The sequence below is a fragment of the Cupressus sempervirens genome, chromosome 9 (genome assembly GCF_028749045.1).
Source record: "Cupressus sempervirens isolate cs-2001-9-10 chromosome 9, ASM2874904v1, whole genome shotgun sequence".
Taxonomy (NCBI): domain Eukaryota; kingdom Viridiplantae; phylum Streptophyta; class Pinopsida; order Cupressales; family Cupressaceae; genus Cupressus; species Cupressus sempervirens.
In genome coordinates, this window is record NC_143126.1 from 705,295,416 (window position 1) to 705,439,594 (window position 144,179).

A 144,179-nucleotide genomic window follows, 5' to 3' on the forward strand; every position below is an offset into this window, starting at 1 on the left:
TATTGTCCAAGATATAACGGGACTTGATAAAACCCATTTGTTTAGGAAAAATGATCTAAGGAAGAAGATGACAGATTTTGAGTGAGAGAGCCTTGGCAATGATTTTATAGAAAATGTTCAACAATGTGATAGGCCTCTAATTACAGATGTCTTCAAGGTCGCCTGCCTTAGGTATGAACTTAATATTCCCTTTGTTAATAAGATTACCCAGAGAATAGGAATTGTATGCCTTAATATAAACCTTATGCAGGGCTGGACCAATCTCATCCCAAAATGCTTTGTAAAATTCACAAGGAAAGCTGTCACAACCAGGGGCCTTATCATCCACCATGGAGAAGAAAACTTCCTTGAGGTCCTCTAGAGTGAGCTTCTGCTCATAGAACACATATTGTTCTCGAGTGAGTCTTTTAGGTGTGACAGCTAAACAAGCTTGCAAGGCTTGGTCCTTGGCCACTAAGGGACCTTGCGCTGTAAAAACTTCCTCATAGTGGTGAACAAAGGCTTGAAGAATATCAAGAAGCTCACAAAGGGTATGCTAAACCTCTCGAATGCACTTGATCCCCATCACAGAGTGGTGTGCCCTCAACACATTAAAGAATTCCTTGGAAGCTTGATCACTAACCTCCAGCCAATGAATGTGTGCTTTGAGTTGAGCTCCCTAAGCAATATAATTGTTTGCAACTTACTTCTAATGGTGAAGGTTGGCAAGCCAAACCTAGAGATCTGTATCAAACAGATTCATGGAAAGAGCTTCAGTGGTTGTATGAAGATCTTTGATAGTGGCCTCATAGAATCTCTTGTAGTACATGGCCAATTGCTTCCCATAAATGCGAAGAAACCTCCTAGTATGAGTGATGGTGTCATTCCACCACTGAATCCACCTAGAGGATGAGTGGGGCCTAGGTTTAAGGTACCAAGTTTGCAAAATATGGGTGACGGTGGGTGGATGGGACAACACGAAAATATTAAAGTAAAATTGAGTTTTACAATTATGAGGAGGGGCAGAATGATGGTAATGGAGAAGTGGATGGGAAAATGGTCTAAAAGAGTCATGTTAGGGAGCAGAGTGATAGGAAGAAAACTCCTAAGAAAAAGAAAAAAAGGACTAAGCATAAATCATAGCATGGTCCAGCCTTTTAAGGACCCTGTCAGCTCCCTCTCGAAAGTTGGACCATGTGTACCAGACACCATCAGTCTAGCGACGATGAACATTGGGATCAAAAAGATCCAACTTGTTCTACATGTAGAACTAGGCTTCTCACTCACCAGTTCACCATTGGAAAGGAAAAAGGCCCACTTTATCAATAGCCAACTCAACCTTATTAAAATCCCTGCAGAATAACTAGGTGGCAGGTGGCAAAGAATCAGCTAGCCATTTTCACAAGTGTGAGCGCTCAATCGCATCATTAGGGGCATAGATATTGACAATGCCAAAAGAATGATTTTTAAAAGACAACAAAACCCAAACTACTCTCTGCATGGGGTTAGAACCTTGGGAAATAACAAAAGGAAAAAGCTGAGGGGAGAGGAGAGTGACTACACCACCTCGACCAGCTTCATGTTGAGAAGCAAAATTGATACCATCCGGCCATATCACATGGCAAGCTAAGTTGAGAAGGAACCTAGAGACTTTAACTTCTTGCAAACTCAAAACATCAATATTGCCAAGCCTATGCTTGGTATCACGAATAGAATACTTTCTAGGGAGGTCTGTTAGCCCCCGTACATTCCATGAGAGAAAATTCATCATAAACCAACTTTCATATTCTCCTTGTCCTCAAGCAAGGAAAAATTGTTATGCAAGAAAGCGGAGGGTTCAAACAAAGAGTTACCCAAAGTGATGGCTCTTCACTTATTGTCTTTAGGGCTATAAGAGCGATGGGGAGAAAAAGAAGAAATCATAGAAGTTGCTTGAGGTGTCAGAACCCAAGTAGCTCATACCTCCATCTTAGTTGTTCCTTGCAATACAGGGCTTGAAATGGGTGACGACACAACCAGAGAAGCCTCTAGTGCCAAGGGCACAAGAGGAGCTGCACTAGAACTGGGGTGGCTAGGTTCTTGACAAACAAGGTTTGGCTTAGCAGCACCCTTGCATTTCTTGACAACTGTTGTCCACTCATCTTTTTTAATAGTTAGAGCCAGCTTGGGTTCCTGCATCGGAGAGAAATTGTGCTCAAGAAGAGGACAATCCTTGATCTTGTGACTCACAGATTGATAGTGAAAACAAGTATTTGGGAGATTCAAGTAAAGCACCTTTTGAGAAAAGATGGTAGCACCAATCTAAATTTCCACAGTCTCTTGAAGGTCCCTAGAAAGGTTGACCTCAACATAGACCCTCCATTGAGGATGGGCATTACAAAATTTGTTTGGTTCCATGCAAATGACTTTGCCCACAGTTTGGGCAATTTTAGTGAGAAAAGACTAGTAAGGGATGGGCAACCTAGGGAACTCTATCCAAACTAGAACCCTAAGTTTGTGGTCATCCGAGACCATCTTTGGAAAATGAGCAGAGATAAGCGAACTCGAGACCATCTTTGGAAAATGAGCAGAGATAAGCGAATTGTCCATGACCCATGGCTGAAAATACTCTCAGCCTAGGAGGGATTACCAAAAAAAAACAAGAAAAAACCCTTGGTGAGGTTTTGAATCCCTTCAAGGTGAATCCCCTAGGGGGACCAGGCCTTGGATACCCATTCACGTAGCATGCTCTCAAATGGAGTGCGACCCACAAAATACCCAATAAGGGTTTGGGTTTCTAGTCATTGGCAAGTAGGTTCAACAACAAAAATATTCAGAACCAAGTCGGGAGAGGAATTACCTCGTGAAATACCTTGGACACAAATTTGCGCGGGTGTTTGCTCGACGAGACCATGTTTACATGTAGCAGCAACTCCAGCACCAATAGTAACTGTTAGGTCGGAGAGGGCCAAGGCCATTATAAGCTAAAATAAATTCCTGCACCAAATGTGGAATGACAGGGAAAAAAAGAGTTTAGATTATAATTTTATTATTATTTTTTTTAATAAATCTATTTTATCTCATATAATATATAAAAATAAGTGCAAAATAAAATATACTTTTTGATTTTCTCTTTATAAATAAAAACTTTTTAAAAAAATTTAGATTATAATTTAATTATTATTTTGCTTAGTAAATCTATTTTAACTCGTATAATATATAAAAATAAGTACAAAGTAAAATATACTTTTTAATTTGCTCTTTATAAATAATTTTTAAAAAAAATTTAAAATTTTTTTATTGATAAATGGCCAAGGCCTTTATAATTTTTATTAAATCATAAAAATAATTTACAATAGCTCTCTCTATTCAAACGGGCACTGGTAGGAAAAAACGGAGAAGAAAACCTCCAGTCTAGCTCGGGACAAACATCCTTTATTATTACAGTTTTAAAAGGGGCATACCCCAATCTACTCATATCATTTTGATTACATTTTAACTAATAACATCATAAAAAGGGGCATACCCCTAGTTCAATTACATCAAAATTGATTAATTCTTGTCGATACACTTGTCCGGAGCTAGTATGCCTGTAAAGAATAGAATCCAATGTCACCTTGCGCTTCCATTCCTTCCAAGCTAGGCCAAGCACTCAACCCTTCTTCTTAGCTTATCAATCATCATGGTTAGTGAAATCTAAACATCTAAATCAATTAATAGCCTCATGAAATAGTTAAAGGATACTATTCTATCAATAGTGGATAAAATCACCCATATTATGAATCATAATACTTCAACTAACTGATTAGAGAGACATACCATAATAGGAAAACCCTTACTCTTAACCCACCCCCAGAACTAGGGGAAGCTTTAGACAAAGAATGCTAATAGTTATCTGATGAACTAATCGAGGTGATCATAAAAACAAGAACTATACTTCCATGAGACAATGATCTCCATAATATACAATACAACAATCAAGTCTTATACTATATACATAAACAAATCTCGAGTCAATCTGGATATACAAGGAGATACCCGAGAAATAACATGCACATTCAAATAAGCTAGAAGAATCACTCTGTCATCAGACAAAGAGCTATTTTACTAGTGCTCCACCAAAGTAAAATGCGACATTATAATTTTAAATCTTACTACATATCAAATCATCTTAGCTATATTCAATACCACTGGCCAAAATGTTGCAGCCTCTGTTTCTAGACTATCATTATATATAAGTTCAAACCCAACCCAACCTGCTAAGGGCCTAAAATAGATAGCCATTACAAAGCAACTAATACTGGCTAGGGAGAAATTGAGTACAAAGAAAAGAGATGATAGTTCAAATCTAGCATATCAAAAAATTGTAAAACAAACCTAATTAACTCAGTCAGAGAGATGAGCCATAATTAAAAAGTAATAACCATGGAGTTGAAACAAACACCATATAAGACAGTCATAAATATCTGTCAGATGTTAGATTAGTTCATATTCTACTAACTACTACAAAGATCACCAGAACTACCAATGCAAAGAGATCCGAAATATCCAACAATACCATATTACACATGCCCATATGCCATCACAACTAAAAGCATATAAAGACAAACATCATAATTTGAAAGAGGACAAAAACATCCATATTTTTCCCAAAAAAGTTCTTAATTAACATACAATATGAATCCAACAAACCTAGCCTGAAATGTACAAACCAAAAACCAGCTAGTCACCAGACTGATAGCAGAGAAAGCTAAAAATAGGAGACAACATTAACCATCCACAACAAAAAAACACATAATTAGGAGCCAATATTATTATGTCTTAACCATATATACCGATAAGCATGAAGAATTTATAGAAGTTTGTCCATATATACAGTACAGAGCTACCTTATCTTAATATATCTAGACCAAATGTACAAAACAAAAAAAGTCTAAACCAAAATGAGATGTTGATAAACCCAACATAACAGATTCTAAGACATATACATTACAGTCATATAAAGAAATATAATCCTACCCCTAAAGACCTAGAATAGACACAAACTGCCTAAAAGTAGAGATCATTTATAAAAGGAAAGACCTAACTACAACTAACCCCATAGCTCTGAAGATATATGGATGAGTTTCCAAAAAGCTTGTCTGAAGCAGAAATGAAGCAGAAAAACCATCTATTGTCATGCTAGCCCTTACTTCTTCCAATAAATCATGATGACCTCAACCACATCACTAGGATTTTCAGCCTTGAAGATAGGAGGAAACTCAAAAGTAGATTTTTCTCTAGTCATTTTCTCAATATTAGGAGTTCAAAAGTCCATGTTTTCAATGTTGTCAAAAACCACACTAGGGTGAATGTACGCCTTATGCAGATTAAGATAATTGACCAACCAATCATGACCCACCATAGGAGCAATCTTTCTCTAGCCCACAAGAAAATGGAAGCAAGACTCCATCTTAGGCCATTCCATATTAAATTCTACTCTATCCCCAATAATTATAGCAAGGCATCTGGGGATATTAGTAATGATAAGATTCCCCAGGGGATGCTCCATATACATCAAAAGAAGGGGTAAACATAAGTTTTCATTTAAACCCATGATAGCTTCCTCAATGCCTCTACACCAGGTGGATTGAAAGATATTAAGACATAAATGAGTCATGGCCCATTTTTTGAAACCAATTTTTGCCATGCACCCAATGAAGATGCCTATAACATCACTATTTGTCCTCCATGATCGATTGTACTTAAACACACCTTCATCTATTGCTCTGCTCACATCAATTCTAGTCATGTCGTCTACTGCCCTGAAAATATTATGTTGGAAATATAGATGGAGTAACTAAGGGGGGGTGAATCAGTTACCACAAAAACAAATCCATAGATCCCTTAGATGTCTTATAAACTAGTTACTGTTGTCATTCGATAGCCACACAGGAAAATGTTGTACCTTAGTAGATGTAGTATGTGTTAACTAATTTTTAAGCATTCACAAAAATTTAACATGCATGCATGAAAGAAATAACATGAACACAAGAGACACCATATTTAACGTAGAAACCCAATATGGAAAAAACCACCAAGTAACTATCTACTAATTTTTACTCTTCTAAAGTGAGCCCTGTTAGAAGCCAACCCTATTAAAGGTTACAAAACACACTATTAGGTGTGACCTTGTTAGAGGATTTAATCACCCTACTAGGAGTGACCTTGCTAAAGGACTTTAGAAAAATTCAACAGAACTATCCACCTTGTTAGAGGATTTACATAAATGGTTGTTAAACCAACTCTGTTAAGAGATTTCGAAATCATTGCTACAATTGTGAGAAAGTAACAATGATTTGACCTGAATGAGATGCAACTGAACTTTGCTGACACAGATCTCTGTTCTACTTCACTAGATCCTCTCTAATCAAATACACCTTTGCTGCTCCTCAAGATATATGATCCTTCTTCACAATTCGCTTACACTTTCCTCTTCACACAATCAACTAACTTGCATGCTCGTTCATTACAATTTAGAATTCACAACTTGACCTTTTACTTATACCATACAAATTGTCAAGCTGGCTCATTTACAAGTTACAATTACCAATAATCATTACATCAATCAGCTACAAACATTACATGAAACAATTAAACTTTATTTCTCAGAACAATGAAATCCTTCATTGGCCGACCCTGCTTGGTAAACACTGATCTAGAAATGATTTCCAGTGTTAACCAACTAAAGTTTAGTAAACACTATGACTTTTGCAAAATCCTTTGGAGATTGAGTGAACTCGATAGAAAATAACTTTCCTTCGATAACCTTGTGAGCTCAGTTACCAATGACTTCTACCACAAAATCCTTCAACGCCCAAGTGAGCTCGGTAGAAATTATTTCCATAGAGTAACTTTTAGGAATGCTTGGTAGACTCTGGAATCTGCTTTGCCAACCAACTAAGCTCAGTAGACTCTGTAATTTTCTTTGCTAACCAACTGAGCTCAATAGACTCTGTCTAATGATTGATATGACATTTGTGTAACATCAAAGACAACACACAATTGAACAATTGTATCCAAAAATCTCCCTCTTTGGCATTGATGGTAACACAACATGTCATAGCAGAATAAAATTTGAGAACAAGTCTTTTTCTAATAGAATATTTCTCCCTCTTATATTTTATGCCACAAATTCTCAAATATAGTAATCTCCCTCTGTGAAGGAATTACATAGCTTCTTTTTAAACAACAATCTTTCCACAATCAAATTCAAATTTTAGAAGGATCTGATATTACAATCTCCCTCTTTGACAACACGTGGCAAAGACAACACAAACCAAATGAGTAACAATGTACATTGCGTACTGATTCATATGCAATATTCCCATGACTATGCTGCATCAACTGATAGATCTTCAACTTGGTACCTGTTGATGCATCACTAAAGCTTCATTTTAATGAGCTTCAGATAGGGGAATGACTGCTAACTTACCTCTTAGATATGAGAATGCATCTTTAGGTAATGGCCTGGTGAATATGTCAGCAATTTGTTCCTTAGTATGGACATATTCCAATCTAATCTCCTTATCCTGCACCAATTCTTTGACAAAATGATATTTTATTGCAATGCACTTGATTTTTGAATGCATCACTGGATTTTTAGATATGTTGATTGCACTTGTATTGTCACAAAACATAACAATTGGTTCTTTGATTTCCACCTTCATGTCTTCCAATAATTGTTTGAACCAAATAGTATTAGAACAATTTACTACTATTGCAACATACTCTGCTTCTGCTGTAGATTGGGATGTACAATTTTACTTTTTACTTGTCCAAGAAATTAACCTCTTTCCAAGAAAGAATGCTCCTCCACTTGTACTCTTTCTGTCATCAATGTTTCCTGCCCAATCTACATCAGTAAACACTTTCAAGTCCAAATTACCTCCAAATTTGTACCATAATCCATAATTTTCAGTACCTTTCAAGTATCTCATGATCATTTTGATTGCCATCATGTGATTTTCTCTTGATTTTGCTGAAAATATTGCAACTATACCAACTGCAAGAGCAATATATGGCCTTGTATGAACTACATACTATAGCTTTCCAATCATTGATCTATATAAGGTCTGATCTACCTCTTTTGATTCATCATCCTTGGTAAGCTTTAGTCCAATACATATGGAAGTCCCAACTGGTTTACAATCTTCCATACCAAACCTTTTGAGTATCTCCTTGATGTATTTAGATTGAGTGATGTAGATACCCTTCTTGCTTTGCTAAATTTGAAGACCAACAAAGAATTTGATCTTACCAAACATAGACATCTCAAATTCCTTGTTCATTTGCTTTGAATTTTTTTTGCATAAATCATCATTCCCTATAAACAAAGTATCATCCACAAATATTTCTGCCAAAACAATCTTGTTATCTAGTCCTTCCTTGATATACAAGCTACTATTATCATTAGTTCTCAGAAAACCAATCTGAATAAGATAGTTATGCAATCTTTCATACCATGCTCTAAGGGCTTGTTTTAGACCATACAATGCTTTTTGTAATTTTTAGACCATGTCCTTCTTGTCTGGATCAAAAAAATCTTTAGGTTGCTTAATGTAGACTTCTTCATCCAGTATACCATTGAGAAATGCAGATTTGACATCCATCTGATATACCTTAAATCTTTTGTATGCAACATATGCAAGTAGGGCTCTGACACCTTCCAATCTTGAAACAAGAGAAAAAGTCTCTCCATAGTCTATTCCTTCTTCTTCAGAGTATCCTTTACATACCAGTCTAGCTTTGTTCTTTGATACATTACCATCTTCATTCAACTTATTCCTAAATACCCACTTAGTTCCAATCACATTTTTATCTTTAGGCTTAGGTACAAGAGTCCATGTTTTGTTCTTCTCTATTTGCTTTATCTCTTCATTCATAGCCTCAATCCAGCTTTCATTTTCTAATGCATCTTTGAAATTTTTAGGTTTAAAATCAAAAAGTAAACAAGTACCTTTTAGTTTACTTCTTGTCACAGTACCTTTAGATTTGTCTCCAATAATCTGATCTGGTGCATGATGTCTCCAAACATACTTGGCTAAATAAGTTCCTTGCCTTTGGACTGAGTTCCACAATCTTCATTTTGAATTTCAGTTTCTGGCTCTGATTGATTTGACTGCTGCTTGGGTCCTTCAGACTTGGTAGGCATTGGCTTGGTAGCATCTAAATGTGACTCGGGTTCCTGTAGTTCAATTTGAACTTCTTGAAACTCGGTGACTAAAGACTCGGGAGTAGAAGTTTCCTGATTGACAGATGTATCTAGCACTATATCAAGTTCAATGAAAACAAATCTCCTATAATCTTTTGGTTCCTTTTTTCTTTCTTCTTTGGTCCTTTCTGCAAACTCATCAACTTTCACATGTGCACTTTCTATGACTTTGTGAGTAGACAAATTCAAACATCTATATGCTTTACTCTTGCAAGAATATCCCAAAAATATGCCTTCATCACCCTTTACATCAAATTTACCTTTTCTAGATTCTTTTAGAATATAACATTTACTTTCAAATACCTTTAGGTAACTTACATTGGATTTATAGCCATACCATAACTCATAGGGGGTATTGAATAAGTCCTTCAACTGTACTTGGTTCAAGGTATGAACTGCAGTGCTGATAGCTTCCTTCCAGTATTTGATAGCAATGTTCTTTTCAATGAATAAATTTTTTGCACAATCCATGATAGATATGTTTCTCCTTTTAGCTATTCCATTTTGCTCGGGAGTTCCAGGGGTTGATACCTATCTTTTGATTCCTCTTTCAATGCAAAAGTTATTGAATTCATGGGAAATGAATTCACCACCTCTATCTGACCTCAAGCATATTAGTCTTTTCCCTATTTCTTTCTCTACTTTGGCCAAATACCATTTGAACATCTCAAATGCTTCTGATTTCTCTCTCAAATACATGACAATAATCATTCTAGAGTAATCATCAACAAAAATAATGAAGAAATTTTCTCCAGTATAGCTCTTAATTCCAATGGGTCCACACAAATCAGTATGCACAATTTCCAAAACTTCTTTAGACTGATAGTTCTTACTTTTAAAGCTAGTTTTTCCCATCTTACCAATCTGACAATTCTTGCATAGACCAACATTAGGTTTCTTTATACTAGGAATACCTCTACTTTCCTGGATTTTCTTATTTTCACTAGGTTATCAAAGTTCAGATGACATAACCTTTTGTGCAATAACCAACTTTCTTCAACTTGAGCAATAAAACATGAACATTCACCAAGTTCAAGATAGAACAAGTTACCTTTTATTTGTATGCTAGATCCAATCAGCTTTCCTTTCTCATCCAACAGTCTTGCTTTTCCATGCATTCCACCTTGAATCCAATATTGATTAGTTGTGCCACACTCAACAGATTGTGTTTCAGTCCTTCAACCCAATAGGCATTATCACATACAAGCCCTTTGATTAGTGAGATTCTTCCTCTTCCTTTTATGCAGCAAGGTTCAGTATTACCAAACCTCACACTACCACCATCATAGTCTTTAAAATATTCAAACTTTGTTTTGTCACCAGTCATATGATGTGAACAACCACTGTCTATGATCCATGTATCATTTTTTCTCACATGAGAGATAAGTGCCATCTTACCTTTCTCATCATTATCAGATTCATCTTTCATAGCAATGTAAACAATTTCATCTTCACCATCATCAGAATCATTAGAATCCTTAGCCATGAAACAAGTTTTCTTACCTTTGTCCTAGAATGATTTGAAATCTTTCTTGCCATTGCACTTGTGACCTTTCTTCTCATCCTTATTTTTCTTGTTTGGGAATCTAGCAACGATAAGTCCAATTTCCTCACATGAAAAATAGATTAGAGGAACCTTACCTTTGTATTTTCCTTTGCCTCTAGAATATTTCCTTGCTAGTAGAGCTTCAACCACCTCAAGATCACTATCAGAACTCTGTTATGATTCTTCTTCACTTTCTGACTAAGAATCCTTTATCTTCTTGCCCTTTTCTTTGAGTGAAAGCTTGGCTTCAAATGCTAATTCAATGTTCTTTGAAGTTGGAACATAGTTGTCATAGTTATCTAGCTCAAAAGTAGTCAATCTTCCTACTATGGCCTCTGGGTGGACCCACAATAATGGGTTACACTTTTTTGCCTAAACTAACACTGAACTATGAATTTTCAAGAAAATTTTCACATTCAGATGCGAATTTCCATTTAATGGTAAGGAATTTGAAGATGAAGTAAACTAGAGTCCTTTAGGATTTTCTATGTAGATTCTAAATATTTTTTTAAATATTTTTTTTAAATTTATTTGATTGAATTAATTTTTCTCCCAAGAAAATTGCTATGTTATCAAAAACCTGATTTTTAAAAAGTGACATTGTTTTTGACACACATAACTTTTTTTCTACAATAGATATCAATATAATTCTTTCGAATTTAGTTTTTTAACATCCATACCAAAACCGTAAAGGTGATTTGATGTCTTTATCATCATTATTTCATATTTTATCAGAGTTTAAATTTGACCTAACACTAATTTGGACATACATGGCTTTTGACACATGTAACTTATTATATATTTATCCAATTTCAAATTTATTTTTTTGCTTGAAAGAGGACTCAAATACAGATACCGTAGTTATTTTTTAGAATTTTTATTCTCTTATTTACTATTTTTCCATGAGCGTTCAATATATAGGTTTATTTTTTATAATGAACCTCTATTCAATTAACGTAAAAAAATGTCTACTAAAAAAATTCAAAATTTATCAAATCCATATTCATTAGAAAGCTCATTCTAAGTACTTGAGTCATGGAAAATGACATGTCTTTAGTGCTCCATCTGAACCTAGAAATTGAGCCTAGAAGCCATGAAAACAACTAAGAATTTTATAGGCTTTGTAAAAGCCATCTACTTTACTAGTTTCGATAGAAACTAACTTTCTATTGAAACTTTTTTAATACTTTCGATAGAAACTATTTTTAGTTAGTTTCTATCGAAACTAATAAGGCCGAGTTTTCATGTAAAAAATAGTTTCGATAGAAACTATTTAGTTTCTATCGAAACTATTTAGGATAAATTTTTTTTGCATAGTTAGTTTTGATCGAAACTGCCATCAAAAGTAGTTTCGATAGAAACTTTTATAGTTTCTATCGAAACTAGATGATTACATTCTATCGAAAAAATTTCGGCAAAAAATCCGACTTTCACGATTTTGGAGGAATTTCTTCCTCCAAAAAAGTGTAACCCACTATTGTGGGTTCACCCCTCTAAATTTATCTTATGATTTGCTTCACATCCTCTTTCTTGAATTTCAGAAACTCTAATTGTATAAATGGAAAGTAATGCTCTAAGAACTTTACTTACAATTGTTTCCTCCTCGATATCTCCTCCAGAAGCCTTGATTGCACTGACAACTACTTTGACTCTTTCAACATATTTGGCAATGTTTTCATCCTCTCTCATCCTCATCTGATCAAATTGTCCTCTTAGACTTTTTTCTTTGGCTCTTCTCAGATTATCATCACCTCTCTATATATATATCCTTTAGCTTGTTCCACATTTCAAAGGTAGTTTTGCAATCCTTGACATCATCAAATTCTTCATAGCTTAGGGCAGATGCAATGTCTATCATCATGGTGTTATGAGTCTTCTTCTCAGCAATGTCATTGACAGATAGTGTACCAAAAGGAGTTACATATGCTTCATCAAGATATTTCAATCATGTATCTCCAATGGAAGCCAGATGGAGTCTCATGAGACCTTGTCATGTTGAAAAGTTATCCCTGTTAGGCCTTGGAATTTCCCTTTTGTAAGACATCCTAATCTTTAGCTTAGATCCTTGAAATCCTTCCTACAAGCACCAAAAGCTCTTATACGAATTGTTGGAAATATAGATGGAATAATTCGGGGGGGGGGGGGGGGAGGGGGCGGGGGCGGGGGGTGAATCAGTTACCACAAAAAAAAATCCACAAATCCCTTAGATGTCTTATAAACTAGTTATTGATGTCACTCAGTAGCCACACAGGAAAATGTTGTAACTCGGTAGATGTAGTATGTGTTAACTGATTTTTAAGCATTCATAGAAATTTAACATGCATGCATGAAAGAAATGACATGAACACAAGAGACCAGATTTAATGTGGAAACCCAATATGGGAAAAACCACCAAGTAACTAGCTACTAATTTTTACTCTTCTGAAGTGATCCCTGTTAGGAGCCAACCCTGTTAAAGGTTACAAAACACATTGTTAGATGTGACCTTGTTAGAGGATTTAATCACCCTGCTAGGAGTGGCCTTGCCAGAGGACTTAAGAACAATTCAGTAGAACTGTCCACCTTGTTAGAGGATTTACAAAAATGGTTGTTAAACCAACTCTGTTAAGAGATTTAAAAATCATTGCTACAATTGCGAGAAAGTAACAATGAGTTGACCTGAATGAGATGCAACTGAACTTTGGTAATACAAATCTCTATTCTACTTCACTAGATCCTATCTGATCAAATACACCTTTTCTGCTCCTCAAGATATCTGATCCTTCTTCAAAATTCACTCACACTTTCCTCTTCACACAATCAACTCACTTGCATGCTCATTCATTACAATTCAGAATTCAAAACTTGACCTTTTATTTAAACCATACAAATTGTCAACTCAGCTCATTTACAAGTTACAATTACCAATAATCATTACATCAGTCGGCTACGAACATTACATGAAACAATTAAACTTTATTTCTCAAAATAATGAAATCCTTCATTGGCCAACCCTGCTCCGTAAACACTACTCCAGAAATGATTTTCAGTGTTAACCAACTGAAGCTTGGTGAACACTACGAATTCTGCAAAATCCTTTAGAGACCGAGTGAACTTGGTAGACAATAACTTTCTTTTGATAACCTTGTGAGCTCAGTTACCACTGACTTCTGCCACAAAATCCTTCAATGCATGAGTGAGCTTGGTAGAAACTGTTTCCACAGAGTAACTTTCAAGAACACTCAGTAGACTTTGGAATCTGCTTTGCTGACCAACTGAGATCGATAGACTTTATAATTTGCTTTACTGACTAACTGAGCTCGGTAGACTTTGTCTGATGACTGATATGACATTTGTGTAACATCAAAGACAACACATAATTGAATAATTGTATCCAACATATTATTCCACCTTTTCAGTTTAACATTCCCCAGAAATGCCATGGTCCACACTTCAAAGATGTGAAAGACACTAATATTGGTGTCCATTACCAAGAACTATAAACCTCACTAGACAATGAGAAAGAATTGGTTTAAAGACAATTAAACCAATTTTGATAAATCTCGAAGAACCTAGAAGCCTAAACTAGCTGATGATTTGTCCATCACCAGGTCATAATAAATGGTCAGCCTGTCCACACATTACTGAGATTATAATTTCTTATTTCCTAGCACATACTCTAGCTTTTAAATCACGGGGCTCAATCCATCATAAGAATTGATGATAATGAGCTAACCCCCCTGATCAATTATATAACTATAATGAGCCATAAGAGGAACCCTAAAAGCCCGATAGACTTCTATCTAACTGGAGCTCATGAAAATTAATAAGAGTTAAAATCTTAAGACTAAGTGACCAAATAACTTCAGCTAATATAATACCTAATACTTACCTATACCAAAACACCAAACATAATGGTGAAAAAAGTAATAAAAATAAAACGAACTAAAAAATAAACGAATAAAGCAATTAAAACCCTTGACAAATTCTTAAGAAATTAGCGCCATTTGCCCCAATATTTGCCAATAAGTCTACCTTGGTATTACCTTCTCTATAAATGTGGCAAATCCTTGTGTCCTTGAACTTATTGAGCAAAAGGGTGACTTCTTCTAGTTTCGAATTGAGAATCCAATTAGGAGTAGATCTGTTCCTAATTGCATTTAAAAAAATTTGAGAATCACCCTCAATTATAAGCTTCGATATGCCTAATTGATGACATATTCCAAGACCTTCCAACATTGTGAATTCAGCCAGATTATTAGAAGTGGGATTGATGGACATAGCTTTTTTGGCTAACCACTTGCATGAGTCATCGTTGACAATACATCTGATACCTGCTACCCCTAGATTGGCTCTTGCCGCTCCATCTAAATTAAGCTTAGCCTAGCCCTTCAAGGGGGGAGACCATTTACAATTTCTTCGTGCCTCCTTATTTTCCTTAGTATAAACAAGTGGAGGATTGATCAACTTGGGCCAAATCTTTTTGATTAGACCATCCCATAATGAGAAGGAGCCTTCTTCCATAGAAGATTTCTTGAGATAGGAATTAACATTTTCCACGATACACGCCTAGATTTTTGGAATCAGCTCTTCATCTTTCATCTCTTTATCAAGAAAAATCCTCCTATTTATTTCTTTCCAAATCTCCCACATGAGAATAGAAGGGCTAGCATTCCAGAGTTTACTATAGATGCCTTTACAAAAGTGAGTTGGCCATCCATCCAATAAGAAAATCCTTAAGACTTTAAAAAAATGGAGAATGCCAGCCAAGATTATGAATGAGCCATTCCCAACACCTTCAAGCATAAGAACAATTATAGAGGAGATGATCAACATCTTCACAATTGTTCTTACAGAGAACGCATCTCGATGGTCCTGCCAGGCCAATTTTACTGAGCCTATTTGCCATTAAAATCCTATTTTGAAAAGCTAACCATAATAAAAAGATGACTTTTGGTAGACATGCAAAGTCCCAACATAGATTAAGAGGGATTTCTAGTTCCTTCCATCTTTTGGAGTCTATTAGAACATTATATCCATTTAAAAATTTAAACTTAAAACATCTTTATTTTTATTTATTTTTAATTAGATTTTACAATGTACATATACTATGTATAAAACCATCCAAATCCCACATTCCCACAACTAAAATTAGATATTTATTCCTAAAGATTAAAAAATACTAGAAACTTATATACAAAAGGGAGGACTTTAACTCCAAAGAGCTCTTGTTACAAAAAAAAAACACTCTTATAAATCTCAACTTCTAACAATCATCGGGCAAGATATCCTGAACTTCCCATGACTAATCCAAATCTGAAAGCCAATGGCTAACTAGCTGACTAGATTATTCATAGAGAAATATTTTAATAAAACAAAGTAAAGGAAAACCATAATAATGTAATTTTTAAATTAATTATAAAAACATTAAAAAGAGGAATCTGGTCGACTAGGTAGACACTTTCCTTTAGCGGGTGGCTAACTAGCCGACTAGATTATTCATAGAGAAATATTTTAATAAAATAAAATAAAGGAAAACCATGATAATGTAAATTTTAAATTAATTATAAAAACATTAAATTGCCCTTTAGCCAGTGGCTAACTAGCCGACTAAATTATTCATAGAGAAATATTTTAATAAAATAAAATAAAGGAAAACCATGATAATGCAATTTTAAAATTAATTATAAAAACATTAAATTAACCAAGCGTGATATACACTAATTGGAAAATACCAAAAACCTTATTCATTCAAGAAAGACCAGTTTAATGAAATCTATCTTTCCACTATAAAGCGTAGGCAGCAGATTCCTCTTTTTAATATTTTTATAATTAATTTAAAAATTACATTATCATGATTTTCCTTTATTTTATTTTATTAATTTAAAAATTATATAATCATGATTTTCCTTTATTTTATTTTAATATTTCTCTATGAATAATCTAGTCGGCTAGTTAGCCACCGACTAAAGCATGGACTTAAAAACAATTGCGCACATAAATAAGTAGAACACATACAGGATATGCGCAACCAAATAAAAGAATGTGGGCAAAGACGAGGGATTTATTGTGAAAAAATCCCTTGTGGCAGGACACACCAATTTAAATAAATATCAGTAAATTAGAAAAATCGTTTGATTATAAAAATCAGTTCGCAATCAAATACTCATTTAATATAATTACTTCCAACTCACAAGCTATATCATACATAAATCTGATCCTGCTATGCAAGCCCTAATTGTCGATGTCAAAGAACTCCAACCTTCAATTACAAATTGCAGATGTATATAATCTTACTCACTTTGACAAAGGAAACACACTCCTATGTAACAAACGTTTGTCATGTGGTTGCAGCTTAAATAATATTAAACTATTGCATCCAATCCCTTCAGAGACAGGCATAAGATTCCCCATTGCAACTCAAAATACCAATATATATATATTTTTAAATGAGTTTGCAGTCCATTCCGATACGGCGTAAAGGTTTTCCCATCACACATCAGAGCTTTTGATAAAGAAAGGAAAAAGTGATCAAATTCTAATAATTATTGAAGTTTAATTAAATACAACAAATAGTTAAATCAATTTGTTGGGTTTTAGTTTTGTTGTATGTTATTTTTTTTTCACATGTTTCAGATCATCAAAATTAAGCAATATATATAATTTATAAACTATAATATTAGAAGAAAGGACAACACAGTTCTCAAATTCATAAATAATAAATGCAGTCAATATCCAATTATTTGATTTTCAACAAACAATGTAACTCACAAAATTGATTTTCACCAAACATTGAACTCACAAAGAGAGAATTTACATTACCATCCTGAGATAACCAGGTGATGATTTCTACACACGAAAGAGCAAGTAAACCCAAAACCCTAGAACGGTAAAATACTAAAATATAAGTTTATGCAGCATTCTCCTTGAATAACTGAAACACAAACAAAGCATGCGTGCATTTAAAGTCTTTACAGAAATCACTTCACTTCAGCTGCAGTATCAGCTAAATTTCTAAGGACCAACCAATCCCAAAAACTGATAATAATGGCCCTATTTTATACCTCAAAAGATATAAGCGATGGGGGAGGCTTGCTTTTCTTGTGGGCTCAGCTTATTCCACCACTTGACAAAGGTGGAATTCGCCGCCTTAACTTCCTCCACATACAACTCGTTCCTGTCCAACAGTTGCTTCACATAGTTCTGGAATTCACTGCACTTGGTCCTCTTAACCTCTGCATTTTCCTTTGGATTGCTCATTATCCACGAAACTTCTTCCACGTGAGCCCAGAAGCAGGAATCCTTTGTTATATCTTGCAGACCACTAATCACAGCCATCTTCTGTTCTTCGGGTTTTATGTCTGCCAACCACTTTTCAAGAGCCTTATAACGACGCGGCCTTGCATTTTTCATATAATGCCCCGAATCCTCGTGCTTGCCCAGCCTGTAATAATTAGCCACGTCAAGAGGCTCCACTAGAAGCCTGTACTCTGTTCCTTCTTTTATGAGTTCTTCGATGAAGTGGAAGTCGTCAGGCACCTGGTGTGTTTCCACCATCTCTTCGAGTTTGTCAAAAAAGGCAGCGAGGTTCAGGCGATTGAGGTTGGCTTGAAAATCTACCTTCTCCTTCTGTTCTCTGAAAGCGTCATAGTATCCGATGTTTCTCTGGGTTAAACATTTGGACCCGTAGTCTTTCAGCTTTGTCATGGGTGCTGCTTCCTTCCCACGCGCTCCTCCAAACAGCTTTGCGAGTTCCTCCTTGAGTTTGTTGCGGTTGTTAATCAGCTTCTGCTACGCCTCTCCTGCAGCTCTCAGTGCAAGTCTGGCTCCCGTGTCCTGCCAACAGAATTAAAAGACATAAAAGAGCAAATAAGTGTTGGAATATTAATTATGGTTGGTTGTTTCTCCCTGGAGCCAAACGCCCACCTACCTCTCTAACGGTTTGCAGAATGATCAAATAAATTTATTACAGGCAGGTGAGATTTTAAAATTCAGAAATGGGGGGAAAACTTTTTGCACATATAACAAAAGGAATGTTTTACATTCATTCGACCAGAGAGTAGACCGAAGTAGACAGAGAAGAAGTTGCAGAGCAGAGGAAGGCAGAGAGAAAAGTGATCAGCAGATCAGTTGTTGCAGAGACAGAAGGAATCATTGTCGTGCCTGCAGTTGCACATGGTTCTACTTGTCATTCTGTAAGTTAATAGTTCATAGTTTATTGTTTTCATTCGTCCTGTTGAAGCAGTGATTGCTCCAGGCGTATTGTATGCAGCCATTAGAGCTGCAAGTTTAAAGTTTATGAAGTTTGAAGTTTTAGGGTTATATTAGGGTTTTCTAGTTGAAGCCGAATGCTCCCAGATTTGTAATATTTTAAATCAGAGTTGAATAGTAAGCAAGCAGGCATACGTGATTCCATTGCTTCTTGTTCATTGTATTTATGAAGTTTATTTGAAAGTTTGAAGCTTTGGGTCTCTGGTTTTAATGGTGGAAATATTCACGTCATAAGTCTGCACTCGTTTTTTTTTGTCTTTGGTAGAAGTCTTTTTCTGCAGTGGCTACCGAGTACACTCGGTGCCCTCTTCTACTGTGCTCCATTCTCCTGTGGCTACCGAGTACACTCGGTGCCTTCTTCTACCGAGTTCACTCAGTAATCACACCCTCTTTGGTTACCAAGTTGTGAGCTCTTCATTTACCGAGCTCACTCGGTATCCTTTGGTTACCGAGTTGTGTGTCCTTCATTTACCGAGCTCACTCGGTAAACACTCCTGCCAGATGGTTTCTTTGGTTACCGAGCAAAATTTATCACTCAGTAATAGTTGCTCCCGGGCAATTATTTTTATGGTTAAGTTGTGAGTTTTGATTTTGTTTTTCATATTTCTCACATGGTATCAGAGCTTTGAGGCCCCACATCCACAGTGAGTTAGGGCATTTGTTTTCTGGGATATTTATTATGGCAGGAGATGCAGCAAAGGTATGGCAGCAGCCACCATCATTCAATGGACAGAATTATAATACGTTTGCAAAGAAGATGAAAAACTATTATGGTTGCAAATGATTTGTGGGAGTTTGTGGTAAATGGGTTCAATGATGTGACTGATCCAACACAGTATGCTACTCTCACAAATGCACAGAAAACTCATTTGAAAGAGTCAAGGAGGAAGGATGCTAAGGCATTAAGTTTGATTGAAGCAGCAATGACAGAAACTATTTTTCCCAAGATTGCCGCAGCAAATTATGCAAAGGAAGCATGGGATATCCTTGAGACAAACTTCAAAAGGACTGATAAAGTCCGTACAGTAAAGCTGCAGAATATAAGGAGGGAGTTTGAGAACCTTCAGATGAAGTAGAATGAATCAGTTGCAGACTTCAGTTCAAGGACCTCTAATGTGATTAACCAGCTGAAGTCAAATGGAGAAGACTATCAAGAGCAGAGGATAGTGGAAAAGATATTGAGGAGTTTACCTCATAAATATGATAATTTGGTCATGACCATAGAAGAGTCAAAAGACCTCACTGTTTTGACAATGGATGAGTTGATGGGTACACTTCAAACCCATGAGCATAGGATCAATAGATCCACATCTTCTTCTACCCAAGAGAAAGCATTCAAGGCTCAGTCAAATCCAAGAGGAAGGGGGAGAGGAAGAAATGGCTTAGGCAGAAACTCCAGAGGCAGAGGCCGAGGTAATGGAGGACAAAGAAATGCTGCAGCAGAAAGCTCAGGAAGAGCAGATGGAGCAAGTAGCTCACAGAATACTTCAAGAGGAGGTAAGAAAAACTACAACTCAAATAAGAGTAATGTAGAATGCTACTAATGTCATAAATATGGGCATTATGCAAATAAATGTTGGAAGAAGTAGAAAGATCAATCAGGACAAGCAAATGTGGCTGATGTGAATATGGGAAGTGAAAACACTGCCTTCATCATGTGTAATGTTGGTGAAGAAGGAAGCCTTGAGGTTTGGTACCTCGATAGTGGATGTAGCAACCACATGAGTGGTAATGAAACCTTGTTTTCATTCATTGACAAGAGTTTCAAATCAGAAATTAAAATGGGTAACAATAGAACCCTACCAGTTGCAGGCAAAGGATCTATTATGGTCCGCACCAAGAAAGGTGAGAAAAGGGAAATACAAAATGTATATTTTTCCCCTGGTATGAAGCACAATTTGATGAGCATTGGTCAGCTCATTCAAAATGGATACAAAGTGCTGATGGAGAATGACATGTGTGTCATTCAAGAAAAGGATGAGAGCAAGAATTTACTTGCAGCAGTTCAAATGACCAAAAACAGAATGTTTCCCTTGAGGATTGAGACATGTTTCTCATCTCAAGTTAGTGTTGCACCTCCCACACAATCAGCTCTAAGGAGTGTGATTGAAGACCCCTCACGGCTATGGCACCTCAGGTATGGTCATCTTGGCTATGCTGGTTTAAATTTGTTGTCAAATAAAAGAATGGTAGAAGGTTTGCCATGAATAGGAAATTCATGTGACAAGTGTGAGGCTTGTATTTTGGGTAAGCAACATAGGCTTCCCTTTAATTCTGGAAATTCTAGGAGGGCTAGATATCCATTAGAATTAGTGCATACTGACCTAGTCGGTCCTATGCAAATTACTTCCATTGGGGGGAGTACATATTTTATGCCATTCATTGATGATTTCAGTCGTAGAACATGGGTGTATTTCTTAAAAAATAAATCTGAAGCATTTGATAAATTTGTAGAATTTAAAGCCCAAGCTGAAAGAGAATGTGGACATTATATCAAGGTCCTTAGATCAGATAGAGGAGGGGAGTATACCTCCAATTCTTTTGTAAATTTTTGCAGGAAACATGGCATAAAGAAAGAGCTCACAGCCAGCTATACACCACAGCAGAATGCAGTGGCTGAAAGAAAGAACAGGACCATTGTTGAAATGGCAAGGAGCATGATGAAAGAGAAAGGTCTCCCAACTGAATTTTGGGGAGAGGCTGTGGCAACAGCAGTTTACCTAATTAATAGGTGTCCTACAAAGGCAGTCCGTGACAAAATTCCAATGGAAGCTTGGTCACGAATAAGATGGACAGTTGAGCACCTAAGGGTGTTTGGATGTGTTGCATATGCACATGTGCCTAAAGAGCAAAGGCAGAAATTGGATGACAAAGGTGTGAAATGCATTTTCACAGGGTACAGCCCAAAATCAAAGGCATACAGATTGTATGAACCATTGAACAACAAGATGATGCTTTCAAGAGATGTGGAATTTCTTGAAAATCAGTCTTGGTATGGTTCAACTGATGAGTCACCAAGCACTTCTAGTAAAGTGCCATTTATGAATGAAGAGGAAGTTGATGAACAACAAGAAGAAGGAGCAGATAGAAGAAAAGGCAAGCAGCCTCAATCATTACCATGCTCCTCTAGGCATGACCAAGTGTCAGGGCCAAGCAGCAGCAGCGAAGATTCTAATCCCACACTCTCCTCCCTGTTACCAAGAAAGACCAAGAGTCTTAAGAAGATATACCAAGATGAAAGGTATGAAGATTATGATGAGAGTGTTAATTTTGCATTATTTTCTCATAGTGATCCAATATATTTTGAGGAGGCTATTAAGGAAAAGAAATGGTGTAAGGCCATGGATGAGGAAATAGATGTTATAGAAAGAAATGAGACATGGGAGCTAACTAATTTGCCTCCCAAGAAGCATGTGATTGGAGTGAAATGGGTCTATAAGACCAAATGCAATGTTGAAGGCAATATTGATAGGCATAAGGCAAGGCTGGTAGTCAAGGGCTACAAACAGCAATATGGAAGAGACTATGATGAGACATATGCCCCTGTTGCAAGAATGGAAACTGTGCGTGTTGTCATAGCAATTGCAGCTCAGCACAAGTGGAAGGTATTTCAAATGGATGTGAAGTCCGCCTTCTTGAATGGTGTATTGAAGGAAGAAGTGTATGTGGAGCAGCCACCTGGTTATGAAGTTGCAGGTGAAGAGAACAAAGTATATAGGTTGAAGAGAGCTCTTTATGGGCTCAAGCAAGCTCCACGAGCATCATACAGTAGGATTGACTCATATTTGATGAGCAATGGCTTTAGTAAAAGCAATGGTGAGCCTACTATCTACATCAAGGAAGCAAATGATAATGTGTCGATTGTGGTCTTGTATGTAGATGATTTGATTTTTGTTGGAAATGACAAGGCTCTAATTGGTGAGTTCAAAGAGGCCATGAAAAGTGAATTTGAAATGACAGACCTAGGTTTCTTGAAGTACTTTTTAGGCATAGAAGTAAAACAAATGCATGATGGCATCTTTATCTCTCAAGAAAAGTATGCAGGGTAGATCTTGGAGAGATTCAAAATGCAGAACAGTAAGGCAACCCCCACACCAACAGTAGTAGGTCTGAAGTTGAGCAAGGAAGACTCTAGCAAGAGAGTGGATCCAACACTATACAAAAGTATGGTTGGAAGTCTGATGTATTTGACTGCAACTCGGCTAGACCTAATGCATGCAGTTAGTTTGATTTCCAGATTTATGGAAACACCAAAGGATTCCCATTGGCAAGCGGGAAAGAGGATCCTAAGGTATGTGAAAGGTACCAAGGGATTTGGGATTTTGTATACTGCAAATAATAATTTCAAATTGGTGGGATACACAGATAGTGATTGGGCTAGAAGTATAGATGATAGGAAGAGCACTTCCGAATACATGTTTCATATGGGATCGGGTGCAATTTCATGGGCATCCAAGAAGCAACCTATTGTTGCTCAATCTACAGCAGAGGCTGAATACATAGCAGCAAATGCAGCAACATGTCAGGCTATTTGGCTAAGGAGGATCTTAACAGATTTGAATGAAAGGCAAGAGGATGGAACCACAATTTATTGTGACAACATGTCATCAATTGCATTGTCCAAGAATCCAATCTTCCATGGGAGAAGCAAACACATAGAAATCAGATATCACTTCATCAGAGAGTTGGTGGAGGATGGGGATATCAAAATAGAATTTTGTAAGTCTGAGTAGCAGCTAGCAGACATTTTTACCAAGCCATTAGGCATTGGGACTTTTGTACACCTAAGAGAGTGTCTTGGTGTAGTTGATTTGGATCAGTAGTGATCCTTGTTTGTTTGGCTCGGGATAAAGGGGGAGTGTTGGAATATTAATTATGGTTGGTTGTTTCTCCGTGGAGCCAAACGCCCACCTACCTCCCTAACGGTTTGCAGAACGATCAAATAAATTTATTACGGGTAGGTGAGATTTTGAAATTCAGAAATGGGGGGAAAACTTTTTGCACATATAACAAAAGGAATGTTTTACATTCATTCGACCAGAGAGTAGACCAGAGTAGACAGAGAAGAAGTTGCAGAGCAGAGGAAGGCAGAGAGAAAAGTGATCAGCAGATCAGTTGTTGCAGAGACAGAAGGAATCATTGTCGTGCCTGCAGTTGCACATGGTTCTACTTGTCATTCTGTAAGTTAATAGTTCATAGTTTATTGTTTTCATTCGTCCTGTTGAAGCAGTGATTGCTCCAGGCGTTATTGTATGCAGCCATTAGAGCTACAAGTTTAAAGTTTATGAAGTTTGAAGTTTTAGGGTTATATTAGGGTTTTCTGGTTGAAGCTGAATGCTCCCAGATTTGTAATATTTTAAATCAGAGTTGAATAGTAAGCAAGCAGGCATACGTGATTCCATTGCTTCTTGTTCATTGTATTTATGAAGTTTATTTGAAAGTTTGAAGCTTTGGGTCTCTGGTTTTAGTGGTGGAAATATTCACGTCATAAGTCTGCACTCATTTTTTTTGTCTTTGGTAGAAGTCTTTTTCTGAAGTGGCTATCGAGTACACTCGGTGCCCTCTTCTACTGTGCTCCATTCTCCTGTGGCTACTGAGTACACTCGGTGCCTTCTTCTACCGAGTTCACTCGGTAATCACACCCTCTTTGGTTACTGAGTTGTGAGCTCTTCATTTACCGAGCTCACTCAATATCCTTTGGTTACCGAGTTGTGTGTCCTTCATTTACCGAGCTCACTCGGTAAACACTCCTGCCAGATGGTTTCTTTGGTTACCGAGCAAAATTTATCACTCGGTAATAGTTGCTCCCGGGCAATTATTTTTAGGGTTAAGTTGTGAGTTTTGATTTTGTTTTTCATATTTCTCACAATAAGGTCAGAGATCAAAAGTATATTCATGTAAGCAACTACATAAGTATTATCATTAGTTCTGCAATGTCAATTGATTTTTTTCTTTAATCAATTAAATTATAAAAATTTTACAAATGTTTGTACATTTATAATGTTTCTAATTTTTATTTCTTTCACAAAATTTATTATAAATCTTTTATTTCATTCTTTATTGGTTAGTACAATCAGTCATGAGTCCAACAGTTTCTAATAATAATTACTTTCAAATAAAAGTCAAATATTTTTCCTTAACTTTTGGCTTTGCCAATTAAGGTCAGGAAAAATTCCAGCAATGGTAGGTGATTGCAATTAAATATATTATTCCTAAGTAAAAAAAAATATTTCTCCTCAACTTTTGGCTTTTCTTATTAAGCTTAGGAAAAAATCCAGCAATGGTAGGTTGTTGCAATTAAATGCATTATTGGAATCTGATTCCCATTAAGAATACTCGTAAGTGGTGGTGATATCCTTCCTATATTTTAGATCATAAGATACTATACTATAGATCTTCTTAATTTGGTTTTGTTCAATTTATTTCTACCTTCTTTGAAGAGTCATAAACATTAAGATTTCTACTGAAAAAGATTCGTAGCCTCTTGAGAAGCTTTAAACTTTAATTTTGTAAAAGTTTTCTAGAGGTAAGCTTTTCTAAACAAGTTTAAGAAGTCCGATGAAAATGAAAAGAAATGCCAAGACAAGGTAGATTTCATGGAGGGGTGGGGTTGTCACATTTATAAAAAGGATGCATTGGTACAAACTTACCAATATATGGAATTTGAGAAGAAAAGGACCTCCAAAGTGTTGAGGATGAACAAAATTTAAATTTAAATTCCAAAGAAGTTTATTGTTTAAATTGCTAGCTTGTCTCTCGAGGAATTATTTTCCTTTTCCTTCAAATATAAGGAGCAATTGAAGAGGCTTTTGATTAGATGTGTCAAAAATTAATTGGCTTTTCATTAGGACAAAGTAGTTCTCCAAATAATGAGTTATGTCACCCTTAAGGAGTCTTACCAAACTATATCTAGTTTTAACTTTCAATTGACATTATTAAATCATTTCCTCCATTCTTGTGTTTCAAAATTATTTTTTGCTTGGTCTCTTCTTTAGAACACTCAATCTTGAAGAAGTGTTCACATAATAGTGAGCTCTACTTTGTTATCTAGCTAGGATGATATAAACTGAATTTGGGCATTTTTATGTGGATTCAAGCTATAATTTTTATTATTTTCATACCACACATAAATATACAAATTATCTCATGCTCTATTTCCTAATAATATTCTTCTATTTGTAATCAAAGTGATAGGATGTGCATTTGCATATTTATTTTATATAGAACTTGTACCAATATCCTTTGAAAATCTAAATTGTTACTTTAGATGTATTTATATGAGTCCTACATACTTTGAGATATGGTCACTTTAAGATCCACATACACTACCAAGCGAAAACAAAATATAATAATGAAATTTCAATATCTACTCTATTTATATAAATTTTTAATGGTTTTATACATTAATATATAGATTAATAAATTAAATTTTACTCTACTTACCTTTATCCATATCTTATCTTACAAGTATTTAAATGATATCATCATCCAGTATTATATTGAATTTTAAATTTTTCATAAAAAATCTACAAAATACTAAATCATCCTTTATATATAAATGGTGTAGATCTATTTATTCTAATGTGAGATATGTCACCTCAAATTTAATATATATATTAAATAATATTATTATTATTATAAATGGTTAATAATAAGGTTCTAGTTGAATTTGAGAGCTAATATTAGTGAAGTCAACTATTGGAGGCTGCACTAAAGTAACCTCATGGGTTAGAATTAATGACAAACTTTCATATCAATCACTAAGTAATCTGTATTGTTGAATGTGTGAAATTTTATCAAAATTCTATTTTTGTCTTTAGTGGTAAGTGAATATGGGTCAATGAGTTTGACTCAAAATCACATAGTTAAATCCTGATAGCAATATCGCAATTTGACTTGTGGAAATTATCTCCTACTTATCAATTGACAAGCTTAAGGGGCATTCTAATGAATGGTTCATAAGGCACAACACTCGGTGAAGGTTTTGCAAATGGGGTTGCAAGCTTTGGGTTTAACCATAGAGGAAACTCTATAGTTAAGCGTGCTCAGGCTGGAGTAGTATTGGGATGGGTGACCTCCTGGGAAGTCCCGGTGCTTCACCCCAGTGAGCACTGCAATTTGACTTGCTCTGGAAATTATCTCCTACTTATTTATATTATAGTTATTATTAATGTTAAGGTAGTTATTAACATTATTGATATTAAAGTTATGATATCCTATGTAATCCAATTTATGTTAATTTAAATAGTTTAAATTGTAAAATAATTCAACATCTCTTATATAAATAAATAAATCAGTATTAAACTTATATAATTAAATTATTGTTATATATTAAATAAATATGAAACATTGTAATCAAACAATTAATTTTATGTAACTAATAATAATAGAATAAATAAAGGAACTGATGGTAAAAGTTTTTCCACACAGTTCAATTATTTTTATTTTTATCAAAACTTGTTCTTGAAAATTGATTTAAATCAATCTTAAACTACTTTTTAGAGACACTAAGATAATATATTTATTTTTTCTTGTTTGCCTAATTGAAAAAGCAAGATGAAGGACGTTGAGATGCTTACCTGAATTTCGAGTCCAAGTGCATCAAGCTGCTTTTCCATGGGAGAAGCAAGTGCTGCACCTTGCGATAATGGAAGATTCTGAAGCCTTTCCAAATTCACCATGCTTGTGTTTCCATGGAAAACTCTCCCATAATCAGTGTGGTCTAAGATAGAAGCCTCATCCTAAGCACTGGCCAATGAATAGAAGAGTATGGGCAAAACAACCTCATAGTTTTCAACAAAAAGAGCTCCCTTCTCTAAGCAGAAGAGATAATACCCAAATGGTCTATAAGGGCTCAACTTGACTGCAGGCTTCAGACTTGCAATCAGTTTGTTTCCAGGCTCCATATTGTTAACCGTGCTCAAGTTAACCACTGTACAAGCATGGTGCAGGACAGTGAGCACATACTTTTTGAAGTCCACGTCAGTAGGCTCCATAAGAATGTTTGTATCTCCATCGTTCATCTGCTCAACAGACCGATGCCAGTAAGGCAAGAGAGCTTCCAGAAAGGCTAAGACAGAGATGCAAGGGGCTAGCAGAGTTCTGGAAAAGATATCACTCTTTGAAACAACATTGTACAAATGATTGTCCCACCCCTGCCTTCTAATTGCTCTTGCTTGTGAAAAATCTAACTATTGCAGTCACTGATTATTAATCTCCTATCATAAATGATTATTAAACTGTTGAAAACAAATTTTCAGCTAATATTGAAAAATAATCATTTATGATAGGAGATTAATAATCAATGACTGCAGTAGTTAGATTTTTCACATGGTATCAGAGCATTGTTAAGGGTAGAAGAGTTTTTCCCTAGGAAAGAAATTTTGATCTCTTTAGATTTATTATTGCTTTAAACCCTTGAGATGGCTTCAGCTGGTTTGAGAGATCAGGATAGATTGGATGGTGCCTCAAATTTTGGTGTCTGGAAGGCCAGAATTTCTTTATTGTTGGAAGAGAATGGTATCAAGGATTATGCTACCAGTGGTGTACCTGTACCAATGGATGCAACATAGCTTGTAGCATATAGGAAGGACGATGCCAAAGCGAGGAGGATTATCCTTGATGGTGTCAAGGATCATATTGTTCCACATATCTCGGAGCTAGATACAACAAAGAAGATGTGGGACGCCATTCTAAATCTATACCAGAATGCTACCACCAACAGGAAGTTGATTCTCAGAGAGAAGCTAAAGAATACCCAGATGAATCAAGGAGAAGATGTCACAAGTTACCTCACTAGGCTCAGACTTGTCAAGGATGAGTTAGCAGCTGTTGGAGATAGCACTAGTGATGATGAGCTAGTGAGAATAGCCCTAAATGGGTTTACTAAACAATGGAGTGTCTTTGTTCAAGTTGTCAGTGGATGAGATACTTTACCAAGTTGGGATCGACTATGGACTGATTTCACTCAGGAGGAGTTTAGACTAAGTCTTGTCAATGGGGCCAACAAGAGTCAAAAAAATGAGGTGGAACAAGAGAACATTGCCCTAGTGGGTAAAGGGAAAGCAAAGAAGGGATCTAGCAAAGGATCAAATTCACAAAGTGAAAAGAAGAAGAAGGACCTTTCTAAGGTCAAGTGCTTTGGATGTCACGAGTTTGGCCACTATGTCAGTGATTGCCCAGAGAGGAAGAAGGGTAAGAAGCAGGTGGCAGCTTCAGCAAGTGCAGAAGAACTCTCCAGCAGAATGGAAGATGAGTTTGCACTCATAGCTTGTATGGTTAGCTCAACCTCACAGTGTGTTTGGTATATAGATAGTGGGGTGTCATTTCATATGACAGGAGTTAGAGAGTACTTCTCCAGTTACAAGGAGGAGGACACCAACATCCAGATTTCTATTGGAAACTTGTCCAAACTCAACCCTGTTAGGAAAGGGACTGTTCAGTTTTAGAGGGAGAATGGAAAGATAATTCCTCTTCATGATGTGTTATATGTGTCAGGCTTAGGTATGAATTTGATTTTTGTATCTATTCTTCAGGATAGGGGGTATAATGTACTCTTTAGAGGGGCACATGTGTTGATTAAGCACAAGGATTGGAAATCACCCATAACTATTGGAGTTAGGAGTGGTCGCCTTTATAGATTGCAGTTTGATACTCCTAAGGCACTTATGAGCAACAGTAATCCTAGAGATCTTGGAGAGCTATGGCATAGGAGGATGGGCCATATTCATCATGGAGCACTTAGATTGCTTCGTGAGACCGTGACAGGTGTTCCAGAGGTGAGCACGGAGCATGACGATGTATGTAAGAGATGTGTGTTGGGGAAGTTTTCAAAAGCATCTTTTCCAAGGAGTGACACCAGATCTAAGGGTGTTCTTGATCTAGTACATTCAGATGTTTGTGGACCAATGTTGATGAAATCTCTCAGAGGATATGAGTACTATGTTACTTTTATTGATGATTTCTCTAGAAAGACCTGGATATACTTCTTGAAGACTAAGGATGAGGTTTTCAATCGACTCCAAGAGTTCAAGGCTCTTGTGGAGAACTCGACAGGAAAGAAGATAAAGGTTCTTCGGTCAGACAATGGAGGCGAGTACAAAGGAAATGTCTTCCAGGAGTTCTGCACCAGAGAAGGAATCAAGAGAGAATGAACTGTTCCTTACAATCCACAGTAGAATGGAGTTGCTGAGAGGAAGAACCATTCTATATCGGAGGCAGCAAGAGCTATGCTACACGACCAAGACATGCCCCGTTACTTATGGGAAGAGGCATGTAATACAATAGTCTACATTCAAAATAGAGTTCCACACAAGGTGCTAGGGAAGATGACACCAGAGGAGGCTTTCACAGGGAAGAAGCCAGACGTTAGTCACTTCAGGATATTCGGGAGTTTGGCATATTGTCATATTCATAGAGATACACGTACAAAGTTAGATCAGACTGCAGAGAGGGGGTACTTTGTTGGGTATAGTGAGACCTCAAAGACATATAGGATTTTCATTCTGGGAACTAAAAGAAAAATAGTCAGACAGGATGTCAAGTTCATGGAGGACAAGGCATTCAGGAGATCCAGAGATTTGCCAGCAAATGATCAGAGTGAGCAGCCAACATAAGCTCCAAGACCAAGTCAAGGGCAGCAAAGCTCAAGTACAGTTACCAGTACGAGTGTAGACTCAGTTAGTGAAGATTCACAGAGTATGGAGCAACGGGTGCAATAGGAAATGCATCTAGAAGACTTAGAGGTTGACATTTCATCCTCTACAGTTGGCAGCAGGAACCATGTGGTTCCAGATACACAAAGGGATACTTAGGAGTTTGTGGGAGCTCCTAGGAAGAGTACTAGACAACGACGACAACCAGCCAAGTTCAACGACTATGTGGCATTAGTTAGTCAGTTGGTAGATAGTGAGCCTTCTAGCTATCAGGAAGCTACAGAACATCAGGTATGGCGAGACCCTATGGTTGAGGAATATTCTTCAATATTGCAGAATGATGTGTGGGAGGTAGTACCTAGACCAATAGATAGGGCTGTAGTTGGATCACGCTGGATCTATAAGATAAAGCACGATGCAGATGGTAGCATCGAGAAATAAAAGGCTAGGTTTGTGGCAAAGGGGTTCTCTCAGAAGGAGGGAATAGACTATGAGAAGACATTTGCTCCAGTTGCCAGGTATACTTCTATACGAGCTGTAATCTCACTTGCAGCACAGATGGGATGGCAAATCCATCAAATGGATGTCAAGACAACATTCCTCAATGGTGAATTGAAGGAGGAGGTATACATAGAACAACCAGAAGGCTTTGTAGCACACAGCAAAGAGACCCACGTGTGCAGATTGAAGAAAGCATTGTACGGACTCAAGCAGGCTCCTAGAGCGTGGTATGAGCGCATTGATACATACTTGCTGAAAATGGGCTTTGTGAAGAGTGAAGCAGATGCTAACCTCTACTACTTGATGGTTAGGGGTGAGATTCTCATTCTTGTTCTTTATGTGGACGACCTATTTCTTACAGGTTCACTAGGGCTCATAGTGGATTGCAAGAGGAACCTTGCATAAGAGTTTGAGATGAAGGATTTAGGACTTATGCACTACTTTCTAGGCATGGAAGTGTGGCAGACAGATGGGGAGATTTTCCTTGGTCAAGGGAAATATTGCATTGAAATCTTGAAGAAATTCGGGATGGAGGATTGCAAAGCCATGTCTACACCCATGATCACGAATTGGAGGAAGGTAGATACAACTAAGGAGAAGGATGTAGATCCCACTTTATATAGACAGTTGATTGGTTCGCTTATGTATTTGGTCAACACTAGACCAGATATAGCATTTGCAGTAAACTCTCTTAGTCAGTTCATGGTTGAACCAAAGAGAATGCATTGGATAGCAGCTAAGCATATGCTACGTTACTTGTGTGGTACAGTCGAGTATGAGATCAGATATGTTCGAGGTGAAGGTATCAGGCTGATAGGCTATACTGACGCAAATTGGGCAGGAAGTACAAAAGACAAAAGGAGCACTTCAGGGTGTTGTTTCAGCTTGGGATCAGGAGTTGTATCTTGGTTCAGCAGGAAGCAAAAGTCTATGGCTCTAAGTTCAGCAGAAGCAGAATACATAGCAGCTAGCATGGCGACATGTGAAGCTATATGGCTTCAAAAGTTGTTAGTAGCCTTGTTTGGTCAGAAGGTTGAGACTACTGTGATACATTGTGACAATCAGAGTTGTATCAAGTTGTCTGAGAATCCAATGTTTCATGATAGGTCTAAACATATAGATATCAGATATCACTTCATCAGAGATTGTGTACAAAGGGGAGTTGTTCGACTACAATACATACCTACAGATGAGCAGGTAGCAGACATTCTGACGAAGGCTTTGGAAAAGGCCAAATTTATCTTCTTCAAAGATAAGATGGGTGTTATGCAGAATAGCTTCCTCGCTAAGAGGGAGTGTTAATTATTGTTAGTTGGATAGCTGTTTGTCCTTATCTATGAATAGTAGTTGTATTTATGAGTGGTTTGGACAGCTGTTTGTCCACTTGCCAAAAATTAGTAAATGGTTATTATTTACTAATTAGTGATTCCCTTTTGGACACTTTGCAACAAATTCTATTATTGGCTGTCGAGTTGTCTTAATCTCAACCATTGGTTAGATTTAATCTCGGTCGTTGGTTTACCAACAGGAGTAGTACAAAAAGGGGTCATTGGGTCATTTGGACAAGAAGCTTTGGAGAAGCAATTTGCAGTGTTAGCAAACAGTCTTGCAGTGTTAGCAAGGGCGTAGTGTTAGCGCAGGGATAGCAGTGAGGAATATCAGCGGGAGAAATTAGGAGGTTGTCGGAGTTCTGCCAGTGAGAGGCAAGGAATTTTGTATCTCTTGATTTGCTGAAGTTTAATATAATTTCTCATATGTAGAACTGGTTTTCCCTTAGGGGTTTTTCCAGGGACAATTTGTCCGAAAATATTGTGTTCACTGTGTTGTTCATTTATTTCCGTTTTATAAGTGAAGTTGCAATTGTGTTATTTTTCGATATTAGTTGGAAATTTATTTTCAGCAGTTTAATAATCGTTTATGATAGGAGATTAATAATCAGTGACTCAGCTAATATCGAAAAATAACACAACTGCAACTTCACTTATAAAATACGGAAAGAAATGCGCAACACAAAGAACACAATATTTTCGGGCAAATTGTCCCTAGAAAAACCCCTAAGGGAAAACCAGTTTTACAGATGAGAAATTATATTAAACTTCAGCAAATCAAGAGATACAAAATTACTTGCCTCTCACTGGCAGAACTCCGACAACCTCCTAATTTCTCCCGCTGATATTCCTCACTGCTATCCCTGCGCTAACACTACGCCCTTGCTAACACTGCAAGACTGTTTGCTAACACTGCAAATTGCTTCTCCAAAGCTTCTTGTCCAAATGACCCAATGACCCCTTTTTGTACTACTCCTGTTGGTAAACCAACGACCGAGATTAAATCTAACCAATGGTTGAGATTAAGACAACTCGACAGCCAATAATAGAATTGGTTGCAAAGTGTCCAAAAGGGAATCACTAAAATTAGTAAATAATAACCATTTACTAATTTTTGGCAAGTGGACAAACAGCTGTCCAAACCACTCATAAATACAACTGCTATTCATAGATAAGGACAAACAGCTATCCAACTAACAATAATTAACACTCCCTCTTAGCGAGGAAGCTATTCTGCATGACAGCCATCTTATCTTTGAAAAAGATAAATTTGGCCTTTTCCAAAGCCTTCGTCAGAATGTCTGCTACCTGCTCATCTGTAGGTATGTATTGTAGTCGAACAACTGTATTGTAGTTGTATTTATGAGTGGTTTGGACAGCTGTTTGTCCACTTGCCAAAAATTAGTAAATGGTTATTATTTACTAATTTTAGTGATTCCCTTTTGGACACTTTGCAACCAATTCTATTATTGGCTGTCGAGTTGTCTTAATCTCAACCATTGGTTAGATTTAATCTCGGTCGTTGGTTTACCAACAGGAGTAGTACAAAAAGGGGTCATTAGGTCATTTGGACAAGAAGCTTTGGAGAAGCAATTTGCAGTGTTAGCAAACAGTCTTGCAGTGTTAGCAAGGGTGTAGTGTTAGCGCAGGGATAGCAGTGAGGAATATCAGCGGGAGAAATTAGGAGGTTGTCGGAGTTCTGCCAGTGAGAGGCAAGGAATTTTGTATCTCTTGATTTGCTGAAGTTTAATATAATTTCTCATCTGTAAAACTGGTTTTCCCTTAGGGGTTTTTCTAGGGACAATTTGCCCGAAAATATTGTGTTCTTTGTGTTGCGCATTACATTGCCCTAGTGGGTAAAGGGAAAGCAAAGAAGGGATCTAGCAAAGGATCAAATTCACAAAGTGAAAAGAAGAAGAAGGACCTTTCTAAGGTCAAGTGCTTTGGATGTCACGAGTTTGGCCACTATGTCAGTGATTGCCCAGAGAGGAAGAAGGGTAAGAAGCAGGTGGCAGCTTCAGCAAGTGCAGAAGAACTCTCCAGCAGAATGGAAGATGAGTTTGCACTCATAGCTTGTATGGTTAGCTCAACCTCACAGTGTGTTTGGTATATAGATAGTGGGGTGTCATTTCATATGACAGGAGTTAGAGAGTACTTCTCCAGTTACAAGGAGGAGGACACCAACATCCAGATTTCTATTGGAAACTTGTCCAAACTCAACCCTGTTGGGAAAGGGACTGTTCAGTTTCAGAGGGAGAATGGAAAGATAATTCCTCTTCATGATGTGTTATATGTGTCAGGCTTAGGTATGAATTTGATTTTTGTATCTGTTCTTCAGGATAGGGGGTATAATGTACTCTTTAGAGGGGCACATGTGTTGATTAAGCACAAGGATTGGAAATCACCCATAACTATTGGAGTTAGCAGTGGTCGCCTTTATAGATTGCAGTTTGATACTCCTAAGGCACTTATGAGCAACAGTAATCCTAGAGATCTTGGAGAGCTATGGCATAGGAGGATGGGCCATATTCATCATGGAGCACTTAGATTGCTTCGTGAGACCGTGACAGGTGTTCCAGAGGTGAGCACGGAGCATGACGATGTATGTAAGAGATGTGTGTTGGGGAAGTTTTCAAAAGCATCTTTTCCAAGGAGTGACACCAGATCTAAGGGTGTTCTTGATCTAGTACATTCAGATGTTTGTGGACCAATGTTGACGAAATCTCTCAGAGGATATGAGTACTATGTTACTTTTATTGATGATTTCTCTAGAAAGACCTGGATATACTTCTTGAAGACTAAGGATGAGGTTTTCAATCGATTCCAAGAGTTCAAGGCTCTTGTGGAGAACTCGACAGGAAAGAAGATAAAGGTTCTTCGGTCAGACAATGGAGGCGAGTACAAAGGAAATGTCTTCCAAGAGTTCTGCACCAGAGAAGGAATCAAGAGAGAATGGACTGTTCCTTACAATCCACAGTAGAATGGAGTTGCTGAGAGGAAGAACCGTTCTATATCGGAGGCAGCAAGAGCTATGCTACACGACCAGGACATGCCCCGTTACTTATGGGAAGAGGCATGTAATACAATAGTCTACATTCAAAATAGAGTTCCACACAAGGTGCTAGGGAAGATGACACCAGAGGAGGCTTTCACAGGGAAGAAGCCAGACGTTAGTCACTTCAGGATATTCGAGAGTTTGGCATATTGTCATATTCATAGAGATACACGTACAAAGTTAGATCAGACTGCAGAGAGGGGGTACTTTGTTGGGTATAGTGAGACCTCAAAGACATATAGGATTTTCATTCTGGGAACTAAAAGAAAAATAGTCAGACAAGATGTCAAGTTCATGGAGGACAAGGCATTCAGGAGATCCAGAGATTTGCCAGCAAATGATCAGAGTGAGCAGCCAACATAAGCTCCAAGACCAAGTCAAGGGCAGCAAAGCTCAAGTACAGTTACCAGTACGAGTGTAGACTCAGTTAGTGAAGATTCACAGAGTATGGAGCAACGGGTGCAATAGGAAATGCATCTAGAAGACTTAGAGGTTGACATTTCATCCTCTACAGTTGGCAGCAGGAACCATGTGGTTCCAGATACACAAAGGGATACTTAGGAGTTTGTGGGAGCTCCTAGGAAGAGTACTAGACAGCGACGACAACCAGCCAAGTTCAATGACTATGTGGCATTAGTTAGTCAGTTGGTAGATAGTGAGCCTTCTAGCTATCAGGAAGCTACAGAACATCAGGTATGGCGAGACCCTATGGTTGAGGAATATTCTTCAATATTGCAGAATGATGTGTGGGAGGTAGTACCTAGACCAACAGATAGGGCTGTAGTTGGATCACGCTGGATCTATAAGATAAAGCACGATGCAGATGTTAGCATCGAGAAATACAAGGCTAGGTTTGTGGCAAAGGGGTTCTCTCAGAAGGAGGGAATAGACTATGAGGAGACATTTGCTCCAGTTGCCAAGTATACTTCTATACGAGCTATAATCTCACTTGCAGCACAGATGGGATGGCAAATCCATCAAATGGATGTCAAGACAACATTCCTCAATGGTGAATTGAAGGAGGAGGTATACATAGAACAACCAGAAGGCTTTGTAGCACACAGCAAAGAGACCCACGTGTGCAGATTGAAGAAAGCATTGTACAGACTCAAGCAGGCTCCTAGAGCGTGGTATGAGCGCATTGATACATACTTGCTGAAAATGGGCTTTGTGAAGAGTGAAGCAGATGCTAACCTCTACTACTTGATGGTTAGGGGTGAGATTCTCATTCTTGTTCTTTATGTGGACGACCTATTTCTTACAGGTTCACTAGGGCTCATAGTGGATTGCAAGAGGAACCTTGCATAAGAGTTTGAGATGAAGGATTTAGGACTTATGCACTACTTTCTAGGCATGGAAGTGTGGCAGACAGATGGGGAGATTTTCCTTGGTCAAGGGAAATATTGCATTGAAATCTTGAAGAAATTCGGGATGGAGGATTGCAAAGCCATGTCTACACCCATGATCACGAATTGGAGGAAGGTAGATACAACTAAGGAGAAGGATGTAGATCCCACTTTATATAGACAGTTGATTGGTTCGCTTATGTATTTGGTCAACACTAGACCAGATATAGCATTTGCAGTAAACTCTCTTAGTCAGTTCATGGTTGAACCAAAGAGAATGCATTGGATAGCAGCTAAGCATATGCTACGTTACTTGTGTGGTACAGTCGAGTATGAGATCAGATATGTTCGAGGTGAAGGTATCAGGCTGATAGGCTATACTGACGCAAATTGGGCAGGAAGTACAAAAGACAAAAGGAGCACTTCAGGGTGTTGTTTCAGCTTGGGATCAGGAGTTGTATCTTGGTTCAGCAGGAAGCAAAAGTCTATGGCTCTAAGTTCAGCAGAAGCAGAATACATAGCAGCTAGCATGGCGACATGTGAAGCTATATGGCTTCAAAAGTTGTTAGTAGCCTTGTTTGGTCAGAAGGTTGAGACTACTGTGATACATTGTGACAATCAGAGTTGTATCAAGTTGTCTGAGAATCCAATGTTTCATGATAGGTCTAAACATATAGATATCAGATATCACTTCATCAGAGATTGTGTACAAAGGGGAGTTGTTCGACTACAATACATACCTACAGATGAGCAGGTAGCAGACATTCTGACGAAGGCTTTGGAAAAGGCCAAATTTATCTTCTTCAAAGATAAGATGGGTGTTATGCAGAATAGCTTCCTCGCTAAGAGGGAGTGTTAATTATTGTTAGTTGGATAGCTGTTTGTCCTTATCTATGAATAGCAGTTGTATTTATGAGTGGTTTGGACAGCTGTTTGTCCACTTGCCAAAAATTAGTAAATGGTTATTATTTACTAATTAGTGATTCCCTTTTGGACACTTTGCAACAAATTCTATTATTGGCTGTCGAGTTGTCTTAATCTCAACCATTGGTTAGATTTAATCTCGGTCGTTGGTTTACCAACAGGAGTAGTACAAAAAGGGGTCATTGGGTCATTTGGACAAGAAGCTTTGGAGAAGCAATTTGCAGTGTTAGCAAACAGTCTTGCAGTGTTAGCAAGGGCGTAGTGTTAGCGCAGGGATAGCAGTGAGGAATATCAGCGGGAGAAATTAGGAGGTTGTCGGAGTTCTGCCAGTGAGAGGCAAGGAATTTTGTATCTCTTGATTTGCTGAAGTTTAATATAATTTCTCATATGTAGAACTGGTTTTCCCTTAGGGGTTTTTCCAGGGACAATTTGTCCAAAAATATTGTGTTCACTGTGTTGTTCATTTCTTTCCGTTTTATAAGTGAAGTTGCAATTGTGTTATTTTTCGATATTAGTTGGAAATTTATTTTCAGCAGTTTAATAATCGTTTATGATAGGAGATTAATAATCAGTGACTCAGCTAATATCGAAAAATAACACAACTGCAACTTCACTTATAAAATACGGAAAGAAATGCGCAACACAAAGAACACAATATTTTCGGGCAAATTGTCCCTAGAAAAACCCCTAAGGGAAAACCAGTTTTACAGATGAGAAATTATATTAAACTTCAGCAAATCAAGAGATACAAAATTACTTGCCTCTCACTGGCAGAACTCCGACAACCTCCTAATTTCTCCCGCTGATATTCCTCACTGCTATCCCTGCGCTAACACTACGCCCTTGCTAACACTGCAAGACTGTTTGCTAACACTGCAAATTGCTTCTCCAAAGCTTCTTGTCCAAATGACCCAATGACCCCTTTTTGTACTACTCCTGTTGGTAAACCAACGACCGAGATTAAATCTAACCAATGGTTGAGATTAAGACAACTCGACAGCCAATAATAGAATTGGTTGCAAAGTGTCCAAAAGGGAATCACTAAAATTAGTAAATAATAACCATTTACTAATTTTTGGCAAGTGGACAAACAGCTGTCCAAACCACTCATAAATACAACTGCTATTCATAGATAAGGACAAACAGCTATCCAACTAACAATAATTAACACTCCCTCTTAGCGAGGAAGCTATTCTGCATGACAGCCATCTTATCTTTGAAAAAGATAAATTTGGCCTTTTCCAAAGCCTTCGTCAGAATGTCTGCTACCTACTCATCTGTAGGTATGTATTGTAGTCGAACAACTGTATTGTAGTTGTATTTATGAGTGGTTTGGACAGCTGTTTGTCCACTTGCCAAAAATTAGTAAATGGTTATTATTTACTAATTTTAGTGATTCCCTTTTGGACACTTTGCAACCAATTATATTATTGGCTGTCGAGTTGTCTTAATCTCAACCATTGGTTAGATTTAATCTCGGTCGTTGGTTTACCAACAGGAGTAGTACAAAAAGGGGTCATTGGGTCATTTGGACAAGAAGCTTTGGAGAAGCAATTTGCAGTGTTAGCAAACAGTCTTGCAGTGTTAGCAAGGGTGTAGTGTTAGCGCAGGGATAGCAGTGAGGAATATCAGCGGGAGAAATTAGGAGGTTGTCGGAGTTCTGCCAGTGAGAGGCAAGGAATTTTGTATCTCTTGATTTGCTGAAGTTTAATATAATTTCTCATCTGTAAAACTGGTTTTCCCTTAGGGGTTTTTCTAGGGACAATTTGCCCGAAAATATTGTGTTCTTTGTGTTGCGCATTACATTGCCCTAGTGGGTAAAGGGAAAGCAAAGAAGGGATCTAGCAAAGGATCAAATTCACAAAGTGAAAAGAAGAAGAAGGACCTTTCTAAGGTCAAGTGCTTTGGATGTCACGAGTTTGGCCACTATGTCAGTGATTGCCCAGAGAGGAAGAAGGGTAAGAAGCAGGTGGCAGCTTCAGCAAGTGCAGAAGAACTCTCCTGCAGAATGGAAGATGAGTTTGCACTCATAGCTTGTATGGTTAGCTCAACCTCACAGTGTGTTTGGTATATAGATAGTGGGGTGTCATTTCATATGACAGGAGTTAGAGAGTACTTCTCCAGTTACAAGGAGGAGGACACCAACATCCAGATTTCTATTGGAAACTTGTCCAAACTCAACCCTGTTGGGAAAGGGACTGTTCAGTTTCAGAGGGAGAATGGAAAGATAATTCCTCTTCATGATGTGTTATATGTGTCAGGCTTAGGTATGAATTTGATTTTTGTATCTGTTCTTCAGGATAGGGGGTATAATGTACTCTTTAGAGGGGCACATGTGTTGATTAAGCACAAGGATTGGAAATCACCCATAACTATTGGAGTTAGCAGTGGTCGCCTTTATAGATTGCAGTTTGATACTCCTAAGGCACTTATGAGCAACAGTAATCCTAGAGATCTTGGAGAGCTATGGCATAGGAGGATGGGCCATATTCATCATGGAGCACTTAGATTGCTTCGTGAGAACGTGACAGGTGTTCCAGAGGTGAGCACGGAGCATGACGATGTATGTAAGAGATGTGTGTTGGGGAAGTTTTCAAAAGCATCTTTTCCAAGGAGTGACACCAGATCTAAGGGTGTTCTTGATCTAGTACATTCAGATGTTTGTGGAACAATGTTGATGAAATCTCTCAGAGGATATGAGTACTATGTTACTTTTATTGATGATTTCTCTAGAAAGACCTGGATATACTTCTTGAAGACTAAGGATGAGGTTTTCAATCGATTCCAAGAGTTCAAGGCTCTTGTGGAGAACTCGACAGGAAAGAAGATAAAGGTTCTTCGGTCAGACAATGGAGGCGAGTACAAAGGAAATGTCTTCCAGGAGTTCTGCACCAGAGAAGGAATCAAGAGAGAATGGATTGTTCCTTACAATCCACAGTAGAATGGAGTTGCTGAGAGGAAGAACCGTTCTATATCGGAGGCAGCAAGAGCTATGCTACACGACCAGGACATGCCCCGTTACTTATGGGAAGAGGCATGTAATACAATAGTCTACATTCAAAATAGAGTTCCACACAAGGTGCTAGGGAAGATGACACCAGAGGAGGCTTTCACAGGGAAGAAGCCAGACGTTAGTCACTTCAGGATATTCGGGAGTTTGGCATATTGTCATATTCATAGAGATACACGTACAAAGTTAGATCAGACTGCAGAGAGGGGGTACTTTGTTGGGTATAGTGAGACCTCAAAGACATATAGGATTTTCATTCTGGGAACTAAAAGAAAAATAGTCAGACAGGATGTCAAGTTCATGGAGGACAAGGCATTCAGGAGATCCAGAGATTTGCCAGCAAATGATCAGAGTGAGCAGCCAACATAAGCTCCAAGACCAAGTCAAGGGAAGCAAAGCTCAAGTACAGTTACCAGTACGAGTGTAGACTCAGTTAGTGAAGATTCACAGAGTATGGAGCAACGGGTGCAATAGGAAATGCATCTAGAAGACTTAGAGGTTGACATTTCATCCTCTACAGTTGGCAGCAGGAACCATGTGGTTCCAGATACACAAAGGGATACTTAGGAGTTTGTGGGAGCTCCTAGGAAGAGTACTAGACAGCGACGACAACCAGCCAAGTTCAATGACTATGTGGCATTAGTTAGTCAGTTGGTAGATAGTGAGCCTTCTAGCTATCAGGAAGCTACAGAACATCAGGTATGGCGAGACCCTATGGTTGAGGAATATTCTTCAATATTGCAGAATGATGTGTGGGAGGTAGTACCTAGACCAACAGATAGGGCTGTAGTTGGATCACGCTGGATCTATAAGATAAAGCACGATGCAGATGTTAGCATCGAGAAATACAAGGCTAGGTTTGTGGCAAAGGGGTTCTCTCAGGAGGGAATAGACTATGAGGAGACATTTGCTCCAGTTGCCAGGTATACTTCTATACGAGCTGTAATCTCACTTGCAGCACAGATGGGATGGCAAATCCATCAAATGGATGTCAAGACAACATTCCTCAATGGTGAATTGAAGGAGGAGGTATACATAGAACAACCAGAAGGCTTTGTAGCACACAGCAAAGAGACCCACGTGTGCAAATTGAAGAAAGCATTGTACGGACTCAAGCAGGCTCCTAGAGCGTGGTATGAGCGCATTGATACATACTTGTAGAAAATGGGCTTTGTGAAGAGTGAAGCAGATGCTAACCTCTACTACTTGATGGTTAGGGGTGAGATTCTCATTCTTGTTCTTTATGTGGACGACCTATTTCTTACAGGTTCACTAGGGCTCATAGTGGATTGCAAGAGGAACCTTGCATAAGAGTTTGAGATGAAGGATTTAGGACTTATGCACTACTTTCTAGGCATGGAAGTGTGGCAGACAGATGGGGAGATTTTCCTTGGTCAAGGGAAATATTGCATTGAAATCTTGAAGAAATTCGGGATGGAGGATTGCAAAGCCATGTCTACACCCATGATCACGAATTGGAGGAAGGTAGATACAACTAAGGAGAAGGATGTAGATCCCACTTTATATAGACAGTTGATTGGTTCGCTTATGTATTTGGTCAACACTACACCAGATATAGCATTTGCAGTAAACTCTCTTAGTCAGTTCATGGTTGAACCAAAGAGAATGCATTGGATAGCAGCTAAGCATATGCTACGTTACTTGTGTGGTACAGTCGAGTATGGGATCAGATATGTTCGAGGTGAAGGTATCAGGCTGATAGGCTATACTGACGCAAATTGGGCAGGAAGTACAAAAGACAAAAGGAGCACTTCAGGGTGTTGTTTCAGCTTGGGATCAAGAGTTGTATCTTGGTTCAGCAGGAAGCAAAAGTCTATGGCTCTAAGTTCAGTAGAAGCAGAATACATAGCAGCTAGCATGGCGACATGTGAAGCTATATGGCTTCAAAAGTTGTTAGTAGCCTTGTTTGGTCAGAAGGTTGAGACTACTGTGATACATTGTGACAATCAGAGTTGTATCAAGTTGTCTGAGAATCTAATGTTTCATGATAGGTCTAAACATATAGATATCAGATATCACTTCATTAGAGATTGTGTACAAAGGGGAGTTGTTCGACTACAATACATACCTACAGATGAGCAGGTAGCAGACATTCTGACGAAGGCTTTGGAAAAGGCCAAATTTATCTTCTTCAAAGATAAGATGGGTGTCATGCAGAATAGCTTCCTCGCTAAGAGGGAGTGTTAATTATTGTTAGTTGGATAGCTATTTGTCCTTATCTATGAATAGCAGTTGTATTTATGAGTGGTTTGGACAGCTGTTTGTCCACTTGCCAAAAATTAGTAAATGGTTATTATTTACTAATTTTAGTGATTCCCTTTTGGACACTTTGCAACCAATTCTATTATTGGCTGTCGAGTTGTCTTAATCTCAACCATTGGTTAGATTTAATCTCGGTCGTTGGTTTACCAACAGGAGTAGTACAAAAAGGGGTCATTGGGTCATTTGGACAAGAAGCTTTGGAGAAGCAATTTGCAGTGTTAGCAAACAGTCTTGCAGTGTTAGCAAGGGCGTAGTGTTAGCGCAGGGATAGCAGTGAGGAATATCAGCGGGAGAAATTAGGAGGTTGTCGGAGTTCTGCCAGTGAGAGGCAAGGAATTTTGTATCTCTTGATTTGCTGAAGTTTAATATAATTTCTCATCTGTAAAACTGGTTTTCCCTTAGGGGTTTTTCTAGGGACAATTTGCCTAAAAATATTGTGTTCTTTGTGTTGCGCATTTCTTTCCGTATTTTATAAGTGAAGTTGCAGTTGTGTTATTTTTCGATATTAGCTGAGAATTTGTTTTCAACAGTTTAATAATCGTTTATGATAGGAGATTAATAATCAGTGACTACAATAGGTGAGAAATCAAACTATTGCAGTCACTGATTATTGATCTCCTATCATAAACAATTATTAAACTGCTGAAAATAAATTTCCAACTAATATCGAAAAATAACACAATTGCAACTTCACTTATAAAACGGAAAGAAATGAACAACACAGTGAACACAATATTTTCGGACAAATTGTCCCTGGAAAAACCCCTAAGGGAAAACCAGTTCTACATATGAGAAATTATATTAAACTTCAGCAAATCAAGAGATACAAAATTCCTTGCCTCTCACTGGCAGAACTCCGACAACCTCCTAATTTCTCCCGCTGATATTCCTCACTGCCAGCTCTGCGCTAAAATTGTGCCCTTGTAGAGAATATTAAAAACTATTATGGACTTTGTATTTGAGGAAGCTACTTATTACATGCTCTACCAAATAGGAGCACCACCTTTGTTGCAAGTTTTTGTTTCCCATATGTATAGATCTAGACCACACGTACACCATGGTGAATGCCTTAACATGACTACTATACCTAAAATATCAACATACATTATTGCACTGTAGATTTTATATTCTCTTTTATATTTCTAATTTTTTTCAATAACTTAAATTGTAATTCAACTTAAATGAACCTAAATTACATGTCTTATATTTTAATGCAATGAAAATACACTAAAAAATAATAAAATATGATTTGAGTTTTTTTTCTCCTACTAACCTTTTTTTTGGCAATCTAAGTCTCACACTAATGAGGACACTCCATACAAATCTTTACCGAAGAGGTATAGTGCACCTAGACATACACAAAACTGAAACTAAAAAAATAATTTTCCAAACAATTTCTATATCTACAACCCCATTATGACCCCAAAAGGCAAGGACTCCAGCTCGCAAAGAGCTCTTGTATAAATAAGCAATAAAAATACCTGCTCTTCTCTACTCTTTTTTAAGAGTCTGGGAAAAGTTTTCTTTAAGTTGCGGGTACCTTGAGTTCTGATTATTGTTTTGATAATTATGAAAAAAATTGTAAAATATTTTTTATATGCTTTTGGATTTGATGGTATAAGCATTTTTAATAATCATTGTTTATCACACTTTGTGTTTCATTATGGATCCACTTGAAATTATGATCTAAAATGTTGATGGATGCATCACTTAGTGTCGCTTAAAATTTGATGGATGACGGATCATAAATATTGGTGAAAAAATGCTTACACAATCAAATCTGAAAATAACAATTATTCTAAAACATAATAGAACGAATTTTAGGATTATAAACTTTTTATTTTTTTGCAAATAGATTATGTTAGGGAGTTTTTAATCAACATTTTTTGTTTGAATTGTGATGATTTTTTAAATTTTAGATCATGTTTGTGATGATAAGATTGTAGTTTCAAGTTTCATGTCTTGGTCTATAGTCCATCATGAGAATGATAGAAGAGAGCTCAAATATTAGATCATGTTGAACAATTTTCTCATTAGCATTTCCAATCACACTTTCTATAACGTAATCAAGATGATAACTTAGTATTCAAGAAGATAAAATGATCATCATCATAATGGATCATGAAATTGGAAACATTAATAAAAAATTATCAAACACAATCTAAATTTAAAACAACTACAATATTAACTATAAGGATTATGGAACTCTGAAATAATTTGAATAATTTTGTATTTAATTTATTAAATGTATTTCTTTATACCTGAGAATAACAAAAATAATGCATTTATTAAATTAATAGGAACCATATTTGCTCCTAATTATAGATCCCCTTCAATAACTTCTCATGTCAAATTCACATAACAAAATGATCCCATCTATTCAATTCTCACAATATCTTATACTACTAAATTAATTCAAATAAACAAACATCCTTACAATAACTTTCTAAATTCCTTGGACAAGTTTAGACCTATCAATCTTTGCAATTCTTTCTATAAGATTATTTCAAGGGTTGATACTTCCAGGCTGCTCAATCTCCTCCCATTGATTATTTCTCATCAGCAAACTGGTTTTGTCCTAGGCAGACAAATTTTAGACTGCATATAATGATGGTACATGAGGTAATTCACTCCATGGAAGTGAGAAAAAGAGAAGGGATGCTACTTAAACTGGACCTTTCTGAAGCCTATGACAGGGTCGACTGGTCTTTCTTGGATAGAGTGCTCAAGGCTTTTGGGTTTGATGACAAAACTTGTAAGCTAATATCTCAGTTGGTGTCTACTTCTTCTCTTGCAGTTTTAGTACATGGATCCCCCTCCGACTTTTTCAAACCCTCTCATGGCCTTTGTCAGGGGGATCCTCTTTCACCAATTCTCTTCATTATCTTGGCAGAATGTTTAGGTAGACTTATTGAGAAGTATAAGAAGGAAGGGAGAATTAAAGGTTTTAAACCTTCTTCTATAAGTGCCCCTTTTTCTCATCAGCAAGTTGTTGATGATATCATTATGGGAGGGGAGGCTTCTGTTAAGGAGGCTAAGGCTATGAAGGACATCTTGGATATCTACTCCAGAGGGTCAGGGCAGCTCATCAACTAGGATAAGAGCTCTGTTTTCTTTATCAACACCCCTGAGGACAGACAGAAGAAAATCTCCAGAATCCTAGGATGTAGTGTGGGGAAGCTTCCCTCTACCTATCTTGGGCTTCCTTTGGGCACAAATCCTCCTGATTCTTTCTAGAATGGCATTATGGATAGATTTAGTAAGGAGCTGGTTGGTGGAAAGGGGCCTCTCTTAGCCAAGCTGGAAAATGCCAACTAGTTAAATCCACCCTTCAGAACTTGCCTGTCTATGCTTTGAGCCTCTTTGTGATCCCTGTGAAGTTTGCTGAGAGAATGGAAAAAATTTAGAGAGACTTCTTATGGATGAGGGCTGAAAAGAATAAAAGGTATCCTCTTGTTGCTTGGGAAAAAGTTTGCCTCCCTAAGAAATACGGGGGTCTAGGCATCAGGATGCTAACTCACCTCAACAAGGCTCTTTTGGCTAAGCAAATATGGCGTATGTTCAACAACACAGGGGAATGGAGAGACATTATGGAAAACAAGTATATTAAGAGACCCTCTAAATAGTTTACCCTCTTCAGCGAAGATATCCCAAGAGGATCTGCTGTTTGGAATGGTTTTTTAAAAGCTAGGGACCTGGCTAATTCTAGAGTTTCTTGGAAACTAGGAAATGAGGAGGATATCCAATTCTGGTTTGATAGTTGGCTCATTCAAGGCCCCCTTATGAACAACCCCATCTATGAGGCCTGGATGAATGACTGCATCAACCATTTTAGGCAGAAAGTTAATAACTATAGGAATGACCAAGGATGGATAGACCTATCTGTCATCTCTAAAGATCTTAATCCTATTATGATTATGCTTAACTCTATGGCCCTAAATAACAACAGGGACGAGTTGGTCTAGGGAGATAATGCCAATGGGAAATATACTGCCACCTCAGGGTACTCAACCCTTTGGAGATTAAAAGAGATTCCTCCTTGGTTGAGGGCTTGGATCCCTAGCCTCATTCCAAAAATTAATATGTTCTATTGGTTGGCTCTTCAGGACAAAATCCTTACCTAGGATAATGTCATAAAAAGAGGTCATATTATGCCTAGCAGATGTGAGTTATGTAAAGATCAGATGAAGACTGGCAATCATTTGTTCATTCATTTCTCTTTCTCCAGGGAGGTTTGGGTTTCCCTCACCCAGGACTTGGGATTCAGCTGGTGTGTGCCTTTTAACCTCCTGGATCTCTTCTGTCAATGGAAGTGTATGTTCAATGGGTCTCAACTTCAGGAATTAAGTTCCTAGTTCCTACCTCATTTCTGTTGGAGCAACTGGAAGGAGAGAAATAATAGATAAAGAGGAGCCGACTAAAGTGATAGGAAAGAAATTTTTTGCAAACATAAAGGAAAACTATTCAGTAAGGAAAGGGGGAGATATTGAATTAGGTGGCAAAAAAAAAGAGAAGGCAAAAGATAGTAAGATGAAAAGATAGGAAGCCAAATGGCTTCTCCCCCCGGAAGGTTGGCATAAAGCCAAGTTTGACAGAGCATCCAAGGGAAATCTTGGCTCTTTGAGAAGTGGAGGCATAATAAGGAACGAAAATGGAGATGGGATTGCAGCTTTTTCCCTCCCACTAGGTTATCAAACCAACCACTTTGTAGAAGCAAATGCTGCATTTAATGCTGTCAAACTGACTTTTGAAATTGGAGTCACTAATCTTTGGCTTTAAGGGGACTCGAACAACATAATAAAATGTATTAATGGCAATTCTCAGCCATCATGGTTGATTATGAATCTTATTGATGAGACCTATGAGACTCTTGCCAAATTCAGTAGAGTCTACGCCACTCATATTTTCTAGGAAGCTAACTCGGTCACTGACAAGTTAGCAAATATTGGGGTCGGCGCAAGCCAAATTATGACATGCCATCTCGAAAATACTTTTTTGGTAGATGTTAAAAGCTTGATCAATCTGGAAAAGATCCAAGGAAGTACGGAGAAGATCAACTTGCAATTATGAGTATGAATGGATTAAGGGGAAAGGGTACTTCCTAAAAAGTTAGCATGGGAAATTGTAATTATTGCAATTTTTTACAGACTAGTCGACATGCTTTGTGGGTTGTTTATTACATTTACAATAGGAGCAACATAAGGGTTAATTCTTTCTACATTTTTCTTAGTCATAGAGGATCCAATCTATTGCAGTACGAAGTGCATATGAGAATTGAGGGTGCACAGAGTGCAGATATGGTTGGCAAAAGGTGTAGAAAGGAGCCAGTGGGCGAAATTGAGAAATGGAAGATTAGGGACAAAGTTTGGGAGCAACTGGATCTGGGCAGGATTACTAGATACATAACGAAATTGCATGGCTTTGATCAGGAGGTGACTAATAGTATGATTGGTTCATGGAAGGATGGCAGAGTGAAGGTGAATGGGGTTTCTTTCATGATCATTGAGGAGGTGATTTTGATCATTGCTGAAATCTCGATTGAGGGTTTTAAATTTTTCAGGGACAAGAAGCTCTCGGCTAATGCTATGTAGGATTTTGTTAAGGATGAGAAGGAACTGAAAGCCCTGAAGAAGATTGACACGTACTATGTTCCTGATACCATGAAGAAACTATGGAGGTATGTTATGAGAGCTATTATAGAGTGTATTACTTTGGACCCTAGGTTTGATAGGGCTCGTACCCACCACTTTGTTATTTTGAATCATTTTCGACGCAGCCATAAAATTTCTTTTCCTTTTTACTTGTTAACTTCTTTGAGCAAGGCAATGGTTAGCTTCATAAAGAAGCCCTCTAATAACCCTGCATTGCATGAGGGGCTCATGTTGCTTATTTATGAGTATTTTAAGGCTCAGACTATAAGCAAGGATCCCCCTTAGACTAAGAATGTGACTCTGGTAGCTCCAACTATTCTTCAGACTCAGATGACATTCAGAGCTTTAGCTCTAAGGATGATGTGATTTCATCTATTGATAAAAAAGCCACCCATTAGGTCAAGAACTCACCTTCCTCCATCACCCCCAACAGAAAAAGTCCAAGGGATCATGGGCAGAAGCATCCTATGAAAGATGTGAAGGATGACAGCAATGAGGAGGATGATGTGGAGATGAAAGAGGAGTAAATGGAGATGTAGGAGGAAATTAAGGAGGATTAGGGAGGGAAGAAATACAAGAGGGAAGATCTGGAGGAGGAGATTATGCAGCAAGATTGGGACATACCTTTGCTACCTCTTTCACCTATCCATATTCATGCACAACCTGAGGAACAAAATTTGGATTCTGAGACCGAGGGTGGGGAGGTGCAGGTAAATAACAGGTGGAAAGCTTGGAAAAACTTTAAAGTCAAGACCTTGAAAATGGGCATTTTTAGAGAGGCCATGATCCTGTAGGTCCTTGTGGATAACCAAGAAGAGACGAGGCTTGAAGAACTCATTTACCTAGCTATTGTGGCTATTTCGAACAAAGCTAGGGAAACCAGGCTGAATCTCTGAACAATGCCTGTAATAGCATGATTGATAACTTCAGATCAATCAAGTGGCTTTTCCATGAGCTGGAGGAGGTCAAAGAGCAGGTGGGTCATATGGAGAATAATAGGAATGGAGAAAACTCTGATAAAAGAGATGACAACGGTGAGAGGCTTAGTCTGGCAGAGAGAAGGATCAACACCCTCGAAATATACAATCATAATCTCTGAAATCAGATGATTTTGATGCTACGCTCCATTAACAACAACATCATATCCTTAACGGGCTGGATCAAAGACAAAGTTATGAAGGATGAGGAGAATGGAAAAGACAAGGAAGAAGCCAGAATGGGGGTCGACACCACAAAGGACAACATCAACAATGGTCGAGACTAGGATGATCAAAGGGTGCTCTAGCAAGAGGCAGAGGAGAACAAGATGGCTTATGAGGTAGCTCAGGCCATGCAAAACCCGGAGAGAAAGAATGAGGACTAATCCTCTACCTATTCTTTTGTTTCTTTCTGTGCCTTTTTTTGGCTTTTTGCAAGGGCTTTTTCCTAGTCGTTTCATGCTATTTTTGTTCCTAGCCTTTTCTTTGGTTTTTGTCTGTTGGCTGGGCCTTGTGCTTATTTTTAGCCTTTGAATTGGAACTTTTTTGGCTGGGCTTTTCACGCTTATTATCAGCCTTGTTAATGTTTTACTCTTGGGTTTCAAGGTCCCTATAAAACTTGTTTATCTAATAAAAAACTTTGTAAATAATATTTAATAAGAAAACATAATATTTTAGAAGAAATTTGACTTTTTTTTCATGCTTGAGCCTAACTATCCTTTTCTAAATGTTTGCAAATAAAATAGATAAAGATCATGTTTCATGTATGATCGCATAATTTCATAGACCCAGGAACAACATCTATTTTTCATTCACATGTTTTGCAAGCTATCAAAAGCTATTTTAATTTCTAAATCAACAAGATGACGTTCTTCAGAATCTATGTTATTTTTTGTGAAGGGGTAGTGTAGCAACAATTTTTGTAGGTGAATTCTAAGAATGACAAGCATCTAATAAAGACACATTAGAATTACATTACAATATTAATATTAACAAAATATACACAATCAAATTTCAAAATAAAATTTGAAAATATTCATATTTATGCTTTTCTTTTTTTATTTAAAGTTGCACTACAACATTTGGGGTCAAATTGCAACATCAATTTGTGACAGTGGTGTAATTTGTGGTGATTTTCATGTTCTTCTTTTGTAATTATCCCTAACATCATTGCAATACCAAATTATGATGCCCTTGTGAGTATATATAAAAAATAAAAGGAAACACGACATAAAGCATTCCCCATTTGTTTTGATTGTGGAGAGTTGTGTGCGAAAGAGGTTGGAGAGCTCTAAATGAGGGTGGAAAACTTTGAATGTTGTCGTGCCCTTATGATTGGTGCATTTCATTCCTATGATCTCTACATTTCATTATCGTGCCCTCATTCTATGATTTCATTGTTGTGATCTCTACATTTCATTGTCGTGCCCTTGCTCTCCGATTTGGTTATCGTGACCTTGTGATCTCTACATTTCATTGTTGTACCCTTGCTCTGCAATTTTGTTTCCATTTTGTGCCCTTGCAATCTATGTTTAATTGCTCTACGGTTTCATTTTTTTTTTCGTGCCCTTGCTCTATGATTTTGTTGCAATGCCCTAGCTTTGTAATTTTCTTCAAGGGCTATGTAAATGTTCAGTTCTTTTTCTTCTAAGCAAGCATCTCTTTATATTTCCTTCTAAACATGTATATTTAGAGATCTTTTTTAAGGTTCTTATTACATCTTAGCACAATAGAAAAATTGATCTAGTTGCATACATATTCCAGAATCCAAATAATAAAACAATAAAACTCACTCAACCAATGCTAAGTGACTTATCTCAAGATCCTCCACAAAAATAATGTAGACAAGGAAAAATGGGTAAAGTTTGCAAGAAATCTTACAAAAGCATATCATAGTAGATATTTTTAGAAAGAAACTAGCCACAACCTAGTTAAATTGGTCTAGGTTCTGATTAGCTAAGTTGATTACAAATTCCTATAGCACTGTCATCAGATTAGGTTTAATAAAATGAACAATCAACTATTCCTGGCTAACAGGATCAAATATAGTTTTCCAAGGTGATAAAATCACATATGTAGATGCATCACTTGAATGCCAGGCATGAAGCACATTCCCCAATTTATAATGAATGGTTGGATATAAATGCTCCATATGCTAGCCCAAAAATGTAATCCAAGGATGTAACCATGCATGTATTGGCACAATCTCCTTGTGAGGATCCCAAGTATCTACTATTGTTGTTAATTTATACGATCCAGAATGTTATGAAGTACTAAAGCTAGTAGTAACTTCTCCCATGTCTCCAAAAAATGTAGCATAGGTTTGGGGTCCCTTGGATCTCAAGAATTTGTAGCAGCTATTCTCACTACTGGAAGAATAACTTCAATGAAGGGTTGAGTGTAAGGAGTTGAAGAAGCAAGTTTTGCTTCTATGTAAATGCCATAATCATGAGGCTCATTCCCTTCCAAAGGCCTCTGCCACAATGAAATTACCTCTAAACCATGCAAATGATGTTGAAGTGGTTCCCAACCTTGAAACACTCTTATAAGCATTTGATACATGGGATCATCGCAGGGAGACTGTGCCAATACTTGAAACACTTTTATGAGCATTTGATATTTGGACTATAAATTCTCAAAGACACTTGCAAGTGATTCCAATGTCATAATACCTACCACAATACTTTCTTGGATTCTATCTAGCAGCTCCCATAATATCCTCTATGTTGTCTAGTTGTTGTTTCTCTCTTGCAATCTCTTTCTAAAGCCGTTCCTTCTCCTTTGCTCTCATGGGCCTTAAATTTTGATTATCAAACTTCTGAATATTTTCCTCTACCTTATCTAAAATCAATTTCACATTGTGTTATAACTTTGGCATAGGTGTTTGATCATTGATAGCTTTCATTTCAACATTCAAGTTTTCAAGATTGGTGAACACCCTCACTTGCGGACCTCTCATGTCAAGCACTTTCTTTACTATTTCAACACCATGTTCTTTCTTCTGAGCCAACAATTCTTCAAGTATATTTTATTCTAAAACATTAATTTTGTGGAATAATTGTAAACTCTTAGAAAGTGCATTGTTGTTTTCATGTATGTATGTATATATGTATGTATGTATATATGTATATGTATGTATGTATGTATGTATATACATATATATATATATACATATGTATATATGTGTGTGTGCATATATACATACATACATACCAACACATATCTATGTATCTATGTATCTATGTATGTATGTATATATACAAAGAGATCTTTTGGATTGTGGATTATAGATTATAAAAAAATACATTGATCATTCCCCATTTGTTTTGATTGATTGTGAAGAGCTGCATGGGAAATAGGGTGGAGAGTTTCGAATAAGGGTGGAGAGCTCTAAGCGTTGGTGGAGATTGAAATGTCCCTTTTCTGATTTTTCATGATATTTCCAACCTCTAATCAGATCTTTAAAATCAAACAGCTAATATCCCAAAGATCCACCAAATTCCTCAAGAAACCCCAAATCGGGTATGTTGAAAATAGTGCTAAAAGCTTTACAACTTCACAAATTATTAATGAATCTGAAAATGGAAATTTTTACAGAACTTTCAGCAGCATAAAAGCCTACAAATTGACATTTCCAGATCCGTATAGCCTTTACACAAGAGCTCGAAAATGTAGGACCAAAACTATGCTCATCGGGCTCCCGAAATAGCACGAAATATGCCCGGAAACACCACAAGAACACTAATAATCTATCTCAGAAGTTTAATCACGTCCCAATATATATATTCAGCTCTATTTTAACATCTTAAAGTATAAAATACAGCAGCAACCAAAACTGATATGAAATACTCAACCGGAAACACCAAACTCTTACAAAAATACACCCGGAAACTCACAAATCTGCACTGTTCAGCACAAAGGCAAACTCTGTATGAGTATGCACATGGAATGGCTTCAAACTCCCATTCTTAGCCTTCCTGGAAACCTGCAAACTCCCGTTCTTGGGTCTCCCTGGAAACCTGCAAACTCCCGTTCTTGGGTCTCCTTCTCCACAGGTTTGGCAGCCTCTGAAGAATAACAAAGAATCAGCAAAAATCAAGTTCTGGAATGTCCCCCAAAATGCCTCCAAACCTCTTTAAAAAGGGCATAACTGTAACTCACGTCCAAGAGAGGTTAATGAAACATATTTTAATAATAATTATCATTTATTAGTCCAACGGTTTCCAAAGATTAACTCCCTTTTTTCGTAACTTCACTTTCTTGGGCCTGCCTGTCTTAGTAAAGATTATTATTTTTTAATTATTTGAAAAGGGGACATGACAAGTCCTCCCCTCCCAAACATTGCTTGTCCTCAAGCAATGGCTGAACAATAAATCAATCAATCCTCCTGGATCCCAAATGTAGTCATGAACTATACTACTACCAATTAACACAGACTCCTGCAAGATCCTCTGCAATATGACCAAGAGGAATCCATAGTCAAACTGGCAATTATAGCTCAACCAAACTCCAAAATCACCATTACCACAGTCAAAAACCCATGAGACACAAACTCTTAGAATATCAAAACCCAAGTAAAGTGGACTACCAACATAGTAAATACCATTAATGCATTCCACTGGCCTATATGGAATGTACAATCCAACTCTGCAACAATGGTGAATGCTCTCAAATGAAACTATACCAAGTATGGAGAATCCACACACTGTACAACTCCTGCAGTCAACACAACTCTATAGATTATTGGCCACTGTCTCATAACCATAACTCCCATGCACCCCTGATGGTGAAAAGCCATCACAAGATAAACAGCAAGAAATGGAACCCAAACCAAATTTTCCTGCCATCAACTCCTCAGCATAAGGATCAATTGTTAACTGATGTACATACCTTGCAATATAATGTTGATTAAAAAAACCAACCTCAGTCAACAGCTCACCATGAACAAGTGATACAACCCACTGTGACTGATCACTAGCTAAGTTAGGAGATGTCATAGCCAAAGGAGTAGAATCAATAACAACACTTGCTGAAGCATCACTCCAAAACTCCTGCTCTAAGTCATGTATTATCAAGCTATCAACTACAGAACCTGTCGCCATATCACAACTCTCATCTCGAGGCATCAAACTATTCCATAACTGATTATAAGCACTAGGAACCAAAGTACATCTCTGTATCATAATCTCATCAACATGATCATCAAAGGTAAATTGATGAGCATACCTCATAGTGTAATGCCGATAGAATGCACCAATCTCAGTCAGTGGCTCAGACTGTAATCCAGATGAAACTAACTGCAATTGATCATTAACCATGTTGGAACTAACTACTACCTCCGAAGATATCAACAAGGGAGTAGTGTTACTAGTAGGAACCATGCCAACTACCGACTCACCAACATCACACATGATCTTTGATAAATCTCTAGTCTCTGTGCCATCAATACTAGAGGCCACCACCATGTCAGGCATACAACAATCTGTTACAACACCCAACTCAAATGAACCTAACTCTAGTGGGAATGAACCTGATATTCCAATGTTAGTATCAAGAATGGATGCATCCCCATCTCCACTGTCTCTGACAATCTCGGCCATGGACATCCTCGGATCACCAAACACCACTGCTTGTGACTGTATAGAATCAGGTGAAGACTGTAGTCGCTCTAACTCCATGGTCACCTTAGCCAAATGAAACTGTGACTCCTTGAAAGCCAACCGTGTACTCTCAAGAATCTCAGAAGTCACCACAAGCTGCTCAGTAAGCTCACTCACCTCATCTTCCTTGGTCAACAATGTATCATATGCTGTACTACCCCACTCCATAAGATAATCTCTGTCAGCTACCAACTGCATATAATTCTGTCTCAAAATCTGAATAGCCTCCCATAAAGAGTGGATCTCTGTCAAGGAAAGATAACTTCCTTCCTGCTCATCACTAGTAGGAGAACCCCATCCATAAACTGCTAATAACTGACGAGCAGCATCAAAATGTTGGCAAGTGATAGCAATGTCTCGGTCACTAACTCTCAACTGATTAGACACATGATGGCATTGGCTTGACTGTCTCCTACAAACCTCCTTTGATGCACTGTCTAAAGGAGTATCCTCAAAGTTACTAGTCTCTAGAGTATTACCATCCATATCCTGTGAATCAAATCTAAAGCTCATATCAACATACAGAGTATTAGCATTGCTATCCAACTCCTCTATACCCAAGGAAACTAAGTCTTCAAAACTGCCCACTACATCTTTCTGGATGTCATCAATGCCAATATGATCCTGGGACTCATCTATACACACTGCCAAATATGAAATATCATCAACACATTCCAGCAAGTATGGCCGACTGGATATATGAACAAAGCCCAACATTGGTGTATAAAAACTAATACCAACATCAGACAAAATACTGGCACAAGAAAAGACAACACCGTGTAATCTGCTAATCAAATCCATGATAGCACCCAAACAAACACTGCTACCAAAAAGTGTTAAAGATCTCCAGTCAACTGAATCCCAAATGCCAATATAACAATCTCGAGTCCATATCCATAAACTAGAATCAACTGGTAACTCAAGAAAACTCCTCACCTGAGTAATATGACCAATACCAACTAACTCCACATACCTGTCATGATGAGATAATGAAGTCACACTACTATCTTTGTTCACCTTCAACTGGCTGGAAAAATCATGTGAAGTACTACCAGCCTCAACCTCACGTGATGAAGCATCTAACTGTGTCTGGTACTCTTTCTCAGCAAAGTCATGAATGCTCAATGTCTGCTCATCTCTACCAGGTATCTCACCATCATGCACAACAACATCCTCATAATCATCATCTGAACCCACTACACTGTAGTCATTGCCATCCTGAATACCTGTGGCATCACCCTTTGACGATCTATAAACAATTGTCTCAATTTGAGTATCAAGTTGACCGTTACTATCAATCTGTGTAATATCCTTTCCCACCACCTCCTGTGGCAGAGTAGAATCTGAGACCTCTACCTGGCTATCAGCTAGTTTCTCAAAATCCTCATGCAAGTTCTTGGGAATTGTGTCATCTGTCCTGTGAGAAAATCTGCCAAATAGAAATCCAGTCAACTTATCCACCTTAGCTGGGTCAGATAACATGTCATTTATACGGTGGTGCTCAACCAACTGTTTAGACATGTCATGGCTTATTTTCATAAGTTTATCTCGAATGTCTAAATAACCATCCTTTCTACTATTTTGACTCTGGCTATCAATTGTCCAAGATCGTTCCCTCTGAGACTCTTTACTATACCTGTCCATTCTGGATAAAGTAGAGTGTAACCCCAATAGGATATAACTTCTTCAAACACCAAGAACTAACATGCAAATGATTAGAAGTAGCATGCAACCATATATTTGGACATGCAACTGATTAGAAGCAACATGCAACCACCAAATTATGACATGCAAGATCTGGGTAGTTGTCAAAACTAACATGCAAGATCTGGGTAGTTGTCAAAACTGACATGCAAACTTCTACAACCACCAAATTCACCAAGAACTAACATGCAAATGATTAGAAGTAGCATGAAACCATAGATTTGGACATGCAACTGATTAGAAGCAACATGCAACCACCAAATTATGACATGCAAGATATGGGTAGTTGTCAAAACTGACATGCAAGATCTGGGTACTTGTCAAAACTGAAATGCAAACTTCTACAACCACCAAATTCACCAAGAACTAACATGAAAATAATTAGAAGTAGAATGTAACCATAAATTTTAACATGCATCTGATTAGAAGAAACATGCAACCATGAATTATGACATGCAAAATCTGGGTAGTTGTCAAAATTGACATGTAAGATCTGGGTAGTTGTCAAAACTGACCTGCAACTTCTACAAACCCTCAGGCTGGCAAGATCATGGCTCTGATACCACTGAAATGTCCCTTTTCTGATTTTTCATGATATTTCCAACCTCTAATCAGATCTTTAAAATCAAACAGCTAATATCCCAAAGATCCACCAAATTCCTCAAGAAACCCCAAATCGGGTATGTTGAAAATAGTGCTAAAAGCTTTACAACTTCACAAATTATTAATGAATCTGAAAATGGAAATTTTTACAGAACTTTCAGCAGCATAAAAGCCTACAAATTGACATTTCCAGATCCGTATAGCCTTTACACAAGAGCTCGAAAATGTAGGACCAAAACTATGCTCATCGGGCTCCCGAAATAGCACAAAATATGCCCGGAAACACCACAAGAACACTAATAATCTATCTCAGAAGTTTAATCACGTCCCAATATATATATTCAGCTCTATTTTAACATCTTAAAGTATAAAATACAGCAGCAACCAAAACTGATATGAAATACTCAACCGGAAACACCAAACTCTTACAAAAATACACCCGGAAACTCACAAATCTGCACTGTTCAGCACAAAGGCAAACTCTGTATGAGTATGCACATGGAATGGCTTCAAACTCCCGTTCTTAGCCTTCCTGGAAACCTGCAAACTCCCGTTCTTGGGTCTCCCTGGAAACCTGCAAACTCCCGTTCTTGGGTCTCCTTCTCCACAGGTTTGGCAGCCTCTGAAGAATAACAAAGAATCAGCAAAAATCAAGTTCTGGAATGTCCCCCAAAATGCCTCCAAACCTCTTTAAAAAGGGCATAACTGTAACTCACGTCCAAGAGAGGTTAATGAAACATATTTTAATAATAATTATCATTTATTAGTCCAACGGTTTCCAAAGATTAACTCCCTTTTTTCGTAACTTCACTTTCTTGGGCCTGCCTGTCTTAGTAAAGATTATTATTTTTTAATTATTTGAAAAGGGGACATGACAGAGATCAATGGAGATCTAGGATTTTGTTTTCATTCCCTTGTGATCATTGTATTATGTTTTTGTGTCATGCCCTTGTGATCTTCACGCCCTTGCTTTGCAATTTTTTTCAAGGGGATAAGAGGTACCTATGCAAATGTTCTTTATTTTCCTTCTAAACATGTATCTCTTATTCATACATAATTATTATTTTTAGATTCAAGGATAATTGATTATGATGATTGTATGCATATGTGCATGTATGTATGTATATTAGTTCACTATGTGAATTAATTTATATGCATACATACACACTTGCATAGTACTTGTGCTAAATTAAATTAATCATTCATTTCTTTAACTCATACAAGAAATTATCCTTGCATTCAATCAAAACTATCAGACCAAACTAAGTATGCAAAAATTTGTACTTATAGATTATATTATCTCTTGATGATTGAGTAAAGATCTCGTGCATAATATCATCTAGGTAATGATCAGATGCATTCACATTAAGTCATAATAGGATTGAGAAAATGATCCACTTATGGTACTTCATACTTATTTTATTGAACATTTTATTTAACATAATCTGTAATACTAGAATTATATAGCTATAGCTAGTAATCTTGTTTATTTTATTTAATCATATACATTTAAGGCTATTACTTTTCTTAAAATTAGACTGTATATTTGTTATCACTAAAACACAAGTATAGATCTCTGATAGTTATCTTTTTTAATTTCAAGATCTTCATATTTAGCATTAAGAGTGTCCACTACTGGATAGTGGAATAGCCACAATGTGGAGCCACATAGCTCATGGATTTTTTCACCAAATTATATATTTGTCCTTCAAAAATATTATAGGTGAATGCTCTTCTAGTTTTCCATACATTTAATAATTTGTTTCTTGTCCTTTGAGGTATTTTTTTATTTTGAGATGGAGGCATCTATCATAAGGATGGACATGCCAATTTTGATCATCCCACTTTCAAAGCTGATTCCCTTATCAAATTAAGGAGACTACTTGCAACTTACACCCTAATTTATCTGAAACTTGCCTGATCAACCATTCACACAACCATCTTCCTCCTACCCCACCATAGCATGCAACCCTTGTTTGAGGTTTATATCTTAGTCCCTCTTGGATTTTAAACCTCAATGAAGCTTTTTAAAAATGGTTTTATTAGTTCAAGGAGGTTCATATGTTCAATAAGTTCAATGTCCTAGCCAATTTCATGGTTTCAATGTTTTGAAGGCTCTTAGTTTGGATCAGAGTACTGAGATTCAAAGACTATAATTTAGATTGAATGGTTTATATCAATTTGTGTAGATGCTTTCAGATGTCTCCAAGAACATTTAGGTTTATTTTGGTTCATAATAGTCCATGCACCACAAATCAAAATCAAAGTTAACATTTAAAAGGCCAAAGGTTTTGCACATGAAACTAGTGATTCAAAGTGTTGGTTCATCAATCTAAGTGTACAATTCAATGGTTCAAGTTTGACAATTCCAAGTAGCCCATACCATTTCAAAAGACCAAGTCCAGTGATTTATATCTAGCAATTTGATAATATAGATATTCAATATGGAGGAGGATATATTGGCATCACAAATGAATCATCCCATATTCATAAACAACATCTAATCTTTTGTAAGTCTCTCTCCTTTAAAGACACAATACATGGAGTCATTATCATCATGAATAGACTGACTCTCCTCAAACAAATTCAATCAAAACTATTTGTACCAAACTAAGTATGCATAAATCTATACTTACAGATTATATTATCTCTTGGTGATTGTGTAAAGATCAAATACAATTTTCCAAGGTGATAAAATTGCATATGTAGATGTATGTATGTATGTATATATGTATCTCTACATCTTGTTGTCATTCCCTTGTGATCTCTATATATATATATGTATGTATATACATATATATACATATGTATATGCATATATATGTATATATATATACACACATATGTGTGTGTGTCTATGTATGTGTGTATGCATATAAAAAAAGAGATCTTTATATATATATATTATACATACATAGACACACACATATGTGTGTGTATGTATGTATGTATAAACATACATATACATAAAGAGAAGCTTCTCTAATCACTTGTTGGAGGAAATATAAAGAGATACATGTTTAGAAGGAAAAGAAAAGAACATTTACATAGGTACCTCTTCTCACCTTGAAGAAAATTGTAGAGCAAGAACTACTACATTTGCTCCCAAATTACACTATCGTCGCAAATTGCTATCATAATTTGACCCAAAATGTTGTAGTGCAAAGGGCACAAAGATCATAAGGGCATGACACAAAAATGAAATCATAGAGCAAGGGCACAAAGATCACAAGGGCATGATAATGAAATGTAGAGATTACAATGGCATGACAATAAAATGTTGTGATCACAAGGGCATGACAATGAAATTGTAGATCTCTATTGATCTCCACCAAGGGCATGACAATGAAATGCATAGATCATAAGGTCATGGAAATGAAATACAATGATCACAAGAGCACAAAAATGAAATACAATAATCACAAAGGCACGACAATGAAATCTCCACCAATGTTCAATGCTCTCCACCCTCTTTCACATGCAGCTCTCACAATCAAATCAAATGGGGAATGATTGATGTCATGTTTTTTTTTTTTGGTTTATAGCTAAAATAAACTTCACATTTTGTTGTAACTCTAGCATAGGTGTTTGAACCTCAATAACTTTCATTTTAGCATTTCAACATTCAAGTTTTCAAGTTTCCTCTTCATTATATAGTATTTTCCACCCTAAAAACCAGTTTATTACTTCATTAAAATCAAGATTTGAAAAAAGCCAATGATACAAAACCTACTGCCACTTTGGAAAAAATATTTCCTCCAACATTGCAATCATATGATAAATGGGAATAGCACATGCCCAAGCCATAACCCAATTAAATTGGTCTAGTAGAACTGTCATCATATTAGGTGGGCTGATTACAAATTCCTATAGAACTATCATTAGATTAGGTACGATAAAATGAACAATTAGTTGTTCCCATGTAGTAGGATCAAATATAGTTTTCCAAGGTGATAAAATTGTATATGCAGATGCGTCAATTGCATGCCAAACATGAAGTGCATTTACCAATTTATAATGAATGCTTGGATATAAAGGCTCCATATGTTGGCCCAACAATGGAAGCCAAAAATGTAACCATGCACATATCGAAGTTGATTTGGACATCACTATATGATTGAGAGTGTTATGAAGTACTAAAGCTGGTAGTAACTTCTCCCATGTCTCCAAAAAATGTAGCATAGGTTTAGGGTCCCTTGGCTCAAAGGAATTTGTAGCATAGGTTTAGGGTAGTAACTCCTTACACTCAGTGCTTCACTGAAGTTATTCTCTTTTCCACAATGACATTACCTCTAAACCATGAAAAATATGTTGAAGTGGTTCCCAACCTTGAAACACTCTTATAAGAAATGGTAAAGAAAATGTAGATGCAATAAATAAAAAATTGCACAACTTGTGGTCTTTATATATAGAGAGAGATCTTTTTAAAGGTGCTTATTACATATTAACACAACAAAAAAATTGATCTAGCTACATAAATATTCCATAATCCAAATAATAAAACAATAAAACTCACCCAACCCATTCTAAGTGACCTAGCTCAAGATCCTACACAAAAATAATGCAAATTAAGAAAAATGGGCAGAGTTTGCAAGAAATTTTAGAAAAACATATCATAGCAGATATTTTTAGAAATAAACAAGCCAAAATCTAGATAAATTGGTCTCGTTGTTGATTAGTTGGGTTGAATACTAATTCTTATAGAGCTATCATCAGATTAGGTACAATAAAACAAACAATCAACTGTTCCCAGCTAGTAGGATCAAATACAATTTTCCAAGGTGATAAAATCACATATGCAAATGTTTGTATGTACATATGTATGTGTATATATATGTATGTATATGTATGTATGTATATATGTATGTATATACATAAATATACATTTGTATATGTATACATATGAGTATATACATACATACATACACACAGATATGTTTGTGTCTATGTATGTCTTGGTTAATAGTCTGTCTTCCTTATCTTTTTGGTTTATGCGTTGACTCTTAGACTACCCAATGACTTCTAGAAAAAAAAGAAGTTAACAACAGAATGGGTTAGTGCAGTAATCTATCAAAGACCCCTAAATTGGAAGGTACATCTCCCTTGTGAATGCAAGATTTGCAATGAATTTTGTTTTTTTGGGTTTTGGGGGTATGCTCTTAGCTAGAGAGAAAAAGAGGCAAATACCAAATTGCTCAACACATTAAACAACTTAGGAAATTAAAAGGGGAACTAAATCACAACATGTAATCTATTCTATCCTAAATGCAATGAATGGAAAGATGCATAACCAACTACGATAATAGGAAGAGAGGAAGAGATGGTGAAATAAGTAACTCTCGGATTACACAATTAGCTGATATTGAATCCGTAGCTAGTGCAACAATCATCTTTTTCTTCTTTGTCTTCTTGGATGGCTAAGACAAGGTGACTTGTGTAATCAAGTCCTTTGATGAAGTGGATTCCTCATATCTCCTCTTCTTCCTATCAATGGTCTCTTTATAGAGAGCACATTAATAGTTGATTGCAAGGAAGTGGGGTCAAATAGCTTCCTTGAAATTAGGGGAGTTTTCTTTCTCTAAGAAGCAACAAGGAATGCAACAACCTTGGTCACTAAAAGGGCTAAGGTATCCCCTTGCTGAGATGTATCTTTTTCTTGGCCATCTATGGGATTTGTGTCACCATCCAAATTGATGACTTGGATAGGGGAAGATTGCTTGGCCACTAATTTTTCTTGTTCTTTCCCTTTATCCATGTCATCCTCCTTCTGCCCAACTTTCTCAGTGTTCAAAAGAGAGCCATCTCCATAGGTAGGAGTGATTGGCACATTCTTCTCTAGGGGATGGTCACCACCTTGAGTAGTGGACTGTAACGGGCTTGTAGATGTTGATGTAGTAGGTGTGGTGGTTGTCGATGTGGTTGATTGGGTGGCTCCAAAAGAGACTCCACCTATAGTGTTGGCAATATAGTCAAGTAGATGTCTTGATGGTTGTCATTTATGGAAAGATATATTTAACATTTCATTTATGCATTTAGAGATAGAAAATTGTCTAAGTGTTAGACAATTTGCAACATCATAGAGTACAGATGTTAATGGTATAGATGACTCGTTGAGAATTAGCTCATGCATAGTTGAGGGTAGCTTTATGACAACATCATGATGACATGTACTAGTGCACAAAAGTGTATGATCAAAATGGTGTGAGTTATGATTAAAATACCGGTGAAGGTATTTAACAGTGCAGAATAGAGCATAGTAGAGAATTGGATTGTATGGCTTTAGGAATTATTTTGATTATGAAATAATTACTAAATTGTGATGATCTGATAGTGTGGATATTATTCCATAAGTTATTTATATTATGTCAAGTGTGCGAAGACATGAAGGTTGACAGTGCAGAGTTTTGTGAATGTGCAAGGTATAAGTAAAGGTCTTATCTTTTGCAGTTAAAGTGAAGTCATGTGGATTAGATGTGACATGTAAACTATTGTGAGAACTATTTGTAAGCCTTATGTGATGTGAATTCTGATGTGTGATTAGAAATAGTGTGAAGTATAGTAGTGAGAAAAGTATTATATGTATATCTATTCCTATGAAGAACTAAATTGTATAAATTGTACGTTAGGGTAGTGGGCTCTTCTTGCATACATTGTATTTTTCCTACCAATTCCTAATAGGGTTGAAGAAACTCCTAACAAGATTGAGGCTTCTAACAAGGCCTAGTCCTCTAACAAGGACTCAAGACACTATATGTACTTAATAGACTCCTAACAGGGTCAATATCCTTAATAGGATCCTATTGTTTAGTGAATCATCTACTAGGTATCATATCCACTAGGGTTTTCCCTTGGCCAGGGTTTCCCTAGTTAAAAAATAATGGTGTTACGAATTCTCTATGTGAATGGTTATATTTAATGTTCAACATTGTTGATTTAATTTCATATGTGATTATAAAGTAATTAAAAATATTCAGTTGTGGGCAAAGAACCATTTGCGTAGACTAGTGATAATGATGATACAAACAACCTCAAGAAAGAGAATGAGATCTTGAAACATGAGTTGAAAATTGTTGAACTGAAGTTTAGTCTTAAGACTAATAGTAGTAAGAGTGAACCTGATCTAAAATCTTAGAATATAGACCTTAGATCCTAGTTGAGTCAAGTGACATCTGAATTAGATTCTATTAAGATAGAACATGCTGAGTTAGAAAAGTACAACATTATTTTGAATTTATGGTAGATACAAATTTAATGTGTAGTGTGATTTGAAATGATTTAAGAATTATAAGCAAGATTTAGTGTACCATTTGTTCATGTGAAGTGTCTTGAGTGAATTAAAGAGTGATTTGATAGCAAATTCAAATGTGAAGTAAAGTTTGAGAACCTAAAAGTTACAGAAGCCCTAAATCACAATTTTAAGGTATTTTGCAAAGCTTGAATCTAGTTTATTTTTAGTATTTATAGTTACAAAGAAATGGAAAGTCAGAAAGTGTATGATGTCAGTGATAGATAGAGTTATGAGTTCAAGAAACATCCATTTATTTCTTTATTAGATGATCCGGTAGGTGCATTTTTGCAAGTTTCAAAAAAATGTGTTACACGTTGAGCATATAAGAAGTTACATTCACTATAAGATTGAAAACGTAGGTAATGAAGAGATTCATGAGGATTTAGGAAAGATGTGCAACAATACCTTATCCATAAAGTTTGAGTTTACACACATAGAAGGATTGAATCTAGTAAAGTATATGTTTTATATAGAGTTTGAGAATCATGGTTGGACTAGAATCATATTGAGCAGGGTACATGATGATATGTTCTGGTTTGGAAATGAAAATATTGTTATAGAAAATGACCTAATTCACTAAGTCACATAATTGAGTAATGAAGGTTGCAATCCTATTAATGAGAAGAATGTTAGGAAAGTAGTTGAGATGAACCTGAAGACAAAGTTTGACATAAGGAACATGAAATTTGATCTCATTCAAGATAAGGGAGTGAAATTGTTAACCAAGATATTAGGGTACAAGTTGAACCATGGATCAAGAATTAACCCAGTACTAGCTGGATTTCTTCATGCAACATATGTGATGGCTATAGACACCTAAATCTAATTACACAAATAGGTAATCATATTTAGTCATCTCCTAGGACATTACTAATTAAATGTTTATTATTTAATAAATTAATCTTCATCCCCTAGTTAATTAATTAATTAAATTAACTACAATTTAGTTGATAAAATCAAATGATAACACAAAATCAACTTATCAATTAAAACCCTATTCCTCTATTAAAATAAATAAATTCTCAAGTCTATTTAATTTAATCTCATATCCCCCATTTTATTAAATAAATAATTTAATTAATTATCCAAACCCTTAAAACATCCCTGGACCCTATCCTAACCCTTAATCAAACCCATTCACCTATACTAATGTCACTTAGCCACCTAACTAACCCATCCCATCAAAACTAAGCCACTTACTGCCTAACCCCATTTCTAAACCAAGTCTAATCCCCCTCCTAAACATGTGCACAAATTTAAGCAAGGGTTAAGACTTGCTTACCCAAGCCAAAGTAAAAAAGTCTCCCATATCCTCTTCCATCCCTATCTAAGAGAATTCATGGCTCTTACATGCCATTAAAAGCCTCTCACATCTCTCTTCCACACTCTTCTTCCCTCATTGCTCTCTTTGACCAACCATTATCCCATCCCCTCACACTCATCCTCCTTGTGACAAGTGTCACTCCCCTATTGGCTACAAACAAGCACAATCCATGTGCTCCCCTTTCAAAGCATCTTAGCCCTCCCTCACCATTCTTCCATCCTTACATCTTGACCCTCCATCTCACTACCTCTTAGCCTATAAATAAAGCCCTTCCTTCTCATAATCAATCATCCACTTTTATGCAAACTCATAATGCTCCACTAACCACTCCATCATAGCCATTTTACACCATCACCATGTTGAAATACATCCACACCTCTATTGTTGAAACCCTCATCCATCTAAACTCTTGGTAAAAAACCCCACCTATTGGAAGCTAGAGCACATTGTGAGCATACATCCCTTATCCATTAGGGACATAGCTTCATCATTGTAGGTTATGTCTAAGGAGCTTACAACTCTTGGTTTGCCTTCCTTTTGGTGATAACCTTGTCCTATCATAAGTGTTAATTGTTTAGTTTTGTATATGCTTTCATTATTAGTTAGTATTCCTTTTATTACACTACTAGATTAGGTGATACATTTTGGCATGCTTGGTGGGAGCCTGCATTTGGGTCATTCTAATCATACTTTTGCACTTATTTTGTTAACTAACCAAACTAACATATTGTGCTTGTTTTTGTATGTAGTTGGTTTCTTAATATTATTTGCAGGTACCAAAATCCCCAATTTGGAAGCGCATTCCTAGACATCCAATCAAATTCCTATTAAAACACCTTGCAAGCATCGTGAAATTGCAATCTCTCAACCACAAAATCACAATCCCATAGCTGCAAAATCATGATCCTAGCTGCAAAATTGTGATCTTTTTACCAGCAAGAATACAAATTGTTGGTAAAAACCCTCCCCATCAATCTTGCTGACCAATCCTCCTGCAAGAACGTGAGTTTTTACTAGCAAGATCACTGTAAAACCTGCAAGAACGCTTGACCAAAATAGTTGAGCCCAAAAAACTAGTTTTATCTTTTCACCCTCAATCCTACAGATATGCTTGCTAGCGGGAACATGTTCCATAAACTTGTGGGATCACTATTTTGCAGGACCACACTGTGAGTATTTTTCCTATGGCCCATTTTTTTTCTATTTTCACCATTCTTTGTACTATGATCCCGTGATGCAAGATTGTTGTTTGACTTTTGGGATTATTGCTTTTTCATTTTAATCAAATTTTGACTTTTGGTGGTTATGTAGGATAGGGATTATTATAAGCATTTTAACACTTATAAAAAAGAACAAAAAAAGTTGTTTTTTTTTTCCCCCATAGTCAAGCTTCCATTTCAAATTTTTTTTTGGTGACTAATCAACTAATCATTGTGATTTTTTTTTGTAGCATTGTACATAGGAGCATCTTAAAAACCTAACCATGTTTTTTGCAGGTTTTTTTTTTTTCTTAGAATGAACTTGACTGTTTAAAAACTTTTCATTGAATGAATGTTGCTAAAATCAATCTTGACTGCTATGGACTAAAATCAAGCTTTTTATTGGAATGCATGATTAAAACAAAAAACACAATATTGAATGCCAAGGATCAAATAATCATTGCTACCCCTCACACTTCAACTTTGGGGCTTAAAAAGAAATCACCCAATCTTGAATGCATAAATGAATTGACTTGTTCACTCGTCCCTTATCAAATTTCTCATGTTGACAATGCTCAAATTTATTATGTTGAAAAACTCTCAATTTTCATTATGTTGAAGATGTTGTCAAGTTGGAAAGAACCTTGTATGCCATAAAAATGAGTATCTTCAATTGTAGATTAATAAATCTAAATCATCAATTGGAAAAGAACAAGTGTATTTTAAACCTTAGATCACTTATGTGGTCTTATTTTACACTTTTTTGGAGGCCTACTTGGGGATTTCATCACCCCTTAGGATGACCTCAACTATTGGCTTCTGGCGGAGTATAAATATCAGGAGATGAATCAAAAGACACCTTTCTTGGAAGCACAATCTTGTCACTCTTTTCTAAGTCCCAAAGAACTTTATACCTTTGGGAAAAGGTGGAGATTTGGGTTACTATCTCCTCCCAACTATGTGGCATTATTTTCTTTAATCTATAGATTTGGGCCTCATGTACCTTGCACATATTGAGGACACCCCTAGCTAAGCTTGTATATCCTAGCAACAACCTTATAGAGTTATTGATGTGTTTGACGTGCTTGAGTGTTGTTAGCTAAAGAGATCACTTATATGTCCTTTGAGACGGTTGTTAACAAGTCCATTTTCAACAAATTTGAGTCCAATTTTCTCCACTTTATCCAGTGGTAAATCGTTCAACTCAAATGAAAGGCATACTTAGCATAGTCACTACTTCATTAGAGATTCATCCAAAACTTCCATAGTATTATCATCCTAATCACATCCTCTCTTACATCATTCTAGTCTTCCATCAAGTCTTTCTTATCCTAAGATAGCTAAGTCTTCTTAGTCATTCCCTACCCCATTTCCATATCCTTTGAAGTTATACTTTCCTCCTATCATGAGCTAAATCCAAATCCAAATCTAAGCTTATCAACTTATCCTAATCTGCATTTCCATATTCATCTTTTATCCCCAAAACATAGTGTCCCAATCCTATTATGATGAGTTTGGTCATCCCATATTTTCTCCCACTCCCTCCTATTCCAATGATGATGAAGATCTTGTTGACTATGATGGGTATATTGAAAGCCTTAGAGATATTGCTCCCAACATCCTCCAAAATCCAAACATCCCTCCATGCATACCCACTAGCACTTCTTACCATATCTTGACAAGGGAAATCTATTAATATCCTCATCCTTACCTCATTCCTATATTGTCCCCACATATTCCTCTTATACATCAGTCATACCTCCATCTTCCTCCACCTTCATATCCCAGTCTCCACCATTCCAGAACAATTCTAGAAGCTACATCCCTAGTCCACATCCACCATCCCAATCTCCTCCAAACCACTTTCCAAATCCTCCAACCTATCCTATTTATATAATGTGTCACCTTAATCCCCTAACTCTTCCTAGTCCACCACACACATCTCCAAGGAATTTTATAAGGAAACACAAAGAAAATCCATCTCACACACCCATCATTCCTCTTACATCAACATATCACTATCATCCCTATTTCATCCACCCCACTTATCAAACCCCTTCCATCTCCTACCTCCCATCCATAAAATCCCTCCAAATCCCATCCACATATACTCCTCCTAGCATTACCCAAATCCCATGTAATAAACCTAATAAGTCCACCCCCCATCAGCTCATCCCCATTAAAGAACCTCCTACCCATCCATCTACCTCACTTAAAGAAACCATTCATACTTCTCCCACCATACCATCCACTCCAATCCAATCCTATCAGGATCTTGTCCAAAAGCATGTTGAAATATCCCATGGCACAAAAGAAGATCCCACCATCTCACTTATTCCCCTACATAATCTACTTTTACCATTCACTCCATTCAAAGAGTAGTCACTATCCCCTACATATCTAAATCCTACCATCATACCTACTCCATCTCAATATCCCTTTCCATCAACCCATCCAAATCAAGATCCTATCCTTCCATCTCCTCTACTTCATAACCATACATCCCCCATAATCCATGATGATAGATCCATGGAAGAAGAACTAACTATCATATTTGAATCTTTGACTCCTTTAGCTAGTAATGAACTCACATCTCGTGTTCCAAATAATGAACATCATATTGAAGAAAGAAATAAAAGTGTATCTCTAGATGTTGGTATCCCTTCTATCCCTACATGATCACAAGTCCTTCTAGCTTCACCCCAAAGTTCCCATCCATCTTGCTCTACATCTATTTTGGGCCCTTATTCTACTACTTATTTCCAACCCTCCATTTTTGGGTCCATATATCTCTTATCTATATCCCCCACCTTTTCTATCCATTCTGGGTCCTTATATACCTAATATGAATCCTTTATCTCCTCCATCTATCTTGGGACCTACTCCTTCCTTGTTTCCATCTGTTTTAGGTCCTTATCCTTCATTCACTCCATCCATTTTGGGAAATTATATGCATGCATATCCTACATTCTAATCCATCATTCCATCCCCTCAAATCCACAAGCTAGATCATCAAAGACACTAATCCTTGAATCCCTTCCAACCTTAAAACCCTCTCACTCCATCCATAATCCCTCCATATCATCCATGATCTTGTTCCCATACCATGGCTAATAGAAGAAAATTGGATGCCAAAATTAAAAAGCACAAATCCAAAAATCCACAAAAATCCAAGTTTCAACATGTCCCTTCTAAAATACATGTTCCAAAAGAGAAACACTTAATCCAAATCAAAGAAAAAATCAGGAGGCCACAAAGGCCATGCTGAAAAAGTAAAAAATCATGTGGATACCCAAGATGCTCATAAAAGAAATGCATCTCAAAGAAAATTCTCAATTGGCATCCATTCATGCTACTCAAAAAGCCTCATCCATTCATACTTTACCTAGATATCCATATAAACATCCTTCATCCCCCCAATCCACTGTTATTCCATATAATTCTTATCCTAGATTTCAAATCCTCCATCTTCCAAATTTACTATTAGTCCTTATATTTCTCTTCCTCCATTTCTCATTAACCTCTCTCAACACCATCTTTCTTGCTATTTCATCACCTTTCAAGGTGTGTGCCAATGATGATCTTTCTATTTTCTTCATTGATTTACCCACAAGTCTTATGCCTTCCCATCTCATATCTACCAACTCACACCCACCATTCCACTCATTTAATCCAATCTCTTTCCACCCATCATACCAACATCTACAAGTAAAAATGCATCAAAAAAGTCAAACAAAGTCAAAAAAAAAACATCCAATGGTGAAAACTTGACAATTCAAGCACCTTGGACAAGTATCATGATGAAAACTTGGCGAATAAGTGTAATGCATAATCCCTCCATCCAAATGCTCTGCATACTTGGGGGCACATCCCATCACCCCCCTACCCATCTCATCCCACCATACTAACCATATCTTATCCATTTCACTTGCCACCCTCCTTCAAATCTTGAAAAAAAAAGGTCAACTACCAAATACATGCTCTTGGTCATCCTTTTAACATCCATTTCCAATCAAAGTTTGTATTCACCTATCCTTTTTCCACCCACTCTTCATTCCATATAATCCCTCCACCTCCTCTTTTTGAAATCTCATCCACCAAACATAATCATCCCCTATCTTCCCTCCCTCATTCACCTTCTTCTTCTTCAGGCTCTACAAAACCTAGGCAGGTGGATCTTAGATTCAATTCATATGGTACTAGTGCAAAACATATTCTTGAATCTATCAAAGCAGATTTAACCCTTATATCTCCTAATAACTCTTCACAATAAATTATAGCTGAGTGAGAGTATCCTATTATAGCTCTTCAACATGAAATGAGAAAAGAATTTAATTAGTAATGTTGAAATCAATAAAACCCCTAATATGTAGCAACATGAACAAGTGATCCTATAATTGATCAATGCCTTATCTATTGGGCAATTCCATGAATCAAATACATACATATGGATATCTAATACTTATTCATATATTCAAATATCTGATCTATCCATCCACCTTATGAACATATATCTATGTTCAATCTAAACCTCATTCTTACCTAATATCCTTCTCAAAAAAATTGCAACCCTATAGATTTCTCTGAAGCATTTACATAACCCCTTAAGTTATAAGCAATAATGAAACAACATACAGCCTTAAGGGATTGCAATTATGACCTAGGCTATTTGTTCAAAGATCATAAAACATTGAAAATTCACTAAGAGAGGAGACAATATCTAAAATGAAAACTCAAACACTTGTTGTTCTTTGTATTGATTTCCTTGAAATAATATATTTATATGCCTGAATTTAAAACAAAGAAACAACTAATAGATCTGAACTATCTATATTTATCTTCCTGCTATTGTTCATACAAGAGAGAATGCTAGGTGTGTGGCTTTCATAGCCTGAGCAGAGCTCTTAGGACTAAAAAATAAAAACCAACCAACCCCCCTTATAGAGGAAAAGAAATAATATATATGAAGAGAGAAATTCCTAGATTGAATTTGCAATTGACATGTGTCCCTTCATAATTCTCCCTCAAGAAGCTGAAAAGAATCTCTCCACCTTCTCTCTTCAACTGCTAATCATATCCCATTTTGTTTTGCCATTCCAGGAGGAAAAACCTCAGCAAAAGACAAAATTCTCATAACTAATTCTGGACATGTCAATTTTGATCAAATTGAAGCCAAAACATCACAGAATCGAAACATACTACATATAAGACCTTTTAAACATGTTTTAAATGTCTTGTCACTCAATTCTGCAACTTGATAATCAAAACACTCCTCTGGATACACACAAATCACTCCTAAAGACAAAATTGCTTGTAGCATGTACTAGGGAACACCTGTGCAAAAATTGAACTCAGATTCAAAAAATTCAGATCATTCCAGTTTTGATGGTATATTGGAGTCCCTATTTTGGATAAAAATATCCCCTATTATGCCCATTTGAAAATCAAGCTTCTATTCATGGCTTTGTAATTAAAAGAATAAAATTTAAATTTTTTAAAAAGGTCCATAGTTTAAACTATAGGAATTCATTGTTTGAAATCAAATTTTTCAATTTTAGGTTGAACATGCAAATAGAGATATTTAAAAAAAATTTAAACTCCTTTATATCCTCTCCACCTCTCTAATGGCACAACATGTCATCATGTTATTGGTTTGATCTCATGCAAGACCCATATGTCTTCTCACAAACTTCGTTGGATTTCTAGATTTTTCGGCAAGTTGCCATGTTGCTTGCCGAAAAATCTTCATTTTTTTGGTGGTGAGATGGCGGCCACTAGATTTCGGTCACATTTTTTGGCATATTACTCTGCTACTATTGCCACATCATCAATACGTCAACTCCACCTCACTTCAGCACTTGGCATTCCCTATGTCGCTATGCTTAACTAGTGAGCAACTCTACTTAGTGACATAGTGACGACCACACAATTGTCCACTTGTCACAATCTGGGCACTGAGATTCCATGTCAACATCTCTATCCACATGCACATTCAAAATTCAATGCATTTCATCTATCGACTGATTGGGTCCCATGTGCATGGCTTGGCTTCAACAAAAGCCGGTTGTCTTTTAAGACATATAACCTATTAAGTGCCTTTGTATTTAAACACATAAAAGTCTCTAACACAGGCAATGTGGGATAATGATCCTACTATTCCTGCTCCGTCAACTTCCATGGCCATGCTGCCTCAACCTTACTACTATGATTTACATCTCAAAAAACCAACGATCTCGATATACAAATATTTTATTTGCATGAAAGCTAGAAAATGATGCAATTTTGGAGTCTAGTCAATTAAAATTTATTTTTCCCATTTGAATAATTCACTGGGTATCTTGTATTTCCTCTATAGATGATGGGAACTAGATACCAAAAGAAATTTTTTTTAAACATAAAATGTGTCTCTAACAATTCATTTAAACCTTCTGCTTTGGCATCTTCCATTTCTCTGACAGCCTTGAATCTTCATGTAGTGGCTACTTCAAACACTTAGCATGTCCTCCCTACTATGGATTGCTCCCATGGTGGCCTCTTTTTCCAAGTATTGACCCTTGTGGATTACCTCCTCCATATCCTACCACTTGCTCCAACACATAGCTATCGTGTTGATAGTTTCTATTTTGCACTATGGTTGCTCCTTTCTCATTGACATGTTATGGTGTTCATCTAAATGATGTGGATTTATTTTTCTTGGTTTTTCCCCTTATAGGTTAAAAATTTCTTCATTCAAAATGCCCTGCTTTACATCCGGCCTTCTCTCTTTCAAACTGGCAAATTCTTCCTTGTGCATTGGCATTTCATTTTTCCATTGACGTGAGCTCTTCCTTTAAAAATTGTTGGCTCCTTTCAATGCATGTGGACTTCTTCCAAAATTTTTCTCCTACCCAAAAAAATGTGAATCACTAATATAAAGTCATGGGAGTGCCTTATTTTCCTCATCAGGAAAGCACTAGTTTCCTTTGTGCTACCCTGCAATGGATGTCTACCACTTTTTGTGCATGGCAATGAATGCGTGGCCTCTGTTGCTTGCAGATTCCCCTGTGCCTTTTTTTAAAGCATGAACCTTGCACCTTATCCCAATGTGGGTTCCTCTATATAGCACCTTATTATTGTAGCTTTTGGAGAAGCTTGTGTGGGTGTGGGTCTCTTGTAATGCCGCCTTCCTTCTTTATCGCATGGTCTTCCCTTTTTTGGCCTATGAGTTTGCTTTACACTGTAACTTTCCTTTTATATGTTCCCTTGTTCCTACTTGACATTTCCCTTTGACCATCTTCATTTTTTCTTTGTGAGGTTTCTTTGCACCTTAACGCTTGGCAAGTTTAACCTCCCCTTTTTTAGTGTGTAATTCCTTTATTTAAAAATCATGGACTATGGGATGTTACTAGTTGATGTTAATAGTCCTTGCTAAAACACTGATGTTACACTATCCTTGTTTAATTTTTATTTACACTATTAACCTATGTGGCTCCAAGTTATTTAATTGAACATATTCAAACAAATTTTCCAACAAGGACCAATAGGTTTATGCTATTGCAAACACCCTCCAAACTCAGAAGCTATAGTAGAAAGTAGAGCTCCCCAATCAAAGAGGGAACCATCTTATTCATGATAAACTTTGCATGCACTTTTGCAAACCTCTTAAGCTTGCTACAAAAATTCTTTGAATATAGGCTAAAGTCCATACAAGGAACTTTTTAAGACAACAGAGATTCTCTATTAGAAAAAGAAAATTGTGGCAATTGGTCCTTCACCTTAGAATTTGAATTAATAATGACATTGTTTTGAGAAGAATCCAATGGGCTTGTCAAATGTGAAACCTTTTGTGCTTTAATATCCTCAATTGGAACCTCTCTATCTAGGTGCCTACAATTCCTAATTTGCCTACAATGGTCCATAAGCACATCCATATCAACTTTAAGAGACTTACACTATATATTAGCAAGAACAAAAGAACTATCCATAGAAAGCATTGGTGATGGTCTAGGATTCACTTGACGTGCTTAATACTAAGAATTCACATGCACCATAATTAGTAGAAGATATGCCTTCCCTGCATGCCTATATTAGAAATTGGTAGCTTAATGTAATTCATGACACGTTCAGCCTTCAAAATTAGTCAACAACTCATCTTTTGCAGTCTTCTCTCAAGATTGGAGTTGAACATATTTGCGCAACATGCTATCTTCCTTTTTTCATTTGCATCAATCTTTAAGAAAAAACAATCTCCTCTCCTTCAAGACAAATGTGACTTTGTTCTTTTCTATTGATCTTTTATTCTTTAATGTCTTGTTCATCTGATGAATTTAGTCGGGCTCCAAAGTGGGTTTGGCTAAGAAAAGTTTTGTTTTTGAATAAATGAACCTTTAAACTGATCCATTGAACTCATCATACTGATTATAATCAAGTTCGACCACTGATCAATCAATTGAAACCCATTTTACCACTGATCTGCAAACTGTCACTTTTGTGTCAAGAGGTCCTTTGATTGTACTTAGAAACTGACCAAAACAACTAACTAGGCTTAAAAAAACAAACACGTTGATTCTTTGTTCCACATACTTACACCCTATCAAAACTTGTCCCATGATGAATTCTTAGTCAACAGATATCAACTATCAAATTTACCCTTCCAGAACTGCCTACAAGAAAACATGTCAGAAAGCAACAAAACACATTTGAAATTGGCTTTGAAAATAGGTCAAACTGACAGTTGGGAGAATGAAAACTGGGGTGTTGGTTCACTGTCATGAGGAGAGTATGAATTTAAAATTTGGGATAATGATGAATAATTGGGTGCAAATGGCAAGTGGTCAAAGTGGGTTACTTAGAAAATGATGACTGGAAGCAATGGCAGAAAAGCGGTTTTTGCAAGTGGAATTGACCTAGAAAAGTGTGCAAACGGATTTGTCAAGACTTGAAAATTGGCACACTTGAAGTATTTTCAAAGTACAACATAGTCATAAAATCCATTCAATCTCACCTATCACACATTTTGAGATATTTTATCATGAACAGGGGTTCTGACAAATTTGCAAATGCTGACACCAGTAAACAGCTAGAAATTGCATTTGGAATCGCATTTGAAAACTGATCAAATAGATTTGTCATAAGCTTAAAATTGAAACATAACAATTCTTTGACCTCTAAAATGCAATGCAAAAGTAATTTTAAACTTTTGGTCAACTGGGTCAAAATTATAACATGTCAAATAGGGCCTTCTAGAATTATGAACTATTCATATCAGCATGACATCAATAAATGACCAACTTTGAGGGATTCAAAACCTAGTCAAATAGATTCGAAATGACTCAAAATTTGAAACATAAGGTATGGACACTAGACACTCCCAAAGTGGCGATCCATGAAACATCACTAGGTGTGAGATATTCAATGACAAACATGGCCTCTTGTCACTGTTTGACACAAGTGAAAATGTAGATTTGACAATTGCTCAAAACAAGACTTCACAAAATTGCTCAGAATGTCAATTTAACTTCATGAAACACATGGACGCACTAAATGGAGGTGTTAGAAACATTAAACACATCACGTGCCTCAAATGGATATTTGGGTACATGAGCATTTAAAAAGATTTTATAGGACTTAATTTCTCAATGTGTCTCAAAATCAGAGCTACAATTTTGAGTGCCAATAGTGGTTCCGTCTAAGGATGCATGTCCCTTGTGGGCATGACAAGGATTTAGATCTTCGAAATATGTAGACCACACACTTGACAACAAAAAACTTCTCTCCAACAACTTTATTGAAAACAAGAAAAGAACTACCACTACTATGTACAAACCATGACCTCGGGCCACCAAACTTCAACAAAAACCTTTACCTCTATCAAAAACATGATTTTCATCTGAACATGCATGACATAAGTTAGAAATAAGCTTCATATCAGTTTCACCAATTAGATTAGCATTGTGAATTTCTTCAATTGGCAAAACAAAATCATCACCATTACTTTCATAGTGCATGTAACAACTTGACATAACTTCAACCTCTTGCTCACTATGAAAAAGAACATCAACATGCTCATGAATATCAACATCAAACTAAAATTGATCTTTATAAACTGATTCATGAACATCATCAAATGGAAATACAAAGGCCTTATACTCAACTTCATCAAATGAGATATATTTATCACTCAGATCTTGACTTTGCATATCCTCCAATGGTGCTGGCTGAATTTCAAATGAGCAATTAGATTTATATTCACACATGTCATTATCATCAAAACTTGAAATCACTCCATAACCTCTCGATGTATCTTCAAAATAGAAAAATTGATTAGATTTTACCTCATATGAATCATCATAAAACTTACTATGAATTTTCAATTTCTATTCAAAGACAACTCCATCAAACACCTCATCTTCAAGCTCACAAAATGCAACATCAATAGAAAATTTAGTATCACAAATGGAAGAAGAATATTTTGATATGTTATAGTAGTATGACAGTGTATCACCATTTGCATCTAACCCAACTAAACCTGAAACTTCCATGTCTTCTTTAAATAATGGATTAATAACTCCATGCAGGGATCCTCTTTGAACATTTGGACAAAAGATGGGCTATTCATCATCAGGATCTTCATCATATAAGGCATTAGTATACACTTTAAATTCACTACCCATTTCATCCTCATGGACTCTTTCAACGTATGAAGAAAACTTAGAACAATATGAAGACTCACTTTCTATTTCTTTTACCAAACATATAGTGTCCATAATTACACTCTCTTTATTATCTTGTTTAGGATAACCATTACTGATAGACCATGAATCATTCCTAAACCCATCACTACATGTTAGAAATTTATTGTCTAATGTAGAAAGACTTGACAAACCTTCCTTGAAATCTTCATACTTAAATTCATTAACCTCAACTGGATTCAACATTTCATTATCTTCATACCTTGAGGACAAATCATTCTCGAATTCTTCATTGACTAATTGATTTGTATAACACAATAACTGAGAGGCATTTTCCTTTTTAGATTCAGAGAGAGAATTCATACATTCACCTTCATATGAATGTTCACTATCATCATTGCTTTCTTCTTCTGAATCAACATCAGACTCATATGAAGGTGAACATGTAGTGTCATTTTCCCCATTTTGATTCAAGTAACCACTCTCATCATTATCTTCACATGAGGGTTCTTCACAACATGTCAGATCAACAACTTCATTGTCATCACTTGAAAGATGACTTTTAGCTTCTTCATACTCATATTGAGATTACCGTCTTTCAAATTTAGATTTAATAATGTTCTCAACATGATGTAATCTATGAATAAGATAAATCATTTCTTGCATATCTAACTTATCAAGTGAATCCATTTTACCATCTACTGCTGAAATATTACAAACATATGCACTCTATTCTTCTGACTGTGACTGAGATAAATGTGATTCACACTCTTTATTTTGTGTTATTTCTTCATGGCATGTTGGATCAGCAACATCAATTTCCTCATTAGAGATATAACTCTTAGCCTCCTCACTTGCACAAGACTGAGATCTAAATGTAGGAACTTCATGTCTAGAAACATTAACAAAATTATCATGTACATAATCAGTATTACAAGAACTCGCTACTGTAGCTAATCCTTGATCTACAATATCAACACATTGCTCATTTTTATCAAAGTCTGAAATACATCTTATTGGTGTAGCATCAAAACACATGTATCTTCATTTGTAACTGAACTAACCTTCCTTATATATACATTCTGATCTGAATTTTTAATCTGATTAAAACTTATAGCAGGGGTGTTGATATTCTAATTTGGAATGAAAGTATCAACACTATGTTCATCCTTTCCTTCATAACAATTATACCACCAATCATTCATAGAAAAATGACCTCTAATCAATCGATACTTCAAATTATTTTCAATATCCCTAGTGGTCACAAAAGCCTGATATAATGTCTTTGGTTCTTTATCCCTTAGTAGATAATTCATTTTCTTGTTAAATGCATCAAAGTAAATAACTAAGCACATTTGATCACTGGGTCTATAACTCTCAGGGATCTCATTCAAAACTCTTGCAAATCTAATGTTAAATTGAGGGACAAGTTCATCACCTTCAATGTGAATCCTCAAAAACTTATCATAAGAATTAGATATGCTTACCTATTCTCCAAATTGCTCCATGAAGGTAGAATGTAACTCACCCAAAGATGAAATGAAACATGCTAGTAAAAAAGATAACCAGTCTCTAGCATCACCTTCCAAAGTTGGAAAAAATAACTTCATGTGAACATCTTCATGAGCAATCTCATAGTCACCCATCAAATCACTAAACAACTCAACATGATGACTAGCTGAAACAAGATGGTTCCCATTGAACTTAGGCAATTTATTTCTAACATCATTAGGAATGAAATTTTGGAAAACATGAATACCATTAAATTTTAATGGAATATACCGCTTGATAGAAATAGATCTACAAACTTTTCTAACTAGCTACATACTTGATGAAAAGAGACTTGTCGTTCTTCAAAACCTTAACACTCATCAACAATAATTCTAGTTTGAAATTTACAGCAGATCTATACAACTTTCTACCAAATAAATCACTTCAGACATTTCACAAACTTTACAATCTAGAACTTGTGCCCATGAAGTGTATGAAACTTATCAAACTATTCACCTCTTCTTAGTGCTAAAACTCACTTGATGCAAAATACACCTTTCACAATCAATTTTAATAAAAATAAAATACATGAAAAAGAGAATACCTCAAGATCTAGATGGCTAAAAGTTCTCTGCCTACCATTTACAATAGTAGACCCAAAATCTTATCAAATCCTTATTGAACCTTTTGAATCAATACACCACAAATCTTGCAACCATTTAAATGATTCAACCTCTTCATATCTATTCTTCTCCTATACCAACTAATCACAATTCATGTATAATATTGCACTGGTATAGAGATTAACTTCGAGTCACCACTCACATTAAGTGTGACATGAATTGAATTAGATTTGAACAAAACTACAAACTGATTTGAAATAACAACAGATAGAAGAAACTCTCTTCAAATTTATCTTGAATTTGAAACCTCTATACAAAGCTGAAAACATAACTCTTCAACACCATCAGATCCAAACTACACTTCTCTTTTCAAACAAAAATTTCAACAACAAATTTAGATCTGCCCAACAATGTGTTGAAAACCCTTAACAAAATACACATACGATTAAATGGCACTAGTTGCAAAGATAGAGTCGCCACTCACAATTGTGAGAAAAGATTTTGAAACACAAATTATTACTAAACTAATTCTGAACCAGACTTTAAGCATGACATAAACTTGGAGATCCTTGACCATTTTGAAAAGAGAACAAGATTCTAATCAATCCTTTGACTCTGAAACTTTATAACAACAATTCACCAAATTGAACTAATTGAGGATTTACTCATTTCTCAACACAATTTACATCCAATTTAAGAACTACTACTGCAAATGAATAAACCTTACTGGGGAAAATATCCTTGCATACAAAAAATGCATAATATATCAGAGATTTTGAGCTCCTTAATTTAGGCATTTACAACCTCTATCCCTAGCAGAGTCACCATTTTGTTGGTGTTTTAAAATGCTATAGGTTTCAAACTACCCCAATGCAAATAAGACACATCTAGGGGTAGCTAACTCCCATTTTGAACATGCCATTTTAGACACTGGGCCAACTATAAGGCTTGACCCTTCTTCTACTTTAGGCTCTACAAAACCTAGGTGGGTGGACCTTAGATTCAATTCATATGGTACCAGTTCAGAACATATTCTTCAATCTATCAAAGCAGATCTAACCCTTATATCTCCTAATAACTCATGCAATGACAGAAATCTATAGTAGTGAAATGTGAATCTGTGAAATTCACAAACTAAGTGAGGGTATCCTATTATAGCTCTTCAACATGAAAGGGGAAAAGTATTTAATTAATAATTTTGAAATCAACAAAACCCCTAATATGCATCAACATGAACAAGTGATCCTATAATTAATTAGTGCCTTATCTATTGGGCAATTCCATGAATCAAATACATACACATGGATATCTGATACTTTTTCATATTTTCAGATATTTGATGTATCCATCCACCTTATGAATAGATATCTATGTTCAATCTAAACCTCATTCTTACTTGATATCCTCCTCAACAAACTTGCAACCATGTTGATTTCTCTAAAGCATTTACATAACCCCTTCAGTTATAAGCAACAATGAAACAACATACAACCTTAAGGGACTGCAACTACGACCTAGGCTCTTTGTTCAAAGATCATAAAATGTTGAAAATTCACTGAGAGAGGAGAAAATATCTAAAATGAAAACTCAAACACTTGTTGTTCTTTGTATTGATTTCCTTGAGATAATACATTCATATTCCTGTATTTAAAACAAAGAAACACCTAATAGTTCTGAACTATTTGTATTTATCTTCCTACTATTGTTCATACAAGAGAGAATGCTCAGTGTATGGCTCTCACAGCCTGAGCAAAGCTCTTAGGACTAAAAAATAAAATCCAACCAACCTCACTTATAGAGGAAAAGAAAGAATATATATGAAGAGGGCAATTCTTGGATTGAATTTGCAATTAATATGTGTCCCTTCAGAATTCTCCCTCAAGAAGCTGAAATGAATCCCTCTACCTTCTCTCCTCAACTACTAATTATATCCCATTTTGTTTTTCCTTTGTAGGAGCAAAAAATTTAGCAAAAGACAATATTCTCATAACTGATTCTGGACATGCCAATTTTGATCAAATTGAAACCAAAACATCATAGAATCAAAACATACTACATATAAGACCTTCTAAACATGTTTTAAATGTTTTGTCACTGAATTCTACAATTGGATAATCAAGACACTACTCAAAACACACAAATCACTCTTAAAGACAAAACCCATTGTAGCATGTACCAAGGAACACCTATGCAAAAAATGACCCAAGATTTAGAAAATTTAGATAGTTCTAGTTCCGACGGTATATTGGAGTCCCTATTTTGGATTAAAATAGCCCCTGTTATACCCATTTGAATATCGGGATTTTGTTCATGGCTTTGTAATTAAAAGAATAAATTTTAAAATTTTTAAAAATGTGCATAGTTTAAACTATAGGAATTCATTGTTTGAAATCAAAATTTTCAATTTTAGGCTAAACATGCAAATAGGGATTTTTTTAAAATTTTAAACTTCTTTATATCCCCTGCACCTCTCCAATAGTACCACATGTCATCATGTTATTAGTTTGATCTTAGGTGGGACCCATATGTCTTCTCACATTTACTTCACTGGATTTCTGGATTTTCTAGCAAGTCGCCATGTTTCTTGTCAAACAATCTTCATTTTTCTAGTGGCAACATGGTGACCACCAGTTTTTGATCACATTTTCCAGCATACTACTCTATTACTGTCACCACGTCATCACCACATCATCTCCACCTCGCTTCTACACCTGGCATTCACTATATCACTATGCTTAATCAGTGAGAAACTCTGCTTAGTGACATAGCGATGACCACACGATTGTCCATGTGTCACAATCTGCGCAATCAGATTCCATGTCAACATCTATGTCCACGTGCACATTCCAAATTCAATGCATTTCATCTGTTAGCCGACTGGGACCCACGTGCATGGCTTGGCTTCAACAAAAGACAATTGTCTTTTAAGACATATAACATATTAAGTTCCTTTGTATTTAAACACTTAAAACTCTCTAACATGGGTGATGTGGGATAATGATCCTACTGTTCCTACTCCTTCGGCTTCCTTGGCGATGCCGCCTCAACCTTATTGCTGTGATTTACGTCTCAAAACACCAATGGTCTTGACATAAAAATATTTTATTTTCATGAAAGCTAGCCAATTATGTAATTTTGGTGTCTGATCAATTAAAATTTGTTTTTTGCATTTAAATAATTCACTGGGTATCTCATATTGCCTCTATAGATGACAAGAAGTAGATACCAAAAGCATTTTTTTGAAACATACAATGTGTCTCTAACAATTCATTTAAACCTTCTGCCTTGGCATCTTCCATTTCTCTAACATCAGTGAATCTTCATGCAGTGGCTACTTCAAACACTTATAGTGTCCTCCCTACTGCAGATTGCTCCCATGGTAGCCTCTTTTTCCAAGTGTTGACCCCTGTGGATTACCTCCTCCATATCCTGCCACCTACTCCAACACAAAACTATGGCATTTATAGCTTCTATTTCACACCGTGGCTGCTCCTTTCTTGTTGGTGTGTTATGGTGTTCATCCAAATGATGTGGATTACTTTTTCTTGGCTATTCCCATTATAGGCTGCAACTTTCTTCATTCAAAATGCCCTACTTTACATTGGGCCTTCTCTCTTTCAAATTGCCAGATTCTTCCTTATGCATGGGCATTTCCTTTTTCCATTGGTGTGAGCTCTTCCTTTAAAAACCACTAGCTCTTTCAATGTGTGTGGACTTGTTCTAAACTTTTTCTCTTGCCCAAAAAAAAGGATGAATCACTAATATAAAGTCTTGGGAGTTCCTTATTTTCCTCATCAGGAAAGCATTAGTTTCCTTTGTGCTGCCCTACAATGGATGTCTACCTCTTTTTGTGGGTGGCATTGAATGCGTGGGCTCTATTGCTTGCAAATTCCACTGCGCCTTTTTTTAAAGCATGAAGCTTGCACCTTATCCCAATGTGGATTCCTCTATATTGCACCTTATTACTATGGCTTTTGGAGAAGCTTGTGTGGGCATGGGTTTTTTGTTATGCCACCTTCCCTTTTTTGGCTTGTGAGTTTGATCGCATGGTCTTCCCTTTTTTGGCTTGTGAGTTTGCTTTACATTGTAACTTTCCCTTTATATGTTCCTCTATTCCTTCTTGAAATTTCCCTTTGACCATCTTCATTTGTTCTTCATGGGGCTACTTCGCACCTTAACGCTTGGCTAGTTTATCCTCCCCTTTTTTAGTGTGTAATTTGTCTATTTAAATATCATGTACTATGGGATGTTACTAGTTGATGTTAATAGTTCCTACTAAAACATTGATGTTACACTATTTTTTTTTAATGCTTATTTATGCTATTAACCTATATGGATCCAAGTTATTTGATTGAACATCTTCAAATAACTTTTCCAACAAGGACCAATAGGTTTATTCTATTGCAAACACCCTCCAAACTTACAAGCTATAGTAGAAAGTAGGGCTCCCCTATTGAAGAGGGAACTATCTTATTCATGATAAACTTTGCATGCACTTTTGCAAACCTCCTAAGCTTGCTACAAAACATCTTTGAATATAGGCTAGAGTCCATACAAGGAACTTCTGAAGACAACATAGATTCTCTATTAGAAACAGAAAACTATGGCAAATGGTTCTTGACCTTAGAATTTGAATTAATAATGACCTTGTTTTGAGAAGAATCCAATGGCCTTGTCAAATGTGAAACCTTCCATGTTTTAATATCCTAAATTGGAACCTCTCTATTTGGGTGCCTGCAATTCCTAGTTTTCCTGCAATGGTCCATAAGCACATCCATATCAACTTTAAGAGACTTATGCATTGCTAAATCTTTATTGGTATTTTTTGATTCCTTAGATGGCTATATATTAGCAAGAACAAAAGAACTATCCATAGCAAGAATTGTTGATGGTGTAGGTTTCACTTGACGTGCTTAATACTAAGAAGTCACATGCACCATAATCAATAGAAGATATGCCTTCCCTGCATCCCTATATAAGAAACTAGTAGCTTAATGTAATTCATGACACATTCAGCCTTCAAAATTAGTTAGCAACTCATCTTTTGTAGTCTTCTCTCAAGATTGGAGTTGAAAATATTTGGGCAACATGCTATCTTCCTTTTTTTATTTGCATCAGTCTTTAAGAAACAACAATCTCCTCTCCTTCAAGAAAAATGTGATTTTTTTCTTGTCTACTGATCTTTTATTCTCTAACGTCTTGCTCATCTAATGAATTTGGCCAGGCTCCAAAGTGGGTCCGGCTAAAACAATTTATGTTTTCAAAAAACTAAACCTTCAAATTGATCCATCGAACCCATCATACTGATTATAACCAAGTTCAACCACTGATCAATCAACTGAAACCCATTTTTTCACTGATTTGCAAACTGTCACTTTTGTGTCAGGAGGTCCTTTGATTGTATGTATAAATTGACCAAAACCACTGACCAGGCTTCAAAAACAAACATGTTGATTCTTTGTTCCACATACTTACACCCTATCAAAACTTGTCTCGTGATGAATTCTCAGTCAAAGGATATCGACTATCAAAATTGCCCTTCTAGAATTGGCTGCAAGAAAACATGTCAGAAAGCAACAAGACACGTTTGAAATTGGGTTTGAAAATAGGGCAAATTGACACTTGGGAGAACGAAAACTAGGGTGTTGGTTCACTATCATGAGGAGAGTATGGATTTGCAATTTGGACTCATGATGAATAACTAGGCACAAATGGAAAGCGGTCAAACTAGGCTACTTAGAATTTGATGATTGAAAGCAATGGTAGAAAAGTAATTTTTGCAAACGGAATTGACTTGGAAAAGTGTGCAGACGGATTTGTCAAGACTTGAAAAATAGCACATTTGAAGTATTTTTAGAGTACAACATAGTGGTACAATCCTTTCAATCTCACCTATCATGGATTTTTATATATTTTATCATGAGCAGGGATTCTGACAAATTTGCAAATGCTAACAGTAGTAAATAGCTAGAAATTACATTTGGAATCACATTTGAAAACTAATCAAATGGATTCATCATAAGCTCAAACTTGAAACATAACAAGTCTCTAACCTCTAAAATTCAATGCAAAAAGAATTTTAACATTTTGGTCAACTAGGTCAAAATTATAACATGTCAAACAGAGCCTTCTAGAATTATGAACTATTCATATAACCATGAAATTAATAAATGACCAACTTTGAGTGATTCAAAACCTAGTCAAACGGATTCGAAATGACTCAAAATCTAAAACATAAGGTATGGACACTAGACACTTCCAAAGTGGCAAGTCACGAAACATCATTGGGTGCGAGATGTTCAATGAAAAACATGGCCTCTTGTCGCTGTTTGACATAGGTGAAAATGTAGATTTGACAATTGCTCAAAATAGGACTTCAGAAAATAGCTCGGAATGTCAATTTAACTTCATGAAATACATGGATGCACTAAATAAAGGTGTTAGAGACATTAAACACCTCACGAGCCTCAAATGGATATTGAGGTACATGCGCATTTAAAAAGCTTTTAGAGGACTTAATTTCTCAATGTGTCTCAAAATTAGGGCTACAGTTTTGAGCACCAATAGTGGCTCTATCTGGGGATGCATGTCCCTTGTAGGCATGGCAAGGATTTAGATCTCTAGAAGAAGCAAACCACACACTTGACAAAAAAACTTCTCTCCAACAACTTTATTGAAAATAGGAAAAGAACTACCACTACTATCTACAAATGATGACCTTGGGCCACCAAACTTCAACAAAAACCTTTTCCTCTATCAAAAATCTGATTTTCATCTGAACATGCATGAGGTAAGCTGGAAATAACATTCATATCAGTTTCACCAATCAGATTAGTATCATGAATTTCTTCAATTGGAAAAACAAAATCATCACCATTACTTTCATAGTGCATGTAACAACTTGACATAACTTCAACCTCTTGCTCACTATGAAAAGGAACATCAGCATGCTCATGAATATCAACATCAAACTAAAATTGATCTTTATAAACTAATTCATGAACATCATCAAATGGAATTACAAAGGCCTTATAATAAACTTCATCAAATGAGTTATATAGATCACTCATACCTTGACTTTTCATCTCCTCAAATGTTGCCAGCTGAATTTCAAATGAGCAATTAGATTTATATTCACACGTCATTATCATCAAAATCTAAAATCACTCCATAACCTCCCGATGTATCTTTACAATTGAAAAACTGATTAGCTTTTACCTCATATGAATCATCATAAAACTTACTATGAAGTGTTGATTTCTCTTCAAAGAAAACTCCATCAAACACCTCATCTTCAAGCTCACAAAATGCAACATCATTAGAAAATTCAGTATCACAAATGGAAGAAGAATATTCTAATTTGTTATAGTAGTATGACAGTGTATCACCATTTGCATCTAACCCAACTAAATCTAAAACTTCCATGTCTTCTTCAAACAATGGATTAATAACTCCATGCAAGGATCCTTTTTGAACATTTGGACAAAAGATGGATCGTTCATCGTCGGGATCTTCATCATATAAGGCATTAGTATACACTTTAAATTCACTACCGATTTCATCCTCATGGAGACTTTCAACGTATGAAGAAAATCCAAAACTATATGAAGACTCATTTGCTATTTATTTTACCAAACATATAGTGTCCATAGCTACACTCTTTTTATTATCTTGTTTAGGAACACCATTACTGATAGACCATGAATAATTCCTAAACCCCTCACAACATGCTAGAAATTTATTGTCTAATGTACAAACACTTGACAAACCTTCCTTGAAATCTTCATATTTAAACATTAACCTCAACTGGATTCAACATTTCTTTATCTTCATAACTTGAGGACAAATCATTCTCGAATTCTTCATTGACTAATTGATTTGTATAACACAAAAAATGAGATGCACTTTCCTTTTTAGATTCAGAAAGAGAATTCACACCTTCACCTTCGTATGAATGTTGAATATCACCATTGCTTTCTACTTCCCAATCAACATTAGACTCGTATGAAGGTGAACATGAAGTGTCATTTTCCCCATTTTGATTCAAGTAACTACTCTCATCATTATCTTCACATGAGGCTTCTTCACAATATGTCAGATCAACAACTTTAGTGTCATTACTTGAAAGATGACTTTCAACTTTTTCATACTCATATTGAGATGACTATCTTTGAAATTCAAATTTAATAACATTCTCAACATGATGCAATCTATGAATAAATAAATCATTTCTTGCATATCTAACTGATCAAGTGAATCCATTTTACCATCTACTGCTGAAATATTACAAACATATGTACTCTTTTCTTCTGACTGTGACTGAGATAAATGTGTTTCACACTCTTCATTTTGTGTTATCTCTCCATGGCATGTCGGATCAGCAACATCAAATTCATCATCAAAGATAGAACTCTTAGCCTCCTCACTTGCACAAGACTGAGATCTAAATGTAGTAACTTCATGTCTAGAAACATTAGCAAAATCATCATGTACATAATCAACATTACAAGAAATCGCTACTATAGCTAATCCTTGATCTACAATATCAACACATTGCTCATTTTTACCAAAGTTTGAAATACATCTTACTACTGTAGCATCAAAAACATATGTATCTTCATTTGTAACCAAACTAACCTTCCTTATACATACATTCTAATCTGAATTTTCAATCTGATTAAAACTTATAGCAAGGGTGTTGATATTCTAATTTGGAATGAAAGTATCAACACTATGTTCATCCTTTCCTTCATAACCTTTATACTGGCAATCATTCATAGAAAAATGACCTCTAATCAATCGATACTTCAAATTATTTTCAATATCCCTAGCGGTCACAAAAGCCTGATATAATTTCTATGGTTCTTTATCCCTTAGTAGATAATTCATTTTCTTGTGAAATGCATCAAAGTAAACAACCAAGCACATTTGATCATTGGGTCTATAACTCTCAGGGATCTCATTCAAAACTCTTGAAAATCTGATGTTAAATTGAGGGACAAGTTCATCACCCTCAATTTGAATCCTCAAAAACATATCATAAGAATCAAATATGCTTACCTGTACTCCAAATTGCTCCATGAAGGCAGAATGTAACTCACCCCAAGATGAAATGACACATGCTAGTAAAAAAGGAAACCAGTCTCTAGCATCACCTTCTAAAGTTTGAACAAATAACTTCTTGTGAATCTCTTAATGAGCAATCTCATAGTCACCCATCAAATCACTGAAGAACTCAACATGATGATTAGCTGAAACAAGATGGTTCCCACTAAACTTAGGCAATTTGTTTCTAACATAATTAGGAATGAAATTCAGGAAACCATGAATACCATTAAAATTTAATGGCATATACTAGTTGGTAGAAATAGATCTACAAACTTTGCTAACTAGCTGCATACTTAATGAAAAGGGACTTGCCATTCTTCAAAACCTTAACACTCATCAACAATAATTCCGGTTTGAAATTTACAGTAGATCTATACAACCTTCTACAAAATAAATCACTTTAGACACTTCACAAACTTTACAATCTAGAACTTGTTCCCATGAAGTGTATGAAACTTATCAAACTATTCACCTCCTCTTAGTGCTAAAACTCACTTGATGGAGAATACACTTTTCACAATCAATTTTCATGAAAAGAAAATACATGAAAATGAGAATACCTCAAGATCTAGATGGCTGAAAGTTCTCTGCCTACCATTTACAACAGTAGACCCAAAATCTTATCAAATCCTTACTGAACCTTTTGAATCAACTCACCAAAAATCTTGCAACCATTTAAATGTTTCAACCTCTTCAAATTTTTTCTTCTCCTATATCAAATAATCACAATTCATGTATAATACTACACTGGGATAGAGGTTAACTTCAAGTTGCCACTCACATTAAGTGAGACATGAATTGAATTAGATTTGAATAGAACTACAAACTAATTTGAAATAACAATAGATAGAGGAAACCCTCTTTAGATTTATCTTGAATTTGAAACCTCTATACAAGCTGAAACATAACTCTTCAACACCATTAGATCCAAACTACACTTCTCTTTTCAAACAAAAATTTCAACAACGAATTCAGATCTGCCCAACAATGTGCTGAAAGCCCTCAACAAAATACACATACAATTAAATGCCACTAGTTGCAGAGAGAGAGTCACCACTCACAATTGTGAGAAAAGATTTTGAGACACAAATTATTACTAAACTAAATTTGAACTAGAATTTGAGCATGACATAAACTTGTAGATCCTCAAACATTTTGAAAAGAGAACAAGATACTGATCATTCCTTTGACTTTGAAACTTTATAATAGAAATTCACCAAATTGAACTAATTGAGCATTTACTCATTTCTCAACACAATTTACATCCAATTTAAGAACTACTACTGCAAATGAATAAACCTCACTTGGGAAAATATCCTTGCATACAAAACTGAATATGCACAATATATCACAGATTTCTAGCTCCTTAATTCATGCATTTACAACCTCTATCCCCAGCAGAGTCACCATTTTTTTGGTGTTTGAAAATGCTATAGGTTTCCAATTACCCTGATGCAAATAAGACACATCTAGGGGTAGCTAACTCCCATTTTCAAAATGCCATTTTAGACACTAGGCCAACTATAAGGCTTGACCCTTCTTCTACTTCAGGCTCTACAAAACCTAGGCTGGTGGACCTTAGATTCAATTCATATGGTACCAGTGCAAAACATATTCCTAAATCTATCAAAGTAGATTTAACCTTTATATCTCCTAATAACTCATGCAATGACAGATCTATAGTAGCTAAATGTTAATCTATGAAATTCACAAGCTAAGTGAGGGTATCCTATAATAGCTCTTCAACATGAAAGGGGAAAAGCATTTACTTAATAATGTTAAAATCAACAAAAACCCTAATATGCAACAACATGAACAAGTGATCCTGTAATTGATCAGTGCCTTATCTATTGGGAAATTCCATGAATCAAATACATACATATGGATATCTGACACTTCTTAATATTTTTAGATATTTGATCTATTCATCCACCTTACGAATAGATATCTATGTTCAAACATAAACCTCATTCTTACCTGATATCCCCCTCAACAAACTTGCAACCCTATTGATTTCCCTAAAGCATTTACATAACCCCTTAAGTTATAAGCAACATACAACCTTAAGAGACTGCAACTACGAACTAGGCTCTTTTTTTAAAGATCATTAAACATTGAGAATTCACTGAGAGAGGAGGCAAGATCTAAAATGAAAACTCAAACACTTTTTGTTCTTTGTATTGATTTCCTTGAAATAATACATTCATATGCCTAAATTTAAAACAAAGAAACACCTAATAGATCTGAACTATTTCTATTTATCTTCCTACTACTATTCATACAAGAGAGAATGCTAGGTGTGTGGCTCTCATAGCCTAAGTAGAGCTCTTAGGACTGAAAAATAAAATCCAACCAACCCCACCTACAGAGGAAAAGAAAGAATATGTATGAAGAGGGAAATTCCTAGAATTAATTTGCAATTGACATGTGTCCCTTCAGAATTGTCCCTCAAGAAGCTAAAAAGAATCTATCTACCTTCTCTCCTCAATTGCTAATCATATCCCATTTTGTTTTTCCTTTCCAAGAGCAAAAACCTCAACAAAAGACAAAATTCTCATAACTAATTCTGGACATGTCAATTTTGATCAAATTGAAGCCAAAACATCACAGAATCAAAACATACTACATATAAGACCTTCTAAACATGTTTGAAATGTTTTGTCACTGAATTCTACAACTAGATAATCAAAACACTCCTCAGAAGACAGAAATCACTCCTAAAGGCAGAACCCCTTGTAGCATGTACCAGGGAAGACCTATGCAAATACCAACCTCAGATTCAAAAAATTCAAATAGTTCCAATTCCAATGGTATATTTTAGTCCTCCTTTTGGATTAAAATAGTCACTATTATGCCCATTTGAAAATTGGACTTCTGTTCATGGTTTTGTAATTAAAAGAATAAAATTGAATTTTTTTTTAAAGGTCCATAGTTTAAACTATAGGAATTCATTATTTGAAATCAAAATTTTCAATTTTAGGCTAAACATGTAAACAAGGATTTTTTAAAAAATTTTAAACTCCTTTATCTCCTCTACACCTCTCCAATAGCACCACATGTCATCATGTTATTAGTCTGGTCTCAAGCAAGACCCATATTTCTTCTCACAAACTTCGTTGGATTTTTGGATTTTCTGGCAAGTCACCATGTTGCTTGCCAAACAATCTTCATTTTTTCGGTGGTAACATGCTGACCACCAGATTTTGATTACATTTTCCAGCATACTAATCTACTACTATTGCCACATCATCACCATGTCACCTCCACCTCACTTCTTTTCCTAGCATTCACTATGTCACTATGCTTAATCGATGAGCAACTCTACTTGGCGACATAGCAACAACCACACAATTGTCCACATGTCACAATCTAGGCACTCAGATTCCATGTTAGCATCTATGTCCACGTGCACATTCAAAATTCAATTCATTTCATCTGCTAGCTGACTAGGACCCACGTGCATGGCTTGGCTTCAACAAAAGCCTATTGTCTTTTAAGATAGATAACATATTAAGTGCCTTTGTATTTCAACACTGTAAACTATCTAACATGGGCGATGTGGGATAATGATCCTACTTTTCCTACTCCTTCGACTTTCATTGTGACACCACCTTAACCTTATTGCTATGATTTACATCTCAAAACACCAACGGTCTCGATATACAAATATTTTATTTGCATGAAAGCCAACTGATGATGCAATTTTGGTGTCTGGTCAATTAATTTTTTTTCCCCATTTGAATAATTCACTGGGTATCTCATATTTCCTCTATAGACGATGGGAAGCAGATACCAAAAGCATTTTTTTAAAAACATAAAATGTGTCTAACAATTCATTTAAACTTTCTGCCTTGGCATCTTCCATTTGTCTGATAGCATTGAATCTTCATGTAGTGGCTACTTCAAACACTTAGTGTGTCCTCCCTATTGTAGATTGCTCCCATGGTGGCCTCTTTTTCCAAGTGTTGACCCCTATGGATCACCTCCTCCATATCCTTCCACCTGCTCCAACACAAAGCTATGGCATTGATGGCTCCTATTTCGCACTGTGGCTGCTCCTTTCTTGTTGGTGTATTATGATGTTAATCTGAATGATGTGGATTTATTTTGCTGGGTTGTTCCCCTTATAGGCTGCAGCTTTCTTCATTCAAAATGCCTTTCTTTACATCGGACCTTCTCTCTTTCAAATGAGTAGATTCTTCCTTGTGCATGGGCATTTCCTTTTTCCATTGGCATGAGCTCTTCCTTTAAAAATCACTTGCTCCTTCAAAGCATGTGGACTTGTTCCAAACTTTTTCTCTTGCCCAAAAAAAAGCATGAATCACTAATATAAAGCTGTGGGAGTGCCTTATTTTCCTCATCAGGAAAGTGCTAGTTTCCTTTGTGCTACCTTGCAATGGATGTCTGCCTCTTTTTTGTGCATGGAGTTGAATGCATGGGCTCTATTGCTTGTAGATTCCCCTGTGCCTTTTTTTTAAAGCATGAACCTTGCGCTTTATCCCAATGTGGGTTCCTCTATATTGCGCCTTATTACTATAGCTTTTGGAGAAGCTTGTGTGGGTGTGGGTCTTTTGTTATGCCACCTTCCTTCTTTAGCACATGGTCTTCCCTTTTTCTGCCTGCAAGTTTTCTTTACGCTGTAACTTTCTTTTTATATGTTCCCCTATTGCTACTTGACATTGCCCTTTGACCATCTTCATTTGTTCTTAATGGGGCTGCTTTGCACCTTAACGCTTGGCCAGTTAATCCTCCCCTTTTTTAGTGTGTAATTCCTCTATTTAAATATCATGGACTATGGGATGTTACTAGTTGATGTTAATAGTCCCTATTGAAACACTGATGTTATGCCAGCCTTGTTTAATGCTTATTTACGCTATTAACCTATATGGATCCAAGTTATTTGATTGAACATATTCAAATAACTTTTCCAACAAGGACTAATAGGTTTATGCTATTGCAAACACCCTCCAAACTCAGAAGTTATAGTAGAAAGTAGGGCTCCCCAATCAAAGAGGGAACCATCTTATTCATGATAAACTTTGCATGCACTTTTGCAAACCTCTTAAGCTTGCTACAAAACATCTTTGAATGTGGGCTAGATTCCATACAAGAAACTTCTGAAGACAACAAATATTCTCTATTAGAAATAGAAAACTATGGCAAATGGTCCTTGACCTTAGAATTTGAATTAATAATGACATTTTTTTGAGAAGAATCCATTAGCCTTGTCAAATGTGTAACCTTCTATGCTTTAATATACTCAATTGGAACCTCTCTATCTAGGTGCCTACAATTTCTAGTTTTCTTGCAATAGTCCATAAGCACATCCATATAAACTTTAAGAGACTTACGCATTGCTAAATATTTATTGGTATTTTCTGATTCCTTAGATGGCTGTATATTAGAAAGAACAAAAGAATTTTCCACAACAAGCATTTTTGATGGTGTAGGATTCACTTGACGTGCTTAATACTAAGAATTCGCATGCAAAATAATTAGTAGAAGATATTCCTTCCCTACATCCCTATATCAAAAAATAGTAGCTTAATGTAATTCATGAAATGTTCAGCCTTCAAAATTAGTTAGCAACTCATCTTTTGTAGTCTTCTCTAAAGATTGGAGTTCAACATATTTGGAAAACATGCTATATTCCTTTTTTTATTTGCATCAATCTTTAAGAAAAAAAAATCTCCTCTCCTTCAAGACAAATGTGATTTTGTTCTTTTCTACTAATTTTTTATTCTCTGATGTCTTGTTCATGTGATGAATTTAGTGAGGCTCTAAAGCGGGTTCAGCTAATTTTTTTTCGTTTCTAAACAACTAAACCTTCAAACTAATCCATCAAACCCATCATACTAATTAGAACCAAATTTGACCATTGATCAATCAATTGAAAACCATTTTACCACTGATCTACAAACTGTCACTTTTGCATCAGGAGGTCCTTTGACTAGCCTTAAAAATTGACCAAAACAACTAACTAGGCTTCAAAAACAAACATGTTGATTCTTTGTTCCACATACTTGCACCCTGTTGAAAATTTTCCCATGAAAAATTATTAGTCAAAAGATATCAACTGTCAAAGTTACCCTTCCAGAACTTCCTGGAAGAAAACATGTCAGAAAACAACAAAACATGCTCAAAATTGGCTTTGGAAATAGGGAAAACTGACACTTGGGAGAAAAAAAATTAGGGTGTTGGTTCATTTTCATGAGGAGAGTATGGATCCATGATTTGAGCTCATGAAGAATAATTGGGCGTAAATGGCAGGCAGTCAAAGTGGGCTACTCAGAATTTTATGATTGGAAGCAATGGGAGAAAAGTAGTTTGTGCAAATAGAATTGACCTAGAAAAGTGTGCAGATAGATTGATCAAGACTTAAAAACTGGTACACTTGAAGTATTTTCAGAGTACAACATAATGGTACAACCCATTCAATCTCACCTATCATGGATTTTGAGATATTTTATCATGAATAGGGGTTCCAACAAATTTGCAAATGCTGACACTAGTAAATAGCTAGAAATTATATTTGGAATCACGTTTGAAAACTGATCAAACAGATTCGTCATAAGCTCAAACTTAAAACATAACAAGTCTTTGACCTATAAAATGTAATACAAAAGGAATTTTAAAATTTTGGTCAACTGGGTCAAAATTATAACATGTCAAATAGGGCCTTCTAGAATTATGAACTATTCATATCAGCATGACATTAATAAATGACCAACTTTGAGGGATTCAAAACCTAGTCAAATGGATTCAAAATGACTCAAAATTTGAAACATAGGCTCTTAGGAATGGACACTAGATAGTCCCAAAGTGGCAAGTCATGAAACATCATTGGGTGTGAGATATTCAATGACAAACATGGCCTCCTATTACTATTTGACATTTAGGTGAAAATGCAAATTTGACAATTGCTCAAAACGGGACTTCATAGAATAGCTTGGAATGTAAAATTAACTTCATGAAACACATGGACTCATTGAATGGAAGGTGTTAGAAACATTAAACACCTCACGGGCCTCAAATGGATATTTGGGTACATGCGCATTTAAAAAGCTTTTATAGGACTTAATTTCTCAATGGGACTCAAAATCAGGGCTACAATTTTGAGTGCCAACACCTTACACTTCTCAACATTTCTCCATCTTTCCTTCACATAGTACATCCCTTGTCATTGGTATCTCACACTAGGCTATCCCCATATACCCCAATGTCATTTATTCATATCTTAATGCTCCTAGAAATCTACCATCCAATACACCATCTGATTGCAAATCTTTTTAACTCATCCAATCATCTTCTTAATCTTCTATCCAACCTTGTTACAAGCCTTGGTCACACCCCAATCATCATCATTTGGATACATCCTTCCCACTCCTAGAGCTTTTCATCAATTCCTCTATCTCCTCATCCTGAGCTTTTCACCCATTATCTCCTTATCCTAAGCTTTTCACCCACTATCTCCTCATCCTGAGATTTTCATCTACTATCCCCTCATCTTGAGCTTTTCATCTGCTATCTCCTCATCCCGAGCTTTGCATCCACTATTTTCTCACCCTGAGCTTTTCATCTTCTATCTCCTCATCTTGAGCTTTTTATTTGCTAATCTTCTTATCCCAAACCTTATATCCACCATCTTCTCATCTTTATCTTTCTCGCTCCTATCCTATAATAATGAGATTTTGTACGATAATCACTTGTACATAATTTGATATATTAGCTATATATTCTTTATGCATAAGTCCTTCTCTTGGTACCATTGTATATCTCTCATCTCTTTGTGTCCATTCATGCTTGATCACAAATTTTAGTTCTCTTGGTCAGGTTATTTAGAGAATCCTTGTACAAGATCCCTTATCATTAAAATGCTATCCTTAAAAGTTCTGATTGCCCATCTCATCCTAGTCCTTGATATTACTAATAGATCCTTGTAGGATGCATCCTTCCTCTCGTCTAATCTTGGTCCATCATTATCCAGTTCTACCAATCTCTTTGGCAAAAGGTTAACTTTTTCATGGATTTAGATTTTCTTTCGATTTATTTTCTTTTTGGGATTTCAATTTTGGTTCTTAAAGTATCTCTTCCAAGTGATTGGAGTTGTTCCCTTGTCAAAGTCACCATGATCTTTTATATCATAGTGTGCTATGAATGAGGAAATTTGAGGGCAAGGTTTTGATAAGGTCACTTTCATCTTCTTCTTTTTTTCTTGTGAGTCAGTCGGATATGACCCTTACATATTACAAACATGTGATCACTTGCGGTTACATGGTGCACTTGGGAAATATTGTTTTCTTGTGGGTTACCTAGTATCATTTCCACTTTGATTCCTCTAGGATTCATATGTGATGTTGGGGCAATCTTTGCATGTTTGTTTCACGTCAGTCCTATGTAATATTGGTACGAAGGCCTTAATGTTCTTACTAAGCTTGGAATATTCCTAATATTCCTATATCAAAATAAGTTCTCACCTACATGGTTGTGCTCCCCTTTGGGACACCCCTTCACTCAAGCTTCAATGGATTACTTCACTCTTCCATCCCATCCACACATCCCATCCTATCCAAGCATCCCATCTTATCAACACATCCCATCCTATCAAAAAATTCCATCCTATCCAAAAATCCCATCCTATCCAAGCATCCCATCCTATCAAAGCATCCCATCCTATCAAAACATCCCCTCCTATCCAAGCATCCCATCCAATCATTCCTACAATCAGGATCCAACTAATCTATCAATCATATAGTATCCAATCCTACATTAATCATAATCATATCTCCTACATAAATCCCATAGTATCCAATCTAGTATCAATCATAATCATAGCTCCCACATCAATCATAATCTAAGTCATCCCCAGTCATAATCCTAGAATCACAATCTCTCCAAGCCTACCATCTTCTAAATCACTTCCTTGGGTTCATTTTAGAATAGTCAATCACCCTCCCCACTCCCCTTGTAACTAGTGTCCTTAACCATTAGTTATCCTAGCAAACAAGGTTTTCCTTTATACCAATCTCCCATAGTGAGAGTAAGAGCTTCCTTAAAACCCCCTCTCTTAGCCACTCTCAGTCCTCCTGCTCACCCTAGATTCCTGTACTTTTCAAAAAACTATCGGGCCTTGCCTTCTCTCCCCACCACCTTCTTGAGGAGGCATCATGTGGTCCATTCTCTCCTCTTCTATTCAAGACTGGGGCAACTATGTTGCTTTCAAAATCTTCTTTGCATCATTTATATTTGAACTTCTTTGAAATAGTGTTGTTCCAACACTATCAAAGAGGGGCAACATGTAGACACCTAAATTTGATTACACAAATAGGTAATCATATTTAGTCATCTCCTAGGACATTATTGATTATTTAATTAATTAATCATCATCCCTTAGTTAATTAATTTTTAAAATTAACTACAGTCCAGTTGATAAAATAAAATAAAAACCAAAATCAACTTATCAATTAAAACCCTATTCCTCTATTAAATTAAATAAATTCTAAAATCTATTTAATTTAATCTCACATCCCCCATTTTATTAAATAAATAATTTGATAAATTATCCAAACCCTTAAAACATCCCTAACCCCTATCCTAGCCCCTAATCCAACCCATTCACCCATACTAACCTTAGCCACCTAACTAACCCATCCCATAAAAGCTTAGCCACTTGCCCCCTAACCCCCTTTCTAAACCAAGTCTAATCCCCCTCCTAAACATGTGCACAACTTTAAGCAAAGGTTAAGACTTGCTTATGTTAGCCAAAGTCAAAAAGTCTCCCTTATCCTTTTCCATCCCTATCGAAGAGCATTCATGGCTCTTAAATGCCATTAAAAGCCTCTTACATCTCTCTTTCACACTCTTCTTCCCTCATTACTCTCTTTGACCAACCATTATCCCATCCTCTCACACTCATCCTCCTTGTGACAAGTGTCACTCCCCTATTGGCTACAAACAAGCATAATCCATGTGCTCCACTTTCAAAGCATCTTACCCCTACCTCACCATTCTTCCATCCTTGCATCCTGACCCTCCATCTCACTACCCTTTGGCCTATAAATAAAGCCTTTCCTTCTCACAATCAATCATTCACTTTTATGAAAACTCATAATGCTCCACTAACCACTCCATCATAACCATTTTACACCATCACCATGTTGAAATATATTCACACCTCCATTGTTGAAACCCTCACCCATGTACACACTTGGTAAAAAACCCCACCTATTGGAAGATTGAGCATACTATGAGCATACATCCCTTATCCATCAATGACATAGCTTCATCATCATAGGCTATGCCCAAGGAGCCTACCATTCTTAGTTCTCCTTCCTTTTGGTGATAACCTCATCCTATCATAAGTGTTAACTATTTAGTTTTATATATGCTTTTAAGCTTGCTACAAAAATTCTTTGAATATAGGCTAAAGTCCATACAAGGAACTTTTTAAGACAACAGAGATTCTCTATTAGAAAAAGAAAATTGTGGCAATTGGTCCTTCACCTTAGAATTTGAATTAATAATGACATTGTTTTGAGAAGAATCCAATGGGCTTGTCAAATGTGAAACCTTTTGTGCTTTAATATCCTCAATTGGAACCTCTCTATCTAGGTGCCTACAATTCCTAATTTGCCTACAATGGTCCATAAGCACATCCATATCAACTTTAAGAGACTTACACTATATATTAGCAAGAACAAAAGAACTATCCATAGAAAGCATTGGTGATGGTCTAGGATTCACTTGACGTGCTTAATACTAAGAATTCACATGCACCATAATTAGTAGAAGATATGCCTTCCCTGCATGCCTATATTAGAAATTGGTAGCTTAATGTAATTCATGACACGTTCAGCCTTCAAAATTAGTCAACAACTCATCTTTTGCAGTCTTCTCTCAAGATTGGAGTTGAACATATTTGCGCAACATGCTATCTTCCTTTTTTCATTTGCATCAATCTTTAAGAAAAAACAATCTCCTCTCCTTCAAGACAAATGTGACTTTGTTCTTTTCTATTGATCTTTTATTCTTTAATGTCTTGTTCATCTGATGAATTTAGTCGGGCTCCAAAGTGGGTTTGGCTAAGAAAAGTTTTGTTTTTGAATAAATGAACCTTTAAACTGATCCATTGAACTCATCATACTGATTATAATCAAGTTCGACCACTGATCAATCAATTGAAACCCATTTTACCACTGATCTGCAAACTGTCACTTTTGTGTCAAGAGGTCCTTTGATTGTACTTAGAAACTGACCAAAACAACTAACTAGGCTTAAAAAAACAAACACGTTGATTCTTTGTTCCACATACTTACACCCTATCAAAACTTGTCCCATGATGAATTCTTAGTCAAAAGATATCAACTATCAAATTTACCCTTCCAGAACTGCCTACAAGAAAACATGTCAGAAAGCAACAAAACACATTTGAAATTGGCTTTGAAAATAGGTCAAACTGACAGTTGGGAGAATGAAAACTGGGGTGTTGGTTCACTGTCATGAGGAGAGTATGAATTTAAAATTTGGGATAATGATGAATAATTGGGTGCAAATGGCAAGTGGTCAAAGTGGGTTACTTAGAAAATGATGACTGGAAGCAATGGCAGAAAAGCGGTTTTTGCAAGTGGAATTGACCTAGAAAAGTGTGCAAACGGATTTGTCAAGACTTGAAAATTGGCAAACTTGAAGTATTTTCAAAGTAAAACATAGTCGTAAAATCCATTCAATCTCACCTATCACACATTTTGAGATATTTTATCATGAACAGGGGTTCTGACAAATTTGCAAATGCTGACACCAGTAAACAGCTAGAAATTGCATTTGGAATCGCATTTGAAAACTGATCAAATAGGTTTGTCATAAGCTTAAAATTGAAACATAACAATTCTTTGACCTCTAAAATGCAATGCAAAAGTAATTTTAAACTTTTGGTCAACTGGGTCAAAATTATAACATGTCAAATAGGGCCTTCTAGAATTATGAACTATTCATATCAGCATGACATCAATAAATGACCAACTTTGAGGGATTCAAAACCTAGTCAAATAGATTCGAAATGACTCAAAATTTGAAACATAAGGTATGGACACTAGACACTCCCAAAGTGGCGATCCATGAAACATCACTAGGTGTGAGATATTCAATGACAAACATGGCCTCTTGTCACTGTTTGACACAAGTGAAAATGTAGATTTGACAATTGCTCAAAACAAGGCTTCACAAAATTGCTCAGAATGTCAATTTAACTTCATGAAACACATGGACGCACTAAATGGAGGTGTTAGAAACATTAAACACATCACGTGCCTCAAATGGATATTTGGGTACATGAGCATTTAAAAAGATTTTATAGGACTTAATTTCTCAATGTGTCTCAAAATCAGAGCTACAATTTTGAGTGCCAATAGTGGTTCCGTCTAAGGATGCATGTCCCTTGTGGGCATGACAAGGATTTAGATCTTCGAAATATGTAGACCACACACTTGACAACAAAAAACTTCTCTCCAACAACTTTATTGAAAACAAGAAAAGAACTACCACTACTATGTACAAACCATGACCTCGGGCCACCAAACTTCAACAAAAACCTTTACCTCTATCAAAAACATGATTTTCATCTGAACATGCATGACATAAGCTAGAAATAAGCTTCATATCAGTTTCACCAATTAGATTAGCATTGTGAATTTCTTCAATTGGCAAAACAAAATCATCACCATTACTTTCATAGTGCATGTAACAACTTGACATAACTTCAACCTCTTGCTCACTATGAAAAAGAACATCAACATGCTCATGAATATCAACATCAAACTAAAATTGATCTTTATAAACTGATTCATGAACATCATCAAATGGAAATACAAAGGCCTTATACTCAACTTCATCAAATGAGATATATTTATCACTCAGATCTTGACTTTGCATATCCTCCAATGTTGCTGGCTGAATTTCAAATGAGCAATTAGATTTATATTCACACATGTCATTATCATCAAAACTTGAAATCACTCCATAACCTCTCGATGTATCTTCAAAATAGAAAAATTGATTAGATTTTACCTCATATGAATCATCATAAAACTTACTATGAATTTTCAATTTCTATTCAAAGACAACTCCATCAAACACCTCATCTTCAAGCTCACAAAATGCAACATCAATAGAAAATTTAGTATCACAAATGGAAGAAGAATATTTTGATATGTTATAGTAGTATGACAGTGTATCACCATTTGCATCTAACCCAACTAAACCTGAAACTTCCATGTCTTCTTTAAATAATGGATTAATAACTCCATGCAGGGATCCTCTTTGAACATTTGGACAAAAGATGGGCTATTCATCATCAGGATCTTCATCATATAAGGCATTAGTATACACTTTAAATTCACTACCCATTTCATCCTCATGGACTCTTTCAACGTATGAAGAAAACTTAGAACAATATGAAGACTCACTTTCTATTTCTTTTACCAAACATATAGTGTCCATAATTACACTCTCTTTATTATCTTGTTTAGGATAACCATTACTGATAGACCATGAATCATTCCTAAACCCATCACTACATGTTAGAAATTTATTGTCTAATGTAGAAAGACTTGACAAACCTTCCTTGAAATCTTCATACTTAAATTCATTAACCTCAACTGGATTCAACATTTCATTATCTTCATACCTTGAGGACAAATCATTCTCGAATTCTTCATTGACTAATTGATTTGTATAACACAATAACTGAGAGGCATTTTCCTTTTTAGATTCAGAGAGAGAATTCATACATTCACCTTCATATGAATGTTCACTATCATCATTGCTTTCTTCTTCTGAATCAACATCAGACTCATATGAAGGTGAACATGTAGTGTCATTTTCCCCATTTTGATTCAAGTAACCACTCTCATCATTATCTTCACATGAGGGTTCTTCACAACATGTTAGATCAACAACTTCATTGTCATCACTTGAAAGATGACTTTTAGCTTCTTCATACTCATATTGAGATTACCGTCTTTCAAATTTAGATTTAATAATGTTCTCAACATGATGTAATCTATGAATAAGATAAATCATTTCTTGCATATCTAACTTATCAAGTGAATCCATTTTACCATCTACTGCTGAAATATTACAAACATATGCACTCTATTCTTCTGACTGTGACTGAGATAAATGTGATTCACACTCTTTATTTTGTGTTATTTCTCCATGGCATGTTGGATCAGCAACATCAATTTCCTCATTAGAGATATAACTCTTAGCCTCCTCACTTGCACAAGACTGAGATCTAAATGTAGGAACTTCATGTCTAGAAACATTAACAAAATTATCATGTACATAATCAGTATTACAAGAACTCGCTACTGTAGCTAATCCTTGATCTACAATATCAACACATTGCTCATTTTTATCAAAGTCTGAAATACATCTTATTGGTGTAGCATCAAAACACATGTATCTTCATTTGTAACTGAACTAACCTTCCTTATATATACATTCTGATCTGAATTTTTAATCTGATTAAAACTTATAGCAGGGGTGTTGATATTCTAATTTGGAATGAAAGTATCAACACTATGTTCATCCTTTCCTTCATAACAATTATACCACCAATCATTCATAGAAAAATGACCTCTAATCAATCGATACTTCAAATTATTTTCAATATCCCTAGTGGTCACAAAAGCCTGATATAATGTCTTTGGTTCTTTATCCCTTAGTAGATAATTCATTTTCTTGTTAAATGCATCAAAGTAAATAACTAAGCACATTTGATCACTGGGTCTATAACTCTCAGGGATCTCATTCAAAACTCTTGCAAATCTAATGTTAAATTGAGGGACAAGTTCATCACCTTCAATGTGAATCCTCAAAAACTTATCATAAGAATTAGATATGCTTACCTATTCTCCAAATTGCTCCATGAAGGTAGAATGTAACTCACCCAAAGATGAAATGAAACATGCTAGTAAAAAAGATAACCAGTCTCTAGCATCACCTTCCAAAGTTGGAACAAATAACTTCATGTGAACATCTTCATGAGCAATCTCATAGTCACCCATCAAATCACTAAACAACTCAACATGATGACTAGCTGAAACAAGATGGTTCCCATTGAACTTAGGCAATTTATTTCTAACATCATTAGGAATGAAATTTTGGAAAACATGAATACCATTAAATTTTAATGGAATATACCGCTTGATAGAAATAGATCTACAAACTTTTCTAACTAGCTACATACTTGATGAAAAGAGACTTGTCGTTCTTCAAAACCTTAACACTCATCAACAATAATTCTAGTTTGAAATTTACAGCAGATCTATACAACTTTCTACCAAATAAATCACTTCAGACATTTCACAAACTTTACAATCTAGAACTTGTGCCCATGAAGTGTATGAAACTTATCAAACTATTCACCTCTTCTTAGTGCTAAAACTCACTTGATGCAAAATACACCTTTCACAATCAATTTTAATAAAAATAAAATACATGAAAAAGAGAATACCTCAAGATCTAGATGGCTAAAAGTTCTCTACCTACCATTTACAATAGTAGACCCAAAATCTTATCAAATCCTTATTGAACCTTTTGAATCAATACACCACAAATCTTGCAACCATTTAAATGATTCAACCTCTTCATATCTATTCTTCTCCTATACCAACTAATCACAATTCATGTATAATATTGCACTGGTATAGAGATTAACTTCGAGTCACCACTCACATTAAGTGTGACATGAATTGAATTAGATTTGAACAAAACTACAAACTGATTTGAAATAACAACAGATAGAAGAAACTCTCTTCAAATTTATCTTGAATTTGAAACCTCTATACAAAGCTGAAAACATAACTCTTCAACACCATCAGATCCAAACTACACTTCTCTTTTCAAACAAAAATTTCAACAACAAATTTAGATCTGCCCAACAATGTGTTGAAAACCCTTAACAAAATACACATACGATTAAATGGCACTAGTTGCAAAGATAGAGTCGCCACTCACAATTGTGAGAAAAGATTTTGAAACACAAATTATTACTAAACTAATTCTGAACCAGACTTTAAGCATGACATAAACTTGGAGATCCTTGACCATTTTGAAAAGAGAACAAGATTCTAATCAATCCTTTGACTCTGAAACTTTATAACAACAATTCACCAAATTGAACTAATTGAGGATTTACTCATTTCTCAACACAATTTACATCCAATTTAAGAACTACTACTGCAAATGAATAAACCTTACTGGGGAAAATATCCTTGCATACAAAAAATGCATAATATATCAGAGATTTTGAGCTCCTTAATTTAGGCATTTACAACCTCTATCCCTAGCAGAGTCACCATTTTGTTGGTGTTTTAAAATGCTATAGGTTTCAAACTACCCCAATGCAAATAAGACACATCTAGGGGTAGCTAACTCCCATTTTGAACATGCCATTTTAGACACTGGGCCAACTATAAGGCTTGACCCTTCTTCTACTTTAGGCTCTACAAAACCTAGGTGGGTGGACCTTAGATTCAATTCATATGGTACCAGTTCAGAACATATTCTTCAATCTATCAAAGCAGATCTAACCCTTATATCTCCTAATAACTCATGCAATGACAGAAATCTATAGTAGTGAAATGTGAATCTGTGAAATTCACAAACTAAGTGAGGGTATCCTATTATAGCTCTTCAACATGAAAGGGGAAAAGTATTTAATTAATAATTTTGAAATCAACAAAACCCCTAATATGCATCAACATGAACAAGTGATCCTATAATTAATTAGTGCCTTATCTATTGGGCAATTCCATGAATCAAATACATACACATGGATATCTGATACTTTTTCATATTTTCAGATATTTGATGTATCCATCCACCTTATGAATAGATATCTATGTTCAATCTAAACCTCATTCTTACTTGATATCCTCCTCAACAAACTTGCAACCATGTTGATTTCTCTAAAGCATTTACATAACCCCTTCAGTTATAAGCAACAATGAAACAACATACAACCTTAAGGGACTGCAACTACGACCTAGGCTCTTTGTTCAAAGATCATAAAATGTTGAAAATTCACTGAGAGAGGAGAAAATATCTAAAATGAAAACTCAAACACTTGTTGTTCTTTGTATTGATTTCCTTGAGATAATACATTCATATTCCTGTATTTAAAACAAAGAAACACCTAATAGTTCTGAACTATTTGTATTTATCTTCCTACTATTGTTCATACAAGAGAGAATGCTCAGTGTATGGCTCTCACAGCCTGAGCAAAGCTCTTAGGACTAAAAAATAAAATCCAACCAACCTCACTTATAGAGGAAAAGAAAGAATATATATGAAGAGGGCAATTCCTGGATTGAATTTGCAATTAATATGTGTCCCTTCAGAATTCTCCCTCAAGAAGCTGAAATGAATCCCTCTACCTTCTCTCCTCAACTACTAATTATATCCCATTTTGTTTTTCCTTTGTAGGAGCAAAAAATTTAGCAAAAGACAATATTCTCATAACTGATTCTGGACATGCCAATTTTGATCAAATTGAAACCAAAACATCATAGAATCAAAACATACTACATATAAGACCTTCTAAACATGTTTTAAATGTTTTGTCACTGAATTCTACAATTGGATAATCAAGACACTACTCAAAACACACAAATCACTCTTAAAGACAAAACCCATTGTAGCATGTACCAAGGAACACCTATGCAAAAAATGACCCAAGATTTAGAAAATTTAGATAGTTCTAGTTCCGACGGTATATTGGAGTCCCTATTTTGGATTAAAATAGCCCCTGTTATACCCATTTGAATATCGGGATTTTGTTCATGGCTTTGTAATTAAAAGAATAAATTTTAAAATTTTTAAAAATGTGCATAGTTTAAACTATAGGAATTCATTGTTTGAAATCAAAATTTTCAATTTTAGGCTAAACATGCAAATAGGGATTTTTTTAAAATTTTAAACTTCTTTATATCCCCTGCACCTCTCCAATAGTACCACATGTCATCATGTTATTAGTTTGATCTTAGGTGGGACCCATATGTCTTCTCACATTTACTTCACTGGATTTCTGGATTTTCTAGCAAGTCGCCATGTTTCTTGTCAAACAATCTTCATTTTTCTAGTGGCAACATGGTGACCACCAGTTTTTGATCACATTTTCCAGCATACTACTCTATTACTGTCACCACGTCATCACCACATCATCTCCACCTCGCTTCTACACCTGGCATTCACTATATCACTATGCTTAATCAGTGAGAAACTCTGCTTAGTGACATAGCGATGACCACACGATTGTCCATGTGTCACAATCTGCGCAATCAGATTCCATGTCAACATCTATGTCCACGTGCACATTCCAAATTCAATGCATTTCATCTGTTAGCCGACTGGGACCCACGTGCATGGCTTGGCTTCAACAAAAGACAATTGTCTTTTAAGACATATAACATATTAAGTTCCTTTGTATTTAAACACATAAAACTCTCTAACATGGGTGATGTGGGATAATGATCCTAGTGTTCCTACTCCTTCGGCTTCCTTGGCGATGCCGCCTCAACCTTATTGCTGTGATTTACGTCTCAAAACACCAATGGTCTTGACATAAAAATATTTTATTTTCATGAAAGCTAGCCAATTATGTAATTTTGGTGTCTGATCAATTAAAATTTGTTTTTTGCATTTAAATAATTCACTGGGTATCTCATATTGCCTCTATAGATGACAAGAAGTAGATACCAAAAGCATTTTTTTGAAACATACAATGTGTCTCTAACAATTCATTTAAACCTTCTGCCTTGGCATCTTCCATTTCTCTAACATCAGTGAATCTTCATGCAGTGGCTACTTCAAACACTTATAGTGTCCTCCCTACTGCAGATTGCTCCCATGGTAGCCTCTTTTTCCAAGTGTTGACCCCTGTGGATTACCTCCTCCATATCCTGCCACCTACTCCAACACAAAACTATGGCATTTATAGCTTCTATTTCACACCGTGGCTGCTCCTTTCTTGTTGGTGTGTTATGGTGTTCATCCAAATGATGTGGATTACTTTTTCTTGGCTATTCCCATTATAGGCTGCAACTTTCTTCATTCAAAATGCCCTACTTTACATTGGGCCTTCTCTCTTTCAAATTGCCAGATTCTTCCTTATGCATGGGCATTTCCTTTTTCCATTGGTGTGAGCTCTTCCTTTAAAAACCACTGGCTCTTTCAATGTGTGTGGACTTGTTCTAAACTTTTTCTCTTGCCCAAAAAAAAGGATGAATCACTAATATAAAGTCTTGGGAGTTCCTTATTTTCCTCATCAGGAAAGCATTAGTTTCCTTTGTGCTGCCCTACAATGGATGTCTACCTCTTTTTGTGGGTGGCATTGAATGCGTGGGCTCTATTGCTTGCAAATTCCACTGCGCCTTTTTTTAAAGCATGAAGCTTGCACCTTATCCCAATGTGGATTCCTCTATATTGCACCTTATTACTATGGCTTTTGGAGAAGCTTGTGTGGGCATGGGTTTTTTGTTATGCCACCTTCCCTTTTTTGGCTTGTGAGTTTGATCGCATGGTCTTCCCTTTTTTGGCTTGTGAGTTTGCTTTACATTGTAACTTTCCCTTTATATGTTCCTCTATTCCTTCTTGACATTTCCCTTTGACCATCTTCATTTGTTCTTCATGGGGCTACTTTGCACCTTAACGCTTGGCTAGTTTATCCTCCCCTTTTTTAGTGTGTAATTTGTCTATTTAAATATCATGTACTATGGGATGTTACTAGTTGATGTTAATAGTTCCTACTAAAACATTGATGTTACACTATTTTTTTTTAATGCTTATTTATGCTATTAACCTATATGGATCCAAGTTATTTGATTGAACATCTTCAAATAACTTTTCCAACAAGGACCAATAGGTTTATTCTATTGCAAACACCCTCCAAACTTACAAGCTATAGTAGAAAGTAGGGCTCCCCTATTGAAGAGGGAACTATCTTATTCATGATAAACTTTGCATGCACTTTTGCAAACCTCCTAAGCTTGCTACAAAACATCTTTGAATATAGGCTAGAGTCCATACAAGGAACTTCTGAAGACAACATAGATTCTCTATTAGAAACAGAAAACTATGGCAAATGGTTCTTGACCTTAGAATTTGAATTAATAATGACCTTGTTTTGAGAAGAATCCAATGGCCTTGTCAAATGTGAAACCTTCCATGTTTTAATATCCTAAATTGGAACCTCTCTATTTGGGTGCCTGCAATTCCTAGTTTTCCTGCAATGGTCCATAAGCACATCCATATCAACTTTAAGAGACTTATGCATTGCTAAATCTTTATTGGTATTTTTTGATTCCTTAGATGGCTATATATTAGCAAGAACAAAAGAACTATCCATAGCAAGAATTGTTGATGGTGTAGGTTTCACTTGACGTGCTTAATACTAAGAAGTCACATGCACCATAATCAATAGAAGATATGCCTTCCCTGCATCCCTATATAAGAAACTAGTAGCTTAATGTAATTCATGACACATTCAGCCTTCAAAATTAGTTAGCAACTCATCTTTTGTAGTCTTCTCTCAAGATTGGAGTTGAAAATATTTGGGCAACATGCTATCTTCCTTTTTTTATTTGCATCAGTCTTTAAGAAACAACAATCTCCTCTCCTTCAAGAAAAATGTGATTTTTTTCTTGTCTACTGATCTTTTATTCTCTAACGTCTTGCTCATCTAATGAATTTGGCCAGGCTCCAAAGTGAGTCCGGCTAAAACAATTTATGTTTTCAAAAAACTAAACCTTCAAATTGATCCATCGAACCCATCATACTGATTATAACCAAGTTCAACCACTGATCAATCAACTGAAACCCATTTTTTCACTGATTTGCAAACTGTCACTTTTGTGTCAGGAGGTCCTTTGATTGTATGTATAAATTGACCAAAACCACTGACCAGGCTTCAAAAACAAACATGTTGATTCTTTGTTCCACATACTTACACCCTATCAAAACTTGTCTCGTGATGAATTCTCAGTCAAAGGATATCGACTATCAAAATTGCCCTTCTAGAATTGGCTGCAAGAAAACATGTCAGAAAGCAACAAGACACGTTTGAAATTGGGTTTGAAAATAGGGCAAATTGACACTTGGGAGAATGAAAACTAGGGTGTTGGTTCACTATCATGAGGAGAGTATGGATTTGCAATTTGGACTCATGATGAATAACTAGGCACAAATGGAAAGCGGTCAAACTAGGCTACTTAGAATTTGATGATTGAAAGCAATGGTAGAAAAGCAATTTTTGCAAACGGAATTGACTTGGAAAAGTGTGCAGACGGATTTGTCAAGACTTGAAAAATAGCACATTTGAAGTATTTTTAGAGTACAACATAGTGGTACAATCCTTTCAATCTCACCTATCATGGATTTTTATATATTTTATCATGAGCAGGGATTCTGACAAATTTGCAAATGCTAACAGTAGTAAATAGCTAGAAATTACATTTGGAATCACATTTGAAAACTAATCAAATGGATTCATCATAAGCTCAAACTTGAAACATAACAAGTCTCTAACCTCTAAAATTCAATGCAAAAAGAATTTTAACATTTTGGTCAACTAGGTCAAAATTATAACATGTCAAACAGAGCCTTCTAGAATTATGAACTATTCATATAACCATGAAATTAATAAATGACCAACTTTGAGTGATTCAAAACCTAGTCAAACGGATTCGAAATGACTCAAAATCTAAAACATAAGGTATGGACACTAGACACTTCCAAAGTGGCAAGTCACGAAACATCATTGGGTGCGAGATGTTCAATGAAAAACATGGCCTCTTGTCGCTGTTTGACATAGGTGAAAATGTAGATTTGACAATTGCTCAAAATAGGACTTCAGAAAATAGCTTGGAATGTCAATTTAACTTCATGAAATACATGGATGCACTAAATAAAGGTGTTAGAGACATTAAACACCTCACGAGCCTCAAATGGATATTGAGGTACATGCGCATTTAAAAAGCTTTTAGAGGACTTAATTTCTCAATGTGTCTCAAAATTAGGGCTACAGTTTTGAGCACCAATAGTGGCTCTATCTGGGGATGCATGTCCCTTGTAGGCATGGCAAGGATTTAGATCTCTAGAAGAAGCAAACCACACACTTGACAAAAAAACTTCTCTCCAACAACTTTATTGAAAATAGGAAAAGAACTACCACTACTATCTACAAATGATGACCTCGGGCCACCAAACTTCAACAAAAACCTTTTCCTCTATCAAAAATCTGATTTTCATCTGAACATGCATGAGGTAAGCTAGAAATAACATTCATATCAGTTTCACCAATCAGATTAGTATCGTGAATTTCTTCAATTGGAAAAACAAAATCATCACCATTACTTTCATAGTGCATGTAACAACTTGACATAACTTCAACCTCTTGCTCACTATGAAAAGGAACATCAGCATGCTCATGAATATCAACATCAAACTAAAATTGATCTTTATAAACTAATTCATGAACATCATCAAATGGAATTACAAAGGCCTTATAATAAACTTCATCAAATGAGTTATATAGATCACTCATACCTTGACTTTTCATCTCCTCAAATGTTGCCAGCTGAATTTCAAATGAGCAATTAGATTTATATTCACACGTCATTATCATCAAAATCTAAAATCACTCCATAACCTCCCGATGTATCTTTACAATTGAAAAACTGATTAGCTTTTACCTCATATGAATCATCATAAAACTTACTATGTAGTGTTGATTTCTCTTCAAAGAAAACTCCATCAAACACCTCATCTTCAAGCTCACAAAATGCAACATCATTAGAAAATTCAGTATCACAAATGGAAGAAGAATATTCTAATTTGTTATAGTAGTATGACAGTGTATCACCATTTGCATCTAACCCAACTAAATCTAAAACTTCCATGTCTTCTTCAAACAATGGATTAATAACTCCATGCAAGGATCCTTTTTGAACATTTGGACAAAAGATGGATTGTTCATCGTCGGGATCTTCATCATATAAGGCATTAGTATACACTTTAAATTCACTACCGATTTCATCCTCATGGAGACTTTCAACGTATGAAGAAAAGCCAAAACTATATGAAGACTCATTTGCTATTTATTTTACCAAACATATAGTGTCCATAGCTACACTCTTTTTATTATCTTGTTTAGGAACACCATTACTGATAGACCATGAATAATTCCTAAACCCCTCACAACATGCTAGAAATTTATTGTCTAATGTACAAACACTTGACAAACCTTCCTTGAAATCTTCATATTTAAACATTAACCTCAACTGGATTCAACATTTCTTTATCTTCATAACTTGAGGACAAATCATTCTCGAATTCTTCATTGACTAATTGATTTGTATAACACAAAAAATGAGATGCACTTTCCTTTTTAGATTCAGAAAGAGAATTCACACCTTCACCTTCGTATGAATGTTGAATATCACCATTGCTTTCTACTTCCCAATCAACATTAGACTCGTATGAAGGTGAACATGAAGTGTCATTTTCCCCATTTTGATTCAAGTAACTACTCTCATCATTATCTTCACATGAGGCTTCTTCACAATATGTCAGATCAACAACTTTAGTGTCATTACTTGAAAGATGACTTTCAACTTTTTCATACTCATATTGAGATGACTATCTTTGAAATTCAAATTTAATAACATTCTCAACATGATGCAATCTATGAATAAATAAATCATTTCTTGCATATCTAACTGATCAAGTGAATCCATTTTACCATCTACTGCTGAAATATTACAAACATATGTACTCTTTTCTTCTGACTGTGACTGAGATAAATGTGTTTCACACTCTTCATTTTGTGTTATCTCTCCATGGCATGTCGGATCAGCAACATCAAATTCATCATCAAAGATAGAACTCTTAGCCTCCTCACTTGCACAAGACTGAGATCTAAATGTAGTAACTTCATGTCTAGAAACATTAGCAAAATCATCATGTACATAATCAACATTACAAGAAATCGCTACTATAGCTAATCCTTGATCTACAATATCAACACATTGCTCATTTTTACCAAAGTTTGAAATACATCTTACTACTGTAGCATCAAAAACATATTTATCTTCATTTGTAACCAAACTAACCTTCCTTATACATACATTCTAATCTGAATTTTCAATCTGATTAAAACTTATAGCAAGGGTGTTGATATTCTAATTTGGAATGAAAGTATCAACACTATGTTCATCCTTTCCTTCATAACCTTTATACTGGCAATCATTCATAGAAAAATGACCTCTAATCAATCGATACTTCAAATTATTTTCAATATCCCTAGCGGTCACAAAAGCCTGATATAATTTCTATGGTTCTTTATCCCTTAGTAGATAATTCATTTTCTTGTGAAATGCATCAAAGTAAACAACCAAGCACATTTGATCATTGGGTCTATAACTCTCAAGGATCTCATTCAAAACTCTTGAAAATCTGATGTTAAATTGAGGGACAAGTTCATCACCCTCAATGTGAATCCTCAAAAACATATCATAAGAATCAAATATGCTTACCTGTACTCCAAATTGCTCCATGAAGGCAGAATGTAACTCACCCCAAGATGAAATGACACATGCTAGTAAAAAAGGAAACCAGTCTCTAGCGTCACCTTCTAAAGTTTGAACAAATAACTTCTTGTGAATCTCTTAATGAGCAATCTCATAGTCACCCATCAAATCACTGAAGAACTCAACATGATGATTAGCTGAAACAAGATGGTTCCCACTAAACTTAGGCAATTTGTTTCTAACATAATTAGGAATGAAATTCAGGAAACCATGAATACCATTAAAATTTAATGGCATATACTAGTTGGTAGAATTAGATCTACAAACTTTGCTAACTAGCTGCATACTTAATGAAAAGGGACTTGCCATTCTTCAAAACCTTAACACTCATCAACAATAATTCCGGTTTGAAATTTACAGTAGATCTATACAACCTTCTACAAAATAAATCACTTTAGACACTTCACAAACTTTACAATCTAGAACTTGTTCCCATGAAGTGTATGAAACTTATCAAACTATTCACCTCCTCTTAGTGCTAAAACTCACTTGATGGAGAATACACTTTTCACAATCAATTTTCATGAAAAGAAAATACATGAAAATGAGAATACCTCAAGATCTAGATGGCTGAAAGTTCTCTGCCTACCATTTACAACAGTAGACCCAAAATCTTATCAAATCCTTACTGAACCTTTTGAATCAACTCACCAAAAATCTTGCAACCATTTAAATGTTTCAACCTCTTCAAATTTTTTCTTCTCCTATATCAAATAATCACAATTCATGTATAATACTACACTGGGATAGAGGTTAACTTCAAGTTGCCACTCACATTAAGTGAGACATGAATTGAATTAGATTTGAATAGAACTACAAACTAATTTGAAATAACAATAGATAGAGGAAACCCTCTTTAGATTTATCTTGAATTTGAAACCTCTATACAAGCTGAAACATAACTCTTCAACACCATTAGATCCAAACTACACTTCTCTTTTCAAACAAAAATTTCAACAACGAATTCAGATCTGCCCAACAATGTGCTGAAAGCCCTCAACAAAATACACATACAATTAAATGCCACTAGTTGCAGAGAGAGAGTCACCACTCACAATTGTGAGAAAAGATTTTGAGACACAAATTATTACTAAACTAAATTTGAACTAGAATTTGAGCATGACATAAACTTGTAGATCCTCAAACATTTTGAAAAGAGAACAAGATACTGATCATTCCTTTGACTTTGAAACTTTATAATAGAAATTCACCAAATTGAACTAATTGAGCATTTACTCATTTCTCAACACAATTTACATCCAATTTAAGAACTACTACTGCAAATGAATAAACCTCACTTGGGAAAATATCCTTGCATACAAAACTGAATATGCACAATATATCACAGATTTCTAGCTCCTTAATTCATGCATTTACAACCTCTATCCCCAGCAGAGTCACCATTTTTTTGGTGTTTGAAAATGCTATAGGTTTCCAATTACCCTGATGCAAATAAGACACATCTAGGGGTAGCTAACTCCCATTTTCAAAATGCCATTTTAGACACTAGGCCAACTATAAGGCTTGACCCTTCTTCTACTTCAGGCTCTACAAAACCTAGGCTGGTGGACCTTAGATTCAATTCATATGGTACCAGTGCAAAACATATTCCTAAATCTATCAAAGTAGATTTAACCTTTATATCTCCTAATAACTCATGCAATGACAGATCTATAGTAGCTAAATGTTAATCTATGAAATTCACAAGCTAAGTGAGGGTATCCTATAATAGCTCTTCAACATGAAAGGGGAAAAGCATTTACTTAATAATGTTAAAATCAACAAAAACCCTAATATGCAACAACATGAACAAGTGATCCTGTAATTGATCAGTGCCTTATCTATTGGGAAATTCCATGAATCAAATACATACATATGGATATCTGACACTTCTTAATATTTTTAGATATTTGATCTATTCATCCACCTTACGAATAGATATCTATGTTCAAACATAAACCTCATTCTTACCTGATATCCCCCTCAACAAACTTGCAACCCTATTGATTTCCCTAAAGCATTTACATAACCCCTTAAGTTATAAGCAACATACAACCTTAAGAGACTGCAACTACGAACTAGGCTCTTTTTTCAAAGATCATTAAACATTGAGAATTCACTGAGAGAGGAGGCAAGATCTAAAATGAAAACTCAAACACTTTTTGTTCTTTGTATTGATTTCCTTGAAATAATACATTCATATGCCTAAATTTAAAACAAAGAAACACCTAATAGATCTGAACTATTTCTATTTATCTTCCTACTACTATTCATACAAGAGAGAATGCTAGGTGTGTGGCTCTCATAGCCTAAGTAGAGCTCTTAGGACTGAAAAATAAAATCCAACCAACCCCACCTACAGAGGAAAAGAAAGAATATGTATGAAGAGGGAAATTCCTAGAATTAATTTGCAATTGACATGTGTCCCTTCAGAATTGTCCCTCAAGAAGCTAAAAAGAATCTATCTACCTTCTCTCCTCAATTGCTAATCATATCCCATTTTGTTTTTCCTTTCCAAGAGCAAAAACCTCAACAAAAGACAAAATTCTCATAACTAATTCTGGACATGTCAATTTTGATCAAATTGAAGCCAAAACATCACAGAATCAAAACATACTACATATAAGACCTTCTAAACATGTTTGAAATGTTTTGTCACTGAATTCTACAACTAGATAATCAAAACACTCCTCAGAAGACAGAAATCACTCCTAAAGGCAGAACCCCTTGTAGCATGTACCAGGGAAGACCTATGCAAATACCAACCTCAGATTCAAAAAATTCAAATAGTTCCAATTCCAATGGTATATTTTAGTCCTCCTTTTGGATTAAAATAGTCACTATTATGCCCATTTGAAAATTGGACTTCTGTTCATGGTTTTGTAATTAAAAGAATAAAATTGAATTTTTTTTTAAAGGTCCATAGTTTAAACTATAGGAATTCATTATTTGAAATCAAAATTTTCAATTTTAGGCTAAACATGTAAACAAGGATTTTTAAAAAAATTTTAAACTCCTTTATCTCCTCTACACCTCTCCAATAGCACCACATGTCATCATGTTATTAGTCTGGTCTCAAGCAAGACCCATATTTCTTCTCACAAACTTCGTTGGATTTTTGGATTTTCTGGCAAGTCACCATGTTGCTTGCCAAACAATCTTCATTTTTTCGGTGGTAACATGCTGACCACCAGATTTTGATTACATTTTCCAGCATACTAATCTACTACTATTGCCACATCATCACCATGTCACCTCCACCTCACTTCTTTTCCTAGCATTCACTATGTCACTATGCTTAATCGATGAGCAACTCTACTTGGCGACATAGCAACAACCACACAATTGTCCACATGTCACAATCTAGGCACTCAGATTCCATGTTAGCATCTATGTCCACGTGCACATTCAAAATTCAATTCATTTCATCTGCTAGCTGACTAGGACCCACGTGCATGGCTTGGCTTCAACAAAAGCCTATTTTCTTTTAAGATAGATAACATATTAAGTGCCTTTGTATTTCAACACTGTAAACTATCTAACATGGGCGATGTGGGATAATGATCCTACTTTTCCTACTCCTTCGACTTTCATTGTGACACCACCTTAACCTTATTGCTATGATTTACATCTCAAAACACCAACGGTCTTGATATACAAATATTTTATTTGCATGAAAGCCAACTGATGATGCAATTTTGGTGTCTGGTCAATTAATTTTTTTTCCCCATTTGAATAATTCACTGGGTATCTCATATTTCCTCTATAGACGATGGGAAGCAGATACCAAAAGCATTTTTTTAAAAACATAAAATGTGTCTAACAATTCATTTAAACTTTCTGCCTTGGCATCTTCCATTTGTCTGATAGCATTGAATCTTCATGTAGTGGCTACTTCAAACACTTAGTGTGTCCTCCCTATTGTAGATTGCTCCCATGGTGGCCTCTTTTTCCAAGTGTTGACCCCTATGGATCACCTCCTCCATATCCTTCCACTTGCTCCAACACAAAGCTATGGCATTGATGGCTCCTATTTCGCACTGTGGCTGCTCCTTTCTTGTTGGTGTATTATGATGTTAATCTGAATGATGTGGATTTATTTTGCTGGGTTGTTCCCCTTATAGGCTGCAGCTTTCTTCATTCAAAATGCCTTTCTTTACATCGGACCTTCTCTCTTTCAAATGAGTAGATTCTTCCTTGTGCATGGGCATTTCCTTTTTCCATTGGCATGAGCTCTTCCTTTAAAAATCACTTGCTCCTTCAAAGCATGTGGACTTGTTCCAAACTTTTTCTCTTGCCCAAAAAAAAGCATGAATCACTAATATAAAGCTGTGGGAGTGCCTTATTTTCCTCATCAGGAAAGTGCTAGTTTCCTTTGTGCTACCTTGCAATGGATGTCTGCCTCTTTTTTGTGCATGGCGTTGAATGCATGGGCTCTATTGCTTGTAGATTCCCCTGTGCCTTTTTTTTAAAGCATGAACCTTGCGCTTTATCCCAATGTGGGTTCCTCTATATTGCGCCTTATTACTATAGCTTTTGGAGAAGCTTGTGTGGGTGTGGGTCTTTTGTTATGCCACCTTCCTTCTTTAGCACATGGTCTTCCCTTTTTCTGCCTGCAAGTTTTCTTTACGCTGTAACTTTCTTTTTATATGTTCCCCTATTGCTACTTGACATTGCCCTTTGACCATCTTCATTTGTTCTTAATGGGGCTGCTTTGCACCTTAACGCTTGGCCAGTTAATCCTCCCCTTTTTTAGTGTGTAATTCCTCTATTTAAATATCATGGACTCTGGGATGTTACTAGTTGATGTTAATAGTCCCTATTGAAACACTGATGTTATGCCAGCCTTGTTTAATGCTTATTTACGCTATTAACCTATATGGATCCAAGTTATTTGATTGAACATATTCAAATAACTTTTCCAACAAGGACTAATAGGTTTATGCTATTGCAAACACCCTCCAAACTCAGAAGCTATAGTAGAAAGTAGGGCTCCCCAATCAAAGAGGGAACCATCTTATTCATGATAAACTTTGCATGCACTTTTGCAAACCTCTTAAGCTTGCTACAAAACATCTTTGAATGTGGGCTAGATTCCATACAAGAAACTTCTGAAGACAACAAATATTCTCTATTAGAAATAGAAAACTATGGCAAATGGTCCTTGACCTTAGAATTTGAATTAATAATGACATTTTTTTGAGAAGAATCCATTAGCCTTGTCAAATGTGTAACCTTCTATGCTTTAATATACTCAATTGGAACCTCTCTATCTAGGTGCCTACAATTTCTAGTTTTCTTGCAATAGTCCATAAGCACATCCATATAAACTTTAAGAGACTTACGCATTGCTAAATATTTATTGATATTTTCTGATTCCTTAGATGGCTGTATATTAGAAAGAACAAAAGAATTTTCCACAACAAGCATTTTTGATGGTGTAGGATTCACTTGACGTGCTTAATACTAAGAATTTGCATGCAAAATAATTAGTAGAAGATATTCCTTCCCTACATCCCTATATCAAAAACTAGTAGCTTAATGTAATTCATGAAATGTTCAGCCTTCAAAATTAGTTAGCAACTCATCTTTTGTAGTCTTCTCTAAAGATTGGAGTTCAACATATTTGGAAAACATGCTATATTCCTTTTTTTATTTGCATCAATCTTTAAGAAAAAAAAATCTCCTCTCCTTCAAGACAAATGTGATTTTGTTCTTTTCTACTAATTTTTTATTCTCTGATGTCTTGTTCATGTGATGAATTTAGTGAGGCTCTAAAGCGGGTTCAGCTAATTTTTTTTCGTTTCTAAACAACTAAACCTTCAAACTAATCCATCAAACCCATCATACTAATTAGAACCAAATTTGACCATTGATCAATCAATTGAAACCCATTTTACCACTGATCTACAAACTGTCACTTTTGCATCAGGAGGTCCTTTGACTAGCCTTAAAAATTGACCAAAACAACTAACTAGGCTTCAAAAACAAACATGTTGATTCTTTGTTCCACATACTTGCACCCTGTTGAAAATTTTCCCATGAAAAATTATTAGTCAAAAGATATCAACTGTCAAAGTTACCCTTCCAGAACTTCCTGGAAGAAAACATGTCAGAAAACAACAAAACATGCTCAAAATTGGCTTTGGAAATAGGGAAAACTGACACTTGGGAGAAAAAAAATTAGGGTGTTGGTTCATTTTCATGAGGAGAGTATGGATCCATGATTTGAGCTCATGAAGAATAATTGGGCGTAAATGGCAGGCAGTCAAAGTGGGCTACTCAGAATTTTATGATTGGAAGCAATGGGAGAAAAGTAGTTTGTGCAAATAGAATTGACCTAGAAAAGTGTGCAGATAGATTGATCAAGACTTAAAAACTGGTACACTTGAAGTATTTTCAGAGTACAACATAATGGTACAACCCATTCAATCTCACCTATCATGGATTTTGAGATATTTTATCATGAATAGGGGTTCCAACAAATTTGCAAATGCTGACACTAGTAAATAGCTAGAAATTATATTTGGAATCACGTTTGAAAACTGATCAAACAGATTCGTCATAAGCTCAAACTTAAAACATAACAAGTCTTTGACCTATAAAATGTAATACAAAAGGAATTTTAAAATTTTGGTCAACTGGGTCAAAATTATAACATGTCAAATAGGGCCTTCTAGAATTATGAACTATTCATATCAGCATGACATTAATAAATGACCAACTTTGAGGGATTCAAAACCTAGTCAAATGGATTCAAAATGACTCAAAATTTGAAACATAGGCTCTTAGGAATGGACACTAGATAGTCCCAAAGTGGCAAGTCATGAAACATCATTGGGTGTGAGATATTCAATGACAAACATGGCCTCCTATTACTATTTGACATTTAGGTGAAAATGCAAATTTGACAATTGCTCAAAACGGGACTTCATAGAATAGCTTGGAATGTAAAATTAACTTCATGAAACACATGGACTCATTGAATGGAAGGTGTTAGAAACATTAAACACCTCACGGGCCTCAAATGGATATTTGGGTACATGCGCATTTAAAAAGCTTTTATAGGACTTAATTTCTCAATGGGACTCAAAATCAGGGCTACAATTTTGAGTGCCAACACCTTACACTTCTCAACATTTCTCCATCTTTCCTTCACATAGTACATCCCTTGTCATTGGTATCTCACACTAGGCTATCCCCATATACCCCAATGTCATTTATTCATATCTTAATGCTCCTAGAAATCTACCATCCAATACACCATCTGATTGCAAATCTTTTTAACTCATCCAATCATCTTCTTAATCTTCTATCCAACCTTGTTACAAGCCTTGGTCACACCCCAATCATCATCATTTGGATACATCCTTCCCACTCCTAGAGCTTTTCATCAATTCCTCTATCTCCTCATCCTGAGCTTTTCACCCATTATCTCCTTATCCTAAGCTTTTCACCCACTATCTCCTCATCCTGAGATTTTCATCTACTATCCCCTCATCTTGAGCTTTTCATCTGCTATCTCCTCATCCCGAGCTTTGCATCCACTATTTTCTCACCCTGAGCTTTTCATCTTCTATCTCCTCATCTTGAGCTTTTTATTTGCTAATCTTCTTATCCCAAACCTTATATCCACCATCTTCTCATCTTTATCTTTCTCGCTCCTATCCTATAATAATGAGATTTTGTACGATAATCACTTGTACATAATTTGATATATTAGCTATATATTCTTTATGCATAAGTCCTTCTCTTGGTACCATTGTATATCTCTCATCTCTTTGTGTCCATTCATGCTTGATCACAAATTTTAGTTCTCTTGGTCAGGTTATTTAGAGAATCCTTGTACAAGATCCCTTATCATTAAAATGCTATCCTTAAAAGTTCTGATTGCCCATCTCATCCTAGTCCTTGATATTACTAATAGATCCTTGTAGGATGCATCCTTCCTCTCGTCTAATCTTGGTCCATCATTATCCAGTTCTACCAATCTCTTTGGCAAAAGGTTAACTTTTTCATGGATTTAGATTTTCTTTCGATTTATTTTCTTTTTGGGATTTCAATTTTGGTTCTTAAAGTATCTCTTCCAAGTGATTGGAGTTGTTCCCTTGTCAAAGTCACCATGATCTTTTATATCATAGTGTGCTATGAATGAGGAAATTTGAGGGCAAGGTTTTGATAAGGTCACTTTCATCTTCTTCTTTTTTTCTTGTGAGTCAGTCGGATATGACCCTTACATATTACAAACATGTGATCACTTGCGGTTACATGGTGCACTTGGGAAATATTGTTTTCTTGTGGGTTACCTAGTATCATTTCCACTTTGATTCCTCTAGGATTCATATGTGATGTTGGGGCAATCTTTGCATGTTTGTTTCACGTCAGTCCTATGTAATATTGGTACGAAGGCCTTAATGTTCTTACTAAGCTTGGAATATTCCTAATATTCCTATATCAAAATAAGTTCTCACCTACATGGTTGTGCTCCCCTTTGGGACACCCCTTCACTCAAGCTTCAATGGATTACTTCACTCTTCCATCCCATCCACACATCCCATCCTATCCAAGCATCCCATCTTATCAACACATCCCATCCTATCAAAAAATTCCATCCTATCCAAAAATCCCATCCTATCCAAGCATCCCATCCTATCAAAGCATCCCATCCTATCAAAACATCCCCTCCTATCCAAGCATCCCATCCAATCATTCCTACAATCAGGATCCAACTAATCTATCAATCATATAGTATCCAATCCTACATTAATCATAATCATATCTCCTACATAAATCCCATAGTATCCAATCTAGTATCAATCATAATCATAGCTCCCACATCAATCATAATCTAAGTCATCCCCAGTCATAATCCTAGAATCACAATCTCTCCAAGCCTACCATCTTCTAAATCACTTCCTTGGGTTCATTTTAGAATAGTCAATCACCCTCCCCACTCCCCTTGTAACTAGTGTCCTTAACCATTAGTTATCCTAGCAAACAAGGTTTTCCTTTATACCAATCTCCCATAGTGAGAGTAAGAGCTTCCTTAAAACCCCCTCTCTTAGCCACTCTCAGTCCTCCTGCTCACCCTAGATTCCTGTACTTTTCAAAAAACTATCGGGCCTTGCCTTCTCTCCCCACCACCTTCTTGAGGAGGCATCATGTGGTCCATTCTCTCCTCTTCTATTCAAGACTGGGGCAACTATGTTGCTTTCAAAATCTTCTTTGCATCATTTATATTTGAACTTCTTTGAAATAGTGTTGTTCCAACACTATCAAAGAGGGGCAACATGTAGACACCTAAATTTGATTACACAAATAGGTAATCATATTTAGTCATCTCCTAGGACATTATTGATTATTTAATTAATTAATCATCATCCCTTAGTTAATTAATTTTTAAAATTAACTACAGTCCAGTTGATAAAATAAAATAAAAACCAAAATCAACTTATCAATTAAAACCCTATTCCTCTATTAAATTAAATAAATTCTAAAATCTATTTAATTTAATCTCACATCCCCCATTTTATTAAATAAATAATTTGATAAATTATCCAAACCCTTAAAACATCCCTAACCCCTATCCTAGCCCCTAATCCAACCCATTCACCCATACTAACCTTAGCCACCTAACTAACCCATCCCATAAAAGCTTAGCCACTTGCCCCCTAACCCCCTTTCTAAACCAAGTCTAATCCCCCTCCTAAACATGTGCACAACTTTAAGCAAAGGTTAAGACTTGCTTATGTTAGCCAAAGTCAAAAAGTCTCCCTTATCCTTTTCCATCCCTATCGAAGAGCATTCATGGCTCTTAAATGCCATTAAAAGCCTCTTACATCTCTCTTTCACACTCTTCTTCCCTCATTACTCTCTTTGACCAACCATTATCCCATCCTCTCACACTCATCCTCCTTGTGACAAGTGTCACTCCCCTATTGGCTACAAACAAGCATAATCCATGTGCTCCACTTTCAAAGCATCTTACCCCTACCTCACCATTCTTCCATCCTTGCATCCTGACCCTCCATCTCACTACCCTTTGGCCTATAAATAAAGCCTTTCCTTCTCACAATCAATCATTCACTTTTATGAAAACTCATAATGCTCCACTAACCACTCCATCATAACCATTTTACACCATCACCATGTTGAAATATATTCACACCTCCATTGTTGAAACCCTCACCCATGTACACACTTGGTAAAAAACCCCACCTATTGGAAGATTGAGCATACTATGAGCATACATCCCTTATCCATCAATGACATAGCTTCATCATCATAGGCTATGCCCAAGGAGCCTACCATTCTTAGTTCTCCTTCCTTTTGGTGATAACCTCATCCTATCATAAGTGTTAACTATTTAGTTTTATATATGCTTTTAAGCTTGCTACAAAAATTCTTTGAATATAGGCTAAAGTCCATACAAGGAACTTTTTAAGACAACAGAGATTCTCTATTAGAAAAAGAAAATTGTGGCAATTGGTCCTTCACCTTAGAATTTGAATTAATAATGACATTGTTTTGAGAAGAATCCAATGGGCTTGTCAAATGTGAAACCTTTTGTGCTTTAATATCCTCAATTGGAACCTCTCTATCTAGGTGCCTACAATTCCTAATTTGCCTACAATGGTCCATAAGCACATCCATATCAACTTTAAGAGACTTACACTATATATTAGCAAGAACAAAAGAACTATCCATAGAAAGCATTGGTGATGGTCTAGGATTCACTTGACGTGCTTAATACTAAGAATTCACATGCACCATAATTAGTAGAAGATATGCCTTCCCTGCATGCCTATATTAGAAATTGGTAGCTTAATGTAATTCATGACACGTTCAGCCTTCAAAATTAGTCAACAACTCATCTTTTGCAGTCTTCTCTCAAGATTGGAGTTGAACATATTTGCGCAACATGCTATCTTCCTTTTTTCATTTGCATCAATCTTTAAGAAAAAACAATCTCCTCTCCTTCAAGACAAATGTGACTTTGTTCTTTTCTATTGATCTTTTATTCTTTAATGTCTTGTTCATCTGATGAATTTAGTCGGGCTCCAAAGTGGGTTTGGCTAAGAAAAGTTTTGTTTTTGAATAAATGAACCTTTAAACTGATCCATTGAACTCATCATACTGATTATAATCAAGTTCGACCACTGATCAATCAATTGAAACCCATTTTACCACTGATCTGCAAACTGTCACTTTTGTGTCAAGAGGTCCTTTGATTGTACTTAGAAACTGACCAAAACAACTAACTAGGCTTAAAAAAACAAACACGTTGATTCTTTGTTCCACATACTTACACCCTATCAAAACTTGTCCCATGATGAATTCTTAGTCAAAAGATATCAACTATCAAATTTACCCTTCCAGAACTGCCTACAAGAAAACATGTCAGAAAGCAACAAAACACATTTGAAATTGGCTTTGAAAATAGGTCAAACTGACAGTTGGGAGAATGAAAACTGGGGTGTTGGTTCACTGTCATGAGGAGAGTATGAATTTAAAATTTGGGATAATGATGAATAATTGGGTGCAAATGGCAAGTGGTCAAAGTGGGTTACTTAGAAAATGATGACTGGAAGCAATGGCAGAAAAGCGGTTTTTGCAAGTGGAATTGACCTAGAAAAGTGTGCAAACGGATTTGTCAAGACTTGAAAATTGGCAAACTTGAAGTATTTTCAAAGTAAAACATAGTCGTAAAATCCATTCAATCTCACCTATCACACATTTTGAGATATTTTATCATGAACAGGGGTTCTGACAAATTTGCAAATGCTGACACCAGTAAACAGCTAGAAATTGCATTTGGAATCGCATTTGAAAACTGATCAAATAGGTTTGTCATAAGCTTAAAATTGAAACATAACAATTCTTTGACCTCTAAAATGCAATGCAAAAGTAATTTTAAACTTTTGGTCAACTGGGTCAAAATTATAACATGTCAAATAGGGCCTTCTAGAATTATGAACTATTCATATCAGCATGACATCAATAAATGACCAACTTTGAGGGATTCAAAACCTAGTCAAATAGATTCGAAATGACTCAAAATTTGAAACATAAGGTATGGACACTAGACACTCCCAAAGTGGCGATCCATGAAACATCACTAGGTGTGAGATATTCAATGACAAACATGGCCTCTTGTCACTGTTTGACACAAGTGAAAATGTAGATTTGACAATTGCTCAAAACAAGGCTTCACAAAATTGCTCAGAATGTCAATTTAACTTCATGAAACACATGGACGCACTAAATGGAGGTGTTAGAAACATTAAACACATCACGTGCCTCAAATGGATATTTGGGTACATGAGCATTTAAAAAGATTTTATAGGACTTAATTTCTCAATGTGTCTCAAAATCAGAGCTACAATTTTGAGTGCCAATAGTGGTTCCGTCTAAGGATGCATGTCCCTTGTGGGCATGACAAGGATTTAGATCTTCGAAATATGTAGACCACACACTTGACAACAAAAAACTTCTCTCCAACAACTTTATTGAAAACAAGAAAAGAACTACCACTACTATGTACAAACCATGACCTCGGGCCACCAAACTTCAACAAAAACCTTTACCTCTATCAAAAACATGATTTTCATCTGAACATGCATGACATAAGCTAGAAATAAGCTTCATATCAGTTTCACCAATTAGATTAGCATTGTGAATTTCTTCAATTGGCAAAACAAAATCATCACCATTACTTTCATAGTGCATGTAACAACTTGACATAACTTCAACCTCTTGCTCACTATGAAAAAGAACATCAACATGCTCATGAATATCAACATCAAACTAAAATTGATCTTTATAAACTGATTCATGAACATCATCAAATGGAAATACAAAGGCCTTATACTCAACTTCATCAAATGAGATATATTTATCACTCAGATCTTGACTTTGCATATCCTCCAATGTTGCTGGCTGAATTTCAAATGAGCAATTAGATTTATATTCACACATGTCATTATCATCAAAACTTGAAATCACTCCATAACCTCTCGATGTATCTTCAAAATAGAAAAATTGATTAGATTTTACCTCATATGAATCATCATAAAACTTACTATGAATTTTCAATTTCTATTCAAAGACAACTCCATCAAACACCTCATCTTCAAGCTCACAAAATGCAACATCAATAGAAAATTTAGTATCACAAATGGAAGAAGAATATTTTGATATGTTATAGTAGTATGACAGTGTATCACCATTTGCATCTAACCCAACTAAACCTGAAACTTCCATGTCTTCTTTAAATAATGGATTAATAACTCCATGCAGGGATCCTCTTTGAACATTTGGACAAAAGATGGGCTATTCATCATCAGGATCTTCATCATATAAGGCATTAGTATACACTTTAAATTCACTACCCATTTCATCCTCATGGACTCTTTCAACGTATGAAGAAAACTTAGAACAATATGAAGACTCACTTTCTATTTCTTTTACCAAACATATAGTGTCCATAATTACACTCTCTTTATTATCTTGTTTAGGATAACCATTACTGATAGACCATGAATCATTCCTAAACCCATCACTACATGTTAGAAATTTATTGTCTAATGTAGAAAGACTTGACAAACCTTCCTTGAAATCTTCATACTTAAATTCATTAACCTCAACTGGATTCAACATTTCATTATCTTCATACCTTGAGGACAAATCATTCTCGAATTCTTCATTGACTAATTGATTTGTATAACACAATAACTGAGAGGCATTTTCCTTTTTAGATTCAGAGAGAGAATTCATACATTCACCTTCATATGAATGTTCACTATCATCATTGCTTTCTTCTTCTGAATCAACATCAGACTCATATGAAGGTGAACATGTAGTGTCATTTTCCCCATTTTGATTCAAGTAACCACTCTCATCATTATCTTCACATGAGGGTTCTTCACAACATGTTAGATCAACAACTTCATTGTCATCACTTGAAAGATGACTTTTAGCTTCTTCATACTCATATTGAGATTACCGTCTTTCAAATTTAGATTTAATAATGTTCTCAACATGATGTAATCTATGAATAAGATAAATCATTTCTTGCATATCTAACTTATCAAGTGAATCCATTTTACCATCTACTGCTGAAATATTACAAACATATGCACTCTATTCTTCTGACTGTGACTGAGATAAATGTGATTCACACTCTTTATTTTGTGTTATTTCTCCATGGCATGTTGGATCAGCAACATCAATTTCCTCATTAGAGATATAACTCTTAGCCTCCTCACTTGCACAAGACTGAGATCTAAATGTAGGAACTTCATGTCTAGAAACATTAACAAAATTATCATGTACATAATCAGTATTACAAGAACTCGCTACTGTAGCTAATCCTTGATCTACAATATCAACACATTGCTCATTTTTATCAAAGTCTGAAATACATCTTATTGGTGTAGCATCAAAACACATGTATCTTCATTTGTAACTGAACTAACCTTCCTTATATATACATTCTGATCTGAATTTTTAATCTGATTAAAACTTATAGCAGGGGTGTTGATATTCTAATTTGGAATGAAAGTATCAACACTATGTTCATCCTTTCCTTCATAACAATTATACCACCAATCATTCATAGAAAAATGACCTCTAATCAATCGATACTTCAAATTATTTTCAATATCCCTAGTGGTCACAAAAGCCTGATATAATGTCTTTGGTTCTTTATCCCTTAGTAGATAATTCATTTTCTTGTTAAATGCATCAAAGTAAATAACTAAGCACATTTGATCACTGGGTCTATAACTCTCAGGGATCTCATTCAAAACTCTTGCAAATCTAATGTTAAATTGAGGGACAAGTTCATCACCTTCAATGTGAATCCTCAAAAACTTATCATAAGAATTAGATATGCTTACCTATTCTCCAAATTGCTCCATGAAGGTAGAATGTAACTCACCCAAAGATGAAATGAAACATGCTAGTAAAAAAGATAACCAGTCTCTAGCATCACCTTCCAAAGTTGGAACAAATAACTTCATGTGAACATCTTCATGAGCAATCTCATAGTCACCCATCAAATCACTAAACAACTCAACATGATGACTAGCTGAAACAAGATGGTTCCCATTGAACTTAGGCAATTTATTTCTAACATCATTAGGAATGAAATTTTGGAAAACATGAATACCATTAAATTTTAATGGAATATACCGCTTGATAGAAATAGATCTACAAACTTTTCTAACTAGCTACATACTTGATGAAAAGAGACTTGTCGTTCTTCAAAACCTTAACACTCATCAACAATAATTCTAGTTTGAAATTTACAGCAGATCTATACAACTTTCTACCAAATAAATCACTTCAGACATTTCACAAACTTTACAATCTAGAACTTGTGCCCATGAAGTGTATGAAACTTATCAAACTATTCACCTCTTCTTAGTGCTAAAACTCACTTGATGCAAAATACACCTTTCACAATCAATTTTAATAAAAATAAAATACATGAAAAAGAGAATACCTCAAGATCTAGATGGCTAAAAGTTCTCTGCCTACCATTTACAATAGTAGACCCAAAATCTTATCAAATCCTTATTGAACCTTTTGAATCAATACACCACAAATCTTGCAACCATTTAAATGATTCAACCTCTTCATATCTATTCTTCTCCTATACCAACTAATCACAATTCATGTATAATATTGCACTGGTATAGAGATTAACTTCGAGTCACCACTCACATTAAGTGTGACATGAATTGAATTAGATTTGAACAAAACTACAAACTGATTTGAAATAACAACAGATAGAAGAAACTCTCTTCAAATTTATCTTGAATTTGAAACCTCTATACAAAGCTGAAAACATAACTCTTCAACACCATCAGATCCAAACTACACTTCTCTTTTCAAACAAAAATTTCAACAACAAATTTAGATCTGCCCAACAATGTGTTGAAAACCCTTAACAAAATACACATACGATTAAATGGCACTAGTTGCAAAGATAGAGTCGCCACTCACAATTGTGAGAAAAGATTTTGAAACACAAATTATTACTAAACTAATTCTGAACCAGACTTTAAGCATGACATAAACTTGGAGATCCTTGACCATTTTGAAAAGAGAACAAGATTCTAATCAATCCTTTGACTCTGAAACTTTATAACAACAATTCACCAAATTGAACTAATTGAGGATTTACTCATTTCTCAACACAATTTACATCCAATTTAAGAACTACTACTGCAAATGAATAAACCTTACTGGGGAAAATATCCTTGCATACAAAAAATGCATAATATATCAGAGATTTTGAGCTCCTTAATTTAGGCATTTACAACCTCTATCCCTAGCAGAGTCACCATTTTGTTGGTGTTTTAAAATGCTATAGGTTTCAAACTACCCCAATGCAAATAAGACACATCTAGGGGTAGCTAACTCCCATTTTGAACATGCCATTTTAGACACTGGGCCAACTATAAGGCTTGACCCTTCTTCTATTTTAGGCTCTACAAAACCTAGGTGGGTGGACCTTAGATTCAATTCATATGGTACCAGTTCAGAACATATTCTTCAATCTATCAAAGCAGATCTAACCCTTATATCTCCTAATAACTCATGCAATGACAGAAATCTATAGTAGTGAAATGTGAATCTGTGAAATTCACAAACTGAGTGAGGGTATCCTATTATAGCTCTTCAACATGAAAGGGGAAAAGTATTTAATTAATAATTTTGAAATCAACAAAACCCCTAATATGCATCAACATGAACAAGTGATCCTATAATTAATTAGTGCCTTATCTATTGGGCAATTCCATGAATCAAATACATACACATGGATATCTGATACTTTTTCATATTTTCAGATATTTGATGTATCCATCCACCTTATGAATAGATATCTATGTTCAATCTAAACCTCATTCTTACTTGATATCCTCCTCAACAAACTTGCAACCATGTTGATTTCTCTAAAGCATTTACATAACCCCTTCAGTTATAAGCAACAATGAAACAACATACAACCTTAAGGGACTGCAACTACGACCTAGGCTCTTTGTTCAAAGATCATAAAATGTTGAAAATTCACTGAGAGAGGAGAAAATATCTAAAATGAAAACTCAAACACTTGTTGTTCTTTGTATTGATTTCCTTGAGATAATACATTCATATTCCTGTATTTAAAACAAAGAAACACCTAATAGTTCTGAACTATTTGTATTTATCTTCCTACTATTGTTCATACAAGAGAGAATGCTCAGTGTATGGCTCTCACAGCCTGAGCAAAGCTCTTAGGACTAAAAAATAAAATCCAACCAACCTCACTTATAGAGGAAAAGAAAGAATATATATGAAGAGGGCAATTCCTGGATTGAATTTGCAATTAATATGTGTCCCTTCAGAATTCTCCCTCAAGAAGCTGAAATGAATCCCTCTACCTTCTCTCCTCAACTACTAATTATATCCCATTTTGTTTTTCCTTTGTAGGAGCAAAAAATTTAGCAAAAGACAATATTCTCATAACTGATTCTGGACATGCCAATTTTGATCAAATTGAAACCAAAACATCATAGAATCAAAACATACTACATATAAGACCTTCTAAACATGTTTTAAATGTTTTGTCACTGAATTCTACAATTGGATAATCAAGACACTACTCAAAACACACAAATCACTCTTAAAGACAAAACCCATTGTAGCATGTACCAAGGAACACCTATGCAAAAAATGACCCAAGATTTAGAAAATTTAGATAGTTCTAGTTCCGACGGTATATTGGAGTCCCTATTTTGGATTAAAATAGCCCCTGTTATACCCATTTGAATATCGGGATTTTGTTCATGGCTTTGTAATTAAAAGAATAAATTTTAAAATTTTTAAAAATGTGCATAGTTTAAACTATAGGAATTCATTGTTTGAAATCAAAATTTTCAATTTTAGGCTAAACATGCAAATAGGGATTTTTTTAAAATTTTAAACTTCTTTATATCCCCTGCACCTCTCCAATAGTACCACATGTCATCATGTTATTAGTTTGATCTTAGGTGGGACCCATATGTCTTCTCACATTTACTTCACTGGATTTCTGGATTTTCTAGCAAGTCGCCATGTTTCTTGTCAAACAATCTTCATTTTTCTAGTGGCAACATGGTGACCACCAGTTTTTGATCACATTTTCCAGCATACTACTCTATTACTGTCACCACGTCATCACCACATCATCTCCACCTCGCTTCTACACCTGGCATTCACTATATCACTATGCTTAATCAGTGAGAAACTCTGCTTAGTGACATAGCGATGACCACACGATTGTCCATGTGTCACAATCTGCGCAATCAGATTCCATGTCAACATCTATGTCCACGTGCACATTCCAAATTCAATGCATTTCATCTGTTAGCCGACTGGGACCCACGTGCATGGCTTGGCTTCAACAAAAGACAATTGTCTTTTAAGACATATAACATATTAAGTTCCTTTGTATTTAAACACTTAAAACTCTCTAACATGGGTGATGTGGGATAATGATCCTACTGTTCCTACTCCTTCGGCTTCCTTGGCGATGCCGCCTCAACCTTATTGCTGTGATTTACGTCTCAAAACACCAATGGTCTTGACATAAAAATATTTTATTTTCATGAAAGCTAGCCAATTATGTAATTTTGGTGTCTGATCAATTAAAATTTGTTTTTTGCATTTAAATAATTCACTGGGTATCTCATATTGCCTCTATAGATGACAAGAAGTAGATACCAAAAGCATTTTTTTGAAACATACAATGTGTCTCTAACAATTCATTTAAACCTTCTGCCTTGGCATCTTCCATTTCTCTAACATCAGTGAATCTTCATGCAGTGGCTACTTCAAACACTTATAGTGTCCTCCCTACTGCAGATTGCTCCCATGGTAGCCTCTTTTTCCAAGTGTTGACCCCTGTGGATTACCTCCTCCATATCCTGCCACCTACTCCAACACAAAACTATGGCATTTATAGCTTCTATTTCACACCGTGGCTGCTCCTTTCTTGTTGGTGTGTTATGGTGTTCATCCAAATGATGTGGATTACTTTTTCTTGGCTATTCCCATTATAGGCTGCAACTTTCTTCATTCAAAATGCCCTACTTTACATTGGGCCTTCTCTCTTTCAAATTGCCAGATTCTTCCTTATGCATGGGCATTTCCTTTTTCCATTGGTGTGAGCTCTTCCTTTAAAAACCACTGGCTCTTTCAATGTGTGTGGACTTGTTCTAAACTTTTTCTCTTGCCCAAAAAAAAGGATGAATCACTAATATAAAGTCTTGGGAGTTCCTTATTTTCCTCATCAGGAAAGCATTAGTTTCCTTTGTGCTGCCCTACAATGGATGTCTACCTCTTTTTGTGGGTGGCATTGAATGCGTGGGCTCTATTGCTTGCAAATTCCACTGCGCCTTTTTTTAAAGCATGAAGCTTGCACCTTATCCCAATGTGGATTCCTCTATATTGCACCTTATTACTATGGCTTTTGGAGAAGCTTGTGTGGGCATGGGTTTTTTGTTATGCCACCTTCCCTTTTTTGGCTTGTGAGTTTGATCGCATGGTCTTCCCTTTTTTGGCTTGTGAGTTTGCTTTACATTGTAACTTTCCCTTTATATGTTCCTCTATTCCTTCTTGACATTTCCCTTTGACCATCTTCATTTGTTCTTCATGGGGCTCATTTGCACCTTAACGCTTGGCTAGTTTATCCTCCCCTTTTTTAGTGTGTAATTTGTCTATTTAAATATCATGTACTATGGGATGTTACTAGTTGATGTTAATAGTTCCTACTAAAACATTGATGTTACACTATTTTTTTTTAATGCTTATTTATGCTATTAACCTATATGGATCCAAGTTATTTGATTGAACATCTTCAAATAACTTTTCCAACAAGGACCAATAGGTTTATTCTATTGCAAACACCCTCCAAACTTACAAGCTATAGTAGAAAGTAGGGCTCCCCTATTGAAGAGGGAACTATCTTATTCATGATAAACTTTGCATGCACTTTTGCAAACCTCCTAAGCTTGCTACAAAACATCTTTGAATATAGGCTAGAGTCCATACAAGGAACTTCTGAAGACAACATAGATTCTCTATTAGAAACAGAAAACTATGGCAAATGGTTCTTGACCTTAGAATTTGAATTAATAATGACCTTGTTTTGAGAAGAATCCAATGGCCTTGTCAAATGTGAAACCTTCCATGTTTTAATATCCTAAATTGGAACCTCTCTATTTGGGTGCCTGCAATTCCTAGTTTTCCTGCAATGGTCCATAAGCACATCCATATCAACTTTAAGAGACTTATGCATTGCTAAATCTTTATTGGTATTTTTTGATTCCTTAGATGGCTATATATTAGCAAGAACAAAAGAACTATCCATAGCAAGAATTGTTGATGGTGTAGGTTTCACTTGACGTGCTTAATACTAAGAAGTCACATGCACCATAATCAATAGAAGATATGCCTTCCCTGCATCCCTATATAAGAAACTAGTAGCTTAATGTAATTCATGACACATTCAGCCTTCAAAATTAGTTAGCAACTCATCTTTTGTAGTCTTCTCTCAAGATTGGAGTTGAAAATATTTGGGCAACATGCTATCTTCCTTTTTTTATTTGCATCAGTCTTTAAGAAACAACAATCTCCTCTCCTTCAAGAAAAATGTGATTTTTTTCTTGTCTACTGATCTTTTATTCTCTAACGTCTTGCTCATCTAATGAATTTGGCCAGGCTCCAAAGTGGGTCCGGCTAAAACAATTTATGTTTTCAAAAAACTAAACCTTCAAATTGATCCATCGAACCCATCATACTGATTATAACCAAGTTCAACCATTGATCAATCAACTGAAACCCATTTTTTCACTGATTTGCAAACTGTCACTTTTGTGTCAGGAGGTCCTTTGATTGTATGTATAAATTGACCAAAACCACTGACCAGGCTTCAAAAACAAACATGTTGATTCTTTGTTCCACATACTTACACCCTATCAAAACTTGTCTCGTGATGAATTCTCAGTCAAAGGATATCGACTATCAAAATTGCCCTTCTAGAATTGGCTGCAAGAAAACATGTCAGAAAGCAACAAGACACGTTTGAAATTGGGTTTGAAAATAGGGCAAATTGACACTTGGGAGAACGAAAACTAGGGTGTTGGTTCACTATCATGAGGAGAGTATGGATTTGCAATTTGGACTCATGATGAATAACTAGGCACAAATGGAAAGCGGTCAAACTAGGCTACTTAGAATTTGATGATTGAAAGCAATGGTAGAAAAGCAATTTTTGCAAACGGAATTGACTTGGAAAAGTGTGCAGACGGATTTGTCAAGACTTGAAAAATAGCACATTTGAAGTATTTTTAGAGTACAACATAGTGGTACAATCCTTTCAATCTCACCTATCATGGATTTTTATATATTTTATCATGAGCAGGGATTCTGACAAATTTGCAAATGCTAACAGTAGTAAATAGCTAGAAATTACATTTGGAATCACATTTGAAAACTAATCAAATGGATTCATCATAAGCTCAAACTTGAAACATAACAAGTCTCTAACCTCTAAAATTCAATGCAAAAAGAATTTTAACATTTTGGTCAACTAGGTCAAAATTATAACATGTCAAACAGAGCCTTCTAGAATTATGAACTATTCATATAACCATGAAATTAATAAATGACCAACTTTGAGTGATTCAAAACCTAGTCAAACGGATTCGAAATGACTCAAAATCTAAAACATAAGGTATGGACACTAGACACTTCCAAAGTGGCAAGTCACGAAACATCATTGGGTGCGAGATGTTCAATGAAAAACATGGCCTCTTGTCGCTGTTTGACATAGGTGAAAATGTAGATTTGACAATTGCTCAAAATAGGACTTCAGAAAATAGCTCGGAATGTCAATTTAACTTCATGAAATACATGGATGCACTAAATAAAGGTGTTAGAGACATTAAACACCTCACGAGCCTCAAATGGATATTGAGGTACATGCGCATTTAAAAAGCTTTTAGAGGACTTAATTTCTCAATGTGTCTCAAAATTAGGGCTACAGTTTTGAGCACCAATAGTGGCTCTATCTGGGGATGCATGTCCCTTGTAGGCATGGCAAGGATTTAGATCTCTAGAAGAAGCAAACCACACACTTGACAAAAAAACTTCTCTCCAACAACTTTATTGAAAATAGGAAAAGAACTACCACTACTATCTACAAATGATGACCTCGGGCCACCAAACTTCAACAAAAACCTTTTCCTCTATCAAAAATCTGATTTTCATCTGAACATGCATGAGGTAAGCTGGAAATAACATTCATATCAGTTTCACCAATCAGATTAGTATCGTGAATTTCTTCAATTGGAAAAACAAAATCATCACCATTACTTTCATAGTGCATGTAACAACTTGACATAACTTCAACCTCTTGCTCACTATGAAAAGGAACATCAGCATGCTCATGAATATCAACATCAAACTAAAATTGATCTTTATAAACTAATTCATGAACATCATCAAATGGAATTACAAAGGCCTTATAATAAACTTCATCAAATGAGTTATATAGATCACTCATACCTTGACTTTTCATCTCCTCAAATGTTGCCAGCTGAATTTCAAATGAGCAATTAGATTTATATTCACACGTCATTATCATCAAAATCTAAAATCACTCCATAACCTCCCGATGTATCTTTACAATTGAAAAACTGATTAGCTTTTACCTCATATGAATCATCATAAAACTTACTATGTAGTGTTGATTTCTCTTCAAAGAAAACTCCATCAAACACCTCATCTTCAAGCTCACAAAATGCAACATCATTAGAAAATTCAGTATCACAAATGGAAGAAGAATATTCTAATTTGTTATAGTAGTATGACAGTGTATCACCATTTGCATCTAACCCAACTAAATCTAAAACTTCCATGTCTTCTTCAAACAATGGATTAATAACTCCATGCAAGGATCCTTTTTGAACATTTGGACAAAAGATGGATTGTTCATCGTCGGGATCTTCATCATATAAGGCATTAGTATACACTTTAAATTCACTACCGATTTCATCCTCATGGAGACTTTCAACGTATGAAGAAAAGCCAAAACTATATGAAGACTCATTTGCTATTTATTTTACCAAACATATAGTGTCCATAGCTACACTCTTTTTATTATCTTGTTTAGGAACACCATTACTGATAGACCATGAATAATTCCTAAACCCCTCACAACATGCTAGAAATTTATTGTCTAATGTACAAACACTTGACAAACCTTCCTTGAAATCTTCATATTTAAACATTAACCTCAACTGGATTCAACATTTCTTTATCTTCATAACTTGAGGACAAATCATTCTCGAATTCTTCATTGACTAATTGATTTGTATAACACAAAAAATGAGATGCACTTTCCTTTTTAGATTCAGAAAGAGAATTCACACCTTCACCTTCGTATGAATGTTGAATATCACCATTGCTTTCTACTTCCCAATCAACATTAGACTCGTATGAAGGTGAACATGAAGTGTCATTTTCCCCATTTTGATTCAAGTAACTACTCTCATCATTATCTTCACATGAGGCTTCTTCACAATATGTCAGATCAACAACTTTAGTGTCATTACTTGAAAGATGACTTTCAACTTTTTCATACTCATATTGAGATGACTATCTTTGAAATTCAAATTTAATAACATTCTCAACATGATGCAATCTATGAATAAATAAATCATTTCTTGCATATCTAACTGATCAAGTGAATCCATTTTACCATCTACTGCTGAAATATTACAAACATATGTACTCTTTTCTTCTGACTGTGACTGAGATAAATGTGTTTCACACTCTTCATTTTGTGTTATCTCTCCATGGCATGTCGGATCAGCAACATCAAATTCATCATCAAAGATAGAACTCTTAGCCTCCTCACTTGCACAAGACTGAGATCTAAATGTAGTAACTTCATGTCTAGAAACATTAGCAAAATCATCATGTACATAATCAACATTACAAGAAATCGCTACTATAGCTAATCCTTGATCTACAATATCAACACATTGCTCATTTTTACCAAAGTTTGAAATACATCTTACTACTGTAGCATCAAAAACATATTTATCTTCATTTGTAACCAAACTAACCTTCCTTATACATACATTCTAATCTGAATTTTCAATCTGATTAAAACTTATAGCAAGGGTGTTGATATTCTAATTTGGAATGAAAGTATCAACACTATGTTCATCCTTTCCTTCATAACCTTTATACTGGCAATCATTCATAGAAAAATGACCTCTAATCAATCGATACTTCAAATTATTTTCAATATCCCTAGCGGTCACAAAAGCCTGATATAATTTCTATGGTTCTTTATCCCTTAGTAGATAATTCATTTTCTTGTGAAATGCATCAAAGTAAACAACCAAGCACATTTGATCATTGGGTCTATAACTCTCAAGGATCTCATTCAAAACTCTTGAAAATCTGATGTTAAATTGAGGGACAAGTTCATCACCCTCAATGTGAATCCTCAAAAACATATCATAAGAATCAAATATGCTTACCTGTACTCCAAATTGCTCCATGAAGGCAGAATGTAACTCACCCCAAGATGAAATGACACATGCTAGTAAAAAAGGAAACCAGTCTCTAGCGTCACCTTCTAAAGTTTGAACAAATAACTTCTTGTGAATCTCTTAATGAGCAATCTCATAGTCACCCATCAAATCACTGAAGAACTCAACATGATGATTAGCTGAAACAAGATGGTTCCCACTAAACTTAGGCAATTTGTTTCTAACATAATTAGGAATGAAATTCAGGAAACCATGAATACCATTAAAATTTAATGGCATATACTAGTTGGTAGAATTAGATCTACAAACTTTGCTAACTAGCTGCATACTTAATGAAAAGGGACTTGCCATTCTTCAAAACCTTAACACTCATCAACAATAATTCCGGTTTGAAATTTACAGTAGATCTATACAACCTTCTACAAAATAAATCACTTTAGACACTTCACAAACTTTACAATCTAGAACTTGTTCCCATGAAGTGTATGAAACTTATCAAACTATTCACCTCCTCTTAGTGCTAAAACTCACTTGATGGAGAATACACTTTTCACAATCAATTTTCATGAAAAGAAAATACATGAAAATGAGAATACCTCAAGATCTAGATGGCTGAAAGTTCTCTGCCTACCATTTACAACAGTAGACCCAAAATCTTATCAAATCCTTACTGAACCTTTTGAATCAACTCACCAAAAATCTTGCAACCATTTAAATGTTTCAACCTCTTCAAATTTTTTCTTCTCCTATATCAAATAATCACAATTCATGTATAATACTACACTGGGATAGAGGTTAACTTCAAGTTGCCACTCACATTAAGTGAGACATGAATTGAATTAGATTTGAATAGAACTACAAACTAATTTGAAATAACAATAGATAGAGGAAACCCTCTTTAGATTTATCTTGAATTTGAAACCTCTATACAAGCTGAAACATAACTCTTCAACACCATTAGATCCAAACTACACTTCTCTTTTCAAACAAAAATTTCAACAACGAATTCAGATCTGCCCAACAATGTGCTGAAAGCCCTCAACAAAATACACATACAATTAAATGCCACTAGTTGCAGAGAGAGAGTCACCACTCACAATTGTGAGAAAAGATTTTGAGACACAAATTATTACTAAACTAAATTTGAACTAGAATTTGAGCATGACATAAACTTGTAGATCCTCAAACATTTTGAAAAGAGAACAAGATACTGATCATTCCTTTGACTTTGAAACTTTATAATAGAAATTCACCAAATTGAACTAATTGAGCATTTACTCATTTCTCAACACAATTTACATCCAATTTAAGAACTACTACTGCAAATGAATAAACCTCACTTGGGAAAATATCCTTGCATACAAAACTGAATATGCACAATATATCACAGATTTCTAGCTCCTTAATTCATGCATTTACAACCTCTATCCCCAGCAGAGTCACCATTTTTTTGGTGTTTGAAAATGCTATAGGTTTCCAATTACCCTGATGCAAATAAGACACATCTAGGGGTAGCTAACTCCCATTTTCAAAATGCCATTTTAGACACTAGGCCAACTATAAGGCTTGACCCTTCTTCTACTTCAGGCTCTACAAAACCTAGGCTGGTGGACCTTAGATTCAATTCATATGGTACCAGTGCAAAACATATTCCTAAATCTATCAAAGTAGATTTAACCTTTATATCTCCTAATAACTCATGCAATGACAGATCTATAGTAGCTAAATGTTAATCTATGAAATTCACAAGCTAAGTGAGGGTATCCTATAATAGCTCTTCAACATGAAAGGGGAAAAGCATTTACTTAATAATGTTAAAATCAACAAAAACCCTAATATGCAACAACATGAACAAGTGATCCTGTAATTGATCAGTGCCTTATCTATTGGGAAATTCCATGAATCAAATACATACATATGGATATCTGACACTTCTTAATATTTTTAGATATTTGATCTATTCATCCACCTTACGAATAGATATCTATGTTCAAACATAAACCTCATTCTTACCTGATATCCCCCTCAACAAACTTGCAACCCTATTGATTTCCCTAAAGCATTTACATAACCCCTTAAGTTATAAGCAACATACAACCTTAAGAGACTGCAACTACGAACTAGGCTCTTTTTTCAAAGATCATTAAACATTGAGAATTCACTGAGAGAGGAGGCAAGATCTAAAATGAAAACTCAAACACTTTTTGTTCTTTGTATTGATTTCCTTGAAATAATACATTCATATGCCTAAATTTAAAACAAAGAAACACCTAATAGATCTGAACTATTTCTATTTATCTTCCTACTACTATTCATACAAGAGAGAATGCTAGGTGTGTGGCTCTCATAGCCTAAGTAGAGCTCTTAGGACTGAAAAATAAAATCCAACCAACCCCACCTACAGAGGAAAAGAAAGAATATGTATGAAGAGGGAAATTCCTAGAATTAATTTGCAATTGACATGTGTCCCTTCAGAATTGTCCCTCAAGAAGCTAAAAAGAATCTATCTACCTTCTCTCCTCAATTGCTAATCATATCCCATTTTGTTTTTCCTTTCCAAGAGCAAAAACCTCAACAAAAGACAAAATTCTCATAACTAATTTTGGACATGTCAATTTTGATCAAATTGAAGCCAAAACATCACAGAATCAAAACATACTACATATAAGACCTTCTAAACATGTTTGAAATGTTTTGTCACTGAATTCTACAACTAGATAATCAAAACACTCCTCAGAAGACAGAAATCACTCCTAAAGGCAGAACCCCTTGTAGCATGTACCAGGGAAGACCTATGCAAATACCAACCTCAGATTCAAAAAATTCAAATAGTTCCAATTCCAATGGTATATTTTAGTCCTCCTTTTGGATTAAAATAGTCACTATTATGCCCATTTGAAAATTGGACTTCTGTTCATGGTTTTGTAATTAAAAGAATAAAATTGAATTTTTTTTTAAAGGTCCATAGTTTAAACTATAGGAATTCATTATTTGAAATCAAAATTTTCAATTTTAGGCTAAACATGTAAACAAGGATTTTTTAAAAAATTTTAAACTCCTTTATCTCCTCTACACCTCTCCAATAGCACCACATGTCATCATGTTATTAGTCTGGTCTCAAGCAAGACCCATATTTCTTCTCACAAACTTCGTTGGATTTTTGGATTTTCTAGCAAGTCACCATGTTGCTTGCCAAACAATCTTCATTTTTTCGGTGGTAACATGCTGACCACCAGATTTTGATTACATTTTCCAGCATACTAATCTACTACTATTGCCACATCATCACCATGTCACCTCCACCTCACTTCTTTTCCTAGCATTCACTATGTCACTATGCTTAATTAATGAGCAACTCTACTTGGCGACATAGCAACAACCACACAATTGTCCACATGTCACAATCTAGGCACTCAGATTCCATGTTAGCATCTATGTCCACGTGCACATTCAAAATTCAATTCATTTCATTTGCTAGCTGACTAGGACCCACGTGCATGGCTTGGCTTCAACAAAAGCCTATTGTCTTTTAAGATAGATAACATATTAAGTGCCTTTGTATTTCAACACTGTAAACTATCTAACATGGGCGATGTGGGATAATGATCCTACTTTTCCTACTCCTTCGACTTTCATTGTGACACCACCTTAACCTTATTGCTATGATTTACATCTCAAAACACCAACGGTCTCGATATACAAATATTTTATTTGCATGAAAGCCAACTGATGATGCAATTTTGGTGTCTGGTCAATTAATTTTTTTTCCCCATTTGAATAATTCACTGGGTATCTCATATTTCCTCTATAGACGATGGGAAGCAGATACCAAAAGCATTTTTTTAAAAACATAAAATGTGTCTAACAATTCATTTAAACTTTCTGCCTTGGCATCTTCCATTTGTCTGATAGCATTGAATCTTCATGTAGTGGCTACTTCAAACACTTAGTGTGTCCTCCCTATTGTAGATTGCTCCCATGGTGGCCTCTTTTTCCAAGTGTTGACCCCTATGGATCACCTCCTCCATATCCTTCCACCTGCTCCAACACAAAGCTATGGCATTGATGGCTCCTATTTCGCACTGTGGCTGCTCCTTTCTTGTTGGTGTATTATGATGTTAATCTGAATGATGTGGATTTATTTTTCTGGGTTGTTCCCCTTATAGGCTGCAGCTTTCTTCATTCAAAATGCCTTTCTTTACATCGGACCTTCTCTCTTTCAAATGAGTAGATTCTTCCTTGTGCATGGGCATTTCCTTTTTCCATTGGCATGAGCTCTTCCTTTAAAAATCACTTGCTCCTTCAAAGCATGTGGACTTGTTCCAAACTTTTTCTCTTGCCCAAAAAAAAGCATGAATCACTAATATAAAGCTGTGGGAGTGCCTTATTTTCCTCATCAGGAAAGTGCTAGTTTCCTTTGTGCTACCTTGCAATGGATGTCTGCCTCTTTTTTGTGCATGGCGTTGAATGCATGGGCTCTATTGCTTGTAGATTCCCCTGTGCCTTTTTTTTAAAGCATGAACCTTGCGCTTTATCCCAATGTGGGTTCCTCTATATTGCGCCTTATTACTATAGCTTTTGGAGAAGCTTGTGTGGGTGTGGGTCTTTTGTTATGCCACCTTCCTTCTTTAGCACATGGTCTTCCCTTTTTCTGCCTGCAAGTTTTCTTTACGCTGTAACTTTCTTTTTATATGTTCCCCTATTGCTACTTGACATTGCCCTTTGACCATCTTCATTTGTTCTTAATGGGGCTGCTTTGCACCTTAACGCTTGGCCAGTTAATCCTCCCCTTTTTTAGTGTGTAATTCCTCTATTTAAATATCATGGACTATGGGATGTTACTAGTTGATGTTAATAGTCCCTATTGAAACACTGATGTTATGCCAGCCTTGTTTAATGCTTATTTACGCTATTAACCTATATGGATCCAAGTTATTTGATTGAACATATTCAAATAACTTTTCCAACAAGGACTAATAGGTTTATGCTATTGCAAACACCCTCCAAACTCAGAAGCTATAGTAGAAAGTAGGGCTCCCCAATCAAAGAGGGAACCATCTTATTCATGATAAACTTTGCATGCACTTTTGCAAACCTCTTAAGCTTGCTACAAAACATCTTTGAATGTGGGCTAGATTCCATACAAGAAACTTCTGAAGACAACAAATATTCTCTATTAGAAATAGAAAACTATGGCAAATGGTCCTTGACCTTAGAATTTGAATTAATAATGACATTTTTTTGAGAAGAATCCATTAGCCTTGTCAAATGTGTAACCTTCTATGCTTTAATATACTCAATTGGAACCTCTCTATCTAGGTGCCTACAATTTCTAGTTTTCTTGCAATAGTCCATAAGCACATCCATATAAACTTTAAGAGACTTACGCATTGCTAAATATTTATTGGTATTTTCTGATTCCTTAGATGGCTGTATATTAGAAAGAACAAAAGAATTTTCCACAACAAGCATTTTTGATGGTGTAGGATTCACTTGACGTGCTTAATACTAAGAATTCGCATGCAAA

The 144,179-nt window shown here is 35.7% G+C and overlaps 1 protein-coding gene across 1 annotated transcript; it reads right to left on the reverse strand.

Moving 5' to 3' along the window:
* Positions 1 to 17,786: 17,786 nt before the first annotated feature.
* LOC149540678 (protein EDS1L-like) lies at positions 17,787 to 87,443 on the reverse strand. Its single transcript, XM_089802728.1, has 4 exons — positions 87,371 to 87,443; positions 27,757 to 28,077; positions 27,587 to 27,645; positions 17,787 to 18,524 (listed from the first exon to the last, which is right to left on the reverse strand). The coding sequence occupies exons 1-4, from the start codon at positions 87,441 to 87,443 to the stop codon at positions 17,802 to 17,804; spliced, it is 1,176 nt and encodes a 391-aa protein (XP_089658854.1). The 3' UTR covers positions 17,787 to 17,801.
* Positions 87,444 to 144,179: the final 56,736 nt, after the last annotated feature.

Coding starts and splice junctions, on each gene's coding strand:
- LOC149540678 (XM_089802728.1), bottom strand. CDS start 87,443: ATGACGTGTGAATATAAATCTAATTGCTCATTTGAAATTCAGCTGGCA. Junction 28,078..87,370: donor TGAGGAGATGAAAAGTCAAG/GTATGAGTGATC, acceptor TCTCTGTCTTAG/CCTTTCTGGAAGCTCTCTTG. Junction 27,646..27,756: donor ACTCTTCTATTCATTGGCCA/GTGCTTAGGATG, acceptor CATTATCGCAAG/GTGCAGCACTTGCTTCTCCC.